Genomic DNA, 144,179 nt, shown 5'->3' on the forward strand with positions numbered 1-144,179 from the left:
AAAACAAACAGCATATGTTTTCGCCTTTAGAGCAGCATTTTATGTATGTGTGGACATGTGTTTTGTTTATCATTTTGGCATTATGGGCACAAGTTTTTTCTTGGTTCGTTAAAAGGAATCAGGGGTCTTCATAAAAATAACGAAAGGGCACTATACTCTTTTTAGAGTTGGGACAGTAAAATGAAATAAGGAGGAAATAGTGAAAAATTACACAGCAAAATGTGTAAAAACAAAGTTTAGTTCCTCTTTATTAATAAGTAGTCCACGCACTCAAAAAAAGTGAACTCTCTATTTCACTAAAGCCAATTTAACTTTCGTTTAGTTCATGGAATTATTATGTTTGGAGAAAGTTTCCGCTACTCTAATAATTTTTTGTGTACGTTAGTTAAATTAACTAAAACCGAGGAAAACAAGTAAGTAAAGTAGAAAGTCGGGCGGGGCCGACTATATCATACCCTAAACTACCATTACAGAATTAGTAATCATAAGCATTTGTGGGGTAACATATAGGCCTGGGAGATAAACCGCAGTTGCATATTTAAGAAAATTAAGGGGTACATGTCTATGGGTGCTTTGTGTCAATCTGATTATAGCTCATAGTCAATGTTGCCACGGAAAATGTTCGGTTTAACCTACAAGGACAAAAAAAGTTCCCTACTTTCCAATACATTCCCAAACAAATTTTCCTACTATATTTTTCGTTAAATTTAAAAAATTTTATAAAACAAAAATGGTTCTAAGTACTTTATTATCTTAAAACATGAATATGCAACGTATTTAACTTAGAATATAAATTTGTATTACCGCCACGGTTGCAACAGTTGGTAGAATTCTACCCAAATTAGTAATCTTTTTTGTTAAATCTTTATAAAAATAAAATTTTGGAAAAAGTTTCTATAAACAAATTTTTGAGAGAAATTTTTCTATAGAAATAAAATTTTGACCATAAATTCTATAGAAATAAAATTTTGAGAAAAAATTCAACAGAAATAAAATTTTGAGAAAATTTTTTATAGAAATAATATTTTGAAAAAAAAATTCTATAGAAATAAAATTTTGACAAAATATTCTATAGAAATAAAATGTTGACAAAATTTTCTGCAGGAATAAAGTTTACCACACATTGTTAAAGATCAAGCCTTGCCGGCTTCTAATTTCCTCCTCTAGAGCCACAAAAATGTAATAATTATTACAAATTGTGTTGAGCGAAAATGTCCTACATTGTGGCCCTACGTCCCTACAAGACACTAAATATTAGAAAAACCCTACATATAGGGAATTTCCCCTACTTCTAGCAACACTGGCTGTGTTGATATTGCACCCACAGAGTTAGTATGCCACTAATATTGAGCCCATTATTAAAAAAGAGAAAATCGTTAACTTAGTGTGGGTAATAAATACAAATTTGTAAAAATCGTGCAATATTCTTATGTAAGAGCTACAAGTACGTATAAGTACGATCGGCTAGTTATAGTTAGTGCTATAGAAGATTATATTTAGCCAACCTTGAGTAAGATCGGTTGATAAATAAAGGTTTTGTGGCCAAATTTGGGAAAATCGGGCGATACATATATGTATATGAGAGCTATATCTAAATCTGAAACGATTTGGATGAAATTTTGCAAACTTGAAGGGCGATGAAAAAGATTACTTTTTGCCCAATTTGGTAACGATCCGTTTGAAAAAACGCGCAACGTGACCCCATTTGTCGAAATCGGGCGATACATATATATGGGAGCTATATCTAAATTTGATCCGATTTCTTCCAAATTCAATAGCGTTCGTTCTTGTGCCCAAAAAACTCCCTGTACCAAATTTCATCAAAATCGGTTAATAATTGCGACCGGAATCCTGTGAACAACAAATACATGGACAGACGGACGGACGGACTATGGGGTCTAAAATCAATATTTCTGGTAGGCACATTTTTTGGCCGATCAAACTTATTATACCCTGACCACTATGTGGTTTAGGGTATAAAAATATACACAAATGAAGGATAAAGATTAACTAAATTCGTGTCTTCCACAAAATAGTTTAATATTTCTTTAAATTTGAAAATTTTACTACAAATGCGTTCATCATGAACTGCGTATGTCACTAAAGACATTCTTGCAATTTTGAACTCCAATTTTTTCCTTCAAACTACAAAATTTTCTTTAACAAGTGAAAAAACTTATTTATGTCTAATAAATTTTCTTGAATTTGTCGAAAAAAATTTACTTATTTTTATGACATCGGCGTGATGCCAGCGTTTGTTATACTGTTTAGTTAAAATTTTCTAAAAATATTCAACATTTTCTAAAATTAACCGAAATTTTTCTTCCTGGTGGGTTGACTGTTTTTTCAGTGCGAGGAGTTGAAGTTGAGTCAAATATAAAAGCGGGCATTAAGTTCGAGTTTTGCAGCTAAAACAATTTAAAAAGTTTATTTTCTTTAAAATGAATTATTAAAGAAAAATAAAAGGCATTTTAGAGCGATGGTGTTAAATGCTAGTAAAAAACTGTCCACGCCTAAATAAATTTATGTTTATATTATAGAATTATTTATGTATGTTTATACTCGACTCCACGTTCTTTTTTTGTTAGAGTTTTTGAACTCCTTCCAAATTTTAAAGTTTTGTATCAAAAACAGTTTGTTGTTACAAAATTGTTATTTCTGCAATAAAAAAATAATATTTTATCCAAAACTCAGTCAATTTCGTTTATATCAAGTACTGTTACTGACTATAAATCTTTAATAACCCACATTTCGAAGTTTCATTATCAAAATTTAATATAGTATAAATATAAATGTGTAAATTAAAAAAAAAAAAAGCGTTCGGTCGGAGCAGAGATTGAACCCACGACCCTTTGCATGCAAGGCAGACATGCTAACCACTGCTCCACGTGGCAAACAAATGTATGTTTCTGTTAAATAATGTTATGTTTGCATGGGCTCGTGGGCGCTGCAAACTATGCTATATAAATGTAACTTATAACGATAATTATCTACTGGTGACTATAACAGCTACGTAGCCCAGTGGATAGTGTATTGGCTTACAAACTGTATGGTCCTCGGTTCGATTCTCCGAGCAGACGAAAGGTAAAATTTAAAAAATTTATAAAATTTATAAAAGTGAATAATTTCTTCAACAGAAAAAGGTGCCAAGAACTAAAATATTTCGTGGAAGTGAAAATTACGAGTATGTCAGGCAATGAGCACAATCATCTTTGGGAAAAATTCTTATAAGCATATAATATTTTTGGGCTCAAAATGCTTCCAAACATATAATATGTTCACATAAACAAACATATTAATGTTTCGGCAGTATCCAATAATATATGTGCTTCTTGCAAAATATGTTTGGAACATATGTTAAAGAAGCGATTTTTTTGTGGGTGTAGCAATAAAATTTCGACAAAATTTTCTGTAGAAGTAAATTGTTGATAAAATTTTATATACAAATAACATTTAGATAAAATTTTATATAACAATAAAATTTCGACAAAATTTTCTATAGAAATAAAATTTCGAAAAAAATTTTCTATAGAAATCAAATTTTGACAAAATTTTCTATAGAAATAAAATTGTGACAAAATTTCCTTTACAAATACAATTGAGACAAAATTTCCTTTAGAAATACATATATAAAAATAAAACTTTGACAGAATTTTCTATAGAAATAAAATTTTGACAAAATTTTATACAAAAATAAAAAAATTTTCTGACAAAATTTTCTGTAGACATAAATTTTCTGTAGAAATAAAGTGTTGATAAAATTTTATATAAAAATAAAACTTTAACAGAATTTTCTATAGAAATAAAATTTTGACAAAATTTTTTATAGAAATGAATTTTGGACAAAATTTTCTATAGAAATAAAATGTTGGCTAAATTTCCTATAGAAATAAAATTATGACAGAATTTCCTATAGAAATAAGATTTCGATAAAATCTACTATAAAAATAAAATTTTAACAAAATCTTCTATACAAATAAAATTTTGACAAAATTTTCTAGAAAAATTAAATTTTGACAAAATTTTCTGGAAAAATTAAATTTTGACAAAATTTTCTATGTTTTATTGTTTGGTAGTTTCTTGGTAACATTTGTTTTTGGCTGGAGTGGCAATTGTGATTATAACGCAGAAAACTCTTGGGCTACCTTTTTTAAATCTATTAAATTATTTAAACTTAACGTTTTTATTTTAATTAAATTTTTCCATATTTCAATAAATGAAATCATTCATTTTTTGCTTTTTTATATAATGTAATAAAATTCAATTTAAGTTTGCAAAAAGAAATCCATTTATTTTATTAAAGTTAATCAACTACATGTTATATTTATTCCACCATATTATCTGTAATCCATTGCATATAGTTGGAGACATTTGTGTAAACATTAGGTGCATCTCCACTACCGCATAAATTCACACCAAAACTAACAACTCCGAATAATATGAAACGTATGTGACCATTGTATTTATCCTTATATCCCAAGGGACCACCGGAATCACCATCACAGGTATCGATTAAATTTCTATTGCCAGCACAAATATGACCAGAAGTTAGAGGACGACGCAGACGATGACGACTGAGAATGGTTTGACATTCCATACGATCTACCAGAGGTATTACGGCAGCCATTAATACATCAGATATGGGTGCTACAAAAATTTAAATTACAAAAGCAGGTTTAGAAACATTTTTCATTTTGAATTTTTGAAGATGAATCTGTGTATTTGGAATTTGACTTTGTTAATATTTTTTTTTATAAATGGAATTAGTACAATGAAAAAAAAAATATTGTCGTAAGCACAAAAATTTCCTGTACATAAGCAACGTAACAATTTTTAGGGGTTTTAACCTTTTCTTACTATCAACTGAAGTAGACTTTCTACCTTCGGTAAAAGTAATTTTTCTGCAAACATAATTTTCTTTTCAATTTAATGCTTACCTGTATCTGTTCGACCCCATCCTGATATGACATACTGCGGATGTGATTTTCCCCGCAATTCCTCATATATAGGTAGACAAATAGGCTTGATATGTACTGTGAAGATGAGTTTTAAACAAGTTTTTGACTATGATTATATTTTTTTTTCTTAAATATATATATTTTTTTTGTCTTGAACACTTACCTTGTGGTTCTATTTTACGTTGCAATCGCAATAAGGCAATGTCGTTAGAGTATTTCACATAAGCATGATGTTTTATAATCTTCTCTATGGCGACATTTTCCACAGGAGGTGCACAATATTTTCCATTTTCTACACAATCCGGTTCAGTGCTAATACGATGTTCACCCAAGCGAACTTGATACAAATTATCTTTGATACAATGGGCTGCTGTTACCACATATTCTATAAAAATATTGTTTTTGTTTTCTTTTATTATTTATTAAATTATAATAGTAGTACTTACGTTCACTTACCAACGAACCTCCACATCGATATGGATTTCGTTCATCATTATAGACCAATAATGCCATCCATGGAATAGAAGATAAAGTTACTTCAACACCATGCGAAACTTTGTCCGTTGTAATAATGCCACATTTTTGTTTCCTTAATATATCCATTCCATCGGGATTGAATTGTATATCGGATTTGGAACAGCATACATGCACCTTTTATGAAATATGAAAAATATAACTTGAAGATGTATTGTCAAATTTACGCTCTAAAATTAAATATGGTAGTTGACACGAAGTGTTAAGAAGTTTCCGTTAGTATATCTGTCAAAATTTATTTGTTTGATATTTATTTTATTTACAGCTCATTAGATTAAGTACAAATCACATTTAAGCATATGAGTTTCAATTTATGTTTAGTTTTCTTAGTTGACCTTTGGAATTTTATAATTATTGGGATTCTTTTTGGCTTGAGGTCATGATAAATGAAAAATGCTGGTGTAGTTGCTTTTTTCAATGTTTTATTATTGAAATATTGCTATTTCGCATATTTCGATACACCTTCGGTGATCATCTTCAGCGAGATATTATCTATAAAATACCATAATTTAAACATTTTACAATATTTACTTTAACAATGGTTTTTAACAAAAATATAACAAACATTTTTCATATTTACGTTTTACAAAGTAATGGACTTTCTCCTTGCAAAGTTCATATCTAACTAAAGCTATCCTACTTATGTTTGTGCCTTTGTATGGGATTTCTATAAATCTGTGCACAGTGGTCTGTGTCGGTTTTGTAATTCATACGTTCGTCAGTGGGAGTGTTTATTATATGTAACATCTCCAATGTATATCTTCTCTTAGTATTTTCTTCCGTCGTCAGTATTTCAACATTCTTGAAATTTGGTATGTGTCCTGTATTCGTGCAATGTGCTGCAAGGGCCGTTTTTTGTTCTAGGGGCTTGATTTTCATCTTTTGGTCGGACTTGTGGGCAGAAAGTCTAGTTTTTAGCTTGGACCTGGTAGTGCCAACATAAGACATTGTACATGGATTGGTTTCGTCCCCATCACATTTTATTTTGTATACCACATTCGATTTGTCTTCCATTTTTATCTTGGTCTTATGCTATGGTCACACTGGGCAAATATTTGACAGAAATCAAAATAGAATCCGTCGCCACAGCCAAACCAGAAATGATATTTAGCTCATATTGGATATATAACATCATGTTAGGATTATTTTCCAAAAACCGTATCAAGATATTTGGAAAATGGTTCTGGAAAAATGTTTGACACTCGTTGTGGTCAAATATTTGCCTAGTGTGACCATAGCCTTAGTTTTGCTAAATAAGTCATTTATCGTCCTGTTACACTTTTGCGCTAATTTATAATTCTCCTTTTTGTAAATATTTGATTTTTCAAATCTTTGGGAAAACCTCGGTATATATGTCGTCTTTTTGAAAACCATGGATGTGGCTTCTGGTTTGTTGTGATTCTTATTTACTTTATTTTTCACGTATTTTATGAGATTACTGATTGTGTTATTGGGGAAGTCATTTTGTTTTAGAATCCATCGTATTTCCTTCTCGTTAGTCTTGTGAAATTTTACGTCGCTTATGTTTAAAACCCTATTAATAAAATTGGTAGCAGTATTAATGTTAATACGCCTAGGATGATTGGAGTGAAAATTTATTAATCTTCCTGATGCAGTTTTCTTTTGATACCAATCCAACATTAATCGTCTTTATCTATGATGCAAAATATGTCATCAACATATTTAGTCATAAATCTTGGTTTTTTGCGAGTTTGTTCATTGAGTCGTCCAATAATTTCTCCATTATAATATCTGCGATTATGGGAGATATAGGGGATCCCATCGGCATTCCTTTGGTTTGTTCAAATATCTTTTCGCCATATGTGAAATATCTGGAGTCCTTTATGCATAGCGTCACTATTTCTAAAAATAAATCCATTGGAATTTTGGTAAATTCTTGTATTATAGTCCATTTTTCTTTAATCGTCTTTATTGTTAGATTTATAGGTACACTCGGAAAGAGGGATATCACATCAAATGAGTTTAGCAACTCGTTGTCCTTTATTGTTTGTTTGTTAATTCTTTCATTAAATTCTATTCCATCCTTTATATTGTACTTTGAGTCATTCGTAAGATTTTTCAATATATTTGATATATATTTTGATACGTGATATGTAGGAGAATTGATGGATGAACAAATGGGTCTTAGAGGTGTACCTTCTTTATGAATTTTTGGGAGACCATATATCCTTGGAGCTGTGGCAGTTTTGCTTGTCAATTTATATTTTTCGTTCGCATTCAGTATATTCATGTTAAATAATTTGTCCACTAATTTATTGTTCTTCATCTGTAATCCTGACGTGGGATCTCGCTTAAGTCGGCGGTATGTGCACATATCACCTAATATAGTTCTCATTTTTTGTTTATAGTCATCTTTACTCATGGCTACCGTTTTCCCCCCTTAATCTGCACTCAGGATTAATATGTCATCATTCGATTTTAGAAATTGTCTTGCTTCCCCCACTGTGTCTAATACTAATTTGTCTCTTTTGGTTAGTTTCTCTTTTCGTAGATGGTCATCTATCAATGTAACTAGTTTTATTCTAGCATTCTCTTGCTGCTCTTTATTCTCTAATGTTTGAATACACTCTTCTCCTTCTGCTATTACATTAAACAATGGGAAAGTTGTTCTTGTTGTAGGAAGAGCGAATTTTGGTCCCAGTGAGAGCAACCATTGAACGTTTGGTGGTATGTGTTTGTCCTTGTTGTTGACGAACCAATCGTCATTCAAGACATCTTGTATTGCACCATAAACCGTGATACTGGTACCGTGTAGTCAGCGGTGCCAACTCTGACGATTTTTCGTCATTTTGACGATTTTTAATGGTAAATTTGGCCTCTGACGATTTGACGACGATTTTAAACAACTTAGTTATGAGATGACGATTTCTTAAAATGCTCGACTCAAGTGTTTCCTTGTAAGAGTTTTTATGCCAATTTGACGATTTTTCAAAGTGATATAGTTATAAGTTGACGATTTTCATAAGTTGTAATGTAAACATGTTATTTTGGATCTCAATAATATGACAATTTATATGTAGCTTGCTCCCAGCCGTCTCCAATGTAGAAAGAAGTTTCAAAGCAATCAATATAAATAAACCTAAAATTCGAAATCCCTTTGAAACTTAAACATTGCAAGGTATTCTTTTGTCTAGAAACTATTTAAAGCGAAATAATTTTGATTGCTATGAAGCCAGTTTAGTTAAATTCACTTTATTTATTTATTCATTACCGATAATAGTAATAATAACAAAAATTATACATGAGCAAGTAATAAGGATTTAAATTCGCTTGGAGAATAGGAAATTTTTCTGTCAAGAAAATGTTGTTAAACAATGTAGTACATGTGGTCACAATCCGATATATTAATTTAAATTAATTAAAAATTTACTTCAATTAATCGTCGTTTAAAAAACTGGAAACTATATGACTTACTTAGAGATTTAAATGGCATATTCATCTAACTAAAATGAATAAAACCCCTTTTTTAATAACAGCTTTATTGTGTATACAATATATGGATGCCTCAGATGTTTCAATAAAACTATTATTTTGTTCCTAAATCTTTTTTTTCAACTGTTTTATGAGTGACGATTTTTTGACGAATTCCTTGGGATGAATTGACGATTTTGACGAAAAATATGTTTAAAATTACGATTTTCAGCCCAAAACAGTTGGCACCACTGCGTGTAGTGGTAAAGATTTATAAATGCCAAAGGAAACAGTAACGAAGGAAAAAAATAGAAGAACCCAGCAAAAAAAGCGAAGGAAAAAAGTAGTTAAAATGTTCTGCATTTAACATGGGCTTGTCATAGGATGGATCCACCACCACCATTTCAACAGCAGTTGCACTGAATTTGCATCACTTCTTAAGGTGTGATTCGAATTCAGTGTTCTGCATGTGAATTGAAAAAAAATTTATTATTTTGTCAAATAAATAATTTTTTATAATTTTTATTCATTCTAATGCTTGTCTTAAACGTTTGACCTCAGATATTTTCAAATATTCGCAATTTTTCTAGATGGAATTTTTCATTTTTTCGACAACATTTTAATAATTTGTACCATTTTATTAATTTTACATCTGTTTTTAATCCATTTGAAACAAAAACAAGTATATACGGCCGTAAGTTCGGCCAGGTCGAAGCTTATGTACCCTCCACCATGGATTGCGTAGAAACTTCTTCTAAACACTGCCATCCACAATCGAATTACTTGAGTTGCGGTAACGCTTGCCGATGGCAAGGTATCTTAGAACCTCCTAACACCGTCTTCTAAATTGTATGTAAGTCCATACGTGGTATATATTAAATCAAAAAACATCGATTAAATACGTATATAATTGAGTTTGACAACATTTTCTATAAAAATAAAATTTTAACAAAATTTTCTATAGAAATAAAATTTTAATAAAATTTTCTATAGAAATAAAATGTTATTAAAATTTTCTATAGAAATTAAATTTTCACAAAATTCTCTATAGAAATAAAATTTTGACAAAATTTTCTACAGAAATAAAATTTTGACAAAATTTTCTACAGACATGAAATTTTAACAAAATTTTCTATAGAAATAAAATTTTAACAAAATTTTTTATAGAAATAAAATTTTGACAAAATTTTCTTTAGAAATAAAATTTTTGTGGATTATTGTTTGGCTCGAGTGGCAACCATGATTATGAACCGATATGGACCAATTTTTGTGTGATTGGAGATCGGCTATATATAACTATAGACCGATATGGACCAATTTTGGTATAGTTGTTAGCGGCCATATACTAACACCACGTTCCTAATTTGAACCGGATCGGATGAATTTTGCTCCTCCAAGAGGCTCCGGAGGTCAAATCTGGAGAACGTTTTATATGGGGGCTATATATAATTATGGACCGATATGGACCAATTCTGGCACGGGTGTTAGAGACCATATACTAACACCATGTTCCGAATTTCAACCGGATCGGATGAAACATGCTTCTCTTAGAGGCTCCGCAAGCCAAATCTGGGGTTCGGTTTATATGGGGGCTATATATAATTGTGAACCGATGTGGACCAATTTTTGCATGAATGTTAGAGACCATATACCAACATCATGTACCAAATTTCAGGCGGATCGGATGAAATTTGTTTCTTTTTGAGGCTCCGCCAGCCAAATTTGGGGATCGGTTTATATGGGAGCTATATATAATTATGGACCGATGTGGACAAATTTTTGCATGATTGTTAGAAACCCTATACAAACACCATGTTCAAAATTTCAGCCGGATCGCATGAAATTTGCTTCCCTTTGAGGCTCCGCAAGCCAAATCTGGAGATCGGTATATATGGGGGCTATATATAATTATGGACCGATGTGGACCAATTTTTGCATGGTTGTTAGAGACCATATACCAACACCATGTACTAAATTTCATCCGGATCGGAAGAAATTTGCTTCTCTTTGAGGCTTCGCAAGCCAAATCTGGAGATCGGTATATATGGGGGCTATATATAATTATGGACCGATGTGGACCAATTTTTGCATGATTGTTAGAGACCCTATACCAACAACATGTACCAAATTTCAGCCGGATCGGATGAAATATACTTCCGTTAGAGGCGCCGCAAGCCAAATCTGAGGGTCCGTTTATATGGGGGCTATACGTAAAAGTGGACCGATATGGCCCATTTGCAATACCATCCGACCTACATCAATAACAGCTACTTGTGCCAAGCTTCAAGTCGATAGCTTGTTTCGTTCGGAAGTTAGCGTGATTTCAACAGACGGACGGACATGCTCAGATCGACTCAGAAATTCACCATGACCCAGAATATATATACTTTATGGGTTACAAACGGAATGACAAAGTTAATATACCCCCCATCCTATGGTGGAGGGTATAAAAATTAAAATTACCCCTTAAAAATCTGAAAAAAGCGAGTTATTAAAAATTGAATTAAAAGAACTTCCTGCACGGACGAAAAAGACTGTTTTTCATATAACAGGTTGGCTGATAAGTCCCCGGTCTAACAAAGAAAAACACATTTTTTTTGTCAAAATTCGTTTTTAGTATTCAACATAGTTCTCTTCAAGAGCGATACAACGATTATAACGAACTTCCAATTTTTTGATACCATTTTAGTACTCCTTCGGTTTGCCTCAAAATAGGCCTTAGTTTCGGCGATCACCTCTTCATTGCAGCCACATTTTTTCTTGAACAAGAAAAAGTCGCTGGGGGCCAGATCTAGAGAAAACGGTGGGTGGGGAAGCAATTCGAAGCCCAATTCATGAATTTTTGCCATCGTTCTCAATGACTTGTGGCACGGTGCGTTGTCTTGGTGGAACAACACTTTTTTCTTCTTCATATGGGGTCGTTTTGCCGCGATTTCGACCTTCAAACGCTCCAATAACGCCATTTAATAGTCACTGTTGATGGTTTTTCCCTTCTCAAGATAATCGATAAAAATTATACCATGCGCATCCCAAAAAAACAGAGGCCATTACTTTGCCAGCGGACTTTTGAGTCTTTCCACGCTTCGGAGACGGTTCAGCGGTCGCTGCCCACTCAGCCGACTGTCGATTGGACTCAGGAGTGTAGTGATGCAGCCATGTTTCGTCGGTAACCACCTCTTTCGGGCGTCCACTGCGTTCATCAGAATCATCCGTGCTCATTTCACCACGCTTGAATTTTGCATAACAATCAATTATTGTTGATTTCCCTGGGGCAGAGTCCGGAAAATCATTCAGAAAACAGTATTTTATCAAAACACGAAATTCCTTTTTTTCCATTTTTTTACAATAACAAAAGTTGCTTCACAAAAGACGCTCTATCACACAAACTAACATAATTCACTTACAGACGTCAAATTTTGACACTAATCATTTGAAGGTTGGTACTATATAAAAATAATATGCATTTAATACTAGCGACGCCATCTATGTGTCAGACCGGGGACTTATCAGCCAACCTGTTATTTGGGTGTAAAAATTATATGTTTGGAACTCAAATTTTTTAACACAATATTTTTAAGTGCAAGCATATAATGGTCATAAACTAACATAACATGTTTGGGACATATATGTTAATATGTTAGAACATATTATGTTTGGGACATAAAATGTTTGTAAATATAATATGCTTAGATGCAAGCATGTATTAATTTAGAAATAGCCTATAAACATATATGTGTTTGGAGAGTATGCTCTAAATACAATAATGGAAGTAACCAATTGGCGCCTCAAAAATATATCCACATAAAAAAAATTGCATTAAATTTTCTTACTACCAGTGTATGCCGTAAGGTGAAACATAATATGTTTGAACAATACAAACAATATTTTGTTTGGACCAATCCTGAAAATATATATGCTTGAAGCAAAATGTGTTTGGGGTATATATTACAGAAGCGATTTTTTTGGAGGGTGTTTGTAGTTAAAAAAAGAAAATCTGTGGGAGGACAGTTTTGGGAGTGGTTTAAAAGTTGTCCCTCGGCAACAACTTCCAATTTTGCTGAGGAGAAAAAGACTAAACTTAGTAATACCAAATTTCATGAAGGTTGAAACCAAATTCATGTCGAAGTTTTGAAGACAATAATGTAGAACTACAAGCCGTAATCTTTGTGGACATTCCATTCTAGAGCGATTTAGCTGCCGATGCATACGTGACTTATTCTGAAAATACCCATTTTTATGTCGAATCACTTAACTACAAGGACAAAACGACTTCATTGACAAATTTATATACTTTTGAACAAGGAATAATACATTTGTATGTAACGCCAAGAAGTCTTAGAATTAAATTCCGTCTTAGAATTAAATTCCCGATCGTCTTAGAATTAAATTCTGAGTCGATTTAGCGATGTCCGTCTGTCTGTCTGTATATGTAATTTTGTGTGCAAAGTACAGCTCGCAGTTTAAGCCTGATCGTCCTCAAATTTTGCATAGCGTCGTTTTTTGGAATAAAGACAATCGCTATTGATTTTGGAAAAAATCGGTTCAGATTTAGATATAGCTGTCATATATATTTATCCCCGATCTGGTCATAATTGGCGTGTTTATCAACCGATTTTCTTAAAATTCCATACATCCGCATTTTTATGAGTCTCGAAAAACTTGCAAAATATCAGCCAAATCGGTTCAGATTTAGATATAGCTCCCATATATATCTTTCGTTCGATTTAGACTCATATGGCAACAGAGGCCAAAGTTTACTACCGATTTTCGTGAAATTTTGCAGAGAGAGTAGAATTGACATTCTACCAATGCTTGGTAAATTTGATTGAAATCGGTTCAAATTTAGATATAGCTCCCATATATATCTTTCGTCCGATTTGAACTTATATGGCCACAAAAGCCAGAGTTTTGCCGTGATTTGCTTCAAATTTTGCACAAGCGGTACTTTTAACGATACTATTGTATGTGTCAAATATGGTCAAAATCGATTCAGATTTAGATATAGCTCCCATATATATATATTTCGTCCGATTTGAACTTATATGGCCTCAAAATCCAGGGTTTTGCCGTGATTTGCTTCAAATTTCGCACAAGGAGTACGTTTAGTAGTATAGGTAATTGTGGCAAATTTGGTTGAAATCGGTTCAGATTTAGATATGGCTCCCATATATATCTCACGTCCGATTTGCACTCATATGACCAGGGGGCCAAAGTTATACTCCCATTTACGTGAAATTTCGCATAGATAGCAGAATTATTATTCTAACTATGCATGTCAAATTTAGTCAAAATTGGTTCAGATTGTATATAGCTCCCATATATACGTACACCAGAGTTGGGGAAATATGGTAGACTGTTTCATATTTTAGACCCATTTTCAATGGTATTTTCCTACAATTGACTGGATAGTTTCCTCAGAAAATACAAATATGGCCAAAATTCTCACACTTTACACAAAATTCTGTGATGATTTTCCCATATCATAGCCATATCCTACACACTGCAATGCCAAAATTTCCACAGAACGGATGAGTTTTAAATAATGCTCCAAGTCACCCAACTAGACCAAATAATATATCACAACCCACACTTGATCACATATCTTGGCGAGATCTAACCAATCCTTGTAAAATCGCCACTGCTGAGTAGCAAAAATTGTAAATATTACTCTAATTGTCCTATATCTCGAATACATATGTATCGCCTGAAAAACCATAAATCTCTTTTGTACAATTGCATTAAAATTTCTCTCGGTTCATATTTCCCATATTTTTTACTAACATTGTGTTTCATCCCAGGGCGTTAGCCGATTTAAATTTTAATTCTAGAGATTTTGTAGAAGTACATAAAATTGTCTCCATTAAAAATATTTGTATCTGGAAATGCAAACTTTTATATAGCTCCCAGAGTGGCTTTTGAGACCATATAAGTCCAAATCGGGCGAAAGATATATATGTGAGCTATATCTAAATCTGAACCGATTTTAACAAAATTTTACACACTTAACGATACTATTAAACGTACCCCTTGTGCAAAATTTGAAGCAAATTACGGCAAAACTCTGGCTTTTGTGGCCATATAAGTTCAAATCGGACGAAAGATATATATGGGAGCTATATCTAAATTTGAACCGATTTCAATCAAATTTACCAAGCATTGGTAGACTGTCAAAGCTACCCTCTGTGCAAAATTTCACGAAGATCGGTAGTAAACTTTGGCCTCTGTGGTCATATGAGTCTAAATCGGACGAAAGATATATATGGGAGCTATATCTAAATCTGAACCGATTTGGCTGATATTTTGCAAGATTTTCGAGATTCATAAAATATTTGGATGTACGATATTTCAAGAAAATCGGTTGATAAACACGCTAACTATGACCACATCGGTGATAAATATATATGGCAGCTATATCTAAATCTGAACCGATTTTTTCCAAAACCAATAGCGATTGTCTCTGTCCCAAGAAACGGCCCTATGCCAAATTTGCGGACGATCGGACTTAAATTGCGAGCTGTACTTTGTGCACAAAATTACATATACAGACAGACGGACGGACAGACAGACAGACAGACAGACAGACGGACATCGCTAAATCGACTCAGAATTTAATTCTAAGCCGATCGGTATACTAAAAGATTGGTCTATGAAAACTATTTCTTGGTGTTACATACAAATGCACAAACTTATTATACCCTGTACCACAGTAGTGGTGAAGGGTATAATTAATTGAAATTTGCTAATGAAATCAATTAATTTTTCAATCAAGTATTTTTTTAATTTCCAATTAAAACTGTGATTGATACTATAATTTTCGTGATTCGTGAAAAAAAATGTTTTTGTGTGTTTTGAGTAACATTTAAAACTTAAAAAAAATTTACAATTTGTTACATTAAAAAAAAGGTGAACCCTATATGACACTAAAGCCAATTTCATTCTATTTTAGTTCATGGAATTATTATGTTTTGAGAAAGTTTCCTTGACTTTAAAAATTATTTTTTAGTTAAGTTAACTAATAAAATGCTAATTTTGCACAAATTCGTGTCTCCCACACGAATTGTTCAGAATTTCATAAAATTTCTAAAATTTACCAACAATGCGCCAATCTTGAACATAGTATGCCTTTAAAGACAGTTTTGGTAATTTTAAATTCATTTTTTACCTTCAATTTTTTAATTTTTAATGTGTAATACAATTTACAATACAAAAACGAGTATATAAATTTTCTAAAATATGCCCAAATTTTCATTTCTGTTGCACACAACATTTTTTTCAGATTAAATCATTGCTTTTACTGCTTTTTGAGGAAACACCAACCAACTGTTGCATTTTTCTATGGGTGAAGCAAAAGCTAAACCTTAACATTTACACCACATACTTTTTCGTATTAATAACTTAACTTGACCAAATCGATAGTATTTAATTGCCAGCATGTAAATACCTTCCTACCAATATATGCCAATTACGTAATCTCTAAAGATCAATGGCATATTATCAATTTAAAATCTAAAAATAAATTTTATAAACAATGTCATACTGAAGCACCATCCATAAACACAATTCAACACTTTGTCAACTTGACCAACATATTTTCTCTTACCACATTTTCAAATGTTCCGCAATGAAGCTGTTGCAATTGTTGCAATTCCTCCCGAGTCGCTTTCCGATTTTCCGAAACGGCTCTATTCAGGGTATCTATAATGGGTTTACACGATTTAACCGGCATACATAGACCATTTTGACCATTTGGCAATTTGCATTCACTTTCATACTCTAATGAATGAAATCCATAAAAATTATATTTTTATTAATTTTTTATTTGACTTATGTGTTTCGTTACTTTGCTTTCACTTACGCCCCTTTATTGTTTGACCAAACAACAGGGAGAAGCCTATGATGATAAGGCCTTTCGTGAACATATTTTGTTCATTCCTTTAAATACAAAGCGAATCTATTGAACGTTTGCCGATAACGCTCAAACAACGACTAAACAACTTAACAATTGAAGACTGCATTTTGGGATCATCTTGGAGAATCTGGAATACACATATTATAAACTTTCTCAGATTATTCTCCTACACTGACAGTAAATGCTTCGTAATATTATTGAAAGATGTCAAAAAAAATCATAAATTCAATAATACACTGAAAAACTATTGATTATGCAAGGACATGATTATTTAAGGACATGAAATTTCAATTCTACAGAAAATTTTGTCAAAACTTTATTTCTATAGAACATTTTATTTCTATATAAAATTTTGTCGAAACTTAATTCTACAAAAAATCTTGTTAAAATTTTACTTCTATAGAAAAATTTGTCAAAATTTTATTTCCATTGAAAATTTTGTCAAAATTTTATTTCTATAGAAAATTTTGTCAAAATTCTATTTCTGTAGAAAATTTTGCCAAAATTTTATTTCTTTAGAACATTTTGTCAAAATTCTATTTCTATAGAAAATTTTGTCAACATTTTATTTCTATCGAGAATTTTGTGAAAATTTTATTTCTATCGAAAATTTGGTCAAAATTTTAGTTCTATAGAAACTTTTGTCAACATTTTATTTCTATAGAAAATTTTGTCAAATTTATTTTTTTCTATAGAGAATTCAGTCAAAATTTCATTTCTATAGAAAATTTTCTCAAAATTTTAGTTCTATAAAAATTTTTGCGAACATTTTATTTCTATATAAAATTTGGTCGAAACTTAATTCAGAAAAAATCTTGTTAAAATTTTACTTCTATATTTCCATAGAAAATTTTGTCAAAATTTTATTTTTATAGAAAATTTTATTTCTGTAGAAAATTTTGTCAAAATATTATTTCTTTAGAAAAATTTGTCAAAATTCTATTTGTTTTGTCAGTTTTGTCAAAAGTTTATTTTGTATAGAAAATTTTGTCAAAAATTTATTTTCATTCTATAGAAAATTTTGTCAAAATTTTATTTCTATAGAAAATTTTGTCAAAATTTTATTTCTATAGAAAATTTTGTCAAAATTTTATTTCTATAGAAAATTTTGTCAAATTTTTTTTTCTATAGAAAATTTTGTCAAAATTTTATTTCTATAGACAATTTTATGAAAAATTTATTTCTAAAGAAAATTTTGTGAAAATTTTATTTCTATAGAAAATATTGTCAAAACTTTATTTCTAAAGAAAATTTTGTGAAAATTTTATTTCTATAGGAAATTTTGTTAAAATTTTATTTCTATAGAAAATTTTGTCAAAATTTTAGTTCTATAGAAACTTTTGTCAAAATTTTAGTTCTATAGAAACTTTTGTCAAGATTTTAGTTCTATGGAAACTATTGTCAAAATTTTATTACTATAGAAAATTTTGTCAAAATTTTATTTCTATAGAAAATTTTATGAACATTTTGTGAAAATTTTATTTCTATAGAAACTTTTGTCAACATTTTATTTCTATAGAAACTTTTGTCAAAATTTTCTTTCTACAGAAAATTTTCTCAAAATTTTATTTCTAAAAAAATTTTTGTCAAAATTTTCTTTCTATAGAAAATTTGTCAAAATTTTATTTCTATAGAAAATTTTGTCAAAATTTCATGTCTATACAAAATTTAGTCAAAATTTTATTTCTAAAGAAAATTTTGTCAAAATTTTCTTTCTATAGAAAATTTTGTCAAAATTTTCTTTCTATAGAAAATTTTGTCAAAATGTTATTTCTAAAGAAAATTTTGTCAAAATTTTTTCTATAGAAAATTTTTTCAAAATTTTATTTCTATAGAAAATTTTATGAAAAATTTATTTCTAAAGAAAATTTTGTGAAAATTGTATTTCTAAAGAAAATTTTGTCAAGATTTAATTTCTATAAAAAAATTTTGTCAAAATTTTAATTCTATAGAAAATTTTGTCAACATTTTGTTTCCATAGAACACTTTTTGATAAAATTTTTCTATAGAAAATTTTGTCAAAATTTTATTTGTTGTTGTTGTTTTTATTGCAGCTTAAAACCATACATTGGCTAAACTACAAGTGTAGCTTAACCAACAGAGGAAAATAATGTTTGTCTAATTTTTTTGGGCAAAGCCCTATAGACTGCAAGATGGTTGGATGGACACACGTTTCGGAATTACCACATTCCTCATCAGCATCCTCTACTTGCAGCAAAACTATCAACCAATTATCAGAATAAATTCAGGCAGTTCATTAAACCCATCAATGAACCACACTTGAACCTCCCGAAAAAAGGTTTTGTATGATAGCCGGTTTATGCCAAAATAAATTCAAAACAAACATATCTCGTTTCCTATGCCACTGTCAAATCATCGATTTGAATTCAATTGGCTGGGTTTATTTTGAGCGCGCTTCCTCTTCTTTTTCCATTTATTTTTGTTTTGTTATTGTTGGTTTTGTTCTTTAAGCATTGTTGTTGTTTTTATTGCAGCTTAAAACCATACATTGACTAAACTACAAGTGTAGCTTCTAAAGACAATTTTGTCAAAAATTTCTTTCTATAGAAAATTTTGTCAAAATGTTATTTCTAAAGAAAATTTTGTCAAAATTTTTTTCTATAGAAAATTTTGTCAAAATTTCATGTCTATAAAAAATTTAGTCAAAATTTTATTTCTAAAGAAAATTTTGTCAAAATTTTATTTCTATAGAAAATTTTGTCAAAATGTTATTTCTAAAGAAAATTTTGTCAAAATTTTTTTCTATAGAAAATTTTTTCAAAATTTTATTTCTATAGAAAATTTTATGAAAATTTTATTTCTAAAGAAAATTTTGTAAAAATTGTATTTCTAAAGAAAATTTTGTCAAAATTTTATTTCTATAGAAAATTTTGTCAAAATTTTATTTCTATAGAAAATTTTGTCAAAATTTTATTTCTATAGAAAATTTTGTCAAAATTTTATTTCTATAGAAAATTTTGTCAAAATTTTATTTCTATAGAAAATTTTGTCAAATTTAGTTTTTTTCTTCTATTGAGAATTTTGTCACAATTTTATTTCTATAGAAAATTTTGTCAAATTTTAATTTCTATAGAAAATTTTGTCAAATTTATTTTTTTTATAGAAAATTTTGTCAAAATTTTATTTCTATAGAAAATTTTGTCAAAATTTCATATCTATAAAAAATTTAGTCAAAATTTTATTTCTAAAGAAAATTTTGTCAAAATTTTCTTTTTATAGAAAATTTTCTCAAAATGTTATTTCTATAGAAAATTTTTTCTAAATTTTATTTCTATAGAAAATTTTGTGAAAATTTTATTTCTAAAGAAAATTTTGTCAAAATTGTATTTCTATAGAAAATTTTGTGAAAATTTTGTTTCTATAGAAAATTTTATCAAAATTTTATTTCTATAAAAAATTTTGTCAAAATTTTAATTCTATAGAAAATTTTGTCAAAATTTTATTTCCATAGAACATTTTGTCAAAATGTTTCTATAGAAAATTTTGTCAAAATTTTATTTCTATAAAAAATTTTGTCAAAATTTTATTTCTACAAAAAAAATTTGTAAAGCTTTTATTTCTGTAGAAAATTTTAACAAAATTTTAGTTCTATATAAACTTTTGTCAAAATTTCATTTCTATATAAAATTTTGTAAAAATTGTAGTTCTATAGAATATTTTACCAAAATTTTATTTCTATAGAAACTTTTGTAAAAATTTTAGTTCTATAGAATATTCGTATAGTTCATATTTTCTCAAATAGTACTTTTGAATAAAATTGTGTTCATAAATTTCTAAAAAATTCAAATTTAGGTTAATTGTGCCTTTCTTTTAATATCTATAGCACTAAAGACATTTTAACATTTTTTTCCTTTAAAATATGGCATTTTCTTAAACAGCACATGTAAAAATATTCGTTTTAATAAATTTTCTTCAATTTGTCAAAAATTGTTAATTTATTTGTAGCATATTTCTATAAATAAAATATTCAATTTTTTTTTAAATAAATCTTCAATCTCTTCCATGGTGCGTTCACTTTTTTTGAGTGTACAACATTTCTTATCGCTGTACTCATAGTTTAATTTTTAATATCATTAAAAGCAACTTAAGAGAAGGTTGAATCACTATCTCAAAACGAGTTTGAGTTGATTCTTAAACAACAAAATGGTTGAGTGGAATTTAGCTACAATGTATTAAAACCGTATGTAAATAAAATGTTTGTTTACAATCAGCTGTTTTTCTCTAATAGATAAGAAAAAACGTCATCCTTATTTGGATTACTTTTCAGCGTACAAAATAATTTTTGGGAGAAAAATATTGTATTATACTGTGGAAAGAACAAATATCACTGATTAGCACTAACTTTAAAATACTTATCGGTGATCGAAATTTTAAAAAAAAGTCAACCTTTTTTATGCCGAAAATCAAATTTTCCTACATTGGAAATGGTCGAAAAGAGATTTTTACATACCACTTCTTTGAACGCCCATCGAAAGTGACGTCTTTGTATGTAGTAATTAAATTCATGTCTTTGATAAGTATTTCACCTCTTTGGGGAGCCACACCATACAATTTATCGTTCAATTTGAATGTGAAAGATAAAAATGTATTATCCAAAAAATCTTAAATTTACAATTAAATATTTTACGTGAACTTAAAGATTACGCAACGTAAAGTATAGGATGCACAATTTACAAAATATTAAGGACCAACTTCTTTAAAATAATGATCTTTAATTAAATTAACTTTGCTTCAATATTTGTTTTATTAAATTTATAACACAAATTTTGAAAATATGCGTTCCTCCATTAAAGTCGTATGTCTTTGAACTAAGGAAGATTTTCCTTAAAGTAAAGAAACACAGTTTTGATTTAAAGAAATCACCTTTAAATGAAGTGAAATATTGAATTTTTAGATTTAAGACAAAAACGCTTTAAATATAGGTTAAGAATTATTTTGAGGATTTAGCAGCTTTAGTTTAAAGTTTTTTTTTTTTTTGTATTAAGAAAACATTTTTTACTTTGAAGTATTCGTTACAATTTGGATTTTTAAACTGGCATTTGTTTGTGAATAGCTTTATTCATATCACGCAAAAAAAGAATGCAGATTCTATAAATGAGATATGTATCATAAATTTAATTTTATTGATCGTACACTGAAAAAATATTGACCTAATATGGAAGATTATGCATCTTAAATTTTAGGATTCGCAATTTACGCAACATTTTTTTCATTAAATTTAGCACACAAATCTTGAAATTGAAGTAAGGCAAATGTTCCTTAAAAATGTTCCTTTTAATTTAAAGAAATCGTCTTTAACTCAACTGACATAATGAATATTTAAATTTAATATAAAAATGTTTCAAATATAGGCTAAGACTTATTTTAAGGATTTGCATCCTTGGTTTAATTTTTTTACCATTAAGAAAACAGTTTTTACTTTGAAGTACTTGGCGTAATTTGGATTTTGAAACTGGAATTTGTTTGCACATGAATACTTTATTAATATATCGCAAACAGAGAATAATAAATCGATGGAAGAGATCTGTATCCAAATTTAATTTTATCGATCCTAGATTTGAAGCCAGGGAGGTCCCTCTAAAAATGTCTTTATTTTAAAGAAGCCGCATCTTCGGCTCGGAATCAAAATCCTTAAAGGAAGGCCAAAATCATTGGATCCAAGTAAACTTTGTTTTGAGTGTAGATGTAAAGCCTGCGATAATAACAAATGTACAATTTTTTCTGTCTATACACAGAAAAAAATCTCACCAAAAAGTTTTCCAATTAAAGTATTGAATTTTAAAAAATATTCAATTAAAAATTTAATTGATTCAACAAATTTTTTAATTGAAACAAAAATCATTCACAAAAACTTATAGTGTCAATTAATTTTTTAATCGACTTTCAATTAATTTTTTAATTGATACTATCATTTCTGTGATTGAGGACATTTCAATTAATTTCGTGATTAACGACGAAAAATATTTTTCGTGTGTGTACTCCGATAGGGTGAGAGTTGAAACTTTTGTACTTTTTTTTTTTGGTACAATTTGAGCAAAATAAGTACGGCGGCACCCCATCTAAGAGGTACTTCACAAAATTTCCATAGGAATAGAATGTTGACAAAATTTTATTTCTACAGATAAAGAAATGTTCTATAGAAATAAAAAAAAGTTCTATAGATATAAAAAATTTTCTTTGGTAATAAAATTTTGAGAAAATTTTCTATATAAATAAAATTTTGACAAAATTTTCTATAGAAATAAAATTTGTTGTTGTTTTTTTGATTTCAGCTTAAAACCATACATTGACTAAACTACAAGTGTAGCTTAATAAACAGAGGAAAAGAATGTTTGTCAAATTTATTTGGGCAAAGCCCTATAGAATTTCCAAATTTTCTTTAGAAATAAAACTTTGGCCAACTTTTCTTTAGAAATAAAACTTTCACAAAATTTTCTATATAAATACAATTTTGAAAAAAAAAAATTTAAAAATAAAATTTTGACAAAATTTTCCATAGAAATAACATTTTGACAAAATTTTCCATAGAAATAACATCTTGACAAAATTTTCTATAGAATGAAATTTTGACAAAATTTAACAAAAAAAAAATAAAATTTTTATAAACATTTCTATAGAAATAAAATTTTCTATAGATTTTTTTATTTCTAAAGAAATAACATTTTTTATCGATATTTATTCAAATTTATTTGGGCAAAGCCCTATAGAATGCAGGGGAGCCACCGTGGTGCAATGGTTAGCATGCCCGCCTTGCATACACAAGGTCGTGGGTTCGATTCCTGCTTCGACCGAACACCAAAAAAAAGTTTTTCAGCAGTGGATTATCCCACGTCAGTAATGCTGGTGACATTTCTGAGGGTTTCAAATCTTCTCTAAGTGGTTTCACTGCAATGTGGAACGTCGTTCGGACTCGGCTATAAAAAGGAGGTCCCTTGTCATTGAGCTTAACATGGAATCGGGCAGAACTCAGTGATAAGAGAGAAGTTCACCAATGTGGTATCACAATGTACTGCATAGTCTAAGTGAGCCTGATACATCGGGCTGCCACTTAACCTAACCTATAGACTGCAAGATGGTTGGATGGGCGGCCGTTTCGGAATTACAACAGTCCTCATACCTACTTAGTAATTCCGAAACGGCCATCTATAGGGCTTTGCCCAAGTAAATTTTACAAATACACTTTTACTCTGTTGGTTAAACTACTCTTGTAGTTTAGTCAACGCATGGTTTTAAACTGAAATCAAACAGAACAGAAATGAAATAAAATAAAATAAAATTTTGACCAAGCTTTCTATAGAATTAAAATTTTGATAAAAATTTCTTTAGAGATAAAATGTTGACAAATTTTTCTATAGAAATAAAATTTTGACAAAATTTTCTATAGAAATAAAATTTTTGGCAAAATTTTCTATAGAAATAAACTTTTGAAAAAATTTTCTATAGAAATAAAATTGTCAACATTTTCTATAGAAATAACATTTTGACTAAATTGCAATAGAAAAAAATGTATGAAAATTTTCTATATAAATAAAATTTTGACAAAATTTTCTATAGAAACAAAGTTTTGACAAAATTTTCTATAGAAAAAAATTTTGACAAGATTTTCTATAGAAATAAAATTTTGAAAAAAAAATTTATAGAAATAATTTTAACAAAATTGTACAAGTATATATGGCCGTAAGTTCGGCCAGGCCGAAGCTTATGTACCCTCCACCATGGATTGCGTAGAAACTTATACGAAAGACTGTCATCCACAATCGAATTACTTGGGTTGTGGTATCTTAAAACTTCTTAACACCGTTTTGTAAATTGTGAGTTAGTCCATACGTGGTAGAGAGCCGGAATTGGAATATGGGGGTCGCGTATATGGGGGCTATATACAATTATGGACCAATTTTTGTGTGATTGGGGATCGATTTATCTGAGGGCTATATATAACTATAGACCGATATGGACCTAGTTAGGCATGGTTGGTAACGGCCATATACTAGCACAATGTACCAAATTTCAACTGACTCGGATGAAATTTGCTCCTCCAAGAGGCTCCAAAACCAAATCTCAGGATCGGTTTATATGGGGGCTATATATGATTATGGATTGATATGGACCACTTTTGGCATGGTTGTTAAATATCATATACTACCACCACGTACCAAATTTCAACCAGATCGGATGAATTTTGCTCTTCCAAGGGGCTCCGGATGTCAAATCTGGGGTTCGGTTTATATGGGGGCTATATATAATTATGGACCGATTTCGACCAATTTTTGCATGGGTGTTTGAGGCCATATATTAACACCGCGTACCAAATTTCAACCAAATCGGTTGAATTTTGCTCTTCCACGAGGCTCCGGAGGTCAAATCTGGGCGTCGGTTTATATGGGGGCTATATATAATTATGGACCTATTTAGACCAATTTTTGCATGGTTGTTAGAGATCATATGCTGACACCATGTACCAACCGGATCGGATGAAATTTGCTTCTCTTAGAGGCTCGGCAAACCAAATCTGGGGATCGGTTTATATGGGGGCTATATATAATTATGGACCGATGTGAACGAATTTTTGCATGGTTGTTAGAGACCATATACCAACACCATGAACCAAATTTCAGGCGGATCGGATGAAATTTGCTTCTCTTAGAGGCTCGGCAAGCCAAATTGCAATACCATCCGACCTACATCAATAACAACTACTTGTGCCAAGTTTCAAGTCGATAGCTTGTTTCGTTCGGAAGTTAGCGTGATTTCAACAGACGGACGGACATGCTCAGATCGACTCAGAATTTCACCACGACCCAGAATATATATACTTTATGGGGTCTTAGAGCAATATTTCGATGTGTTACAAACGGAATGACAAAGTTAATATACCCCCATCCTATGGTGGAGGGTATAAAAATGTATCAAAATATTCAATAGAAATACAATTTTGACAGAATACGATTTTTTTGTTTCATAGTTTTTTTGGTAAAAAATTCTCCAAATTTGTTTTTTTTTTTGTCTCCAGTGGCAACCGTGCTTGTTGTTCCACATTATCGTCTTCAAGATTTTGACAAGAATTTGTTTCTAACCTTCATGAAATTTAGTATTATAAAGTTTCTATTTCTTTATTGTATAAATTTTAAAAGATTGTTTCCTTTTTTTTTCTTGTCAGCCAATTTCTCTAATTGAAGTCAATTGTTTTTCCTTTTTTCACTTCAATTTTTTTTTAATATTCTATGTTGGGAGCCACCGTGGTGCAATGGTTAGCATGCCCGCCTTGCATACACAAGGTGTTGGGATCGATTCCTGCTTCGACCGAATTCCAAAAAGTTTTTCAACGGTGGATTATCCCACCTCAGTAATGCTGGTGACATTTCTGAGGGTTTCAAAGCTTCTCTAAGTGGTTCCATTGCAATGTGGAACGCCGTTCGGACTCGGCTATAAAAAGGAGGTCACTTGTCATTGAGCTTAACATGGAATAGGGCAGCACTCAGTGATAAGAGAGAAGTTCACCAATGTGGTATCACAATGGACTGAATAGTCTAAGTGAGCCTGATACATCGGACTGCCACCTACACAGAAAAAAATATCACCAAAATATTTCCAATTAAAAAGTTAATTGAAGTTGAAATTTTTTTCAATTAATGAATTAATTGGTACAATTAACTTTTTAATCAAGATAGAAACATTAAGTTAATTAAGTCAATGATTGAACATTTTTAATTAAAAAGTTAATTGATACAATTAACTTTTAATCAAATTCGGAAGACTAAGTGAGTTTATGATGATGATGAAATTTTTTTTTAAATTTTTAATTAAAATTTTTTTTCAAACAATCAATTGTTAATCCAAATAAAAATTCTAAGCCAATTCAGAATGTAATTGAAAATAGTTACCTTTTTTTAATTAATAAATTAATTGAGTTGTGCAATCAACATCAATTAAATGTTTAATTGAATCAATTAAAAAATTAATTGAAATTTGGCAATGAAATCAATTAATTTTTTAATCAAGAATTTTTTCTATGCCCAATTAAAACTGTGATTGATACTATAATTTTCGTGATTGAAGACATTTCAATTAAAAAATTAATTGGATCAATTAATTTCGTGATTGAATCAGAAAAAAAATTTTTTGTGTGTAACCTAACCTAATATTCTATGTTTCCTTGTTTCAAAAAAATTCCACAAAGTGTAAATTACTAACAGATAATTTCCACAATGGAAAGAATCAAACAGTAATTCGTTCCCATTTTCGGTCCTTAACCGTTATTTGAGGGAAATACGCCAATGAAAAATGACAGTCTGTATTACAAGCTGACATACTTACCATTTTATCATGGCGTACCTCTTATATAAGCAAAAAGAAAAGGTCTTGATTGAAACTTTGATTGAAACCTTCTGGCGTAAAAATTTGCTTTTTGGAAGCTGTTTCAGTACAATTTTAAGAATGCTATTTATCATCCCTGTCCTCAGATCAAAGAGGAACACCTCATAATACAATTCTCCATGGAAATAAAAGCCAATGGACATCTCCCACTCAGAATATATCCCTTGCTTACCATTTTGCATATTAATTACTCTTAAATAAATTGGATTTTAATTCACATTATTTTATTTTTACAAAAAATATTTATTTTTGAAAAAAAAAATAGTACACATAATTCGTTTCATTTATAATTTTTTCTTTTTCTGGCTGAATATAATTTTAAATAAGTATTTCACTAAAATTAATATAAGAAATTAAATATGTTAAGGCAAAATACAATTGTATGAAACTATATTTTATAAGAAAACGTTTTGGGGGCAGGGTTGTAGAAATACCAACATGATATGACAGACAGCAGTATAGTGTAAAATAGAAGGGGATCATAACAACTTTGTAGGGAGGGAGGGGAGAAAAGAAGCTATAAATTGCACATACTACAATATACATATATGTTTCATATATATACTTTTTGTTCCAATTATACGAAAGAATATTTATTTGCATAATCTAAAACAATTTTGAATTTTCATTTTAAATTTTATTTCTTCTTTACATACATAGTGATGGGATTGTTTGGTTATCTTTACAAAAACAAAAAACTACTAATAAATATTACAAAGTATTTCTTTTTTGTTGTTTAGTTTACAAAAATGCCAAAGGTTTTTGTTTTAATTTTTCATATAACACATTATTTCAAATATTTTATATATGTATATTACTATTATTATTTTTTTCCGCACACAATTATTTATGTAAAAAAAGTTTTGTAAACTTTCTGTTGAACAGCTTCTATTTTGCAAATATAAACTTTATCCATATATAAATATTATTATATTGTTTATATTATTTTATTGTAATTTTTCCCTAAAAATGCACACAAACTTAGTGATTTTTGTTTGTTAAAGAAAAAACGGAGTGGAACACAGAAAAAATATTTTTTTAAAAATATATATGTATGTATATATTAAAAAATAATAATTTTTGCTTATAACTTGGACTTTGTATACTTAGGGATTTATGTACACTTTTACATAATCACATACATATTGTGTTTTGAAATATTGGCCAAGCTTTAAAAGGACAAAAATATGTCCATCTAGCAAATGTAGCCACGATTTTATTTCGAGGTAGGATTTTTTTCAAAAATCAAAAAATTCTAAAATATATTCGTTTTTGAAGGCAGAGATTTGAACTATCCGTTTTTCTCTTATCAAAAACCAAATTCTAAAGTAGCCAAATTTTTTAATATTCCAAACGAATTATTGATATCTCCATTGTTTTTAAAATTGTCCATTCGAAGCAATGAACAAATCTTGAAACATTAGGCTTTAAAAAAATTTTAAAAAGTCAACCCCGGAAATAACAAAAATTAAATACGACTTTCCAAAAATTCCAAAGAAAATTTCTTTCGAAATAAAAATATAGAAATATTTGGTTTTTGAAAGTCGAAATTTGAAAAAGTGAAAACTCGTATTTGAAACATTTTTAAAATTTGGATTTTTTTTACCTTTACTCTCTCTACATTTTGGATATAAAATCCCAAATCCCCCTCTTTTCCGTTTGGCTACTTTTCCGAATCCATAAGTTTTTAAGATTTATTCTCTTTTTTTTTAAGTTTCCTTCCTTCAAACAAAACAAATGCATGCAATTTCCATGTTCAAAGGCTAGAAGAAGAAGGATTTTGTGCAAAAAAACAAACACACAAAACATTTGAAATTAAGATAGAAAATCAACAAAGTAACATGAAGAAAATTCCGCTGTATGTGTATATATGCGTGTGTATGTGTGTGTGGGTGGTGATTTAGAAGAATATAATGAATGAAATTGATATTACAACAATACACCACCATTATTATCCTTTCTATGATTTGCGGCCTTTGTAATTTCGAACATTAGCAGCGTTTTGATGGTGGCACTAAATGATCAGGCAATACATTTGGTAATTCATTGCCCTCCAATTTGACATTGATTAAATGTAAGGCCAAAGCAAATTCATCGGAATCAAGGAAACCATCACCATCGACATCAGATAATTTCCAGATTTTACTAAGCACTGAATTTGGCAATTTCGATTTGATGAGTTCTTGTTTGGCAGCTGTAAAAAAAACAAGCGATACGAAATTCGTTAGAGTTTTGTAATCCATGTTATGGAATTTCAAATTTCATGACACATACCTTGACCGGAAATTTTACCATCGACCGGTCCAAGTGTATTGAAAATATTATCTGTCCGTGCCTTATCTCTCTGGCAAATCCAATCGTGTTCACCGTAACCGGCATCAATGCCTTCACCTTTCATATAACCGAAGGGTGACACATTATCATCGATAACACCCTCAAAGGCACCACCTGTAAAAAAATTCAAGATAAAATAAATTGTTGATAAGTTTTTAGTTTCGAATACAAAGGGGAAATATTTTTTATAAATATATATAAATAAAATAAGTGATTAAGTAATTTCAAAAAACGATATATTTATAACATATTTTAATGTTTAGATCAATGAAATATATAAGAAGAAATTTTAGAGCAGATGAAATCTGAAGAAAGTTTCGTTAAAAGTACGAAATTTTTTCACAGAAAAGTTAATGTAGAATATTTCGTAGACATTTCATATATTCGTAAAAAATTTTTAGTAAAATTTAAAATGTCGTTGTTTTAAAGAAGAGTTTACGAAGAATAGAAATGGAAAAGGTTGTAATGAAAATCCAAAAGTCGACTTTACAGATGAGACAAAGGTGGAAAATTCGAGTTTAGGATTTTATGATCAGTTGTTGTCCTTTGATTTTGTAACTTTTTGTAATTTGTCCTTAAATGTCTATAAGTCCATTTTGGACATTATAGATTTTTATATCCTCAAAAGACCCCTTCATGTTGTCGCAAAGCAAAAAACAAGGCAAAAGACATACAGTAGTGCAAGTATTGGCATGTGCGCCCAATACCCATTTCGGTCGAAACCCAAAAAGTTGGCAATAGTTGGCAATGAAACATGCATAGATGCATGTTTCAAAGCTTTATGTGTGAGATACGAAATTTTTGAAAGGCTATGGCCAAAATTGTACTAAGCGAATGGACATTTTGGGGCGCAGTCGTGGTCAAGATTTGCGTGCAATAATCTTCAAAAATTATCGATTCAAATAAAAATTTGATGCATTTTATTTCTTTTTTTGTGTAAATGTCTCTATAATTCTTAAAAAATCACCCTTTACTGTATGGTATGATTAGATCTAAAAATGTGCCTATAGAAATGAAATATAAAAATTTTCTTTAGAAATAAAATTTTGACAAAATTTTCATAGATATAAAATTTGGGCAAAATTTTCTTGAGAAATAACGTTTTGACAAATTTTTCTATAGAAATAAAATTTTGACAAAATTTTCTATAGAAATAAAGAAAATTTGACAGCATCTTTTATAGGAGATTTTGTCAAAATTTTATTTCTATAGGAAATAGGGTCAACATTTTTTATAGAAATAAAATTTTAACAAAATTTTTTATAGAAATAAAAATTTAACAAAATTTTTTATAGAAATAAAATTTTAACAAAATTTTCTATAGACATAAAATTTTGTCAAAATTTTCTATAGAAATAAAATTTTGACAAAATTTTCTATATAAATAAAATTTTGACAACATTTTCTATAGAAATAAAATTTTGACAACATTTTCTATAAAAAAAATTTGACAAAATTTTTTATAGAAATAAAATGTTAACAAAATTTTCTATAGACATAAAATTTTAACAAAAATTGTGACAAAATTTTCTATAGAAATAAAATGTTGACAAAATTTTCTATAGAAATAAAATTTTTAGAAAATTTTCTATAGAAATAAAATTTTGAAAAAAATTTTCATAGAAATAAAATTTTGACAAAATTTTCATTAAAAAAATTTTTTGTCAAAATTTTCATAGAAATAAAATTATAAAATATAAAATTATAAAAAAAATTTTCTATAGAAATAATATTTTGACAACATTTTCTATAAAAATAAAATTTTGCCAACATTTTCTATAGAAATAAAATAAATTTGACAACATTTTTTATAGGAAATTTTGTCAAAATTTTATTTCTATAGAAAATTTGTCAAAATTTTATTTCTATAGGAAATTTTGTCGAAATTTTATTTCTAAAGAAAATTTTGTCAAAAATTTATTTCTATAGGAAATGTGGTCAAAGTTTTATTTCTATAGAAAATTTTGTCAAAATTGTATTTCTAAAAAAATTATATAGAAATAAAATTTTGACAAAATTTTTTATAGAAATAAAATTTTAACAAAATTTTCTGTAGACATAAATCTTTGACAACATTTTCTATAGAAATAAAATTTTGATAAAATTTTCTATAGAAATAAAATGTTGCCAAATTTCCTATAGAAATAAATTTTTTACAAAATTTTCTATAGAAATAAAATTTTGACAAAATTTTTTTCATAAAAATAAAATTTTGACAAAATTTGCTATAGAAATAAAGGCTGTGGAAAGTTTCTAAAGGCTGTGGAAAGGTTCATTCGCCCGAACCGAAACATGTACAGTCCAGGCGTGTATAGATTTGTATCTGGCGTTTTCTTTTCAATGGCTCTATTAACCATGATCCTTAATCTATATCTGTCCATAAAGCTCGAAAAATAATTGTATAATTAGATATAATGCATTTGGACGTCAATTGCCTGTTTCGGTATCAGGCTAACATGAAATATAATATGCAACGATGAGCCCGTCGTAAAACTAGGAAAAACACAACTAATGTACGCGTTAGAATTGTTGTTGTATCCTGAAAACCAGTTTCTGTAAGTTGTTGTATTTGACTGTAGAAACAATAAGTATTGTTCGACTGTTCACCACTTAGGTGAATTCTAACAAATTAGCTTTCTAAAAATAAATTTCGTGTTGTTGCATTACTATGTAACAAAACGAAATAAAAATAAGATTAAGGAACTTGTAAGTTATATGAAAAAATGATGTACAGTGGGAGAAAAGATGATTCAATTTGTAAGAGGAAATTTCCCAAATGTTTTCTCCATAAGGAGTTAGCATAAAGGGCCCAAAATTGAGTTATCTCTCCCAGCCAGATCTATACTAAAGGCTGTGGAAAGGTTCATTCGCCCGAACCGAAACATGTACAGTCCAGGCGTGTATAGATTTGTATCTGGCGTTTTCTTTTGAATGGCTCTATTAACCATGTTCCTTAATCTATATCTGTCCATAAAGCTCGAAAAATAATTGTATAATTAAATATAATGCATTTGGACGTCAATTGCCTGTTTCGGTATCAGGCTAATATGAAATATAATAGAAATAAAATTTTGAAAAAATTTCCTATAGAAATACAATTTTGACAATATTTTCTATAGAAATAAAATTTTGACCACATTTCCTATAGAAATAAAATTTTGACAAAATTGTTTATAGAAATAAAATTTTGGCGAATTTTTCTATAAAAATAAAATTTTGACAAAATCTATATATATAAAATTCAATCTATGTTTGTTTATTTGTTTGTTTGTTTGTTTGTATGGCTGAACCGATTTACTTGAAACTTTCAGAGATCGTAGGGGGCGTTCATGTGGTGAAAATAGGGTACCTCATTTTTTGACACCTGGTCGCGGAGGGGGACCTCCCCTTTGTCGGACTTTTTGAAAATTGGACCAAAGTTGACCGATTTGGTTGAAATTTTCGTTGAAGATTGGGGTTGGCATCTAGACAAAGATCCGCTACTTTTTATTTCGATATTTGGTGGTGGAGGGGGGCCTCTCCTTTGTTCGACTTTTTTAAAGTACAGTGAAAAAACTAAAATTCTCTAAATTATCTGAGATTTACAGAGAACATGTGGTGAGGTTATGGAATTAATATGGGGTACCCGATGATTTCATATGTGGATGGGGAGGGGGACCTCCCCCTTGCCCTACTTTTTTAAACTTGGAAGAAAATTATGCGATTTGCTCGAAATTTTCATTGAATGTTGGGGTTGGATGTAGACAAAAATCCGCTACATTATTTTTCGATATTTGGTCGGGGAGGAGGACCACCCCTTTGCCCAATTTTTTTTTTTTGAAAGTTCAAACAAAACTAAACTCCGCCGACTGAAATTTTACAGAAAAAATGGGTTACGAAATTTATATCAGGTTCCTGATTTTTTAATAAAAATAAAAGGACATAGGGAGACATGCGCTTCTCTTAAGTACATACAGAGAAACAATTAAACTTTACCGAGTTAGTTGAAATTTACAGAGGACTGGGGAGAGATCGTAACCTCCGTCAACCGCCCCTTTAGGCTTATAATTTGCTTGACATTTTCTGGGACGTTTACAAAAGATACGCTTTTCAACATTTGGTCGGGGAGGAGGTCCTCCTCTAAAACTACAAAAAAAATTTAAGTTTTCTTGAAATTTACAAAGGCAGTGGGGGAAGGTTATGAACGAAGAGGCAACCTTCCTTGCCCCACACTTGAAGGAAAGTTTCAAGAATTTTCAGGGAAGGTTAGGGGTGTCGATATTGTATCGGGGAAAGTGACGTCCCTTTAAAACAATAGAGCAAAATTTAAACATCGCCGATCTACTTGAAATTTACAGGGACGTGGCAGGAGGTGATTAAATTTATACATAATTTTTAAATTACTATATGATTTTTCGATATCTGGTTGGGGAAGGGGAAAATTGAAATAAACTTTATCGATTTACTTCGATAGAATTTATAGGGACCATTGAGTAGTTGCGAAATTAATATAGGGTACGTGATAGTCCGATATCAGGTCGGAGTGGAGCGAAGGTGGTGAGAGGGTTCCCTTTTGTCCGTTTTTTTTTTTTTAAATTGAAAGTAGAGGGTTGTCCGTAAATGGGAACTCGGTACATAATTTTATGATTTTTGTACAGGCTTCTGCCAGACTTCTTTTTAGTAAAGAACTTGAACATGAAATTGGCAGCCAACGTAGAGGGTGCATCATTTTCCAACATTTTAGCAAATGTCAATGTGGTAAAATTTTTTACTACTTTTGCTTTTCCCGATTTATTGGATGGGAAACAGTAATTCTTTGTATGTTATTATAATATAGTGCTTAATTTTCAGATATGTTGAGGAGAAGGATACCTTTCCTTGACAAACCCCACTTACAATTCACAAGAAATATAGAAGATTGTCCAACTACTTGAATACAGAACATTATTAAAAAAATTGGTGGAACGGGTACACCCTCTCCCGCCGTATTTGTCCCTATAAACGAAAAATCAAGCAGTCCGATTTGTTTAAAAGAATTGAAATCTTTTCGAATTTGTTTTCAGCACGAAGGATATAGTTGACTAATTTAATGCAAAATGTTCCTCCAAATACGCTTCGGAAGGCGCAGCGAAGCGGGCCGGGTTACGCTAGTTTTCTATAAAAATAAAATTTTGACAACATTTTCTATAGAAATAATATTTTGACAACATTTTCTATAAAAATAAAATTTTGACGCCATTTTCTATAGAAATAAAATAAATTTGACATTTTTATAGGAAATTTTGTCAAAATTTTATTTCTATAGAAAATATTGTCAAAAGTGTATTTCTATAGGAAATTTTTTCCAAAATTTTATTTCTATAGCAAATTTTGTCAAAATTTTATTTCTGTAGGAAATGTGGTCAAAATTTTTTATAGAAATAAAATTTTAACAAAAATTTTATAGAAATAAAAAAAGTTTAACAAAATTTTCTATAGAAAATTTTAACAAAATTTTGTATAGACATAAAATTTTGACAAAATTTTCTATATAAATAAAATTTTGACAACATTTTCTATAAAAATAAAATTTTGACAAAATTTTTTATATAAATAAAATTTTGACAAAATTTTCTATAGAAATAAAATTTTGACAACATTCTCTATAAAAATAAAATTTTGACAAAATTTTCTATATAAATAAAATTTGGACAAAATGTTCTATAGAAATAAAATTGTGACAACATTTCCTATAGAAATAAAATTTTTACAAAATTTTCTATAGACATAAAATTTTGACAAAATTTTCTATAGAAATAAAATTTTGACTACATTCTCTATAAAAATAAAATTTTGACAAAATTTTCTATATAAATAAAATTTGGACAAAATGTTCTATAGAAATAAAATTGTGACAACATTTCCTATAGAAATAAAATTTTTACAAAATTTTCTATAGAAATAAAATTTTGACAAAATTTTCTATAAAAATAAAATGTTGACAAAATTATAAAAATAAAATTTTGACAACATTTTCTTAGAAATAAAATTTTGACAAAATTTTCTATAAAAATAAAATTTTGACAAAATTTTCTACAGAAATAAAATTTTGACAAAATTTTCTATAGAAATAAAATTTTATAAAAATTTTCTATAGAAATAAAATTATGACAAAATTGTAATAGAAAAAAAATCCAAATTTCCAAAGAAATAAAATTTTCTCAAAATTTTCTATGGAAGATTTTTTTGTTTGGTAGTTTTTTGGTAGAATTTTCTCCAAATTTTGGTAAATTATTTTTGGCTCGAGTGGCAACCGTGGTAACATTTCGTTTCAGCTATGATCTGAATATTCACCGTGATTTTAGATACCAAAAAATACGTGGCTTACGTTAACTTCCTTAAACAAATGCTTCCACGATTCCGCTGCATTCTTAACTTTATTTATGAAAATGACCCCAAAAGATTTTTCTTCGAAACAGTTATTGCTCACAAGAATTCAATTCATTTTATAATGGCTGGTTATTGATATCAAGAACTTAAAACTAGGTCAACACATAGGCTATTTGTTTTACATATAACAGAGATAAAACAAAACGCTTCCAGGGTTCAATGTTTAGTCCACCAGTGTGATTACAAAGCCAATCGCTTGTAATCCAAAGTCAAACTCCCAATTACTAAGTGGGCTGCCCAGCAACCAGTCATCATGCATTGACTAATAAAAGTGATCTTTCAAAATACAATTCAATAGATCGCATGAAATGCACCCAAGCATTTTTATGTATAAGCGCAGCTATATCACACACTTAAGAAAACAATTTCGAGTGCATTGTTCATGGAAAGCAATAGTCCAACAAATGACCACCAGCAGCAAACCAAAGTTACAGATTCCGAATGAAATTGCGCCTATTGCTCAAGTTGATTTAAGTGTAGCACCACAGAAACAAACCGCTACGCAAACAAACCGACAAACCTAGCCAAGGAGAGAGCAAAGTAAGTAAGTCAAGCCAACTACTATAGCCACCGGCTGCTTAATGCATCATCACGAGTAAATAGCGACGAATGATCTTTGGCGCTCTACCGAGTTGTGCAGCCAACGAAATCGAGATGCTACAAATAAACATTTAATTGTTACTAATTGAAAGGTTGTGCGAAATAGAATGGACACAAAGTAAAGTTTGTGGTGGGAGATGGTGAGGGTGCCACACGCAATATGCAAATATCTCAAGTCGTCCCAACTACTCAATGATTTCAAAAATTGTTTTTCGGGAGAAGTATTTCTTTCTTCATAGTTCCCACGAATCTACCATTGGAAAACTTTCTCTCAAAAATCTCTTTTTTTTATATGTAGTGATTCACGCGAGAGTAGTATTTTGCGATCGCGTGAGTAAACAATTAAACTTTTAAGAGTTTACGTGAAAATTTTTTTTAATCCTATTCATGCAAAAGCTTTAAAAATAAATTTTGTGCAATAAAGTGTTTATAACATTTTTTATTATAAATTGGGCATAAGAATTTAACTTATAGGTCCGCTACATTGATATCATCTTAGTTAAATCGAGTAATGGCCAAATGTATGGTCTTAGACAAAATTTAAAAAAAAAAACGCATATTTGTAGATTTGATTGAGAATTTCCATAAATTTTGGGGATTTTTTCGAAATCGGTCCAGTATTATAAATCAGAATATCTTTTTATTTTAGCATTATTAACATTAAAAATGATTACTTTGCTCCAATACTTTTCACGACATAGAAACAAGGACAAATGGCGCATTTGGGCTAGAAGCAGACACGGGATTTAATATTGGGCGCCCACGGGATTTAATGTTGGGCGCCTAATTTATAATTTTATTCAGCTTGACTAAGACATTTTTCTCATCATTGTTTATCACTGATTTGGGCAATATATTCCATAAATATAGAACTGATCAACCAAAATTATCTCAAATTTAAATATTTTTCATATTTCATGTTAGCCTGATACCGAAACAGGCAATTGACGTCCAAATGCATTATATCTAATTATACAATTATTTTTCGAGCTTTTATGGACAGATATAGATTAAGGAACATGGTTAATAGAGCCATTGAAAAGAAAACGCCAGATACAAATCTATACACGCCTGGACTGTACATGTTTCGGATCGGGTGAATGAACCTTTCCACAGCCTTTAGTATAGATCTGGCTGGGAGAGATAACTCAATTTTGGGCCCTTTATGCTAACTCCTTATGGAGAAAACATTTGGGAAATTTCCTCTTACAAATTGAATCATCTTTAGATTAAAGCCTCTACTTTAAAATAACACCGAGAAATAAATCGAAACTAAGTGGAAAAATAGAATTTGGTGTCTTTTTCGAATGTCCTTCTAAGAGGTCATCGGTACCCAGCAAAAAAAGCGTCGCCAAAAAAGTAATGAAAATGTTCTTTTTGGATCCGGAAGTGGTGCAAAATTGACGCAGAAGCGATGAATTTAACATGGGCTTGTCATAGGACGGAAGTCTTCCATTTCAACAGCCGTTGCACTGAATATGCATCACTTCTTTAGGTGTGATCCGAATTAAATGTTTTGGATGTAAATTCAAAAATTTTGTGATATTTTGTCAAAGAAATAATTTTTATAATTTTTAATGGATACTAACGCTTGTCGGAAATGTTTGACCTCAAATGTTTTCAAAAAATCACAATTTTTTCAGATTGGATTTAGTATTTTTGTCGGCAAAATTTAAATAATTTGTACCATTTTATGTATTCTTACTCTGTTTTTAACCTATTTGAAAGAAGTTATAAAAAATTGAATTAAAAGAAATTTTGTCAAAATGTTATTGCTATAGAAAATTTTGTCAAAATTTTATTTCTATGGAATTATTTGTCAAAATTTTATTTCTATAGAAAATTTTGTCAAAATTTTTTTTCTACCGACTATTTTGTCAAAATTTTATTTCTATAAAAAATTTTGTCAAACATTTATTTCTATAGAAAATTTTGTCAAAATTTTATTTAAAAAAAAATTGTTAAAATGATCTTTATATAGAAAATTTTGTTAAAATTTTATCTTTATAAAAAGTTTTGTCAAAATTGTATTTCTATAAAAAGTTTTGTCAACATTTTATTTATATAGAAAATTTTGTTAAACTTTTATTTCTATGGGAAATTATGTCAAAATTTTATTTCTATAGAAAATTTTGTCAAAATTTTATTTCTATAGAAAATTTTGTCAAAATTTTATTTCTATAGAAAATTTTGTCAAAATTTTATTTCTATAGAAATTTTTTTACAAATTTTATTTCTATAGAAAATTTTTTTAAAAATTTTATTTATATAGAATATTTTGTTAAAATGATATTTCTATAGAAAATTTTGTAAAAATTTTATGTCTATAGAAAATTTGTCAAAATTTTATTTCTATAGAAAATAGTGTCAAAATTTTATTTCTATAGAAAATTTTGTCAAAATTTTATTTCTATAGAAAATTTTGTCAACATTTTATTTCTATAGAAAATTTTGTCAAAATTTTATATCCTATAGAAAATGTTGTCAAAATTTTATATACTATAGAAAATTTTTTCAAAATTGTACTTCTATAAAAAATTTTGTCAAAATGTTATTTCTATCGAAACTTTTGTGAAAATTGTATATCCTATAGAAAATTTTGTCAAAATTTTATTTCCTATAAAAAATTTTGTCAAAATTTTATTTCTATAGAAAATGTTATCAAAATTTTATTTCTATAGAAAATTTTATCAAAATGTTATGACTATAGAAAATTTTGTCAAAGTTTTTTTATTTCTATTGAGAATGTTGTCCAAATTTAGAAAATTTTGTCAAAATACTATTTCTATAGGAAATATTGTCAAAGTTTTATTTCTATGGAATTATTTGTCAAACTTTTATTTCTATAGAAAATTTTGTTAGAATTTTATTTCTCAAAAATATTATATTTCAAAATTTTATTTCTATAGAAAAATTTGTCAAAATTTTATTTCTATAGAGAATGTTGTCAAAATTTAGAAAATTTTGTCAAAATGTTATTTCTATAGAAAATTTTGTCAAAGTTTTATTTCTATGGAATTATTTGTCAAACTTTTATTTCTATAGAAAATTTTGTCAGAATTTTATTTCTCAAAAATATTATATTTCAAAATTTTATTTCTATAGAAAATTTTGTCAATATTTTATTGCTATAGAAAATTTTGTCAAAATTTTATTTCTATAGACAATTTTTTGAAAATTTTATTTCTATAGAAAATTTTTTCAAAATTTTATTTCTATAGAAAATTTTGTTAAAATTTTATTTCTATAGAAAATTTTGTCAAAATTTTATTTCTATAGAAAATGTTGTCAAAGTTTTATTTCTATAGAAAATTTTGTCAAAATTTTATTTCTACAGAATATTCTCTTGTCAAAATTTAGAAAATTTTGTCAAAGTTTTATTTCTATGGAATTATTTGTCAAACTTTTATTTCTATAGAAAATTTTGTTAGAATTTTATTTCTCAAAAATATTATATTTCAAAATTTTATTTCTATAGAAAATTTTTTCAAAATTTTATTTCTATAGAAAATTTTGTCAAAATTTTTTTTTCTATAGAAAATTTTGTCAAAATTTTATTTCTATAGAAAATTGTGTCAATATTTTATCTCTATAGAATATTTTGTCAAAATTTTATTTGTATAGAAAATTTTGTCAAAATTTTATTTCTATACAAAATGTTTTCAAATTGTATTTCTACACAGAAAAAAATGTCACCAAAATATTTCCAATTAAAAAGTTAATTGAAGTTGAAAATTTTTTCAATTAATAAATTAATTGGTACAATTAACTTTTTAATCATGATAGAAACATTAAGTTAATTAAGTCAATGATAGAAAATTTTAAAATTTTTAATTAAAAATGGTTTTCAAACAATCAATTGTTCATCTAAATAAGAACTCTAAATCAATTCAGAAAGTAATTGAAAATAGTTACCTTTTTTAATTAATAAATTAATTGAGTTTTGCAATCAACATCAATTAAATTTTTGATTGAATCAATTAAAAATTTAGTTGAAATTTGCTAATGAAATCAATTAATTTTTTAATAAAGAATTTTTTCTATGCCCAATTAAAACTGTGATTGATACTGTCATTTTCGTGATTGAAGACATTTCAATTAAAAAATTAATTGGATCAATTAATTTCGTGATTGAATCAGAAAAAAAATTTTTTGTGTGTATAGAAAATTTTTTTCAAAATTTTATTTCTGTAGAAAATTTGTGTCAAAATATTATTTCTATAGAATATTTTGTCAAAATTTTATTTCTATAGAAAATTTTGTCAAAATTTTATTTCTATAGAAAATTTTGTCAAAATTTTATTTCTATAGAAAATTTTGTCAAACCGAAAAAGAAAACCAAAAAGAAAACAAACAAAAAATAGGGAAATTGCAAAATTTACAAAAACACCAAATAAATAAATCGAACGACAGCAACAGAAATCATCGTATTTCTCTATCTTTTCTAGAGGCATTCTGAATAGAGCATTTTTTCTTATTTCTATAGAAAATTTTGTCAAAATTTTATTTCTATTGAAAATTTTGTCAAAATTTTATTTCTATAGACAATTTTGTCAAAATTTTATTTATATAGAACATTTTTTCAACATTTTATTTCTATAGAAAATTTTGTCAAAATTTTATATCCTATAGAAAATTTTGTCAAAATTTTATATCGTATAGAAAATTTTGTCAAAATTGTATTTCTATAGAAAATTTTGTCAAAATGTTATTTCTATAGAAACTTTTGTGAAAATTTTATTTCTAAGAAAATTTTGTCAAAATTTTATTTCTATAGAAAATTTTGTCAAAATTTTATTTCTATAGAAAATTTTGTCAAAATTTTATTTCTATAGAAACTTTTGTGAAAATTTTATTTCTATAGAAACTTTTGTGAAAATTTTATTTCTATAGAATATTTTGTGAAATTTTTTTTTGATCCAATACATTTTTTAATTGAAATGTCTTCAATCACAGAAATGATAGTATCAATTAACAAATTAATTGAAAGTCAATTAAAAACTTAATTCCAATTAAAAAAATTTCTTGATACTATTAATTTTTGTGATTAATTTTTGTTTCAATTAAAAAATTTGTTGAATCAATTAATTTTTTAATTGAATATTTTTTAAAACTCAATTAAGACTTTAATTGGAAAATTTTTTCGTGAAATTTTGTCTGTGTAGAAAACTTTGTCAAAATTTTATATGTATAGAAAATTTTGTCAAAATTTTATTTCTATAGAAGTGTATCGAGTTTTCTAACCACACTCGTAGCCACCCAAAAGACATCTTATTGAATCCGAATGGAGCGTGGTATAGTAACCATTTAAATTTCACAATTTAAAAAATAATATAGAATCAACAAATTAACAAAGCCAAAAAATAAATAAAACAAACAAGAAAATTGCTACAATTAACAAAATTTAAAGCAAAAGTTTATTATACAACTTCAGAGTTTTGATGTGCTCCCTTTTAAGGCATACGAAAAAGGTTTCGTAACGAAATTATAGACAAACTACCATTTATGTGTAAGGTATTTAATTTAAGATAAATTAACCGAATTGGAGACAGTCGTAGCAAAGTTTACCAAACGAGTTCTACAAACGCTTAAAGAAAATACTTTAAGAAAACTTGGTTCGACTAACATTTCGTTTCGAAGAAATTATTGTAATTTTTTTTTTTTGCGTGTATGTAATTCTACTCTACTTGAACAAAAAGAAATATGAAATGAGGAAGGAAGGCGTTGTCTTACTTTTTGCACTTCTGAAATTTCGCAAGAGCAGAAGTCTTCAATCTTTCTAACAATTCATGAATTCGTTGTCTTGCGTTAAATAGCACGGGTTGTGGCTCAACACACTCAAGAGATTGTTGCTGACGATCGTTGGAAGAAGTGATGGAAGGAGATGATGAGGAAAGAATTTCTAGAAAAATATGTTAATGTAAAGAAAAAGAAGAAAAGGAAAACAATTTGTTATAGTTAAAGAGTCCAAATTAAACTTTAACGTCAAAATTGTGTCACAACATAAAGAGATTGGAAAAAAAAACAACAAAGGTAGCTGAAGAGAAAAGCAGACAGACAAGAGAAAAAAAAAAAACAATTGGGCTAAATAATAACCATAAAGCTTAGTGAAAATTGGGAACATGACCGAAAAGAAAACCAAGAAGAAAACAAACAAAAAAAAATAGGGAAATTGCAAAATTTACAAAAACACCAAATAAAAAAAAAACGAACGATGACGATGGTGTAGACAGCAACAGAAATCATCGTATTTCTCTATCTTTTCTAAAGGCATTCTTCACTAGAGTAGTAGCAATTTCAGCTGCCGCCGCCAAGAAAAAGCACTAACAATCGTTCGTATACCTTCAAAGCCATTTAGCAATTTAATGCTAAACATGTGATATAAATTATTAACTAAACTGGGAAATATTTCATTTGCAATTTGAACTCCTCCATTACTATTCGCTGTATTTTAGGTAAAGTGAATGAACAGAGCAAACAGAGAATAAAAGCGCCGCAAGTCTCATGATGATAAGACATGGTAACAGATATTTTTTCATTTATTAAGAGACTGTAGTCTGATAACTAACAAGTTGTCTACTATATAAGTATATATATACGTACTGATACAATTTAGTAGACATAATTTTATGATAAAGTAGGAGAAAAATAAATTATATAATAATACAATACTTAAGTAGCCTATAGTTGGTATGTTTCTGAGGTGAGAAATCACAAAATATGTCGTTAATTTTGAATTCTACAAGGTGAAATAAAAGTTTCATCTAGGTTATAACAAATAACTTCATAATGCGATAAGCATTGTTTTATGATGTCATAGAATAAATGATTTCACAACCAATAAAAATACCAAGGGTGACACTAACGTAATCTAAGGACAGTAAGCAGGTCAATAAAAAATACACAGAAAAATTAACTTCACATTTAAAGAAAGGTTCAACAAATAAATTTCCCTTTTGACTGAAATTAATCAAAGAAATTAAATTCTTTGTTGTAAAAGTGATGCATTAGGAAATTTAGATGGAATAGATGCAATATGGCGTCAAGAACATCTATGCATGACAGGTTAGGCCAGCTTAGAGGCAGCCCGATATTTCAAACTCAAACAAGTACATACGGCCGTAAGTTCGGCCAGGCCGAAGCTTATGTACCCTCCACCATGGATTGCGTAGAAACTTCTACTGAAGACTGTCATCCACAATCGAATTACTTGGGTTGCGGTAACACTTGCCGATGGCAAGGTATCTTAAAACTTCCTACACACAAAATTTTTTTTCTGATTCAATCACGAAATTAATTGATCCAATTAATTTTTAATTGAAATGTCTTCAATCACAGAAATGATAGTATCAATTAAAAAATTAATTGAAGGTCAATTAAAAAGTTAATTGATCCAATTAAAAAAATAATTGATACTATTATTTTTGTGATTGATTTTTGTTTCAATTAAAAAATTTTTTGAATCAATTAAATTTTTAATTGAATATTTTTTAAAACTCAATTAAAATTTTAATTGGAAAAAATTTCGTGAAATTTTTTTGTGTGTAACACCGTAATATATACCATATAGTCCATACGTGGTTTATATCAACCTAAACAAGGCCGATTAAATACGTATATAATTAAGTTTAGAGTTTCTATAGAAATAAAATTTTTGATTTTTTATAGAAAATAAAAGTAAAATTTGGAAAAAATTTTCTATAGAAATAAAACTTTGACAAAATTTTTTATAGAAATAAAATTTTGCCAAAATTTTCTATAGAAATAAAATTTTGACAAAATTTTCTATAGAAATAAAATTTTGACAATGTTTTCCATAAAACTAAAATTTTGGTAGATTATTTTTGGCTCGAGTGGCAACCATGAATATGAACCGATAAGGACCAATTTTTGTGTGATTGGGGATCGCCTATATATAACTATAGACCGATATGGACCAATTTTGGCATGGTTATTAGCGGCCTTATACTAACACCACGTTGCAAATTTTAACCGGATCGGATGAATTTTGCTAATCCAAGAGGCTCCGGAGGACAAATCTGGGGATCGATTTATATGGGGGCTACATATAATTATGGGCCGATGTGGACCAATTTTTGGATGGTCATTAGAGAACATATACCAACACCATGTACCAAATTTCAGCCGGATCGGATAAAATTTGGTTCTCTTAGAGGCTTCGCAAGCCAAATCGGGGGATCGGTTTACATGGGGGCTATATGTAATTAAGGACCGATATGGACCACTTTTTGCATGGTTGTTAGAGACCATATACTAACACCATGTACCAAATTTCAGCCGCATGGGATGAAATTTGTTTCTCTTAGAGCAATCGCAAGCCAAATTTGGGGGTCCGTTTATATGGGGGCTATACGTAAAAGTGGACCGATATGGACCAATTTTTGCATGGTTGTTAAAGACCATATACTAACATCATGTACCAAATTTCAGTCGGATCGGATGAAATTTGCTTCTCTTAGAGCAATCGCAAGCCAAATCTGGGGATCGGTTTATATGGGGGCTATATATAATTATGGGCCGATGTGGACCAATTTTTGCATGGTTGTTAGAGACCATATACTAACACCATGTACCAAATTTCAGCCGGATCGGATGAAATTTGGTTCTCTTAGAGGCTCCGCAAGCCAAATCGGGGGATCGGTTTATATGAGGGCTATATGTAATTATGGACCGATATGGACCACTTTTTGCATGGTTGTTAGAGACCATATACTAACACCATGTACGAAATTTCAGCCGGATCTTAGAACAATCGCAAGCCAAATTTGGGGGTCCGTTTATATGGGGGCTATATGGCCCATTTTCAATACCATCCGACCTACATCAATAACAACTACTTGTGCCAAGTTTCAAGTCGATAGCTTGTTTCGTTCGGAAGTTAGCGTAATTTCAACAGACGGACGGACGGACATTCTCAGATCGACTCAGAATCAGAGATGGTCTGTATCAAACTTTTTTAAGTTTGCAACTGTCGCAAAGTTGTAAACGTCGTAAACGTCACATACGCGTCGTAAATGTAGAAAAAGCAACAAAAGTCGCAAACTGAAAATACTTTAGTCGCGTCAGCTAGGCAGCGAATTCGATGATATCCAAGACGATGGTATGTGCGAAGAAGTGCCTTTGCACGAGTAAAGGGTAACCGTGGATTTTCTCGTCCTTTCTTAGCTTTAAGTTCAGTCTCCTGTCCAATATAATCCCAAGGTATCTTGCACACTCACCAACGGGAATTTCGATACCACCTAAGAAAATAGGCTTGACCATGGGAAAACTTTCACAAATTTCTGCAGAAAGTCACAGCGAATGCTGTCAAACTAAATTAAAAAATGTTCAGGATTTCTTCTATTCAAAATTTGATTTTCTACAGTAGGTTTACGACTTTTGCAACATACGTATTATACCGTCGCAAATGTATGTCGCAAAAGTCACTGTTTGTGACAGGCCAACCCTGCTCAGAATTTCACCACGACCCAGAATATATATACTTTATGGGGTCTTAGAGCAATATTTCGATGTGTTACAAACGGAACGACAAAGTTAATATACCCCCATCCTATGGTGGAGGGTATAAAAACAGTGACTGGTGGGTTCAAAAGGAACAATTAATCTTAGAAAATTTAGATAATTTTAGAAAATTTAAACCAAAATGAATTAAATAGAATTAAATTGGCTTTCGAAAGGTTGAGTGACATTGCGTAGAACAATATTAAATTTTAATTACAGAACCTCAATATTTACGGCAGTCCGTCAGAAATGATCAGTGCTTGATGGGCGATTATTGAATAAAACGTTTTTGGTTTGGGGCAAGAAAAAAAAAATTGTAACAAAAAAATATTTTTCGAAAAACTGTAACAAACGAACAAGGTTTACAATACCATTTTCCAAACTTTTTTATGTGTATAGTTGTACCCTACACATATTGAAATAAGATTTTGTCAAAAATTTTCTATAGAAATAAAATTTTGACAGAATTTTCTAAAGAAATAAAGTTTTGACAAAAATTTTCTATAGAAATAAAATTTTGGCAAAATCTTCTATAGAAATAAAATTTTGACAAAATTTCCTATGGAAATAAAATTTTAAAATTTTTTATAGAAATTAAATTTTGACAACATTTTTTATCGAAATTAAATTTTAACAAAATTTTCTATAGAAATAAAATTTTGACAAAATATTCTATAGAAATAAAATATTGGCAAAATTTTCTATAGAAATAAAATTTTGTCAAAAATTTTCTATAGAAATAAAATTGGTATTTAATATTCTTCGTTTAGTTTTGAGATCAACCTCATATCGCAGGTTTATTTTCATTAATTAATTACATTTATTTCCTAAACAAATATGAAATCTATAAAAGAGGTTTGCTTTAGGCATAATAAAAAAGTAGGTGAGCTAGAAATCATAGCTCAAAGCTCAAGCAATACTGTTTCAAAAAAAAAGAAAATGAAATGGCCAGTCCATGGAATAGCCACATAAAAATATGGTCTTTGCTGTCATGTATGTTGTGGCGGCAAGTCGACGACAATCATGTAAGTTCCCATTGAAATTATGTCAAACTCAGCAAACTAAGTTCATTGCCGAAAAAGGTCAATGAACGTATTAAAAAAGAAAAGCAATGTACGAAGAAAGGCAGCGTACGGCATGTATGCAACAAAATACGCTACATTGGCTAAATGAGAACCCAAACAGGGCAATGATAACAACAACAACAAAAATGCCAACAATAGAACTACATTGTAGTTGTTGGTGTTGTTTTTGTTGTCTTCTTGATGTATTGCTTTCAACTTTTGTCAGCTGGCCAATACAAATAAAGAAAAAACAATTATTTGATTTAAAAAAATGCTAAACAAAAAACCGACAAATCAAGAACTGCAACACGAATTATTCGAATAAATATTAAATTCGAAAAAGGTCAAATTTCAAGATTATTAACCCTAAATGTAATTGAAAAAAAGGTGTGCACTTCACTTGGTCTATTCAATACTAATTTATTTTTAATGATTTTCTAATACTCGCAACCATATTTAGTATAATGAATGTATCAAGCACAGTGGTTTATATCGTAGAACAAGTTGAATTAAATTAAAATTTAATTTATTATTGCTAATTTTATCTAACCAAATTTTCAGATAATTTTTTTTATAGAAATAAAATTTTGACAAAATTTTCTATAGAAATAAAACTTTAACAAAACTTTCTATAGAAATAAAATTTTGACAAAATCTTCTATATCGATTTTTTGACAAAATCTTCTATAGCTATAAAATTTTGGCACAATCTTCTATAGAAATAAAATTTTGACAAATTTTCTATGGAAATAAAATTTTGACCAAATTTTCCATAGCAATAAAATTTTGACAACATTTTCTATACAAATAAAATTTTAATAAAAATTTTCTATACAAATAAAATTTTAATGAAACTTTTCTATACAAATAAAATTTTAATGAAAATTTTCTATAGAAATAAAATTTGTCAAAAATTTTCGATAGGAAATAAAATTTTGACAAATTTTTCTGTAGAAATAAAATTTTTACCACAGAGGGGATTTGAACCTGTGTCAGTTGACTTTGTCACTTCCATATAAGTGAAAAAGTTTTGCAAATTATGAGAATTTTCAATACTTTAATGCCGTGGTGCCATATTACGTTTGAATTGACTTTTCGACGCTTGGTGTTCAATGGCACTTGTGGCTGAGTGTGCTAATGCGTTTTGTTATGGTGCCAACAAACTCAGGTCGTAGTATTTCAAATTGTAAAAATTTGTTAATAAGAAAATAAAAGTTTAATAAAAAATATTGATAAAAGTAAAAAATGGAATTGGTGAAGTTTTTTTTTAATTTCTTTTAAATTTTTTTAACTTCCAAATTCATAACTTCTAAAGCAATGTAAAGGACCCGAAAATGATGTCTTATGACAAGTCCATGTAAAATTTAAATTTCCGTGTGGAAATTTCGGATCACAAGTTGGGGATCCAAACTACTGTTTTGGAAGCTCCTTTTTTGCTGGAATATAACACAAAAATTGTTTTATAAATTCTACAGAAATAAAATTTTGCCAAAATTTTCTATAGAAATAAAATTTTGACAAAATTTTCTATAGAAATAAAATGTTGACAAAATTTTCTATAGAAATAAAATTTTGACAAAATTTTCTATAGAAATAAAATTTTGACAAAATTTTCTATAGAAATAAAATTTTGACAAAATTTTCTATAGAAATAAAATTTTGGCAAAATCTTCTATATGTTAGAAATAAAATTTTGACAAAATTTTCTATGGAAATAAAATGTTGACAACATTTTCTATAGAAATTAAATTTTGACAACATTTTTTATCGAAATTAAATTTTGAAAAACTTTTCTATAGAAATAAAATATTGGCAAAATTTTCTACAGAAAGAAAATTTTGTGAAAAATTTTCTATAGGACTTTGCCCAAATAAATTTGACAAACATTATTTTCCTCTGTTGGTTAAGCTACACTTGTAGTTTAGTCAATGGATGGTTTTAAGTTAAACTCAAAAACAACAAAACGATTGAAGAATAAACCAACAATAACAAAACAAAACGAATGAAATAAAATTTTGACAAAATTTTCTATAGGAAAAAAAAATTGACAAAATTTTCTATAGAAATAAAAAATTTTCAAAAATTTTCCATAGAAATAAAATTTAAAAAAAATCTATAGAAATAAGATTTTGTCAAAAACTTTCTATAGAAATATAATTTTGACAACATTTTCTAAAGAAATAAAATTTTGACAAAAATTTTCTATAGAAATTAAATTTTGGCAAAATTTTCTATAGAAATAAAATTTTGGCAAAATCTTCTATAGAAAGAATATTTTGACAAATTTTCTATGGAAATAAAATTTTGACAAAATTTTCCATAGAAATTAAATTTTGACAACATTTTTATCGAAATTAAATTTTGACAAAATTTTCTATAGAAATACAATTTTGACCAAATATTCTATAGAAATAAAATATTGGCAACATTTTCTATAGAAATAAAATTTTGTCAAAAATTTTCTATAGAAATAAAATTTTGTCGAAAATTTTTTATAGAAATTAAATTTTGGCAAAATTTTTTATCGAAATTAAATTTTGACAAAATTTTCCATAGAAAGAACACTTTAAAAAAATTTTCGATAGTAATAAAATTGTGACAAAATTTTCTGTAGAAAAAAAATTGTCAAAAATTTTCTACAGGAAATAACATTTTGACAAAATTTTCTATGGAAAATTAATTTTGACTAAATTTTCTTAGAAATAAAAAATTTGTCAATAATTACTTTCTATAGATTTTTTTGTGGTAAAATCCAACCTTCTTGCAGTATATAGGGCTTTGCCCAAATAAATTTGACAAACATTATTTTCCTCTGTTGGTTAAGCTACACTTGTAGTTTAGTCAATGCATGATTTTAAGTTGAACTCAAAACCAACAAAATGATTGAAGAATAAACCAACAATAACAAAACAAAACGAATGAAATAAAATTTTGACAAAATTTTTTATAGGAAAAAAAATTTAAAAAAAAATTCTAAGATTTTGTCAAAAATTTTCTATAGAAATAACATTTTGACAAAATTTTCTAAAGAAATAAAATTTTGACAAAAATTTTTATAGAAATAAAATTTTGACAAAATTTTCTATAGAAATAAAATGTTGGCAAAATTTTCTATAGGAAATAACATTTTGACAAAATTTTTGTATAGAAATAAAATTTTGACAAAATTTTCAATAAAAATGAAATTTTGACAAAATTTTCTATAGAAATAAATGTATGACAAAATTTTCTATAGAAACGAAATTTTGTCAAAAATTTCCTACAGAAATAAAATTTTGTCAAAAATTTTCGTTAGAAATAAAATTTTGACAAAATTTTCTATAGAAATAAAATTTTGACAAAATTTTCTATAGAAATAAAATTTTGACAAAAACTTCTACAGAAATAAAATTTTGACAAAATTTTTTATAGAAATAAAATTTTGACAAAATTTTCTATGGAAATAAAATTTTAGCAAAATTTTCAATAAAAATGAAATTTTGACAAAATTTTCTATAGAAATAAAATTTTGACAAAATTTTCTATAGAAACGAAATTTTGTCAAAAATTTTTTATAGAAATAAAATTTTGTCAAAAATTTTCGTTAGAAATAAAATTTTGACAAAGTTTTCTATAGAAATAAAATTTTAACAAAATTTTCTATAGAAATAAAATTTTGTCAAAAATTTTCTTTAGGAATAACATTTTGACCAAATTTTCTATAGAAATAAAATTTTGTTAAAAATGTTCAATAGAAATACAATTTTGTCAAAAATTTTCTTTAGAAATACAAATTTGACAAAATTTTCTATAGAAATGAAATTTTGACAAACTTTTCTTTAGAAATAAAATTTTGACAAAATTTTCTATAGAAACGAAATTTTGTCAAAAATTTTTTATAGAAATAAAATTTTGTCAAAAATTTTCTTTAGAAATAAAATTTTGTCAAAAATTTTCTTTAGAAATAAAATTTTAACAAAATTTTCTATAGAAATAAAATTTTGACAAAATTTTCTATAGAAATAAAATTTTGTCAACAATTTTATTTAGAAATAACATTTTGACCAAATTTTCTATAGAAACGAAATTTTGTCAAAAATTTTCTATAGAAATAAAATTTTGTCGAATATTTTCTATAGAATTAAAATTTTGACAAAATTTTTCTTTAGAAATAAAATTTTGACCAAATTTTCTATAGAAATAAAATTTTGGCAAAATTTTCTATAGAAATAAAAATTTTTCAAAAATTTTCTATAGAAATAAAATTTTATCAAAAATGTTCTTTAGAAATAATTTTATCAAAAATTTTCTTCAAGCTCAAGCCAAACGAATAATCCCAAAATTGTAAAATAAAATTTTGACAACATTTTCTATAGAAATAAAATTTTGACAAATTTTCCCATAGAAATAAAATTTTGACAAATTTTCCTATAGAAATAAAATTTTTGCAAATTTTCCTATAGAAATAAAATTTTGACAAAATTTTCAATAGAAATAAAATTTTGACAAAATCTTCAATAGAAATAAAATTTTGACAAAATTTTCATAAAATCTTTTCTAATAAGACTTTAGTGATTATGAAAGCTGAGCTCAATCCCTTTGCAATGAAAAAAATTTTCTATAGAAATAAAATTTTGACAACATTTTTTATAGAAATAAAATTTTGAAAAATTTCCTATAGAAACGAAATTTTGTCAAAAATTGTCTGTAGAAATAAAATTTTGTCAAATATTTTCTATAGAATTAAAATTTTGACAAAATTTTTCTTTAGAAATAAAATTTTGACCAAATTTTCTATAGAAATAAAATTTTTCAAAAATTTTCTATAGAAATAAAAATTTTTCAAAAATTTTCTATAAAAATAAAATTTTATCAAAAATGTTCTTTAGAAATAATTTTATCAAAAATTTTCTTCAAGCTCAAGCCAAACGAATAATCCCAAAATTGTAAAATAAAATTTTGACAACATTTACTATTTTGACAAATTTTCCTATAGAAATAAAATTTTGACAAATTTTTCTATAGAAATACAATTTTGACAAAATTTTCCTATAGAAATACAATTTTTGAAAATTTTCCTATAGAAATAAAATTTTGACTAAATCTTCAATAGAAATAAAATTTTGACAAAATTTTCACAAAATCATTTCTAATGAAGACTTTAATGATTATGAAAGCTGAGCTCAATCCCTTTCCAATGAACCTAATACCGCACGCGGAACTTGAAATTCTATGGATTGTATTTCTGAAATTGTTTCGTTGGCTCAATTCTAATTTCGTTAATGTTACGTAGCTTTTTCTTTCGATGTAGTAAAATAAATATGTCCCATTGTATAAATAAACACATTTTCTAATGGCCATCGAAAGAAAAATGAAATACATACAAAATACAACAACCCCAAAGAATTACCAAAAATAAATAAATAAATAAATAAATAAGAGGAAAATGCGAGGGAAATGAAGAATAACGTTCTCGTGCAAATGATTTTCAATGTCAATGTAAATCGAAATGAACATAGTCAGCCATTAGTATTGAAGACAATGACTCGAAAAGCAAGTAAAATTTCGTCATTGAACTTTCGATTTACAAAATTAGGCACAAACATTTAATGATAACATATTAAGGGGGGATCAACAACAAATCACTGCATATGTAAATTTACGAGGAAGTTCATTCACTCCAAAATGCGGGTAACGAAAAACACCAAGCCTCGTTTTTATCACATTTTTCACCCAATAAAAACGTACATATAGTAGTAAATGGGAGTGTTAATCTCACGCACTTAGATTGTCTCATTTGTCGTTACTTGTCCAAATATTCGAAGGGCGTATTGTTTCGAAATGTAACGACAATTATTTGATTTTATTTGATGTGGAGAATAAATGGTTTTGATACTCGTGTATGTTACATAGAAACACTTAAAAAACCCCTAGTTACATATTTCTCATCGTATTTGGAAGTACTCAGCAAATGAAAGCATAGCCTAAAAAGCTATTAAAATGTTATTTTTGGATCTGGAATGAATTTTAAATGGACTTGTTATAGGGCATTAGACATACACTCGTAGAAAAAAAAAATACTTTTCTCCGAAATTAAATTTCAGACAAACAGAATTTCCGTTATTTAGAAATTATTTTCATTGCAAGCATTGCAACGATTTTCTCCACACTGAAAAAAAAAACTATTTTCGTGAGGTCAAAAATAGCATGGCTTAAAATGCCAATACGAATTTTGCTTAGAATACAGGACGCATTTCTCTGTTATCATAGGTTAGGTTAGGTTAGATGGCAGCCCGATGTATCAGGCTCACTTAGACTATTCAGTCCATTGTGATACCACATTGGTGAACTTCTCTCATATCACTGAGTGCTGCCCGATTCCATGTTAAGATCAATGACAAGGGACCTCCTTTTTATAGCCGAGTTAGATGGCAGCCCGATGTATCAGGCTCACTTAGACTATTCAGTCCATTGTGATACCACATTGGTGAACTTCTCTCATATCACTGAGTGCTGCCCGATTCCATGTTAAGATCAATGACAAGGGACCTCCTTTTTATAGCCGAGTCCGAACGGCGTTCCACATTGCAGTGAAACCACTTAGTGCCTTTATAGCTAATCGAATAAAAATTTACAGGAAAGAAAATTTTGTTTGACTAATATCAACTTGGCTATAATAATTCTGAAAAAAAACTTCCAAATTAATGAAATAGTCTTTAAATTTTGGTATCTTCATTACAATGCAAGAAAGCTTTCAAAAATAGCAGATGTTTTTGAACACTTAAACCTAGCATAATTTCTACTTGAAGTCCAGTCTGACTTCGGAAATTTAAGCTAAAACGTTTTTAAATGACTTGATAGCGCATGAAGAAAAAAATTAAAAAAAAAAACGAATAAATTAAAATTTCCTCCTACACTCGAAAATAATGGACCCACTATGAAGGAGCATTTTGGTTGATTTTAGAAAATTTTAACTAAACTATATTACACGCTCAGTTGTCACGCCGATTTCATAAAAAAGTATTGTTTATGCGACAAATCCAGGAAAAGTTGTTAAGCATATTTATTGTTTTTCACTTTATCACAATGGACTGAATAGTCTAAGTGAGCCTGAAACTTAATCGGGCTGCCACTTTAATCTAACCTATTGTTCTTCACTTGTCAAAGAAAATTTCGTAGTTTGAAGGACAAAAATTTTAATTACAAATTTGTATTCAATTGGGTTCACTTTTTTTGAGTGTCGGATCAAGTACGCAAAACTCATATTTAAACTAGAGGTGTGCACGTGAGTAATAGTTTACTCACGCTCACGCACACTCACGACAGAAAAATCATACTCACGCACACTCACGCATGGTATTTTTTGGTAGGACTCACGCTCACGCACACTCACGAAAAGAAAATTTGTATTCACGCATACGCACGCAGGAATGTTGTCGTGAGTGTAATTCATTACTCACGCACACTCACGAAGATATTATTTTCGTGACTCACGCTCACGCACGACATTTTGGTTTGTTAATCACGCTCACGCACACTCACGCTGTTGTCATGAGCGTGACTCACGACTCACGCACGAATCACGAAAATTTTCGTGAGTCACGACAATTTCGTGTCACGTGCACACCTCTAATTTAAACCTTGCTTTAATTCTCAGCTTTCTTGCCTCGGAATCAATACCAAAATCATTAGTGTAAAGACAAAATCTTTGGAACCGGGCCTGCTTCCAACTTGGAAAATAAAAAAATTCTACTTGGAAAATAAAAATATTTCTGTCATACATACCACAAACTATAGAATCGAAAAATAAATTAACAAAACCAGAAACAAAACTGGTCAAAAAATAATTATAGATAATAAAGGTATTTTTGTTTTCTCTACACACATAGAAAGAAATTTCAAGAAATTTTTTCCAATTAAAATCTTAATTGAGATATTCAATTAAACATTTAATTGATTCAACAAATTCTCTAATTGAAACAAAAATTAATATTATAAATAATTTTTTAATTGTGTCAATGAATTTTTTAATTTACAATTGACTTTCAATTAGTTTTTTAATTGACTTTCAATTAATTTTTAATTGATACTATCATTTTTGTGATTGAAGACATTTCAATTACAAATTAATTGGATCAATTAATTTCGTGATTGAAGTTAAAAAAATATTGTTTTGTGTGCAGAAAAAAATATCAGCAAAATATTTCCAATTAAAAAGTTGATTGAAGTTGAAATTAAACAGTTGATTGAAGTTGAAAATATATTCCATTAGAATATTAATTAATACAATTAACTTTTTAATCAAATTCGCAAGACAATGTCAGTTAAAAAAAGTGAATGACAGTTTTTTTTTTAAATTTTTAATTAAAAATTTATTTCAAACAATCAATTTTTCATCAAACGGAAACAATTCAGAAAGTAGTTGAAAAAAGTTACCTTTTTTTTGATAAAAAAAATATAAATGAGATTTGCACTCAACACCAATTAAAATTTTCACTTAATCAATTAAAAAATTATGAGGCATTATTAATTAATTTATGTATTTTTAATAAGTTACAATAAGTTTATTATAGTTGGGATTTTTTCACTAAAATTGTTCTTCTCTACATCAATAATAATTGAAAATGTATTCCATTAATGTATTAATTACAATTAACTTGTTAATCAAATTCGCAAGACTAAGTCAATTAAAAAACAAGTAAGGAAAGTCTAAAGTCGGGCGGGGCCGACTATATTAAACCCTGCACCACTTTGTTGATTCAAATTTTCAATACCATATCAAAACCGTCCAATGTGTTGGGTGCTATATATAAATTTTTATGCCTCTATATACATATATTTAAATCTGACCAGATCTGGACAGAGTTCTACAATATTTATAGACTTTAAATGCACTGGGGTGAAACACAATGTTAGTAAAACATATGGGAAACATTTAAATCTGAAGCAATTTTAATGAGACTTCGCAAAAGTTTATTTATGATTTATCGCTCGATATATATGAATTAGAAATAAAGGAAAATTAGAGTCATTTTTACAACTTTTCGACTAAGCAGTGGCGATTTTACAAGGAAAATGTTGGTATTTTGAACATTCTTCTCGAAATCAGAAAAACATATATATGGGAGCTATATCTAAATCTGAACCGATTTCAACCAAATCTGGCACGCATAGCAATAATGCTAATTCTACTCCCTGTGCAAAATGTCAACTAAATCGGAGTTAAAAATTGGCCTCTGTGGTCATATGAGTGTAAATCGGGTGAAATCTATATATGGGAGATATATCTAAAACTGAACCGATTTCAACTAATTTTGGCACGCATAGCTACAATGCTAATTATACTCCCTGTGCAAAATTTCAACCAAATCGGAGCGAAAAATTGGCCTCTGTGGTCATATGAGTGTAAATCGGCCGAAAGCTATATATATATATATATATATATATGTGAGCTATATCTAAATCTGAACCGATTTCAACCAAATTTGGCACGCATACTTGTGCAAAATTTCAACTAAATCGGAGCAAAAAATTGGCCTCTGTGGTCATATCAGTGTAAATCGGCCGAAATCTATAGATTGGAGCTATATGTAAATCTGAACCGATTTCAACCAAATTTGGCACGCATAGCTACAATGCTAAGTCTACTCCCTGTGCAAAATTTCAACCAAATTGGGGTAAAACTCTGGCTTCTGGGACCGTATTAGTCCATATATATGGGAGCTATATCTACATCTGAACCGATTTAAATAAAATTTGGCACGCTTGACTATAGTACTAATTGTTCTTCTTGTGCAAAATTTGAAGCAAATTAGGGCAAAACTCTGGCTTCTGGGGCCATATAAGTCCCTATCGGACGATATATATATATATATATATATATATATATATATATATATATATATATATATATATATATATATATATATATATATATATATATATATATATATATATATATATATATATATATATATATATATTTATATATATATATATATATATATATATATATATATATATATATATATATATATATATATATATATATATATATATATATATATATATATATATATATATCTGAACCGATATCTTCCAAAATCAATAGGGTTCTATTCTGAGCCAAAACACATACATGTGTCAAATTTGAAGTCGATTGGACTAAAACTGCAACCTAGACTTTGATTACAAAAATGTGTTCACGGACAGACGGGCATGGCTATATCGACTCAGGAGCCGATATAGCCATGTCCGTCTCGTCTCCTTCTGGGTGTTGCAAACATATGCACTAACTTCCCAGCAAAAATAGAGCTTCCAAAAAAGTAGTTTGGATCCCCAATCTGTGATCCGGAAGTAGTGCAAACTTGGATCATCTCCAATGAATTTTACATGGGCTTGTCATAGGACGGAAGTACTCCCTTTTTGGAGCATTGCTTTAGAAGTTGTGCCCTGGAAGTGAATTTGAATGAAGAAATTTAAAAAGCGATTTTTTTTTTCAACTAATTTCTTTTTTTTCAACCATATGTTTTATTACACTATTATTTTCTTATTTTCTAATTTTTTACAACTTGAAAAACTTTTTCGCTCCGACCAGGGTTTGAACCTGGGTTTGATGGCACCAGAACAGAACGCCTTAGCACACTCAGCCACAAACGCCATTGAACATAAAGCGTCGAAAGGTTAATTCAAATGTTTGTAATATGATCGTAATACAACACCAAGGAATAACATTCTAATTGCTTCTCGAGATGTCCTTTATTAGTATGAACGGAAAAATAAGAAACGCAGGTTCAAATCTCACCAGCGGCAATTTTTTTATCAAATATTTTTCTAAAAAAATAGTTTTTTTATGTTATGCATCGTTTTCATTTTTTATTTTCGGCATATTTTCGTATAAATATATATATTTTTTTTATTAAAAATCAACAAAAAAAAAATTAAAAATTCTCGTAATTTGCAAAACCTTCTCAAAAGAACTTCCATGGATGCGAAAAAGTCAAACGGCATAGGTTCAAATCCCAGCGGGGATAAAATTTATTTTTTGTTTATGATTATTTTACGTTTTTATTAATTTTCTATTTTTTTATTAATTTTCTATTTTTTTTTTTGCAAAATTTAATTGTTAAAAATGTACACTTAAAATAGGCTTTCTAATACTTGTCCACAAGGACTGCAGCGGAAGTAGAAAAAAAGCATTGGGGGATCCCAAGATGCGATTTAGAAGAAATGTTTGTGGACTTGTCCAAAAGGACTGCATCGGGAGTGGAAAAAAATCATTGGGGGATCCCACGATGCGCTTTAGAAGAAATGTTTGTGGACTTGTCCAAAAGGACTGCATCGGAAGTTGAAAAAAATCTATGGGGGATTCTGGGATGGGCTTTAAAAGAAATGTTTGTAGAACAACTTCCAATTTTTTTGCTGGGATTATAATACCCTGGTATGTTGAGTTTTGCAATCAACATCAATTAATTTTTTTAATGAACCAATTAAAAATAATAATTGAAATTTGCTAATGAAATCAATTGAAAAAATGTTTAATCAAGTATTTGTTTATGCCCAATTAAAACTGTGATTGATACTAACATTTATGTGATTTTAATTAAAAAATTAATTGGATCAATTAATTTCGCGAATGATTCAGAATTTTTTTTGTGTATTGACCCTACAGGAAATTGGGGCAAATTGCCACTGACGGACCTATCACAGAACTGGTACCTGTGCACCAGTTAGTTGCAATTTTTAAATAGTCGTAATTTATTTATTTCCGTACTCAGTTGATACTAAAAACTTAGATCCATTAAGATTTTAATATTAAGCATTTTCACATTTTGTGAAATAAAATTATCAGAATAACCTATTGTTCGACATATTTCAAAAGTTCTCTTTATACCCACCACCATAGGATGGGGGGTATATTAACTTTGTCATTCCGTTTGTAACACATCGAAATATTGCTCTAAGACCCCATAAAGTATATATATTCTGGGTCGTGGTGAAATTCTGAGTCGATCTCCGTCCGTCCGTCTGTTGAAATCACGCTAACTTCCGAACGAAACAAGCTATCGACTTGAAACTTGGCACAAGTAGTTGTTATTGATGTAGGTCGGATGGTATTGCAAATGGGCCATATCGGTCCACTTTTACGTATAGCCCCCATATAAACGGACCCCAAAATTTGGCTTGCGAGGCCTCTAAGAGAAGCAAATTTCATCCGATCCGGCTGAAATTTGGTACATGGTGTTAGTATATGGTCTCTAACAACCATGCAAAAATTGGTCCACATCGGTCCATAATTATATATAGCCCCCATATAAACCGATCCCCCGATTTGGCTTGCGAGGCCCCTAAGAGAAGCAAATGTCATCCGATCCGGCTGAAATTTGGTACATGGTGTTAGTATATGGTCTCTAACAACCATGCAAAAATTGGTCCACATCGGTCCATAATTATATATAGCCCCCATATAAACCGATCCCCCGATTTGGCTTGCGAGGCCCCTAAGAGAAGCAAATTTCATCCGATCCGGCTGAAATTTGGTACATGGTGTCAGTATATGGTCTCTAACAACCATGCAAAAATTGGTCCACATCGGTCCATAATTATATATAGCCCCCATATAAACCGATCCCCCAATTAGGCTTGCGAGGCCTCTAAGAGAAGCAAATTTCATCCGATCCGGCTGAAATTTGGTACATCGTGTTAGTATATGGTCTCGAACAACCATGCAAAAATTGGTCCACATCGGTCCATAATTATATATAGCCCCCATATAAACCGATCTCCCGATTTGGCTTGCGAGGCCTCTAAGAGAAGCAAATTTCATCCGATATGGCTGAAATTTGGTACGTGATGTTAGTATATGGTCTCTAACAACCATGCAAAAATTGGTCCACATCGGCTCATAATTATATATAGCCCCCATATAAACCGATCACCAGATTTGACCTCCGGAACCTCTTGGAAGACCAAAATTCATCTGATTCAGTTGAAATTTGGTACGTGGTGTTTATATATGGCCTCAACTTCCCATGCAAAAATTGGTCGATATCGGTCCATAATTATATATAGGCCCCATAAAAATCGATCCCCAGATTTGACCTCCAGAGCCCCTTGGAAGAGCAAAATACTTCCCATTCGGTTGAAATTTGGTACGTGATGTTAGTATATGGTATCCAACAACCATGCAGGAATAAGAAGTTTTAAGATACCACAACCCAAGTAATTCGATTGTGGATGATAGTCTTTCGTAGAAGTTTCTACGCAATCCATGGTGGTGGATTGCCGAACTTGCGGCCGTATATACTTGTTTTCATTTCGGGTTCGATTGGGATGCCCAAATTGAAACAGATTTCTAAGAGTTTGTGCGAGACTGGTTCCTGAGGACCTGTCTATGGTGTGCTCCTGCTAAATTGTCGCAGGACGTGTCCTTTGGGATGAGTCCAAGACGCGTCCTAAAATGTAAATTTACCCCGTCAATGACAAAGCCATGTTAAAGTGACAGGTCTCTTCCATACGTTTTGACCAGAACTGGGACTAGTCCATACACACCAGGGTCTAGTCCTGTACCGGTTCTGTGGTTGACCCATTTCCCGTAGGGGATATTAAAATTTATTAACAAATGTCCCAAAAATAAAATCAACGTATTTATTTTCCAAGTATTTTCTTATATTTTGCTTTCTACCAAATAATAAATAAACTTTTAAATTAAATTGTTTACACAAATAGAAAAAGAAATATTTAATCAAATGTATTTACATAATTTTATAAAAATAATTTTAAGCAAATATTTATATTCGGTCAACTTCCTAAATATCCCATTTGTAGTTGTGTAAACATAATTTTGAATATTATTAATGAACAGTTTTTGGTGTCATATGTGTTATCTCTAAGATTCTACAAGTTTATTAGCCTGATAAGCTCAATATTTATGATTCAATGGGGTTCTTTGAAATTTTCAATATTATTTGAACAATTATATCATCAATCTATTTTGACAGACATTCGCTTGGCATAAATGATACAAATAAAAATTCTGCAAACCTTCACTATTATTATATATATGAATGAGTAATGTAAGTAAGATGTCTTTCTTGCTATCATAATTTTTCAAACTGTTTAATAATTTAAAATTTTTATTTACACATTTTTAATTCCAAATATTTACAACATATATACAACATATATACAACATATATTACAACAATATTTAATAAAAGGGCCTAAAAAAAATTTTCAATGTCAAATTGATTTCTAGCACATGCCTTAACTGCCTACAAATTTCCTTGAGTATTTATTTGATCGCCACCACAAGGGACAAAAGTATTTCATTTATAATTCTGCCTAATGAAAATAAGTTTTAGAAATATTTCATTCATACAACATACATCAATTGCTATGGGACATTATTAATTAATTTATGTATTTTTAATAAGTTGCCATAAGTTTATTATAGTTGGGAATTTTTTGTTTTTCATAAAAATGGTTTTCTCTACATCGGTAATAATTCATAATAATTCCTATTAAAACCATGTATCAACCTTTAAGGTGATACAGTGTAGAATTGCTAGAGTTAATAAATAAAATGATTTATAAGGGTGTATTGTTGATTTTGTATTACTAATATGAATTCAAAAAATTAGGAATGCTAAAGAAAAGATGACCCTTCATACTGGGTTGATTTAGATTTTAGAAATTTTTACTGCAGTATTAAATTAAAGAAAAATGGTATAAATGTTTTTAAGAAAATTTCGTATTTCGAAAAAAGTACGATATACAAATTTAAAGACGGATACAATTTAGGTAAAATCAAAATTACCATGAACTAAAATAGAGATAAATTGGCTTTAGGGCCCTGAAGGATTCGCTTGTTTTTTTTTGTGTAGACAGGCAGACTGACATTTTTAATGGATTTGAATAGTTGGCCAACATCTCATTCCGTTCCACTTCCCAAATTTCTCAGTTGTTTAAAAATATTGTGTTAGAAATAATTCGATCGACCCTATTCTACATTCATATAATTTCCAATGAAAGTTAAATTTACCTTAACCAGGGTTACAATGTATACATAAAGGTTATAAAGAATCTAATTTAAAACAACTGCGGCAGCTCAACATCTAATTCTAGTAAATTACAGATATGAACAAAGTCCAGTAATTATTACAAGTAAAAATCAGTTTTGTAAAATATATCGGAGTGTGTCTTTACCCAAAGTATTCTATATAAATAATACTCACATAACAAATTTTAAAGTATAATTCACAATAGTTGAAATAGATTTTAGGGCTATGTAATATTATACAGAAAAAAATTTGACGAAAATTTATCCAAGTCTTAATTGAATTAAAAAAAAATCAATTAAAAATGTAATTGATTCAACAATTTAATTGAAACAACAATCAATCACAAAAATTAATAATATCAATTAATTTTTTAATTGGGTCAATTAATTTTTTAATTGACACCATCATTTTTGTTATGGAAGACATTTCATAAAAAAAAATTAATTGAATCAATTAATTTCGTGATTGAAGACAAAAACTATTTTTTTGTGTATGCAACCTAAATTTTAGAACACGCAATGCACATAATAATAAGGAAAAACTTCTTTAAATGAATGACATTTTAATTAAAAGAAAGTTTATAATATTTACTTAAAAAATAATTTCATTGAATTTAGGACACAGATCTTGGAAAATTTCATCCCTTCTTTAAAATCGTATGTCTTTGAAGTGAAGCAAAATATCCTTAAAGTACAAAAAAAAACTTTTTGATTTAAAGAAATCGTCTTTTGAAATTTGGCACAGATTCGTCAGACAGGTCAAGTTCGAAGATGGGCTATATCGATCCAAGTTTTGATATAGTCCCCATATAAAGCGACCTCCCGTTTTGGGGTCTTTGGCTTATAAAAAGTGTAGTTTTTATACAATTTGCCTGAAATTCGAAATCTGGAGGTATTTTAGGACCATCCAAAAGTGTACAGAAAATGGTGCCTATCGGTCCATGCTTTGGTATAGTCCCCGAATAAACCGATCTCCCGATTTTGCTTCTTGGGCGTCTATAAAGTGTATTTTCTATCCGATTTGCTTGAAATTGGAAATCTAGAGATATTCTAGGACCATAAAGAGGTGTGCCGAAAATGGTGAGTACCGGTCCATGTTTTGATATAGCCCCCGAATAGACCGATTTCCCGATTTTACTTCTTGGGCTTCTATAATCCGTAGTTTTTACCCAATTTACCTGAAATTGGAAATCTAGAGGTATTCTAGGACCATAAAGAGGTGTGCCGAAAGTGGGCTGTATCGGTTCATGTTTTGATATAGCCCCCATATAGACCGATCTCCCGATTTTACTTCTTGGGCTTCTAGAATCCGTAGTTTTAATCCAATTTACCTGTAATTTTAAAACTAGAGTTACTCTAGGACCCTAAAGACGTGTGCCGAAAATGGTGAGTACCGGTCCATGTTTTGATATAGCCCCCATATAGACCGATCTCCCGATTTTACTTCTTGGGCTTCTAGAATCCGTAGTTTTAATCCAATTTACCTATAATTTTAAATCTAGAGGTACTCTAGGACCATAAAGACGTGTGTCGAAAATGGTGAGTACCGGTCCATGTTTTTATATAGCCCCCAAATAGACCGATCTCCCAATTTTACTTCTTGGGCTTCTAGAATCCGTAGTTTTTATCCAATTTGCCTGAAATTTGAAATCTAGAGGTATTCTAGGGCCATAATATACCGATCTCCCAATTTTACTTCTTGGGCTTCTAGAATCCGTAGTTTTTACCCAATTTGCTTGAAATTGGAAATTTAGAGGTATCCTATAAAGACGTGTGTCGAAAATGGTGAATACCTGTCCATGATTTGATATAGACCGATCTCCCAATTTTACTTCTTGGGCTTCTAGAATCCATAGTTTTTACTCGATGCCCGATTCCATGTTAAGCTCAATGACAAGGGACCTCCTTTTTATTGCCGAGTCCGAACGGCGTTCCACATTGCAGTGAAACCACTTAGAGAAGTTGAGAGACCTCAGAAATGTCACCAGCATTACTGAGGTGGGATAATCCACCGCTGAAAATTTTTTGGTGTTCGGTCGAAGCAGGAATCGAACCCACGACCTTGGGTATGCAAGTCGGGCATGCTAACCATTGCACCACGGTTTTTTTTTTTGATATAGCCCCCTTATAAACCGACCCTCAGATTTGGGGTCTAGGTTCTAGAACTAAAATTAAATTTGCTGAATACTGTGTGTATCTTTCCAGGTTTTGGTATAGCCCCCATTACACCGAACTCCCGATTTGACTCCTAAATATACTGGCATTTTAGACCCATAACAAAGTGTATATGATTTAGTTTTATCGGTCCATTTGGTAAGGCCTCCATATAGACCGATTTCACTTATTGAGGGTATAGAAGGTACACTGATCATGAAAATTGCTTGAAACTGAATGCAAAATTTCCAGATTTTACTTCTCGTAGTCATTTAAATAATTGGGATGAAAATCCACAGATTATAGATTTCAAATCAAGGCGTTATTTCATCATTTTCTTGCACACTTACAAGAGATGTTTATGATTCCGCTAAAACTCAAACAAAAAATGGTTCTTATAAATTCAGAATCGGATCTAGTCTTCATAGGTTAAATCTTTACATATAACTGTGGGAAGCGTACTGGTTGAACTGATCTGTTTGGGAAAATATCTGTCATCAAACCCCCCTGAAATGTTCAAAGGAAACTATTATATTTGATTCATGGTGGTGGGTATTTAAGATTCGTATATTAGGGCTATAACTTTTTAACAATTTTTGCGAATTTAAAAATTGGCATACTATAGTCCAATAGGCCATTAAAAACTATGAGAAATACGATTTTACTTTTTCACTAGCGTCAAGTTCACCCACCAACAGCGACGAAGTTTAGAATATGAATATGAAAACAAAAAACAATTCTGTCAAACTTTATTTTAGTTTTAATGGAAATTTTGGCTTCTTCGACGAGTTTTCGAGTATAGCCACCTTTATTGTTAATAATTTGACTTCGTGATTCATTGCATTTCAATATGTCTTATAAGAAAAATGATATGAAATAAAATTACTTAATTTTTATTTTTTTTATTATTTTTATACCCTCCATCATAGGATGGGGGTATATTAACTTTGTCATTCCGTTTGTAACACATCGAAATATTGCTCTAAGACCCCATAAAGTATATATATTCTGGATCGTGGTGAAATTCTGAGTCGATCTAAGCATGTACCTCCGTCCGTCCGTCCGTCCGTCTGTTGATATCACGCTAACTTCCGAACGAAACAAGCTATCGACTTGAAACTTGGCACAAGAAATGGGCCATATCGGTCCACTTTTACGTATAGCCCCCATATAAAGGGACCCGCAGATTTGGCTTGCGGAGCCTCAAAGAGAAGAAAATTTCATCCGATCCGACTGAAATTTGGTACATGATGTTGGTATATGGTCTCTAACAACGGTGCAAAAATTGGTCTACATCGGTCCATAATAATATATAGCGCCCATATAAACCGATCCCCAGATTTGGCTTGCGAAGTCTCCAAGAGAAGCAAATTTCATACAATCCGGTTGTAATTTGGAACATGGTGTTAGTATATGTTCTTTAACAACCGTGCCAGAATTGGTCCATATCGGTCCATAATTATATATAGCCCCCATATAAAACGTTCTCCAGGCTCCGGAGGCCTCTTGGAGGAGCAAAATTCATCCGATCCGGTTCAAATTAGGAACGTGGTGTTAGTATATGGTCGCTAACAACCATACCAAAATTGGTCCAATCACACAAAAATTGGTCCATATCGGTTCATAATCATGGTTGCCACTAGAGCCAAAAATAATCTACCAAAATTTTATTTCTATAGAAAATTTTGTCAAAAGTTTATTTCTATAGAAAATTTTGTCAAAAGTTTATTTCTATAGAAAATTTTGTCAAAATGTTATGTCTACTTTGTCAAACTGAATTATATACGTATTGGATCGATCTTTTTTGATTTAATATATACCACGTATGGACTTACATACAATTTAGAAGATGGTGTTAGGAGGTTTTAAGATACCTTGCCATCGGCAAGCGTTACCGCAAGTTAAGTAATTCGATTGTGGATGGCAGTGTTTAGAAGAAGTTTCTACGCAATCCATGATGGAGGGTACATAAGCTTCGGCCTGGCCGAACTTACGGCCGTATATACTTGTTTTTTATTATTTTTAGCAGGATAACTCTCGATTTAACCGATTCTTACCTCATCAAACTTTAATAATAACTCTTAATAATAAATCATGCCATTTATATATAAAAATTAATAATATATTTAAAAAGTATTCAACTTGTGTACAACATTTGTATGAACATGCATTAACATTCAAATAAGCTACCCCCCATATACAAATTAGGAGGAAGTTCTTCCATTCAATGAATGCATAATAATGATAAATGTAAACATATCCAACTACGAATACATATACTCTAAAAGGCAATATATCTAGAAGAAATTCCAAAGGAATTACGTAAATTTGTATATGCGTTTTGCTAGCTAAATACACAAAATTTTGGCGAGAGTTGAGACATTCCTAACTCAAAAAAAAAAAAATATACCCTCTTGAAAACATCATCTTAATCGAAAATTTCCTGTACTTGAAAGTGATGTGAAGGAATCTATTCTATGTAGCTAAAGATAATATGCCAGAATAAACAAGAAAAAACTATTCTCCAAAATTAAGTGAAATTGCAAAATTTAAATAATAATAAAAACTAATAACAAATATATATATCATCACACTTCATACAAAAAACAAATGTGGAACGTGTTAGACATACCGTGATGTCTCTATGGCGACATGTGGCGACATTTCCGTTTGAATGTAGAAATGTTCCATTGAATGTCATTTCATAAGCGTTTTCTTCCTGTGTGAGACGTTAATTGTGGAGGTTTTTCTTTCACTGGTTTGTCACTGGACCAAACTTGAATGAATTTCTGTGAACTAAGATGCTATTCAAATATCTGCAGTTGACGATAAAGGCTAAATGTAGTAGTCAGGTCATTTAAGGTGTGTATTCAAGCGATAGTGATACAAGAAGAATTAGATCGTCTGTCCATCTATTTGATGTTCGCAAGATAGAGGTTGCAATTCTTATGTGAATTTTATGGCGAACAAACGATAAACCTTTATTGTGTTTTAAGAGAGATGAACTAGTACATAATAATAATAATAATATTTTCGGTTCAGTTTTAGTTATAGGTCGAAAATATAAAAGCAGGAATATATTAACCTCCACATTCATAAAAGTTTGCGTAAACTTTAAACCAACTATTACCACACAAATTCTTTCTATAAACTGCCAGTAAATTGTAATGAATATAGATTTAAGTCGTTAGAATATTAAAATTTTTATACAAAGGCAAAAATAAGTCCTAAACTGAAGAAATGTAATATGCTGCAAAAAGAAGTAGAATTCGGTCAGTGTCAATTAAGAGTGTATGCAGAAGTTAAGCTGTAGACTATTAATCAAGAGATTTTTCTGTTGTTACAGACATTTGAGATTAACGAGTTCATTGTGATACCACAGATGGCAGACTTTTGTCTTATCAATGAATACTGTCTGATAGCCTTGTAAATCTTGATTATTTTTGATTACTCGTTTCTTTTGAATTGAATATTCGTTACCTTAATATAAAAGACATTTTGGTTAATTTGTTATAACATTTTCTTCTTTTTAAAGTTTATTACTTATTACACTGCACATAGCTGGTCCCACCAAATCATGGTTGCCATTTTGGTCCGATCAGACCAAATTTGGACCAAAGAATTATTAATTTTTAAATTTGTTCCGATGATCGGACCAAATGGTATTTGGTTGATTTTGGTCCATTTTCGTCAAATCGGTATTATTTTAGAGATAAAATTTTGACAAAATTTCCTAAAGAAATGCAATTTTAATAAAATTTTCTATAGAAATAAAATTTTGACAAAATTTGCTATAGAAATAAAATTTTGACATTTTCTATAGAAGTAAAGTTTTGACAAATTTTTCTATAGAAATGAAATTTTAACAAAATTTTCGATAGAAATAAAATGTTAACAAAATTTTCTATAGAAATAAAATTTTGACAAAATTTTCTACAGAAATAAAATTTTTACAAAATTTTCTATAGAAATAAAATTTTGACAAAATTTTCTATAGAAATAAAATTTTGACAAAATTTTCTATAGAAATAAAATTTTGACAAAATTTTCTATAGAAATAAAATTTTGACAAAATTTGCTATAGAAATGGAATTTTGACAAAATTTGCTATAGAAATAGAATTTTGACAAAATTCTCTATAGAAATAAAATTTTGACAAAATGGTATATAGGAATAATATTTTGACAACATTTTATATAGAAATAAAATTTTGACAACATTTTCTGTAGAAATAAAAATTTGACAAAATTTTTTATCGAAGTAAAATTTTGGAAAAATTTTAACTTTTAAATGGTTTTAATTTAATTTGGAAAAATGGTCCGCTGGTATGAATTTTGGTCCAATTGTGGACAAAATAAAAATTCATTGTGGCACCAAATACACAGTAGGAGCTTCTTTCCATTTCATATTCGGCTTTGAGAAAGATAGATCTTTTAGCAAAAAAAACCGATATTGTAAAATTTGTTTGGGAGACTCAATATATGGTCTGGGAAAAAGTGGATTCACTGCTCTTCGAGAAAAATGTGATCCCTATGGTCAAATGGAAAAAAATGAGGATCGAGTTTTATATGTGAAGGATCTTGTAGTCCTCTATCCGATGGTAAAAAGGATTCGCAAACACGGTTGCCACAATTGGTAGAATTGTACCTAATGGTAGATTTTTTACTGTTTAGTAGATTTTTTTGGTAATAGTTTCCTCCGACGAAGATATACTTCAATTGCTCTTTTATTACCATTATTTTTGACGAATTCCAGAATAGAGAAATCAGGATGATATAGACTATTCCATTTGTATTTGTACAGCAATTTCGGCAATATTTATGGATATATTTAAAAGGGGGGGGGGGGGTTTTGGGGCTACAAAGGAAGTCTTTTATTTCCGAATTGATAGATTATTTGTTACTCTTATATCAACCGTGCTCTCAGACACATTTTGCTACACCCGTTTTTACCATCGGATAGATGACTAAAAGATCTATCTTTCACATATAAATTTTAGACAAACAAAGATCGTTTCTCAGTTGCTTTTCGCTGTAAGGAAGTTTTATTTGAAAGGAAAGTATATAATGTGCAAACAATTTCATAAAGACTAACTAAAAAAAAAAAACAAGAAATCTTTCTCACTTCCACGAGGCTTTTTAGTTCTAAGCACCTTTTTCTATAATACAAACAATGTAGAAGAAATTATTCGATTTTATACATTTTTTAAAATTGTATCCCTCGCGTGGACGGAAAATCGAACCGCGGACCATGCAATTTGTAACAACATACATTTAGTTGGGCAGCGTGGAGCAATGGTTAGTACGTCCGCCTTGCATACCAAGGGTCGTGGGTTCGATCCCTGCCTCGACCGAACACCAAAAAGTTTTTTTTACATATATTCCAGATATGTTCGGAAGATTCCGACAAAGTGTTCAGCTTTACATACTACTATATTAAATTTTTGCAATGAAACTATAAAATTAGTATTAAAAGACTTAAAATCAGAAAAGAACAGTTTTATTAAAAAAAAAAAAACAAGTATATACAGCACTAAGTTCGGCCGGGCCGAATCTTAAACACCCACCACCATGAACCAAATATTAGGGTTTCCTTTAAAATTTCAGGAGGGCTTGAGGACTTGAGAACACTTTCCGAAGATAAATTTAAAGATTTCACCTATGAGGACTATATCAGATTCTGGATTCATAAGAACCATTTTTGTTTGAGGTTTAGAGGAATCATTAACATCTCTTGTAAGGGTGAAAGAAAATTATAAAATGATGTCTTGATTTGAAATCTTTAATCTGTAGAAGTAAAATCTGGAAATTTTACATTGAATTTCAAGCAATTTTCATGATCAGTGCGCCTTCTACACCCTCAAGAAGTGGAGTCGGTCTATATGTAGGCATTACCAAAGGGACCGATAAAAACTTAATCCGATACACGTTTTTGTGAGCCTACAACACCAGAATACTTACAATTTCAGGCAAATCAGATAAAAACTACGGTTTCTAGAAACCGTAGGAGTTAAATCGGGAGACCGTTCTTATGGGGGCTATACTAAAATATGGACCGATACTCACCGTTTTCGGCACACATCTTTATGACCCGAAAATACCTCTAGATTTCCAATTTCAGGCAAATAGTATAAAAACTTCGGATTCTAGAAGCCCAAGAAGTAAAATCGGGAAATCGGTCTATATGGGGGCTATACCAAAATATGGACCGATACTCACCATTTTCAGCACACCTCTTTATGGTCCTAAAATACCTCTAGATTTCCAATTTCAGACAAATTGGATAAAATCTACGGTTTCTATAAGCCCAAGACCCCAAATCGGGAGGACGTTTTATATGGAGAGCATACCAAAACATGGACCGATACTCACAATTTTTGGCACAAGTATTTGTGGTCCTACAATACCTCTAGATTTCCAATTTCAGGTAAATTGAATAAAAACTACGGTTTCTATAAGCCCAAGAAGTAAAATCGGGAGATCGGTCTATATGGGGGCTATACCAAAATATGGACCGATACTCACAATTTTTTGCACACGTATTTATGCTCCTACAATACCTCTAGATTTCCAATTTCAGGTAAATTGAATAAAAACTGCGGTTTCTATAAGCCCAAGAAGTAAAATCGGGAGATCGGTCTATATGGGGGCTATACCAAAACATGGACCCATACTCACCATTTTTGGCACACCTCTTTATGGTCCTAAAATACCTCTAGATTTCCAATTTCAGACAAATTGGATAAAAACTACGGTTTCTATAAGCCCAAGACCCCAAATCGGGAGGACGTTTTATATGGAGAGCATACCAAAACATGGACCGATACTCACAATTTTTGGCACAAGTATTTGTGGTCCTACAATACCTCTAGATTTCCAATTTCAGGTAAATTGAATAAAAACTACGGTTTCTATAAGCCCAAGAAGTAAAATCGGGAGATCGGTCTATATGGGGGCTATACCAAAATATGGACCGATACTCACAGGTAAATTGAATAAAAACTGCGGTTTCTATAAGCCCAAGAAGTAAAATCGGGAGATCGGTCTATATGAGGGCTATACCAAAACATGGACCCATACTCACCATTTTTGGCACACCTCTTTATGGTCATAAAATACCTCTAGATTTCAAATTTCAGGCAAATTGGATAAAAACTACGATTTCTATAAGCCCAAGACCCCAAATCGGGAGGTCGGTTTATATGGGGACTATATCAAAACCTGGACCGATATAGCCCATCTTCGAACTAGACCTGCCTGCAGACAAAAGAGGAGTTTGTGCAAAATTTCAGCTCGATTGCTTCATTATTGAAGACTGTAGCGTGATTACAACAGACAGACAGACAGACGGACATCGTTATATCGTCTTAGAATTTCTCCCTGATCAAGAATATATATACTTTATATAGTCGGAAATCGATATTTCGATGTGTTACAAACGGAATGACAAACTTATTAACCCCCGTCACCATTCTATGGTGGTGGGTATAATAAAAATTTTGTAACAAACGATTTTTTTTTTTTTGGTGATAAAAGTTTAAAATTTTCGAAGAAATTCAAAAAACTCTAACAAAAGAAAAACGTTTTCGGTACACGTTTTTTGTTTTCCTTTTAACAACAAAATAGAGATACTTTCGGACTCTAATTCAATTTTTGTTTGAACTTCTCATTAAAAGGAACTATATTACCAAGATTTAAGTTAATAAGACTTAGGGTTATGTTAAGATATATGGCCAAATGAAAATTTTGCGATTCCGAATTTCAGAACATGAAGGATAAAGTTTTTTTCCTTGTCTAAACTTTTTCAATAGAGTCGTTTTGTCCTTATAGTTTGATTTTTGATATAATGATTGGACTTCAAATTGGATATCTCAACATGAAAAAACAAAGGTGAACATGGTTTTAATAATTCTGAACATTTTTTCAAAATTAATGAAAACGCCTTTAAATTTGTTGATTTTTTGTCAAAGCAAAAAAGCGTTAAAATTAGAAGATTTATTTCAACACTTTATTTTAAAGACTTTTTTTACTTGAAACAGATAATAATTTCATAATTTCTACTTATAGTCTAGTTCAGAATTAGGAATATTAAGTTGTCGTTAACATGATTTCAAAGCACTCTGATAACATAAGAAGAAAAAAGCTAGAAATTAATAAATTATATTTTGTTTCTTATAATTGAGCAGTCAAAACTTATATTTAAAAAAGAGATTTGTTTCTTAAATTTCTCCACTTCTTTGACTCGGTAACAATACCAAACTCATTAGTGTAAAGACAAAATCAGGGCATTTTTTTCAGTGTGTATAACTAATTTTTTCACATATATGTGGCGTTTATTTTTTCCTTACATATATCATTTCCATGTGGAACATATAAATAAGCAATTTATCTATTAATTGTTTCTTGCATTAAATTCGAATAAATTCAAATATCTATTGCTAAATCCGACTATACATCACTAGTTTAGATACGAATAAATAACGACCTTAGAATAAACTAAAAAGGAAAGCTACACTACTTATGAAGACAATCATTCAAGTAGGTAGGCATTCAAACGTTCAGAATTATACTACTTTGAGTGTAAAATAAGAAAACTCATGATGATAACTTATGTATTTATTCACACTTGCACTTGAAGGCACAAGTTTCGCGCCAATTTCCATTAAATAACACACCGCTGATAAAAGCAGCAAGTGTTACGTTTGTCCATTTTGTCATGGCGTCTATACAGACTCTCGCTCTCACTTTCTCTCCTTGTCTCTAAAGGTCTGGCAAAAGGTGAAGAAACCATTCTACATTCTAATCGAGACCTAAGAAAGTTTAAGAGACAGGCTTGAGGCGAGAAGAGAGAGGCCATATATGTTTGAGAACATTTTCTCCTGTATGTTTAGCCGAGATTAGTTAGTTGTGCGATGACAGCTTTAATTTTTGTGAATAATTTTCAATCAAGACCCCAGCCAGACACTTTCATTGCCGTTGTATAGAAGACATGAATATACACTTGTGCATTTGTTTAATAGATCTGCTAGTAGCTTTATTGAAAATAAACCATAGCTCTAGTATTGGTAAAATTAACACAATTGCTTTATGTACCGTGTGCGCTCTATGCAATATAGCTATAGATAGACAGAATACATACATGTTTACTTATAGGCAAAATATAATCAAAGATTTGGAGAGATACAGTGGGGCAAGAAAATATTTTGACATGTCAAAATATTTATTTTTAATTTTTTGCTAGGTGTAATGACACAACTGATCCTTGTTAAGCAATTTTTTGCCTCAATAACGTACACAGATTTAGAGTGTAAAATTTTCATTATTCTCACTAATATCCATATTAATATATTTGAAAGTAAATAAGACTATTCATCGGAAACGTTTCTTGACCTACTGTACTAAAAAAAACAAGAAAACCCGCAACAAATACAATTTTAAAATGGAATTATTTTTGTTAGATAATTTTTGTTAGCTATGAAAGAGGCGAGAGTGCGACAACAAGTGTTATCTATTATTTAATTGGAATAAATGCTTTTGGGTTAACTCATATCTATGTGCATTTACAACGGACGTTTTATTGACTTTTTGCCAACGGAAATTGGTCGTTTTTTTGCGAAGATAATCACGAACTTTTGTGTTTAGAGGTAAATCAAGGAAAAACTTTATGTATTTAACTCGGGCAAAGATGGAAAAAACCGGAAATTATTTAATTTTAATTTTCAAAAAAGTATTTTAATTATTTCATGTTATATAAGGTCGAAACGATATATGCAAAATGCTTTATTGTGTTTACACTGAAACACAAGCCTGCCCGTTTCGTTTAGTTTCACGCTAAAGATTTTTGTATAGATTACGGAGCCAAAGAAGTGGAGAATTGAACTAAGCATGCATTTAAGACGCAACTTACTTTTAAATTTAAGTTTAGCATACTTTATACCACAAAGCCAGAAACCTTATCTTATTAATTTTTCCGTCTGCCTTGCTCATGTTACTCCTTTGTAGAGGTGTGCACGTGACACGAAATTGACGTGACTCACGAAAATTTTCGTGACTCACGCGTGAGTCGTGAGTCACGCTGACGGCAACGGCGTGAGTGTGCGTGAGCGTGATTAACCAACCAAATGTCTTGCGTGAGCGTGAGTAACGAAAATAATATCTTCGTGAGTGTGCGTGAGTAACGAATTTCGGAAAAACGCGATCACGAAAATAATCCCGCTGACGAACATAAATTGCTTACGAGTTGAATTCATTTATAATTTTAGTCACATCCTAGGTGGTAAGAGTTTTATAACGCACTCGATTTTAACCATACTCATGTCTTCAGTCAGGTTCTGAAGGTAAGTCGCTCATAAAATTATTCGTGAGTCACGACATTTGTCGTAAGTCACGATATTTTTCGTGAGTCACGACATTTAAAAGATTTTCGTGAGTGAGTGTGCGTGAGTACAAATTTTCATTTCGTGAGCGTGCGTGAGCCCTACCAAAAAATATCGTGCGTGAGTGTGCGTGAATAAGATTTCTCCGTCGTGAGTGTGCGTGAGCAAAATATTACTCACGTGCACACCTCTACTCCTTTGTAAACGTATTGCCATCTATATTCGGGATTGGGAACCATAGTGTTGCAATCTGCCGTATCGTAAAGATTGACATTTTGAGGTTACACGTACCAGAACGTTTTGATATACGAGTGCTGTTGTATTGTTTACAACAACTTAAAAGATTCACATCGCCAAAAAAAATATATTAAATCGTGCGGTTATTTTTTTGCAATTTTCGACGTGGATTAACTAACCTAACCAAACCTTATGGCCAGTGTTTATCGATGGTATGGTGAATTCAACCGAGGTCGTACTTCACTCCAAGACGAATTGCCTGCAGATCGCTGTTGTGCGGGATTACATTGATGACATAGCAAGTGAAATTGCAAAATCGTCATGTGAGCTATTGTGAGAATGAGACAACCTTCGACATTAGTGGAACCAGCATACATTCAATATTGCATGAAAATTTGACCGTCCAAAAATTTAATCGCGTTGGATCCCACATAAATTGTCAATCGCTCAAAAAAAGAGTCGTGTCCATTGGTCGAAAGAAATGCTCAAAAAATACGATCGCGGTGCTTCGAAACACGTCTATGACATCGTGATAGGTGATGAATCGTGGATTTAAGCGTATGAGCCCCAAATTAAACAGCAATCGATATTGCCAGTTGTCTTTCAAGAAATCAGGAAAACCAACCGTCGAACGCGGATCTATCTTCACATCGACAATGTGAGCTCATACACGGTCTCAAACAGTTGTCCGTACACCAAACTGTTGAAAATATATTTCATCGTATCTCAGAAACTAAATAATTTGATTTTAATCCATAGTTTTCGGGAAAATAATTATTAAAGCTTGATCTTTATAATACAATGTAACAGGTTTGCTGATAAGTCCCCGGTCTGACACATAGATCGCGTCGCTAGTATTAAATGCATATTATTTTTATATAGTACCAACCTTCAAATGATTCGAGTCAAAATTTGACGTCTATTAGTTTGTGAGATAGAGCGTCTTTTGTGAAGCAACTTTTGTTATTGTCAAAAAAATGGAAAAAAGGATTTTCGTGTTTTGATAAAATACTGTTTTCTGAAAGGGAAAAATACGGTGGAAGCAAAAACTTGGCTTGATAATGAGTTTCCAGACTATGCCCCAGGGAAATCAACAATAATTGATTGGTATGCAAAAGTCAAGCGTGGTGAAATGGGCACATAGGACGGTGAACGCAGTGGACACCCGAAAGAGTAACCACCTCGACGAAAACATCAAAAAAATCCACAAAATAATTTTGAATGACCGTAAAATGAAGTTGAAAGATATCAAAGGAACGTGTAGGTCATATCATTCATCAATATTTGTTTATGCGAAAGCTCTGTGCAAATTGGGTGCCGCGCGAGCTCACATTTGACCAAAAACAACAACGTGTTGATGATTCTGAGCGGTGTTTGCAGCTGTTAACTCGTAATACACCCGAGTTTTTCCGTCGATATGTGACAATGGATGAAACATGGCTGCATCACTACACTCCTGAGTCTAATCGACAGTCGGCTGAGTGGACAGCGACCGGTGAACCGTCTCCGAAGCGTGGAAAGACTCAAAAGTCCGCTGGCAAAGTAATGGCCTCTGTTTTTTGGGATGCGCATGGAATAATTTTTATCGATTATCTTGAGAAGGGAAAAACCATCAACAGTGACTATTATATGACGTTATTGGAGCCATATGAAGAAGAAAAAAGTGTTGTTCCACCAAGACAACGCACCGTGCCACAAGTCATTGAGAACGATGGCAAATATTCATAAATTGGGCTTCGAATTGCTTCCTCACCCACCGTATTCTCCAGATCTGGCCCCCAGCGACTTTTTCTTGTTCTCAGACCTCAAAAGAATGATCGCAGGGAAAAAATTTGGCTGCAATGAAGAGGTGATCCCCGAAACTGAGGCCTATTTTGAGGCAAAACCGAAGGAGTGGTATCAAAAAATTGGAAGGTCGTTATAATCGTTGTATCGCTCTTGAAGGGAAATATGTTGCATAATAAAAACGAATTTTGACAAAAAAAAATGAATTTTTCTTTGTTAGACCGGGGACTTATCAGCCAACCTGTTAGCTATAGTTTTTCTTTTATGAATGTCCATTTAGTAGAAACATATAGTAGAAAAATTGTCTCAAAATTTCGTATTTGTCGTTTATTGTTAAAGATGTTTATAAAAATGTATTTTGGTGCTCCCTTATATGGAAAATATATATATAGCCTATTTAGATTAAAGCCTCTACTTTAAAATAACATTGAGAAATAAATCGAAACTAAGTGGGAAAACAGAATTTGGTGTCTTTTTCGAATGTCCTTCTAAGTGGACATCGGTAGTGAAAGGGTTAAGGGAATCTTAGGATCCAAGTAAACTTTTTTGAGTGTATGCTAAGCAAAATTGACATTTGTATTTTAAGGACAAGAAATCTTAGTCCTCACGACAACATTTTTTCAGTGTACCTATCATCTCCGAAGAGGCAAGACGAAACTTCTTTCAAATCAATAAGTTCATTCTATTTCATTTTTTTTTGGTAAATTGGGGACCCCATTGTTTTAACAGATTACGGAAATGGGACAACACAATTCTTCTACTTGAAGTAAAATTGTCAATAACATACATTTATCTGCAGAGGTAATATATTCTCCGATAAGCACGTAGGTAAAATATACTACATTTTATTTTAACACAATAATGTGTAAAAATATATCCCATTTTAGTGGAGTCACCACCAAGCAGCATATAGCAACAATTTCCTTTGAATTTATTATATAATTTTAAAAATAAATATATTTAAGTTTAATTTTACTTGCGGTATGGAGGAGAGTTCGTTTCTATGTATGAATAAGAATTGGAGCTGATAAGTTTTTCATGATAAGCAAAGTTCTATGTGGTTTACTTGCTAAGCACCAGACTATGTACATACATCACCAAGTACACGTAATTGCTGTTCAAATGATGCTCTGTTAAAATAGATTGTTGAAAAAAAAATGAAATTAGCAAAAAAAAAAAACAAAACAGCTAACAACAATTCTAACATTGTATAGATGACACACTTACTCAAGTATTAAATTTTATGATACTCCAAAGACTAATTTTGCTGTTTAAATATATGTACTTGTACAACTGTTGTAGAGTCATATAAATGTTACCAACTTGATGGCATATAAACTGGATGTGTAATGGCAAATATATACACAGAAAAAATATTAGTAGACTTTAATCACGAAATTAATTGATTTAATTAATTTTTAATTGAAACTGCTTCAATCATGGAAATTATAATATCAATCACTAACGTCAATTAAGAAATTATTTGATTCAACAAATAAATAATTGGTGCAATTTATATCTGTTTTACATTGATTGGAATCAATTACTACCATGTGCGTTAAAATAAACAAAATAAACTATCCAAGACACAAACCAAGTCATTATTGCCTGCGTACCTAATGGATTCATTGCAATTTTGGGAAGATAACATTTTAATACAAATTTGGTTTGTGCCTCTGCTAGTTAAACTTAGATTGTATATTTTCATACACACATCAATATCTTATTTGAATATATTTTCAATAAAAAATTTAATTGAAAATATTTTAATGACATTTTTTTGAACTAATTCGACCAAATATGAAGTTTAATGCCTTTAAACACACAAATTTATTTTTTCTAATATTGTTCACTCCGAATCCAAAAGAAACTGCGAGATAATTTCCAAGCTTGTTCCACGCTGTTTAAATGAAAGCTATGTAATTTTCATGAATATTATATACACTGAATACAACAAACCGAAATCAAAAATAAGATTAAGGAATTGTAGCTATGTGAGAATTGTAGCTATGTGGTGCACGGTGGTGGTGAAAAATGGTTCAATTTGGGAGGTATAATTCTCGTATCCCATATAATTTTGGACCCAAATTAAATCATCCCACCGCGCCAGATCTACACTAAAGACTATGGAAACTTGCATTAGCAAGCAAAGAAACATATGTCTACACTCAAAAAAAAGTTTACTTGGATCCAAAGATTTTGACCTTCCCTTAAGGAATGATTCCGAGCCAAAGATGCGGCTTCTTTAAAATAAAGAATTTTTTTAGCGATCTATCTGGCTTTAAATCTAGGACCAATAAAATTAAAATTAGGATACAGATCTCATTTATCAAATGTTCATTCTCTTTTCGCGGTTTATTAATAAAGGTACTCATGTACAAACACCCAGAAAAAAGTGACCCCTTCTTTAAGTTAAAATGAACTCATTGTGAAGAAAGTTGAACTTCGTATAGCGTCAAAGACATTTTTATTTGTTTGAACGATGTGATTTTCGTAGAAATTAGGTATAATGCATTCCATATATTAGTTAACATTTTCCTATATTTATGTACCACAATACTACAGAATGAAAAAATTTAACTGATTTGAATTCATATATGGAATGATTTTATTGAATTTTTTTCATTCATTTGGACAAATCTTACATATTTGTGGTAAAACTTTTACTTCATAATTAGAACTGCTTACCTTCGTTTTTAAATACAATTTTATTTATTTATATAAGCAATTTTATCTTCAATAAAAGACATGTTTTATTAATATATTGAATATATTTATTAAGAATCAACAGCATCGACTGTCCTTGAAATATTAGTTTATTATTCAACTATTTCCAATTTCCATGTGATATTATCAACTGTAAAACACACTTTTTCTTCTTCTTGTACTTTTCACTTTTAATAAGTTGCTGCCTAACGATTTCAATACCTACAAATATAAAAAATCATAAACCATTTTTGTTACAAAAGGTTAGCGTCACTGAATATTACCTGATAATTGAAGATTCCAAAATGAAGACAAATGAAAGGGTTGTTATTCTGCTGGTGTTTTCTTTCTTTATACACCATGACGAACAATGATAGATTTATTTTCAAAAAACGAAAATTTTTTCTCACTAATTTAAAATAACAAATATTTTATATATTTTATTTGTTATTTATTATATTATTTTACCATATTATTTTTTAACAATCTCTCCGTATACCACAACAACGCGATTCCAACTAAAAAAACAACCCACGCGCAAACACATCGATTACGATGACAGGTATCGATTACAGGTAACAATAGAAATATAGGAAAATTTCCTATATTCTAACAAGTGTGTTTCCTTAAGTTTTGAAAGGATTGCATACTTCTTAGTACGAATAAACTAAAATATTTTTCTATGCCAAGTGTTGTTCGTATGTATGTAAAACTTTCTATTATAAAGGAAGTCACAATTATCATTTTATAAGAAATTTTACTAATTTTGAGGAAACTTGGTTTTAGTTCGGATTTTGTTTATTTTTACGAATGCTTTGTTATCGGTGAATAAACTTTTCTTGTTCAGTAGTAAATTCTTATACCCAGCGAAGAAAACAGTATGAGTAAAATTCCATGCCTTATTCTAGTTAATGAACTATTCCTAACTGCTTACAGTTTAGGATTTTTTTACTGAAACGAGTAAATTTTATTATTTCTCACAAAAATTTACATTAATGGTAATAAAATGGATAAACCATATTGGTGAAAAATTTGTCCTTTAGTTTCGAAGGCACTTTTTTCTGGGTGAACAAACGCCAGTTTAAAATCCAAATTATAACGGATACTTCAAAGTAAAAAATGTTTTCTTAATTCCAAAAAACTTTAAACCAAAGATGATAAATCCTCAAAATAAGTCTTAACCTATATTTGAAGCGTTTTTATCTTAAATCTAAAGATACAGTATTTCAGTTAATTTAAGGACGATTTCTTTAAATCAAAAATGTGTTTCTTTACTTTAATGAAAATTAGCATTAGTTCAAAGACATGAGACTTTAACGGAGGGACGCAAATTTACAAAAATGGTGTCCTAAATTTAATGAAATTAATTTTTGAATTTTATTTTAAAGAAATTTGTCTTTAATAGTTTGTAAATTTCGTATCCTAAAATTTAGGTTGCGTAATCTTTAATATCACGTAAATATTTTTTTCAGTGTAGTTAGGCTTGTGAGATTAGTATCTGGCGGTTTCTTTTCAATAGTTTCATAATTCAATCCATTCTTTAATCTTCATGTCCAATAAGCTCGTATTAGAGGTAAAAACGGGTAATAATAGGTAAAAACATTTTTAATATAAAGAAATCGTCTTTAAATTAACTGATAATTTTCAATCTTTAGATATAAGATAACAACGCTTCAAATATAGACTAAGTTTTTTGGTACACACCAAAAAAATATGTTTTGTCTTCAATCACGAAATTAATCAATTTATTTTGAATTGAAATGTCTTCAATCATAGAAATGATAGTATCAATTAAAAAATTAGTTGAAAGTCCATTAAAAAATTAATTGATCCAATTAAAAAACTAATTGATACTATTAATTTTTGTGACTGAATTTTGTTTCAATTAAAAAATTTTTTGAATCAATTAAATGTTTAATTGAATATTTTTATGTATGGTTAGGTTAGGTTAGGTTAGGTTAGGTTAGGTGGCAGCCCGATGTATCAGGCTCACTTAGACTATTCAGTCCATTGTGATACCACATTGGTGTACTTCTCTCTTATCACTGAACGCAACCCGATTCCATGTTAAGCTCATTGACAAGAGACCTCCTTTTTATAGTCGAGTCCGAACGGCGTGAAACCACATTGCAGTGAAACCACTTAGACAAGCTTTGAAACCCTCAGAAATGTCACCAGCATTACTGAGGTGGGATAATCCACCGCTGAACAACTTTTTGGTGTTCGGTCGAAGCAGGAATCGAACCCACGACCTTGTGTATGCAAGGCGGGCATGCTAACCATTGCATTACGTTGGCTCCCTATTATTGATGTAGGTCGGATGGTATTGCAAATGTGCCATATCGGTCCACTTTTACGTATAGTCCCCATATAAACGGACCCCCAGTTATGGCTTGCGGAGCCTTTTAGAGAATGTATGGTCTCTAACAATCATGCAAAAATTGGTCCATATCGTTCCATAATTATATATAGGCCCCATATACACCGATCTCCAGATTTGACCTCTGGAGCTTCTTGGAGGAGCAAAATTTATCCGATCCGGCTGAAATTTGGTACGGCTGTTAGTATATGGTCTATAACAACCATGCAAAATTGGTCCATAATGGGCTATAGTTATATATAGCCGATCCGCAATCACACAAAAATTGGTCCATATCGGTTCATAATCATGGTTGCCATTCGAGCCAAAAATAATGTACCAACATTTTATTTTATATATATTTAATATCAAAATTTTATTTTATATATATTTTATATCAAAATTTTATTTTATAGAAATTTTTGTCAAAATTGTATTCCTATAGAAAATTTTGTGAAAATTTTATTTCCATAGAAATTTTTTTCAAAATTTTGTTTCTATAGAAAATTTTGCCAAAAATTTATTTCTATAGAAAATTTTGTCAAAATTTTATTTCTATAGAAAATTCTGTCAAAAATTTATTTCTATAGAAAATTTTGTCAAAATTTATTTTTATAGAAAATTTTGTTAAAATTTTATTTCTATAGAAAATTTTGTCAAAATTTTATTTCTATAAAAAATTTTTTCAAATTTTATTTATATAGAAAATTTGTCACAATTTTATTTTTATAGAAAATTTTGTCAAAATTTTATTTCTATAGAAAATTTTTTCAAATTTTATTTATATGGAAAATTTTGTCAAAATTTTATTTCTATAGAAAATTCTGTCAAAAATTTATTTCTATAGAAATTTTGTCAAAATTTTATTTCTATAGAAAATTCTGTCAAAAATTTATTTCTATAGAAAATTTTGTCAAAATTTATTTTTATAGAAAATTTTGTTAAAATTTTATTTCTATAGAAAATTTTTTCAAATTTTATTTATATAGAAAATTTTGTCACAATTTTATTTTTATAGAAAATTTTGTCAAAATTTTATTTCTATAGAAAATTTTTTCAAATTTTATTTATATAGAAAATTTTGTCAAAATTTTATTTCTATAGAAAATTTTGTCAAAATTTATTTTTATAGAAAATTCTGTCAAAATTTATTTTTAAAGAAAATTTTGTCAAAAGTTTATTTCTATAGAAAATTTTGTCAAAATTTTATTTCTATAGAAAATTTTGTCAAAATTTTATTTCTTTACAATATTTTGTCAAAATTTTATTTCTTTTTAAAATTTTGTCAAACTGACTGATATACATAATCGGCCTTTTTTTTAGTTTAATATACGCAACGTATGGACTAACTTACAATTTAGAAGACGGTGTTAGGAAGTTTTAAGATACCTTGCCATCGGCAAGTGTTACCGCAACCCAAGTAATTCGATTATGGATGACAGTTTTTAGTAGAAGTTACTACGCAAGCCGTGGTGGTGGGTACATAAGATTCGGCCTGGCCGAACTTACGGCCGTATATACTTGTTTAAAACTCAATTAAGACTTTAATTGGAAAAATTTTCGTGAAATTGTTTTCTGTGTATTAAAAAAATCATTTTATACTTTAAAGTATCTAATATAATTTGGATTTTTAAACTCGTAGCTTTATTAATATATCCCAAAATGAGAATGAAAGTTCAATAAATGAGATCTGCATGCTAACTATAATTTTTTTGATCTGAAATTTAAAGCTACATAGGCCCCTAAAAAATGTCTATTTTGAAGAAGGAGCAGCTTTGGCTCGGAGTCCATATCAAAATCCTTAAGGGAAAATCAAACTCTTTGGATCCAAGTAAAATTATTTTTGAGTGTACTAAAATGTATTTTTCAGGGGAATTATTAATTAATTCGTAGCTCTGAGACAAGTAAGCTATAGTAAGAAATAAATTCTCGCTTTTGCAAAAGGTATATTCACAGCCTGTTTCTGTATGTCGAACGTGCTCCATCGATCGACTGAAAATCATAGAAACAGCTGATTTTTGGCTATAAAATCATCTGTTTGTCACCATTTGAGTCGATCGATAGGGCTCGTTCGACATGCAGAAACAAGCTGTCAATATTTGTAATTTTTGGAAAATTTTTCACACTGTTATTATGGCACTTTGCCATTATTTTTTTTTTCCACTCATTAATAAAGTAAAATATTCCGCAAAATGTATGTATATAAATGAAAAAAAAAACAAACAAAATCTATCATTGATTTCAATGTAGACCTACATTGTCAATCAATATGTGATGAGGTAGTCGAACTTTTGTTTGCTATAATTAATGTTAATTACAAAATTCATAGAACATACGATTACAAAAAACACCTCATACAATTTTATTCCTACCAACTAATACTACTACTAGTTTTGGCTATTGATTGTCCTAACAACTAAGTTTAAGGTCATTTCGATTAAATATTCAAAAGGTCCCATACAATTATATTATATTTCACATTAAAGGAGCGAAAATAACAGCTGTTACCAAAAAAAAAAAAAAACACATGCGATTTGTCCCACTTTAGTTGGTAAAGAAAGAAAACTCCAACGCTCACTTTCATTTGCGGTTTTCTTGCATTATTCTTATATGGGAAAATCGAAGTATGGCTATGAATGGTAAACAAAAATGGAATATAGTACACAGGAATACATTGTTATAGACGTATATACAATACAAATGGTGGTATGATATCTCGTTCTCCTCCACTAACCAAGACCACCGAATGTTTTCATATTTTTCTTTCTCGTTGAGGTTTGAGAAAAGCTAGAAAACTGGTGGTCGTTTTTTCTAGCATTTCGATGAGACTAATGTGAGTTGATGTTGGAAGATGCAATAGAGCAAAAAACAAAAAACCAACTAAACTTTCATTTAGTTAATCTATAGAAATGGATACCAAGGTTCGAGAAATATGTTATTTACTCCATAATAGAAAAAAAAAGAAAATTCTTTATAACTACACTGAAAGAATAGTTTTCTTTTTTGAGGAACGAGAATTTAAATAAGCAAAGTTTTCTTTTGACGCTAAAAAATTAATTCTTTAAAAGAAAAATTAATTCTTTAATAGACGGCTTAAAAACATTGATTCGCTTGTCATAAATTCGATTTTTTTAAAGAAAATACTTCATAAAACAAGTATATACAGAAGTAAGTTCGGCCGGGCCGAACCTTAAATACCCACCACCATGAATCAAATATAATAGATTCCTTTGAAAATTTCAGGGGGGTTTGATGACAGATATTTTCCCAAGCAGATCAGTTCAACCAGTAAGCTTTCCACAGAAAAATGTAAAGATTTTACCTATGAAGACTAGATCAGATTCAGAATTTATAAGAACCATTTTTTTGTTTGAGTTTTAGAGGAATCATAAACATCTCTTGTAAGTGCAAGAAAATTATGAAATACGTAACGCCTTGATTTGAAATCTAAAATCTGTGAATTTTCATCCCAATTATTTAAATGACTACAAGAAGTAAAATCTGGACATTTTGCATTCAGTTTCAAGCAATTTTCATGATCAGTGCGCCTTCTATACCCTCAATAAGTGAAATCGGTCTATATGGAGGCCTTACCAAATGGACCGATAAAACTAAATTATATACACTTTGTTATGGGTCTAAAGTGCCAGTATATTGTCAATTTGTGGCAAATGGGATAAAACCCACAATTTCTAGAAACCCTAGTAGTTAAATCGGGAATTCGGTGTAATGGGGGCTATACCAAAACATGGAAGGATACACACAGTATTCAGCACATTTAATTGTAGTTCTAGAATCTAGACCCCAAATCGGAGGACCGGTTTATAATGGGGGCTATATCAAAAACTGTACCGATACTCAATATATTCGACACACCCCTTTATGGTCTTAGAATACCTCTAGATTTCCAATTTCAGGCAAGAAGTAAAATCGGGAGATCGGTCTATGTGGGGGCTATATCAAAACATGGTCCGATAATCACCAATTTCGGCACATCTCTTTATTTTCCTAGAACACCTCAACATTTCCAATTTCAAGCAAATTGGGTAAAAACTACGGATTCTAGAAGCCCAAGAAGTAAAATCGGGAGATCGGTCTATGTGGGTGCTATATCAAAACATAGGCCGATAATCACCATTTTCGGCACATCTCTTTATTTTCCTAGAATACCTCTAGATTTCCAATTTCAAGCAAATTGGGAAAAAGCTACGGATTCTAGAAGCCCAAGAAGTAAAATCGGAAGATCGGTCTATGTGGGGGCTATATCAAAACATGGACCGATAATCACCATTTTCGGCACATCTCTTTATTTTCCTAGAATACCTCTAGATTTCCAATTTCAGGCAAATTGGGTAAAAACTACGGATTCTAGAAGCCCAAGAAGTAAAATCGGGAGATCGGTCCATATGGGGGCTATACCAAAACATGGACCGATAATCACCATTTTCGGCACATCTCTTTATTTTCCTAGAATACCTCTAGATTTCCAATTTCAGGCAAATTGGGTAAAAACTACGGATTCTAGAAGCCCAAGAAGTAAAATCGGGAGATCGGTCTATATGGGACCTATATCAAAACATGGACCAGTACTCACCATTTTCGACACACGTCTTGAGGGCCCTAGAATACCTTTAGATTTCAAATTTCAGACAAATTGGATAAAAACTACGGATTCTAGAAGCCCAAGAAGTAAAATCGGGAGATCGGTCCATATGGGGGCTATACCAAAACATTTACCGATAGGCACCATTTTCGGTATACTTTTGAATTGTCCTAAAATACCTCTAGATTTCCAATTTCAGGCAAATTGGATAAAAACTACAGTTTTTATAAGCCCAAGACCCTAAATCGGGAGGTCGGTTTATATGGCGACTATATCATAACTTGGACCGATACTCACTATTTTCGGCACATCTCTTAAAGGTCTTATAATACCTCTAGATTTCCGATTTAAGGGAAAATGGGGTAAAAATTACGGATTCTAGGAGGCCAAGAAGTAAAATCGGGAGATCGGTACATGTGGTGGCTATATCAAAACATGGACCGGTACTCACCATTTTCGGTACACGTCTTTAAGGTCCTACAATACCTCTAGATTTCAAATTTGAGGTAAATTGGATTTAAACTACGGATTATAGAACCCAAGAAGTAAAATCGGGAGATCGGTCTATATCAAAACATGGACCGATACACCCCATTTTCGGTACACCTCCTTATGGTCCTAGATTTCCAATTGCAGGTAAATCGAATCTGTGCCAAATTTCAGGACGATAGCGCCATTATTGAAGGATGAAGCGTGATTACAACAGGCAGAGGGACAGACGGACATGCTTATATCGTCTTAGAATTTCTCCCTGATCAAGAATATATATACTTTATATAGTCGGAAATCTATATTTCTATGTGTTACAAACGGAATGACAAACTTATTGTACCCCTGTCACCATTCTATGGTGGAGGGTATAAAAATCTGAACTTTTTAAATTTTTAAAAATTAGAAAAGGACGACTTTTCGATTTTGTTCGATGTTTGGAAAAGTCGATAATTTGAATATTCAAAACTTTTCAATTTTTTTAAAAGTTTATATTTTGAATGTTAGTTTTTTTTAATGAAAATATTTTCGACTTTTTCGTTTCACCGAGTTTTTGATTTTTATTAAATTTTGAAAGTCAAAGTTAACTTTTTAAATTTTCGAATTTTTCAAAGTTTGGAAAAGTTATCTTTTTAATCTTTTTTCTTAAGAATTAAGAAAGACGGCTTTTTGAATTTCGAGTCGACATTTTGAATTTGCACTACACTAAAAGAAAAGTTTACTTGGATCCAAATATGGTGACCTTCCATTAAGGATTTTGGTATTAATGTCGAGCAAAAGATGTGGCATCTTTAAAAAGAATACATTTTAGCGAACTATCTGGTTTTAAATCTAAGATCAATAAAATTAAAATTAGGATACAGATAACATTTATCGAATTTTCATTCTCTTTTCCCGGTATATTAATAACACTATTCACTTACAAATAAATACCAGTTTAAAAATCTTTGTTTGTCTGTTTTCTTAATTTCAAAAAACCTTAAAGATGTAAATATTTTTTTTTTCCGAGTCCGAACAGCGTTTAACATTACGGCGTAACCACTTAGAGAAACTTTGAAATGTCACCAGCATTACTGATAGGGGATAATCTACCACTGAAGAACATTTTGGTGTTTGGTCGAAAATGGAAATTAATCTATAAATCTAAGCAACATGTTAGCTACCGAACTTTCGATTTATCAAAAAATCTGCTATAGTAGACTTTTTGAAAAATACGACTTTTCGACTTTTTCAAAATTTGGTATAGAGACCAGATTCATTCCAGCTTAGATTGCAAGCCTATACTGAAAAAACTATTGTCGCGAGGCCAAAGATTTCATGTTCAAAAGTTGATGAACTTTACAATGAAGTCGTTGTGTCCTTATAGTTAAGTGATTCGATCTAAAAATGTGTATCTTTAAATGAAAGAAAATTTTGTTTGACAAAAGTCAACTAGGCTTTAAAAATTCTGAAACAAAACAAAAACAAGTCAACAACTGAATTCTGAAAGATTCTTCAAAATTAATGAAATCTTCTTTAATTTTTCATCATGACTTCAAATCAAAAAATCATTAAAAAAAAATAGGAAATGTTTTTCACCACTATTTTAAAGACTTTTTTACTTGAAACATAGCATAATTTCTTGACTTAAAATCGAGTCTGAAATTGAAAATTTAACTTGTCGTTAAAATGTTTTTAAGAGCTTTGACAACACACGAAGAAAAAAAAACTGAAGAATTGAATATATTAAAATTTGTTTCTTAGCCTCAAGTACACAAAACTTAAATTTAAAAGAGAATTGTGTCCTAAAGGTATCCTTACTTCAATGCTCCGCTTATTCGGCTCGGAGTCAATACCAAAATTATTAGTGTAATAATAAAGACAAAATCTTTGAACTTGGAAAAGTTTTGTTTTTCAGTGTACTAAAGTCTTTATTAGAAAAAAAAACCTGTGAAACGCTTTGGCCAATAGGAAAAGAATTGTGTTTCATCGTCAGAACCTCTGACGTTCTTATGCAACCACATTATAGTCCGAATAATTATAATATGTCCATGCCCATGGAGAAATGTCCATGTCCATTGTGAAAAATTCGCTTTAAGCGAAGCTTGTGAAAATGGAATATCTCAATATTTGGGCAATTGAAACGAAAACGTCTACGGGAATAAAATTATATGAACTTAATTAAAATAGCCACAGGTTATCGTCCATTAAAGGGCATATTTCAATTGAATCATTCTAGCTAACTTCAATTACAAGAAAAAATTGTTTTTTTTTTTGTTTTTCTTATTTCATTTCATTTATATTTAAAAGTACATACCTTGTAAAAATTATTTAATTTTACTTTATAAAGTCATCACTTATTTGTTGTTTTTGTTTTTTTTTTTTTTGTTTTTTTTTTATAATAAAACACAATTGTTTTGCCTTACTTTGCCTTTCTATTTCCATTTTACCACCAAAATGCAATGAAATGCTTTCATGTGGAAATGCTATAGTTTTGTTTTTTGATTGGAGGGTGTTTGAAGTATTTTGTGGTGGCCGTGATGATGACGATGATGATGGTTTTGTTTGTTAGTGGGATTGTTTGGTCTTTGATTATGGCAAATGAGTCATAGAAATTCACTTTAGTGTTAAAAAAATTTCAAGTATGTATTTTTATAAATTCAAACTGTATGACCAATGATTTCAAGTTTGAACATAACCACTTCATTTCAAAGAAACCATTACGAAGCTTCAATACCGAATTAATCTGCCTAGTACTATATTTAAAAATATTCTTGTGAAAAATGGGCTTAAGTAAAAATAAATCATAAATGGAGACTAATAGGAGGCTAGCAGAGGGTCAAACAATAAAGTCTAATAAACAAATTTTTAAATTAAATTCAAGAAAATCATCATATTTTTAATTTATACACAAATAAAATTAAAAGGAAATTAATAAAAAAAAATACACACACAAAATAAAAAAAATCCAACAATAAAGGGTGATACGGTCAAAATTTGGTCAATATAAACTTAACGTATTTCTTTCAATTTTGCATTTAAAAAACCTGAACATCCCTCATTTTGAAGGTGTGTGTGTAGAATGTTGCTCCTATTTTGATTTTGGAATTCACTCTTCAGTTGTCAAAATGCCGTCCAAGCAAGAAGAGCAGCGTATCTAAATTTTGCTCGCGCATCGCGAAAATCCGAGCTACTCGAACGCAAAGCTGACAAAATTGCCAAATCAACCGTTACAAATGTAATTAAAGTGTTTGGGGAACGTTTGTCGACAGCCAGGAAGTCTGGATCGGGGGGAAATCGAAAACCGGAAGCCACTGAGACGACAAAGAGAGTTGCCGGTAGTGTCAAGCGAAACCCTAACATCTCTCTCCGAGATGCCGCAAATAAGCTGGGTGTATCGTCTACAACCGTACATCGAGCCATAAAACGAGCCGGACTATCGACTTACAAGAAGGTAGTGACTCCAAATCGCGATGATAAACAAAATACGACGGCCAAAGCGCGATCCCGGAGGCTGTACACGACGATGCTGACGAAGTTTGACTGCGTGGTAATGGACGCCGAAACCTACGTCAAAGCCGACTACAAGCAGCTTCTGGGACAGGAGTTTTATACGGCAAAAGAAAGGGGAAAGGTAGCAGATATTTTCAAGCACATAAAACTGTCAAAGTTCGCAAAGAAATATCTGGTTTGACAAGCCATCTGTACCTGTGGCTTGAAAAGCAGCATTTTCATAGCTTCCGGGACTGTCAACCAAGAAATTTACGTCAAAGAGTGTTTGAATAAACGTCTGCTGCCTTTCCTGAAGAAACACGGTTGTTCCGTACTGTTTTGGCCGGATTTGGCATCTTGCCATTACGGTAAAAAGGCCATGGAGTGGTACGCCGCCAACAACGTGCAGGTGGTTCCCAAGGACAAGAACCCTCCCAACACGCCAGAGCTCCGCCCAATTGAGAAATACTGGGCTATTGACAAGCGGAACCTAAAGAAGACCAAAAAAACTGCTAAGGACGAGCAGCAGTTCAAGGCAAACTGGCTTTCTGCGGCGAAGAAGGTGGACAAGGTGGCTGTACAAAATCTGATGGCAGGTGTCAAGCGGGCCTCACGCAATTCGGATTTGGAAAAGCGAAAGCCTAACTGAATATATTCCCTGAATTTTATACTAATTGAACTTGAAAAAGAAATTTAATTTGATTTTTTTTTAAATAAACGATTTCACCGATTTACACGCGTTTTCCATTGACCAAATTTTGACCGTATCACCCTTTATTTGAAATATATTGAATATTTCAATAGGTTTCATATTCACCAAAAAAAAAAAACAACTTTTATTCACTCCATTTTCCACAACCGTAACAATTTTGTTTTTTTATGAGTACCTTCAGTCAATATTCTCCATATCTTATCGCCCAGTCGGCAATCGACAATCAAATACCGAACTATAGCCGTCACTGAATATGACGATTTCAAGTTCGTCATCACAATTTATTTTACCGTTCAGTAATTTCAATTTTATTAAATTGCTATTTGAACGAACCAAACAAACGAACGCATTGGTGATCCATCCGTCTGTCTCCATGTATTAATTGCTAAAAATAAATAAGTATTGATTCTCTCCAATAAATGTATGGTATATACGTGTACATTATTTATATATGTACGTGTGTATATAAAATGTAAACCACTAGAATACACGAGGTAATTTTCACTTCATCACACACGTCGAAATGGCTCATAGCAGAGGAGTTGGTATTTGTGGGTCATGCAAAAAAAAAATCTAATATTAAATAATTTTTCAATAGATTTTTTGTCGAACGATATGCAATGCTGTAGAACATTTCTATTGCAGAATGGATATATTTCTAAGGATCGAAAATCCAATATAAGCTACATGGAATTTTATCCAAACATATATTACAACTTTTTTTGAACATTATCAGCTTGTTGACAATGAAATAATCAACTCTGGGACACATAAAGGGTGATTCTTTTGAGGTTAGGATTTTCATGCATTAGTATTTGACAGATCACGTGGGATTTCAGACATGGTGTCAAAGAGAAAGATGCTCAGTATGCTTTGACATTTCATCATGAATAGACTTACTAACGAGCCACAACGTCGAATTTTCAGTGAATGGGCCCTAGAAAAGTTGGCAGAAAATCCGCTTTTTTATCGACAAATTTTGTTCAGCGATGAGGCTCATTTCTGGTTGAATGGCTACGTAAATAAGCAAAATTGCCGCATTTGGAGTGAAGAGCAACCAGAAGCCGTTCAAGAACTGCCCATGCATCCCGAAAAATGCACTGTTTGGTGTGGTTTGTACGCTGGTGGAATCATTGGACCGTATTTTTTCAAAGATGCTGTTGGACGCAACGTTACGGTGAATGGCGATCGCTATCGTTCGATGCTAACAAACTTTTTGTTGCCAAAAATGGAAGAACTGAACTTGGTTGACATGTGGTTTCAACAAGATGGCGCTACATGCCACACAGCTCGCGATTCTATGGCCATTTTGAGGGAAAACTTCGGAGAACAATTCATCTCAAGAAATGGACCGGTAAGTTGGCCACCAAGATCATGCGATTTGACGCCTTTAGACTATTTTTTGTGGGGCTACGTCAAGTCTAAAGTCTACAGAAATAAGCCAGCAACTATTCCAGCTTTGGAAGACAACATTTCCGAAGAAATTCGGGCTATTCCGGCCGAAATGCTCGAAAAAGTTGCCCAAAATTGGACTTTCCGAATGGACCACCTAAGACGCAGCCGCGGTCAACATTTAAATGAAATTATCTTCAAAAAGTAAATGTCATGGACCAATCTAACGTTTCAAATAAAGAACCGATGAGATTTTGCAAATTTTATGCGTTTTTTTTTTTTAAAAAGTTATCAAGCTCTTAACAAATCACCCTTTATAACTTGTATAATTTGATGCCTAATAATAGGGGACATTTCATACAAAAGTTTTCGTTCGTATTTCTAAGAATCTGAATTTTGGCTCTTCTATTTCGAAAGACAAATCAATTCATATTTTACTGTCGAAGGTATACAATCAAGGTATATTTGGGTTTTTATACCCTAAACCACATAGTGGTTTGGGTATAATAAGTTTGATCGGCCAAAAAATGTGCCTACCAGAAATATTGATTTTAGACCCCATAATTTACATAAATTGGCCGCTATGTGGCTTCAAATTACATAATGAAAATAAAATAAATAAATAAAATAAAATATATACCGATCGACTCAGAATCACCTCCGTGTATTTGTTGTTCACAGGATTCCGGTCGCAATTATTAACCGATTTGGATGAAATTTGGCACAAGGTGTTTTTTGGGCACAAGGACAAACGCTATTGAATTTGGATCAGATCAGAAATCGGATCAAATTTAGATATAGCTCCCATATATATGTATCGTCCGATTTCGACAATTGGAGTCACGTTGCGCTTTTTTACAAACCCATCGTCATCAAATTTTGCACATAGTAAATTTTTTTATCACCCTTTAAGTCTTCAAAATTTCATCGAAATCGGTTCAGATTTAGATATAGCTCCCATATATATGTATCGCCAGATTTTCCCAAATTTGGCCATAAATACCTTATTTATTAAGCGATCTTACTCAAACTCTGCTTACTATAATATTTTATGGTACTGACAATATGTGTTAAAAATAGTCGAAATCGGTTCAGATTTAGATATAGCTCCCATATATATCCCAGCAAAAAATTGCACATTCTTTTTGGAGTACCTTCATTAAGAACCACTTGCTTTTTCGATTGCTAAAATTATTTTCTCGCTTCCAAAACCTGTTCTATAGAATTAGTATTATACATGATTACACAGAACATGTTTTCGAATTGCTCCGATCGTCAGAAATTGAAACATTATCTGTTTATAAATTGCAACCTTAATTCTATGGAACTACTAGAACAAGATCTATGGAACTACAAGAAAACAATCAAAAATAAATCAAATGTGTATGCGCCTTAAGCAACGCAATCAATTGCAATATTGATTCCGTTTTCCTCAAAATAGAAGCGAGTACGAAAGTGAACTTTGGGGATGTTTTTCTCAATCATTGAGAGTAACGTACAAATAGAAGAGAGTGAGAGTGTAAAATTCCATAGTATAGAATTGCCATGTCTTTTCTATTTAACGTATGAGGATGATTTTTTTGTTGTGAGATTTGGAAATTTTGTATTTATTGATAAAAATATTGAATAGGTATGTTGAAATCATTGAAATATTATAATAAAAAAACTTTTTGTGTCTCTGGATTATAGTCATTACGGTTCGTTATGACTTTGCGATATCCAATGTTGGTAATTGTAGCAGAAACCCAACTGCAGTTTTAATATTTTACAAATGGTAACTCTAGTTGGAATATGCAAGGGAAGAGTGGCTTCATCCAACAACAAAAGTACTCATAGCTAACGGTACTTGAGAAGTAAGTATGTTTGAACTTTAAACATCAGTAAGAATTTGTCGCGTTAGTGTACAGACATAAAAAATAATTTGGAAAAGTGAAGTAAAAAGGAAAAAATATTTAAAAATGACAAGTAAGTCAACATATTATAGGAATCTAAAAAAAGAAAAAGAAAAATTGAATGATCTATTGTGTATTTCCCAGTGCGCAAAAACTATTCCGCTACAAAATGAATTTGTCGAACATAATTCGACTATGAGAATTAATGAAATTTGTTCACCTATTCCCCTTCGCCAAAAGCTCAGATCTTGGGTTTTGGTTTAAGAATGTCTTTCAAGGCGCATTTTGAAGCTCCAAGATTCGCAGAATTTTTCCCAATTAAGTCGGATAATGAATTAAAAAGCATCGACGAAATGATAAACGATGATAATAAGAGCGAATTTGTAAGTACCAGCATATATATATTATTCAAAACAGCTACTATATATATCAATATTATGTATCTTTTCAGGTATCAACCCTAAGAAGAGTAATAGGAGCCAAAGGGTTACAAAGAGGAATCACAAATGTTTTTTCCAATGATATTATTCTTAATTACAACGCCCGTGGAATTCAAGGAAAAAAGAGGCTTTTAGATTTCAAAAAACTTATTGATGTTCTCTTTTGTAAGTAAGCTTTAAACGACGGCGAATTAAAGACTAATAGTCTATGTTTGTTCTATTTTTGTTCCAGTGGCAAGCACTGCAGATGGATGCACTGAGTATGAATTTATTGTTGCTCTGCGCAATGCCTTAAAAGCCGCCAAAAATAAACATTTCAAAACCAACTGCCTCAAGAACAAAGTACAAAAGGAAAACCTGCCCGATGAATAAAACAAGAAGGCCGCTTTATAAATATATGTAAAATATGAATTTATTTATATTTTTTTTTTTATAAGTGAACTTAATTAATTTTTAGTTTTCGTAACAATAATTTTATAAATCGTTCTAACAATATAAATTTAAATAAACACTCTACTTCATTCTTGTGGTAAAAATTGGAATTACTTTTTTTAGAAAAGGATGGAACTAATTGAATATATAAAAAAAGGAATAAATTCTTTTTCCAACCTCAATAACTAATTCCAGGAACTGACATTAGAATGCATTCTTTACTTCAATATTGGAACAACTTGAAATATGGGTATGGTAAAACTAGTTCCGGCAGTGTCATACCCTTATAAAAAGAATAGGTTCTGCAAGTTAGTTGGGAATTAGTTCGAAGCAAACTGCTTAATTCCGCACTCGATTGCCATTTTGACAATTTTTTTACTGGGATGTATCGCCCGATTTTGCTAAATTTGGCCGTAAACCCCTTATTTATCAACCGATAGTACCCAAAGTTGGCTAAATGTAATCTTCTGTACCTCTAACTGTATGTACGCAATTTCATCGAAATCGGTTCAGAGTTAGATATATCTCCCATATATATGTATCGCCCGATTTGGTCAAATTTGGCCGTAAAACTCTTAGTTATCAACCTATCTTAGTCAAAGTTGGCTAAATGTAATCATCTATAGCTCTAACTGTATGTGTGAAATTTCATCGAAATCGGTTCATATTTAGATATAGTTCCCAAATATATGTATCGCCCGATTTTGCCAAATTTGACCGTAAAACCCTTATTTATCAACCGATCGTAACCAAGGTTGGCTAAATGTAATCTTCTATAGCACTAACTGTATGTGCAAAATTTCATCGAAATCGGTTCAAAATTGGATATAGCTTTCATATATATGTATGGCCCGATTTTGAAAAGTTTGCTCTTAAAAATCTTATTTTTGACAATAGGGGCCTCATTTATTAACTGATCGTACTCAAATTTTACACAAGGTAACCTTCTGTGGTATCAATTAGAGGTCTGCACAATTCCATTTGTACATGCAGAGTACACGTGTACTTGCTACATGAGTACATCTATTTGAGAGAGTCGCAAAACTATTGGTACACATTTTGATGAACACAAAAAGCCACGAGTAACTTCTTGTTGCTACTCTGATGCCTTCACTACCAACAAACACATATTCCTCTTTCTCTCTTATTGAAGTGTACTCAGAGTGATCACGTCGAGTATGTTGCGAGAACAAAACTTCATAGAGTACTCCATGTACTACGTGCAGTTTCAGAAATACAAAAAAACAGTTACTCTCCATAATATATGTTTTGGTTTGTTATAAAGAACAGCAAAGTGTGTGACATACATAAATATATGAAATATGTGAAATACATACATATCTATGATTAATAATAATGGAAAGTTTGCTTCGCACATAACTGAGAAATACTTGTGGTACCACGTGAAGTGAAGAGAATACATCTTGTACTTTTTCTCAAGTACTTCATTTTTATTGTTCCTTTTTTTCGGAACACATATCGTTTCGGATAAGTATATGGTGGTATTTGACAAGCAAGTGTTCTCTTCACTTCACTACTTACGCTTTGAGAGAAGGACAGTGTATGTACTATATTCGACAGCGAATTGCATACATGTAGTGAAAAGTTATTCGATGCAGACCTCTAGTATCAATCATACCTGCAAAATATTATACAAATTGGTTCAGATTTAGATATAGGCCCCATATATATGCATCGCTCGATTTTGTCATATTTGGCCATAATACTCTTATTTATTAACTTATGTTATTCATATTTCAAAAGTTGATGTACTAGCTGATCGTATTTAGACTTACATGTAGCTCTTACATAATAATATTGCCCGATTTTTATAAATTTGGATTTATTACCCACAACTAATTGACCGATTTCATCTTTTTTAATAATGGACTCAATATTAGTGGCATACTAACTCTTTTGGTGCAAAATAAAATATAGCTCATAATATTAGACATTTCTGCTCAGATTGTGACAAGATTCCCGTAAACGTGTAAGGGGGGTACACGTTTACGTTCTCCAAAACTTATACCAATGATACTCCGACACCTATACCAATGATACCCTACAAATGCTTATGTTTACTAATTCAGTAGGGGTGGTTTAGGGTATGATATAGTCGGCCCCGCCCGACTTTCTACTTTACTCGCTTGTTCAGAAATAATAACGTCAGTCGCCATATAGCAGTTTTGATTGTCAGTCAAATTGAAATATTGTTCAACAAGTGGGATATTTCAAAGCAGAGGAAATCTGGAAATTTGTCCAGATTTGTTGCAAGTAAAAAATATAAATGAATTTTTTTAAATTTGAATGAATTCACAGGCCAAAAATCTTAAGATATTCATTTTTGATAACAATGTAGTTTCATGAAAACGAAATGAAACTTTCAACAAGTATATACAGCAGTAAGTTCGGCCGGGTCGAATCTTAAATACCCACCACCATGAATCAAATATAATAGTTTACTTTGAAAACTCTTCGTCGTAGCGGGTTTCTTGATAATATATAGCATTTTAGAGGGTTTGATGACAAATTTTCTCCCAAGCAAATCAGATCAACCACATTCTACCTATGAAGACTAGATCAGATTCTGGATTTATGAGAAACAATTTCGTTTGAGTTTTAGAGAAATCATAAACATATCGTGTATATGATGAAATAACGCCTTGATTTGAAATCTTAAATCTGTAGATTTTTTCCGCCATTATTTAAATGAATACGATGAGTAAAATCTGGACATTTTACTTTCAGTTTCAAGCAATTTTCATTATCAGTGCGTCTGTTATACCCTGAAAGAAGTGTTTTCTTTTCTGAGGAACGAAATTTTAGACAAGCAAAGTTTTCTTTTGACACAAATTTTAGAGACAATCGTTGAATCGCTTATCAAAAATTCGTATTAGGTTGCTCTAAACGAAAATACTTTATACAAAAGGGGAATTTCGTTTGTTTAAAATTTAATTCCGGAGGAAAATATTTTTTCTTTGGGTGTACCCTCAAGAAGCCATCGTGGTGCATGGTTAGCATGCCCGCCTTGCATACACAAGGTCGTGTGTTTGATTCCTGCTTCGACCGAACACCAAAAAGTTTTTCAGCGGTGGATTATCCCACCTCAGTAATGCTGGTGACATTTCTGAGGGTATCAAAGCTTCTCTAAGTGGTTTCACCGCAATGTGGAACGCCGTTCGGACTCTGCTATAAAAAGGAGGTCCCTTGTCATTGAGCTTAATATGGAATCGGGCAGCAATCAGTGATAAGAGAGAAGTTCACCAATGTGGTATTACAAGGGACTGAATAGTCTAAGGGCGTTTTCGATTCGCAAAAAATATGTTGCCTTGGCGTTACACTACTTTTTCCCTGATTGTATTTTCGCCCAAATGATAGTGTCATTCCAAAGTTATTCCAGCGTATTTACATTTTTGTACAAATCGGATAAAAACTACGGCTTCTAGAAGCCCAAGGAGTTAAGATCGGTCTATGTGAAGGCTATACAAAAACATGGATCGATACACACCATATTCGTGCTAGAAATAAATTCGGGAGTTAGGTCTATATGGGGGCTATACCAAAAAAAGGACCACTACTTATGTTCCTCAAATCTAGAATTCCACTTTCAGACGAATTGGGTGAAAACTACGAATTCTAGAAGCCCAAGAAGTAAAATCGGGAGATCAGTCTATATAGGGGCTATACCAAAACATGGACCGATACGGACCATTTCGTCACACCTCTTTATGGTCTTAAAATACCTCTAGATTTCTAATTTCCGGCAAATTGAATAAAAACCACGGATTCTAGAAGTCCCAGGAATAAAGTCGGGAGATAGGTCTATATGGAGGCTATACCAAAACATGAACCGATAGGCACCATTTGCGACACACCTATTTGTGATCCTAAAATACCTCTAGATTTTCAATTTCAAGCAAATCGGCGAGAAAATATAGTCTCTAGATGCCCAAGAAGTAAAATCGGGAGATCGGTCTATATGGGGGTTATACCACAAAACGGACCGGTACACCTCAATTTCGACACACCTCTTTATGGTCCCAAAATACCTCTAGTTTTCCAATTTCAGGCAAATCGGATAGTAAATACAGTTTATAGAAGCCCCAGAAGTAAAATCGGGAGATCGGTCTATATGGGGGCTATACCAAAACATGGGCCGATACGGACCATTTTCGACACACCTCTTTATGGTCCCAAAATACCTCTAGATTTCCAATTTCAGGTAAATCGGATAGTAAATACAGTTTCTAGAAGCCCAAGAAGTAAAATCGGGAGATCGGTATATATGGAGGCTATACCAAAACATGGACCGATACACCTCAATTTCGGCACACCTCTTTAAGGTCCAAAAATACTTCCAGATTTTCAATTTCAAGCAAATCGGATAGTAAATACAGTTTCTAGAAGCCAAAGAAGTAAAATCGGGAGATCGGTCTATATGGGGCCTATACCAAAACATGGACCGATACGGACCATTTTCGACACACCACTTTATGGTCCCAAAATGCCTTTGGATTTCCAATTTCAGGCTAATCGGATAACAAATACAGTTTCTAGAAGCCCAAGAAGTAAAATCGGGAGATCGGTCTATATGGAGGCTATACCAAAACATGGACCGATACACCTCAACTTCGGCACACATCTTTAAGGTACAAAAATACTTCCAGATTTTCAGTTTCAGGCAAATCGGATAGAAAATACAGTTTCTAGACGACCAAGAAGCAAAATCGGGAGATCGGTCTATATGGGGGCTATACCAAAACATGGACCGATACGGACCATTTTCGACACACCCCTTTATGTTCCCAAAATACCTCTAGATTTCCAATTTCAGACAAATCGGATAGTAAATACAGTTTCTAGAAACCCAAGAAGTAAAATCGGGAGATCGGTCTATATGGTGGCTATACTAAAACATGGACCGAAAACGACCATTTTCGACACACCTCTTTATGGTCCCAAAATACCTCTAGATTTCCAATTTCAGACAAATCGGATAGTAAATACAGTTTCTAGAAGCCTAAGAAGCAAAATCGGGAGATCGATCTATATGGGGGCTATACCAAAACATGGACCGACGGGCACCATTTTCGGCACACTAGAAGCCCAAGGAGTTCGGCACACCTTTGGTCCTCAAGTACCTCTAGATTTTCAATTTCAGGCAAATTGGATAAAAACTACGGTTTTTATAATCCCAAGACCCCAAATCGGGAAGTCGGCTTATATGGGGACTATATCAAAACTTGGACCGATATAGCCCATCTTCGAATTTGACCAGCCTGCATTCAAAACACGAATCTGTGCCAAATTTCAGGACGATAGCGCCATTATTGAAGGCTGTAGCGTGATTACAACAGACAGACGGACGGACAGACGGACATGCTTATATCGTCTTAGAATTTCTACCTGATCAAGAATATATATACTTTATATAGTCGGAAATCGATATTCCGATGTGTTACACACGGAATAACAAACTTATTATACGCCCATCACCATTCTATGGTAGTGGGTATAAAAATTAGAAAACCCCAAATTCATTTGAATTGAAATGACTGCTTTTCTTTAATAATATTCTTCAATATTCCATTGACTCCAATATTCATTGTTCCATATATGAGGAAAGATAGATGGTACAAAATAACCAAGGCAAAAAAGCAGTATATTAAACTCATCTCGTACAGGTTTTTTTTTTAACTAGTTCAACTTTTTGGTAATAAATTATTTTAGATATTAAAATGATATGCATTAGATACAATCAAAGTATACGTATGATGTCTCAATGCTCATATTATAAAAAATAATTAGGATATCAAAATGAAAAATCTACCATAAATAATAGAATATTTGGCTACTTGCCATATTTTAACAACAGGTTAAAAATTAAAAATATAAAAAGTGATAACTTTTAGGGATAAAAATTAAATTATTTTATTTCTTATCTCAAATATTTACTTTGAAGCCTATTTATTAAATCACTTTATTTTCCAGTACAATTATGTAGTCTAACAATTTCATAGTATAAATACACATGGTAACTCTGGTAATAAATTATAATTACAAGTATTTTGTGATCACATCAAAAATTGGGTCAAATACCCAAGCTATGGTAAAAAGCAAACAAAACAAAAACAAAAATAATTACTTCAAATGTTTACAGGTACAAATTTGGATATGCGTAATTAATTATACCCACCACCATAGAATGGTGACGGGGGTATAATAAGTTTGTCATTCCGTTTGTAACACATCGAAATATCGATTTCCCACTATATAAAGTATATATATTCTTGATCAGGGAGAAATTCTAAGACGATATAACGATGTCCGTCTGTCCGTCTGTCTGTCTGTCTGTTGTAATCACGCTACAGTCTTCAATAATGAAGCAATCGTGCTGAAATTTTGCACAAACTCTTCTTTTGTCTGCAGGCAGGTCAAGTTCGAAGATGGGCTATATCGGTCCAGGTTTTGATATAGTCCCCATATAAACCGACCTCCCGATTTGGGGTATTGGGCTTATAGAAACCGTAGTTTTTATCCAATTTGCCTGAAATTTTAAATCTAGAGGTATTTTATGACCATAAAGAGGTGTGCCAAAAATGGTCATTATCGGTCCATGTTTTGGTATAGCCCCCATATAGACCGATCTCCCGATTTTACTTCTTGGGCTTATAGAAACCGCAGATTTTATTCAATTTACCTGAAATTGGAACTCTAGAGGTATTGTAGGACCACAAATACGTGTGTCAAAAATTGTGAGTATCGGTCCATGTTTTGGTATGGTCCCCATATAAAACGACCTCCCGATTTTGGGGCCTTGGGCTTATAGAAACCGTAGTTTTTATCCAATTTGTCTGAAATTGGAAATCTAGAGGTATTTTAGGACCATAAAGAGATGTGCCGAAAATGGTGAGTATCGGTCCATATTTTGGTATAGCCCCCATATAGACCGATTTCCCGATTTTACTTCTTGGGCTTCTAGAATCCGAAGTTTTTATCCTATTTGCCTGAAATTGAAAATCTAGAGATATTTTCGGGTCATAAAGAGGTGTGCCGAAAACGGTGAGTATCGGTCCATATTTTAGTATAGCCCCCATAAGAACGATCTACCGATTTAACTCCTTGGGTTTCTAGAAACCGTAGTTTTTTTTCTGATTTGCCTGAAATTGTAAATATTCTGGTATTTTAGGCTCACAAAAACGTGTATCGGATTAAGTTTTTATCGGTCCATTTGGTAATGCCTCCATATAGACCGACTTCACTTCTTGAGGGTGTAGAAGGCGCACTGTCTTGAAAATTGCTTGAAACTCAATGTAAAATTTCCAGATTTTACTTCTACAGATTTAAGATTTCAAATCAAGACGTTATTTTATAATTTTCTTGCACACTTACAAGAGATGTTAATGATTCCTCTAAAACTCAAACAAAAATGGTTCTTATAAATCCAGAATCTGATATAGTCGTCATAGGTGAAATCTTTAAATTTATCGTCGGGAAGTGTCCTCAAGTTCTCAAGCCCTCCTGAAATTTCAAAGGAAACCCTAATATTTGGTTCATGGTGGTGGGTATTTAAGATTCGGCCCGGCCGAACTTAGTGCTGTATATACTTGTTTTTTTGTCGCTTTATCCCACCACCACCCATTCTTCCATATCTTGTTGTAAACAAATTTCCACAACATGATGTTTACAAAAAACTTTCTGTATCACATGCGATTATTTTCATTCATAACAAACATAATTTCAACTTCTCAAAAATGTGTTTATATGAAACTCATTCACTTATAAAATGGGAAAACAATGTCTACGAAAGAGAGAGAGGGTGGAAATTTCTATTTCCGTAAATAAAAAATTCTACAGACAATCAAAGAAGATAAAGAAAATATATTTTGTAACTACCAATATTTCTGGTAGACCTTAAAATGACAATCACGACTAATAAATTATGCCCATAGAGGGGTAGTGTCGGGTATACAAATCTATATATATATATTTAATATTTTCCAAAGTCTACAATAAACGTTTGTTTTTCCGCCGCTAATTAATGCATTTCATATTATCTTTTCATATTTCATATTTTTTTATATCCATAGATTTATTTCAAGGTATATGGCAAACGTTTCACGTGTATATGATGACTCATTGGAATATGTCACAGATCAAAAACAAAAGTGCCAAGTGTGTAAATTATATACTAAAGGTGTAAATTATATATATACGCAAATGGAATATTTTAAAGCTAGTCTAAATTAATTTAAAAAAAAATTGTCTATAACTAAATGGAAATATTACAAATTGCTGATAGTATTCATTTCAATAGTTAGATTTTTTATGGAAATAAAATTTTGAAAAAATTTTTTATGGAAATAAAATTTTGACAAAATTTTCTATAGAATTAAAATTTTGACAAAATTTTCTATAGAAATAAAATGTTGACAAAATTTTCTATAGAAATAAAATGTTGACAAAATTTTCTATAGAAATAAAATTTTGACAAGCTTTTCTAAAAAAATAAAATTTTAGAAAATTTTCTATAGAAATAAAATTTTGACAAAATTTTCTATAGAAATAAAATTTTGTCAAAATTTATTATAGAACTAAAATTTTGAGAAAATTTTCTATAGAAAAAATGTTAACATTTTCTAAAAAATTTTTGACAAAATTTTCTATAGAAATAAATTTTTGAGAAAATTTTCTATAGAAATAAAATTTTGACAAAATTTTCTATAGAAATAAAATTTTTAGAAATTTACGGTAGAAATAAAATGTTGACAACATTTTGTATAGAAGTAAAAAAATGTTTTCTATGGAAATAAAATTTTGAGAAAATTTTCTATAGAAATAAAATTTTGAGAAAATCTTCTATAGAAATAAAATTTTGAGAAAATTTTCTATAGAAATAATATTTTGACAAAATTTTCTATAGAAATAGAATTTTGACAAAATTTTCTATAGAAATAGAATTTTGACAACATTTTTTATAGAAATAGAATTTTGACAAAATTTTCTATAGAAGTAAAATTTTGACAAAATTTTCTATAGAATTAAAATTTTGACAAAATTTTCTATAGAAATAAAATGTTGACAAAATTTTCTATAGAAATAAAATGTTGACAAAATTTTCTATAGAAATAAAATTTTGACAAGCTTTTCTATAGAAATAAAATTTTAGAAAATTTTCTATAGAAATAACTAAACTACTAAAATTTTGAGAAAATTTTCTATAGAAAAAATGTTAACATTTTCTAAAAAATTTTTACAAAATTTTCTATAGAAATAAATTTTTGAGAAAATTTTCTATAGAAATAAAATTTTGACAAAATTTTCTATAGAAATAAAATTTTTAGAAATTTACTGTAGAAATAAAATGTTGACAACATTTTGTATAGAAGTAAAATTTTGGAAAAATTTTCTATAGATATAAAATTTTGACAAAATTTTCTATAGAAATAAAATTTTGAGAAAATTTTCTATAGAACTAAAATTTTGACTAAATTTTCTATGGAAATAAAATTTTTAGAAAATATCTATAGAAATAAAATTTTGAGAAAATTTTCTATAGAAATAAAATTTTGACAAAATTTTCTATAGAAATACATTTTTGACAAAATTTTCTATAGAAATAAAATTTTGATATAATTTTTTATAGAACTGGTATCACAATAGACTGAATAGTCTAAGTGCGCCTGATAGATCGGGCTGCCTCCTAACCTAACCTAACCATTATAGAACTAAAATTTTGAGAAAATTTTCTATAGAAATAAAATTTTGAGAAAATTTTCTATAGAACTAAAATTTTGAGAAAATTTTCTATAGAAAAAATGTTAACATTTTCTAAATAAAATTACAAATTTTCTGTAGAAATAAAATTTGGACAAAATTTTCTATAGAGATAAAATTTTGACAAAATTTTTTATTGAAATAAAATTCTGACAAAATTTTCTATAGAAATAAAATTTTGACAAAATTTTCTATAGAAATAAAATTTTGAGAAAATTTTCTATAGAAATAATATTTTGACAAAATTTTCTATAGAAATAAAATTTTGAGAAATTTTTTTATAGAAATAAAATTATGACAAATTTTTCTATAGAAATAAAATTTTGAGAAAATTTTCTATAGAAAAAAATGTTAACATTTTCTAAATAAAATTACAAATTTTCTGTAGAAATAAAATTTTGACGAAATTTTCTATAGGGATAAAATTTTGAGAAAATTTTTTATTGAAATAAAATTCTGACAAAATTTTCTATAGAAATAAAATTTTGACAAAATTTTCTATAGAAATAAAATTTTGAGAAAATTTTTTTATAGAAATAAAATTCCGACAAAATTTTCTATAGAAATAAAATTTTGCTAAAATTTTCTATAGAAATAAAATTTTGACAAAATTTTCTATAGAATTAAAATTTTGAGAAAAAATTATAGTTGGTAGATTCTTGTAAAATTTTCTTCTAGTTTTGGTAGATAAATTGGTTGGCATGATTGTCGAAATTTTGTATACGTTGTTACCGACTGTTTAAAGTATTTTGGTATTCAAAACATAAAAACTGTATTTTTGCAAGGGAAGCAAGTTTAGTTTCAAATTCAAAATTTCTGCTACCCATTTGCTAACATAGTACTTATTGGGATCCTTGCTTCTCCCAAAAGAAGTGCATGACAAAATATCTTTTATCGCAGTAAACAAGAACTGCATACTATGAAGGGAGTACAAATTCTTTACCGACATTTTTTCATAATAATGTAACCGTAGGAAACAATTCAATTCGTTTTTTTTTTTAATTTTATTTGCCCTGGAAAGTCTGTCTAGAAATTCTCCAAAGAAAATGTATGAAGTCCCCTGTTCTTCCTTGATCTAATTGTGATTTAAATTTTTCAAACTACTAAGAAAGAATACTGCCAACAGATTTGTATAATCCATATGTTCTTATGGATAGTACTTCCTTAAACTTACCTTTAACCATGGGCTCTGACACAAGTGTCATCTCTTCTTGTGGTATCATTTCAATTAATTTTGCAATATCCTTGGCCAACATATTATCGACAATATCCAATAGGTGGGGTTTCAATGAATGGAACTTGGTGAAATCTTGATGTTGTAGAACGTCTTGCATTTTCTTAATATCTGGGAAATCTCCGGGCGAAATTGAATGTTCACGCTGAATGCGATCATAGACTTGGCCCAAATTCTTAATTAAGTCTTTCTTCTTGCTATCCTTGCCAAACACAGATGGCATATCTTTACGCAATTCCGAAATGATAAAGGCATGGACCTTGGCAAGGCGGGCACGTTTAATCAAATCATTAAGTTTGCGAAGAGCGGCATTGCGAGGCAGTGATTGCAAATCACGGAAGAGATCCTGCTCTTCATCTTCAAAGAGACGGCGGTTGGCATCGAAACGCAAAGGTTGATCCCAGAAGGAACCAATGTAGACACGAGCCACCTCCGGCGTTTGTAGAACTTTGCCCAAAGACCACATAAGAGCACCATAGACACGCATCAGCTGTTGGTGATCAACCATATCGGCTTTGTTTAGGATAATACGAATCTTGTCATCGTGACCCTTGAGAGCCTCAATGGAACGGCGGAATTCATCGGAAATATCCAATTTATGGGCATCAAATAAGAGGATAATACGATCAACACGTTCAGCAAACCATTCGAGGACACCAGTAAAGTCGTAACCACGATCAATTCGTTGTTTCTCACCGGACAAAATACCGGGAGTATCGACAATAGAAATTGCCTGCAATACGGGTGAGTTCACCGATGAGCATTGGAAACGATTGAGGAACGCATTGCCATATTTGCTCAAGGGACGGAACTGTTTCTTGGGATCAACCACCAGGGCATTTCCAGGAATCACTCCCTCCTTATCATCGTGCATAACGGCAATAAAACGATCTGTGGTTGGTTCGGGTCCAATGCGAATGCCGGGGAAATCACGCTCCAACAAATAGCGAATGAAAGTGGTTTTACCTGTTGAATACTGGCCGACTAACAGAATCATAGGCTTTGCATCAAAATCAGGGTCTTCCAACTTGGGTGAGTGAAAGTCATGGAATTGATAGTGCTCCTCCAAAGGCAATAATTTGCTTTTGTATATTTTCTTCAACTCTCCAATGACATTCTCAACAACCTCCTGGTGGTTTTTCTCTCGTTTCAGAAAACTGAACATTTTGAAGACACTTTAAACTTTATTTATTGCTTGACCCACAACAGTGAAGAACACCCCTCGAAATGCTCTCTTGCTCAGTGATGTATGCCGCCCCAAAAAACAAAAACGGAATATTTGTATGTTTAGTTTGATTTTATGATTCACAGGCACAAGCACTATAAACCACTGAACTTATTTTTGGAAAATTCCGTCACTTCTTTTTTTATGATTTATACACACAAACACTTCCTTTTCCTAAAAATGCTTATGTAAATTTGTGCTTTTTCCTTTAATTAACTAAAATTTCGTTTATTTTTTATTAAATATGAATGCCTAAAGGAATCTAAATTATTTTTTATTTCTTTTTTTTCCAATAAGAAAAAATATACAAAACTTTTGACCGTACTTCCACTTATTTGGTCTCGAATGTCAGTTCTACACTGTCAGTAGTGTCAGTTGGAAAAAAATGTCTAGTGACACTAGACAGGTTACAACTGACATTTGGCATACGTCATTTTTTTATTTGGCAGAACAGGGTTGCCACGCTCACATTATGTGTAAACATGAATGCCTACGATATAGTAACGAGAAGGATAGTACGTAAGTATACGTTTGAAAAACGTTTGAAATAGACATGGTTTCAAATATTACGTGGGGAAGGGGCTTGGATTACATTTTTTCATAATTTTGTGTACACTCCCTGCCAACATTTTTTGAATTTGACGGTGCTTCTGAGAATCCCCACCACGTCGAAAACAATCGTATACGACATCCAAAACTCGTCGGAAAAGCGCCGTCACTATTGAGAAGTTGCACCACGCCAAGTTACTACAAAAAAGTATCGCATGAGTGCAATTACTAGGTGCCTTTTTTAATAAATTTAGAACGACGCCAATAAGAGCCCCTTCAAATAATCAGTGCATTTTAAGATAGTTGTAAAAGAATCATTGTGGTCAAGTAAAACATGATTGTAAGTATATTACAGTGCAAAACATACCAAAAACTACTTTTGGTTCTTAAATATGCTTTGGGGAAAAGTTTATAACTTAAAAAATTTATAAATTGTTGATCATTTTGCCTTAAAATACGAAAATATAACAGCAGACATCGACTGCTGTTTTTAGCAGACTTTTTTCTATGAGTGTATAGAAAATGTGGATTTACAAAGTGGTGCAGGGTATAGTATAGTCGGCCCCGCCCGACTTTAGACATTTTTTAATTGTTTTTTTTTTTTTTTTGTTTTGTTTTTAGATTTCGATGTTAATCCTGAACTTAAAATAATAAAAATGGCCTATTGAACTTTAAATAAAAATTTGAATTGAAAGATGAATACTGTTTTGTTCATTTTATGTTGAAATTGCTACAAAATGTTTTTTAAAGACGATTTATCCCAAAGTCGAAAAGTAAGCGTTTTCATTCTCGATATTTTGCTTTCCATGAAAATTTCGCGTGCAAGTGCCCTGCCAACATTTTTTGAATTTGACGGTGCTTCTGAGAATCCCCACCACGTCGAAAACAATCGTATACGACATTCAAAACTCGTCGGAAAAGCGCCGTCACTATTGAGAAGTTGTACCACGCCAAGTTACTACAAAAAAGTATCGCATGAGTGCAATTATTAGATGCCTTTTTTAATAAATTTAGAACGTCTACACCACTATCACAACACATTTAAATAATTTTTTTTATTAATAATAGCATGATGTTGATTTACAAGTGGCAAGTTACATGTTGCAGCGTCTATCAGCCAGTGGTTTATTCTCGATGCAGGCAGCGTGTCTGTAAAATATCTGAAAAACAATCACTTTATTCCATTTGGAAAGTCAAAAATTTGTTCATCAATATACCTTTTACAATTTTAAGCGAAATAACTATGTTTTCAGCACTTTATTATCGATTTTATTTAAATAAATTAAAAGAAGCTAGTTACGCTTGGTGTTTCACAAAATATAAAATGGCTCTTCTGACAATAGTGATGGCAAAATACTTTCATGTACATTTAAAGCTGCCTTATTGGCTCGGAACAGGAATTTTCGTTAAAGCTCCATACCGGACTTAAAAAAACTGGCAATGCAATACTTTTTGGTTGCGCAAATTTTGGCAGGAGGTGTATAGCGAGCTTGGAGCTGCATACCGTATTTTTCGACTATTTAAAAATATTAAAACGTGTACGATTATCGAAAACTCGACTTTTGACTTCAAGGCTTTTGAATTTTTTTGGTGAATCTTTAATACTGGTATGTATATCTAGCGGAAATATTGCCATCCATTAGCTATTGATCGGAATTACAATGTTATCGATTGTTTACATTTTCTCCAATAAATGCAGGTATGCACTAGCCGAAAATTTCCACTACCCATAAGAAATGCTAACGATATATTTGCCATATATTTTCTAACGAAAATTCCGTGAGGCGTTTTTATCGACTTTTCTCTCATAAGAAATACATTGCAAAACTGTTTTATTGGCACAAAAACGAAATTCCCGCTAGAGGTGCATACCGGGGTTAAGCCCAGTAAAATTCTATGAGCCGTTATAATCGATTGCTTGCTCCCATAAGAAATAGATTGCAAAACTTTGTTATTGGCACACAAACGAAATTTTCATAAAAGATTCATGCAGGATTATACAAAATACATAGCAAAGTTATTAACACAGGAATTTTTGTTAGAGCTGCATATCGACCTAAGCAAAACTGACAATGTAATACTTTTTGGTTGTGGAAATTTCGCAGGAGATGCATAGCGAGCTTAGAGGTACATACTTGCACGCGAAATTTCCATGGAAAGCAAAATATCGAGAATGAAAAGGCTTACTTTTCGACTTTGGGATAAATCGTCTTTAAAAAACATTTTCTAGCAATTTCAACATAAAATGAACAAAACAGTATTCATCTTTCAATTCAAATTTTTATTTAAAGTTCAATAAACCCATTTTTATTTTAAGTTCAGGATTAACATCGAAATCTAAAAACAAAACAAAAAAAAAAACAAGTAAAAAATGTCTAAAGTCGGGCGGGGCCGACTATACTATACCCTGGCTTCTGGGACCGTATTAGTCCATATTGGGCGAAAGATATATATGGGAGCTATATCTAAATCTGAACCAATTTCAATAAAATTTGGCCCACTTGACTATAGTACTAATTGTTCTCCTTGTGCAAAATTTAAACAAGTAAAACTCTGGCTTCTGGGGCCATATAAGTCCATATCGGGCGAAATATATATATGGGAGCTATATCTAAATCTGAACCGATTTCTTCCAAAATCAATAGGGTTCTATTCTGAGCCAAAACACATACAAATTTGAAGTCGATTGGACTAAAACTGCGACCTAGACTTTGATTACAAAAATGTGTTCACGGACAGACGGACATGGCTATATCGACTCAGGAGCAGAGAATGAAGCCGCCGAGTCGCGCCGCCGATTTTAGCCGTCGCCGACCCGTTTTTAGCAGTCGACGCCGCCGCCGAATATGTCGACTCATCTCGACTCAAATTTAGCCGCCAATTAATCTAAAATATTGATTTATATCAAAAAAAATTTAATAATATTTGTTATAGTTTTTGCCAAAATTTTGAACTTTCCACTTTCAATAAATTAGTATCAAGTTGCTATAATAGTTTTACAAAAATTTAGCTCTAAAAATTTGAATGAAATGTAAATTTGATTGTAAGATTGGTTGTACAACTAATCTCATTACAATTCGGAAAACTTCAAATTGATTTTATAATAGATAATTTTGCGCCGCCGAACAGACAATTTTTTATCGGCTTAGCCGTCAAGCCGCCGCCGCCGGAGGCAAAAATTTAGTGTTAGCCGCCGCCGACAAAAATGGGTCGGCTTCATTCTCTGCTCAGGAGCCCACCCTGCAGTTTTTGTCTGCTCAAAATAGGAACTGCGAACTTGCAAACAAATTTGTTATGCGCTTTACAGACTATCAGTTATTCCGGACGACAGTGCTCGTGTCGAACCCATATATTGTGCACATTATAAGTTAAGTCCGAAGGCATAATCGATACTGCTGTATGTTTATGGGATCGATAACACATTTACCGATTATTTAGTCATCGCCGACAAGTCGTATCGATCGGACACACTGTAAGATTCTTTACAAACACCGACATTCCGTCCGGAATAATTGATAGTGTGTAAAACGCATTAGTAGCAAACGCAGAAAAGTCTGTTGTCTGATATTTTTTAAACTTAATTACACTAAAACATGTTTAAGTTTTGCTGAAACAATTAAAAATTTCAACTTAGACGCTATCGTAACACAATTAAACAAACAATATTTTATGAATATCTATAGTATTTGCCAAGAAATCTGAATATTTATCAAATTGAGGCATAAAAGCAAGCAAATTGTATGCTGATCGCATTTAGGAGGTTTCAGTTCTTAAATATGCTTTTTTACCTAAAATTTTTGTAATTTGTTGTTCATTAGACCCTGAAGTGAAATATAACAGCAGACATCGACTGCTGTTTTTAGCAGATTTTTTTCTATGAATATATGTTTTCGACTAAAAGGTATTTACTTTAATCACTAAACTTAACATTCTTCGGCAATGACAAAATGTTCTGCTGAATTAAATAATTGTCATCAGGTAAAAAGCATAGCCATAAAAATAATGAAAATGTTCTTTTTGGATCCTGAAGTAGGGCAAAGTTGGCTCCGAAGCAATGATGGGCAATCATGGACTTGTCATAGGGGAAGTCATCTTCTTAAACATCCGATGCATAGATTTCACATTAGTTCTGCGGATGTCATTCTATTTCAGTATTTCGAATTTCATTCTAAAAAATAAGAGAAAAATACAATTTTTAATTCTTACTCTGTTTTTAACATATTTGAAACAAAATAATTAAATTACCCGTTAAAACTAAGAAGAAAGTAATACTCGTTGATTCCAAAAAGTTGCAGTCCAATAAAATTTCACTTGTTTTTTTTTTTTTAATTTCCACCACACAAAAAAAAATTCTTCTTTATTCTAAGATTTAGAAGGTTACTCGTCTTGATTTTGTAAAAACAAAAATTACATTTAAGACTACTATTTCTCCATTCCTCATGTTCCGAAATTCGGAATCGCAAAATTTTCATATGACCTTAATTTCTTAACCCTGAATCTTATTAACTTAAATCTTGGTAATATAGTTCTCTTTAATGAGGAGTTCAAATTAAAATTATATTGTGGTCCTAAAGAATCTCTATTTTTTTGTTAAAGGTGAATATTAAGTTCGAGTTTTGCCGCTAAAGTGAAAAATTAATGATATATTAAAGAAAAGTAATCGCGAAAAAATCGCAATTTTAGCGGTTAAACTCGAACTTAATACCCACCTTAAAAGAAAAATAAATTCTTGCGATTCCAAATTCAGTGAACATAGAAAAAATCTGCCACATATAACTAAAAGTAAAATATTTAAGTGAGACCTTCCATAAAGAAATTAATTTTTTAACGACTAATGACACATCCACAAATTCTTAACCCTCATTTTTTTATACCTTATTGTTCAAAGAATATATAAAAAATATGCAAACGTATAAATTTTTTATATCCACCACCATAGAATGGTGACGGGGGTATAATAAGTTTGTCATTCCGTTTGTAACACATCGAAATATCGATTTCCGACTATATAAAGTATATATATTCTTGATCAGGGAGAAATTCTAAGACGATATAACGATGTCCGTCTGTCTGTCTGTCTGTTGTAATCACGCTACAGTCTTCAATAATGAAGCAATCGTGCTGAAAATTTGCACAAACTAGTCTTTTGTCTGCAGGCAGGTTAAGTTTGAAGATGGGCTATATCGGTCCAGGTTTTGATATAGTCCCCATATAAACCGACCTCCCGATTTGGGGTCTTGGGCTTATAGAAATCGTAGTTTTTATCCAATTTGCCTGAAGTTTGAAATCTAGAGGTATTTTATGACCATAAAAAGGTGTGCCAAAAATGGTGAGTATCGGTCCATGTTTTGGTATAGCCCCCATATAAACCGATCTCCCGATTTTACATCTTGGGTTTATAGAATCCGTAGTTTATATACAATTTGCCTGAAATTGGAAATTTATAGGTATTTTGGGACCATAAAGGGGTGTGCCACAAGTGGTGAATATCGGTCCATGTTTTGGTGTAGCCCTCATATAGACCGCTATCCCGATTTTACTTCTTGGGCTTCTAGAATCCGAAGTTTTTATCCAATTTGCCTGAAATTGGAAATCTAGAGTTATTTTCGGGCCATAAAGAGCTTTGCCGAAAACGGTGAGTATCGGTCCATATTTTAGTATAGCCCCCATAAGAACGATCTTCCGATTTAACTCCTGGGGTTTCTAAATACCGTAGTTTTTATCTGATTTGCCTGAAATTGTAAATATTCTTGTATTTTAGGCTCACAAAAACGTGTATCGGATTAAGTTTTTATCGGTCCATTTGGTAATGCCTCCATATAGACCGACTTCACTTCTTGAGGGTGTAGAAGGCGCACTGATCATGAAAATTGCTTGAAACTCAATGTAAAATTTCCAGATTTTACTTCTACAGATTTAAGATTTCAAATCAAGACGTTATTTTATAATTTTCTTGCACACTTACAAGAGATGTTAATGATTCCTCTAAAACTCAAACAAAAATGGTTCTTATAAATCCAGAATCTGATATAGTCGTCATAGGTGAAATCTTTAAATTTATCGTCGGGAAGTGTCCTCAAGTTCTCAAGCCCTCCTGAAATTTCAAAGAAAACCCTAATATTTGGTTCATGGTGGTGGGTATTTAAGATTCGGCCCGGCCGAACTTACTGCTGTATATACTTGTTTTTTTTTTTCAAAAAATATAATGCATTGAAAAAAATTGCGGAAATGTTCTGAATTTTTTGATTTCTAGAGGCTACAGTAAGCAAACGGCTCAATAAATTTCACTTTTTGAATTTTTTATTATTTGCTTGAGCATTTAGCTCAAAGATTGCGCTTTAGGATATTTCTTATATTTACTAATAAATTATTTAAAATTTTGTTTGTACGTATACCTTTAAAACTTTCGAAAATTGCCAAAATCCTGACTTCAACCGCGTTGAGCAACTTTTTGGCAAAAGTTTTTCAAAATCTTTTTTCACAGTTCTTATTACAATCATTGAGAGATTCTAAAACTGTAAGTGCTCATTAAAAAATTTGAGTTTTGAAAAATCTCATACATTTCCTGGACAGGTCTAGTGTATATCTTCTAAATGTGAATGTGATGTAATGTGAATTACATATAAAAAAGCCATAAAATTTCATTTTTTCTAGTTTTGTTGTGAAACTGACCATTAGTGCCTTATGTTACCATTTCATAAACCATTTTGGGCAAAATAACAACCTTTGTAATAATATAATCTTTCGTTTTTATTTTTAGTATTATTTAATAAATATAACTGTGGTAGTTTTGTTACTTTTTTTTTTTTGAAAATTACAATTATTATTGTTTTGAGTTCATTTATTTTTAAATCCCAAAAAAAAAAAACTTCATTTCATTATAAATCATACATTCTTGTTGTGATTACTTTTGTGTTCTGGTTTGTTGTTTTTCTTTTTTTTTTTGTTAATTTAATTTTTGCAATTAATTTTACATATGGAGTATATTCATTTTGTTGCTGTATAGGCTTAATAGATTAAGGATTTTCCTTAGCGAAACACTGTTTAATATCCCTTATTTCCATATATATTTCCAAACATTGCATTTTATTTTTTGTTTTGTTTCGTTATAGTATATTTTATAAATATTATTGTTTTATGTTTTAGGTATTTTATATATATATGTAAGAGTAGTGGGTGTATAATATATATATATATATAATTAATATTCCAACATGAGACAGTTTTAGGGTTTTTATTTTCAGTATTATTATTGTTTTGTTGCTAAATGTTAATTCAGGGAGGAGAGGATAGTAGGAGAAGGAGGTTAGGTTTGTTTTTTTATTTTCTCTAATTGCTTTAAGAGAGAGAGACAGAGATAGTTATTTTTGTCTTTTTCGCCTTGTATATCTTTTCTATTATTGTAAGTTCTGATAATAAATAAGATATAGTTTTAGGTGTTCATTAAATATTTGTATATAATCTTCATCATCTAGGAGCCTGCTGTTTTTTTTTATTACTGACTATATTTGTCAATCCTATGTGGGTTTTAGTTTCCTAAAAAAAACTCTTTTTTAGCACCAAAGAGTTTATTTTGTATTTAATATTCGTTTAGTTTACTTTTGTCATTTCATTTCAAAATCAAAATAATAAATATAAGATTTGTTTGTTTTTATTTTTTGTTTTTGTTTTGTTTTTTATTAATAAATATACATGTATATAATTTAGATTATTATTAATAATTTTATGTTCATGTTATTTTGTTTAAACTTATGTTTTCTCTTCTTTTTTATTAGCCTTAATAATTCCATATATTGTATAATTTAATATAATTGTAATAATAATAATAATAATAATAATAATACATAATAATAATAATAAATAACAAAATTAAACAACACACATTTATTATAATATAAAGAGACAGAGAGTTTTAGAGAAGAAGAATAGGATTATAGAATTTCGATTTTGTTTTTTTATTTTATTTTATTTGTATTACAATTAAAAAAACATTTATAGTTTGCTTTGTAAACAAGCAGTTACTGAGAGCAATAGAGGAATTCTAGAGGTACAGTTAGGTATATTTTCCAAAGAAATACATTCTTTTTTATTTTAGTGCTGGCTACCAACTAAAAAAATAAAAACTATAAAGAAGAAATTAGTATATCTCTTCCCATGTATGGCAATGTCTGGCCTAGTGATGTCTGAAAAATAAGAAAATAAAAACAAAAAAAAAATGAAATAAATTATAAAAAATAAATTAAAAAAATATCTACTATCTAGCGATATAAGAAAGAAGAATACAATTAATTAAAAGATAAAATTATTAAATTTTTTCAAATGAACTAAATAGGACATCTATGTTGGCAAGCTTTATCGCTTATTAAGCATATTTTTTGCACAATAATTACCCTGATTTGCTTAAAAGGGGTTTAAGAAATATTTAGCCCATTTATTGGGCTAAACAATTTTAAATCTACTGAGGTAAAAAAATATATTGCCTTATGCCCATATTCATAATAATTTACGGACAGTTTATCGAACGTATTTGTAAGGTACAGTAGTTTTAAAATTTACGTTAAGTTTTATGAATATGAGGCTTATCTAAATACCTTCGTCACCGATAAGTCATTCATTTTTAGGGTATGTCATGTCGGCCAGGCCGAATCTTATGTACACTCTAGAGCTCGACCGAAGCATCGGCTTCGGCATTCGGCCAAAAATCGGTCTTCGGCGTCAAGAGGCCGATTAACCGAAGCCGTCATCGGCCAGGCCGAATCTTATGTACACTCTAGAGCTCGACCGAAGCATCGGCTTCGGCATTCGGCATCAAGAGGCCGATTAGCCGAAGCCGAAACTTTTCGAATAATTTATTTGATATTGAATTGTCCAATTGTTGAATTTGTCTCAGTCAAAACACCCAGTACAATTAATACGTAAAAAATTATAAAAAATCTTGTTTTGTCACTATAATATCAAATGAATTACCTTTTATTGTTGTATTTATGTATTTGTTTAAAAACATATTCTAATATTGAACTAAAAAAACACCAAATTTCTTTAATTACAAATTTGAGAAAATAATCGGCTTCGGCCGATTATTGCTTTTTTTGCCGAACATCTGCTTCGGCTTCGGCCAAAACAACCCGCTTCGGTCGAGCTCTAGTACACTCCACCATGGGTTGCGTAGAAAGTTCGACTAAAAACTGTGATCCACAAAAAAATTTTCGCACAAATTAGAGAGCCAAATTTCAACCGGATCGAATGAAATTTGTTTCTCCTCCATGAGGCTCCGGAAGTCAGATTTTGGGGGTCGTTTTATATCGGGACCTATATATAATTATGGAGCGATATGGACCAAGTTTTGTATAGTTGTTGGAGAGCACTAACATCGCGTACCAAACTTCAATCGGATCGGATTTCTCCAATGGGCTCCGCAAGCCAAATCTGGGGGCTATGTATGTGGTCCGATAAGGCTCATTTGCAATACCATTCGGCCTACATTAAAAACAAGTACTTGTACCACTTGTGTAAAGTGGATTGTTTTTACGTTCGGAAGTTAGCGTGATTTCAACAGATGGACGGACATCGATTGATCGACTAAGAATTTTACCGCGACCCAGAATATTTCTATGTAGTTATATAACCAGCATACAAAAAAAGTGGCACAAAAAGCTTCATTTTCATTTCATAGGCTTTGAATAACGCACCTTTTTTAATAAAAAAATAAGACTGTATCAAATTAGAATGAAACCAAGCGAACGAGCATGTTGTCTCTAGTTCATTCAAAATCACTCCTATAGATTATCTTTTCAGGAGAGAGTATCTGGTGCCTATTTTAGGCTGCACACGCATCCGCTTTAAAACAATATTGTATGGATATGACTGAGTTCTCCGGTTATTTGTTATGGCTCCCATCACTTCCGTAATCATAACTGGAATTGAGTTAAACAAATTGTACAGCAAATAAGTGAATTAAAAGGGTAAGAAGCATAACATCTCAAAGAGGTGGCACAAAAAAAGTGGCAAATTTGCCAATAAAGAGGCACATCGATAACGCTGATACCGTCACTATGAACTTTTTGTTATAGCCCGATATGCAATATTTGTGCAAATTCCAGTTGCATACTAGAGATCAACCGAAGAAGCGGCATTCGGCCAAAAATTCTTGCTTCGGTCGAACTCTATTGCATACCAATAATGCAGTTTTACCAGGTATTTCTTATGGAAGAAAAAAATCTAAACAGTCGATAACATCGTGCCTGTACGATTGTTTTCTTTATTCCATATTAAAAAAATTATATACCGCTTGAGTTAGATGCCGTGTAATTAACTACCAATCGCATCTTTTAAATATTTCGCCTGTATGCCGATAAAACAGTTTACGCTTAGTTGATCATGTAAAGAATACAACGATAATCGATAAAATTAATTAAATGAATTTTTCCTAGCACAAATATTCGAATATAATTTAAGTTTTATATTCTATTTTGAAATTAATTCAATTTTACTTTCAACTGCATGAAGTAGAGGCATAGAAAATATTTACTGCCTACGGTGTTAAGAACGAATTTAGCCGCTATAATCAAAAATAAATAAATCTGCAAAAGTGAAAGGAAATTATATTTACTTTAAATTTTGCAAATTTATTTATCGACTGGTTAATGCGGTATTACTGAAAAAAAATTATGATATGTATGTCGATAATACCGGGGTCTGTGTTTGTTTTCATGATAAAATTGTGTTATCGGCATGTAACCAACATTTTTTGCTCGAGATGAATACCGAGCTGGACTGTGAAAATTTTGCTACCAATAATGCGCTTTACAGACTATCAGTTATTCCGGCCGACAGTGCTCGTGTCGAACATATCCCATATATTGTGCACATTGTAAGTTAAGTCCGAAGGCATAATCGATACTGCTGCATATTTATGGGATCGATAACACATTTAAGGATTATTTAGTCATCGCTGACAAGTCGTATCGATCCAACACACTGTAAGATTCTTTACAAACACCGACATTCCGTCCGGAATAACTGATAGTCTGTAAAGCGCATTACAGACTATAAGTTATTCCGGACGACAGTGCTCGTGTCGAACATATGCCATATATTGTGCACATTATAAGTTAAGTCCGAAGGCATAATCGTTACTGCTACATGTTTATGGGATCGATAACACATTTAACGATTATTTAGTCATCGCCGACAAATCGTATCGATCCGACACACTGTAAGATTCTTTACAAACACCGACATTCCGTCCGGAATAACTGATAGCCTGTAAAGCGCATAAGGTGTTTATTAAGAATGAATTTAGCCGCTATAATGAAAATTAAATAAATCTGCAAAAGTAAAATACAATTATATTTACTTTAAATTTTGCCAATTTATTTATCGACTGGTTTCCCGAATATGAAATACGTTGTAATGCGGTATTACTGATACAAATTATGATACGTATGTCGATAATACTGGGGTTTGTGTTTGTTTTCATGTTGTCCGATAGGAAATAAATGATAAAATTGTGTTATCGACATGTAACCAACATTTTTGCTCGAGATGAATACCGGGCTGGACTGTGAAAATTTTGCTACCCATAAGAAATTTATTGTTTCTCAAATGTTATCGACAGATCAATATTTCTGCAAATACGAAATACATGGTTATTCGGTATTACAGACAATAATCAGGAAACATACATTCGCTGTGTACCGATAATACCGTATTTCCGTTTCGTATTTGTTTTCAAGATGTCCGATAGGAAATAAATGTGTAAATGTGTATTATCGGCACGTAACCATCATTTTTTCAATACCGAGTGAAAATTTTGCTACTCTTTAAGAAATTATTTATTTTCTATTAGTAAAAATTATTGTCCGATTGCTGTTTCTCGCAATAGGAAATACATGCCAAGCAGGTATTGCGGATAATAATTATGATACATAATTTCGCTTTACGCCTATAATACCGGGTTTCGTATCTGTTTTCAAGCTGTCGGATAGGAAATAAATGGACTATTTGTACCAGAATTAAATACCGAGTTGGACTATGAAAATATTGCTTCTCATAAGAAATTTATTGGTTTTCAACTGTTATCGACCGATGATTCTGCCAATACGAAATACGTGGTATTAACGATATTAACACCTATCTTTTCGTATTTGTTTTCAAGATGTTCGATAGGAAATAAATGTCAAAATTTTACTATTGATATGTAACCAACATTTTTATCCGAGATAAATACAGAGCTAGACTGGGAAAAGCTTTCTACTAATAAGAAATTGTTTTTCTATTAACAAAAATTGGGAAAACAATTGTTATCGACCGATCGACTGATCCTCTTAATACAAAATACATGGTAATGAGGTATTACTGATATAATTATACTTTCGCTTTGTGCCGATAACATCGTGTTTTGTGTGTTTATTATTAGCTCAATTCAAACAGCTAGAATAGAGTAGGGTTAGGTTAGGTTATGTGGCAACCCAATGTATCAGGCTCACTTGGACTGTTCAGTCCATAGTGATACCACATTGGTGAACTTCATTCTTATCACTGAGTGCTACCCGATTCCATGTTAAGCTCAATGACAAGCGACCTCCTTTTTATAGCCGAGTCCGAACGGCGTTCCACATTGCAGTGAAACCACTTAGAGAGGCTTTGAAACCCTCAGAAATCTCACCAGCATTACTGAGGTGGGATAATCCACCGCTGAAAAATGTTTTGGTGTTCGGTCGAAGCAGGAATCTAACCCACGACCTTGTGTATGCAAGGCGGGCATGCTAACCATTGCACCACGGTGGCTCCTAGAGATATGGTAAACTCATCGCATTAAAACAAGTTTTTTTATAAGTTTTGTTTTAACGTAAACACTGTGGATGTTCCGAACAATAACTTTAAATAGTTCGATGTTGACTACTTCGATACCGATATAAACAAACATTTCTCTTGCAATTCATTAACAACAATTTTAAAAGTCAATCCACATGTATTTTTTTTTTTTCTTTAAACGAATGAAATTCTTTCAAGAGATTAACATTTTGCTGCAAAAAACAAAGTAAAACCATTCGTTATAGTGAATTGTGTTGAAAGCACGTTTTTCTCATATAGCGGCTATGACAACTAATAAATTAAAAGTTCTAAGTAAAAAGGAAAAGAATTAACAAAACCAGGGGAAGATAGCCAATGGTACATAATTAATATAAGCAACTTGTCGCAGGACAACACACATTTATGTATATGCATATAAATTTTATATATAAATTTTATAATGCTACTAATATGCATTGATTGATGCATCATTGGACACATAGTATACCTTTTGTATGGTTAGTGTTTATTTCATAGAATTATGACTTTGTGGGTAGTACACATGTGAACCACTCGTAAGCGATAACAATTGAAGATTTTTCCTTCTGCATTTGAAGATAAAATAATGTATAATAATTCATATATGGTATAAATAACAATAGTATGCTACATACTTAAAAACTAGTGATAACAAATTATTTAATGAATACATTTAAATTTGAATTTCTTGTAGCTGATGTCCAATGTGGGTGTTTTTTTATTAATTTGTTGAATATTTTTGGATTTAGGTATTTGAAGAATTGTTTGAATGTTATATAGAATATTTTTCTTTTGGCTTACAATACTACAATACAGATTGTAATTAACATTTTATGAGAATATGAATTTATAGTGTCTTCTTCTATGCACACTTGGAAACATAATTTTTGTTTTATTTTGTATTGATTGAATTTTTCCGAGGCCATTTAAAATATTACTATAGCCATCTATAAAAACTGTCACATATTCGTATTAACATTTATTGTGTGTGAATTTAGTTAACAAATTTTCCTTATAAATTATTTCAATTTAAGTATAAAAACTGGGCTGGATCTCTGATATAAAGAGGCTTTACAAATTTCTACAAGTTCCTATTCCGGTAACTGGAACTGTGGTTTGAGTGTTAATTAGGGTTTTTCCCGGGAAAGCGGGAATTTTTTTCGAATTCGTGGGTTCAGACTCCGTTTCGACCAAACACCAAAAAGTTTTTTCAACATTGGAATATCGCCTCTCAGTAATGCTGGTGACATTTCTGAGAGTTTCAAAGCTTCCCTAAGTTGTTTCACTGCAATGTTGAACGTCGTTCGTATGCGTATATTAAAACGAGGTACCTTGTCATTGAGCTTTGAATCGGGCAGCTCTCAGTGTTAAGATAGAAGTTCCTCACTGTGGCATTACAATGAATTGAATAGTCTAAGTGAGCCTGAAATATCGGGCTGCCACTCCACCTAAAACTAACCTACGCGGCACTGTATGCCAGCCAAAAGCTGGTTGAGGGAGCGTTGGGGAAAGAAGCCCTCCCTGTTTCAGGTGCTTTTTACAGGCAAGTAGTTTCCTATTTATAAGACCAGTAGTTTCCGATATATGCCAAGCCTGTGGACCATTCGGAAGCATATACAGAAAAAACAGGACGGAGGAAGAAAACCTACCGGATATAAACACCCACAACTTCAAGGAATCGGCTAAGTACTTGCGAGTTGTCAGAGACCAGACTAAAGTGGCTAGAAAATAGAGTTCTTCCTCTAATGAAGAGCTACGCGGCACAGGGAGCTACCGTGATGCAATGGTTAGTATGCCATCCTTGCATATCTAGGGTCGTGGGTTCAAACCCACTTTCGACCAAACACCAAAAAGTTTTTTCAACATTGGAATATCCCCTCTCAGTAATGCTGGTGACATTTCTGAGTGTTTCAAAGCTTCTCTAATTGGTACCTAGTCATTGAGCTTAGAATCGGGCAGCTCTCAGTGTTAAGATAGAAGTTCCTCACTGTGGTATTACAATGAACTGAATAGCCTAAGTGAGCCTTAAATATCGGGCTGCCACTCCACCTAAAACTAACCTACGCGGCACTGTATACAGAAATAACAGGACGGAGGAAGAAAAACCAACGGATATAAACACCCACAACTTCAAAGAATTGGCTAAGTACCTACGAGTTTTCGGAGACCAGACTAAAGTGGCTAGACAATAAAGCTTTTCCTCTAATGAAGAGCTACGCGCTACATGGAGCCACCGTGATGCAATGGTTAGTATACCATCCTTGTATATTTGGGGTCGTGGGTTCAGACCCAGTTTTGACCATACACCAAAAAGTTTTTTCAACGCTGGACTATCTTCTCTCATTAATGTTGACACTTCTGAATGTTTCAAAACCTGCCTAAGTGGTTTCACACCAATGTGGAACGTCGATCGTGTTCGGCTATAAAAAGGAGGTACCTAGTCATTGAGCTTACAATCGGGCAGTACTCAGTGTTAAGAGAGAAGTTCCCGACTGTGGTATTACAATTGACTGAATGTCAAGTGAACCGGAAAATGTCGGGCTTCCCCTAAACCTAACCTAAAATACGCGGCACTGTATACCTGCCAAAAACTGGTTGAGGGAACGTTGGGGAAGGAAGCCCTCCCTGTTTCACTTGCTTTTTCAATAGTTATATGATCAGTAGCTTCCTATGGATGCCAAGTCTGGTGGACCATTCGGAATCATATACAGAAATTCAACAGAATAAACAGTACGACTCTTATTTATATGACTGGTGCAATGAGAACAACGGCTACCGCAGCTCAAAAGGTATTGATGGCAGTCTGCCCACTTGCTCTGCATATTGAAAAATAGCTGATGTGATACTCATGAAACTGAAAAGCCTGGACTCGTTTGGAAACGCGGTTTGCGGACACACAGAACTCGTTGCTTCAGTTGGTTAACATATAAGGACAGACTATGTGGCAACTCGGCATATGTGTGATGTCAAGTTGAGATCGATTATCCCAAGTATAGAAGATTGGGTAGAAGGGCGCATACATTTTGGAGATCTGGGGAACATATATACGGATGGAGTGAAAATGTCTGAATGCTATGGCAGTGGCGATATCAGTTTCTTCACCGGGCATCAATAAAGGCTTTTGGTAATGCAAACATCACAGCCGGTGTCGTAAAGAGCTTAGAGTTCTCACAGTATAATATTACTCTGGGCTGGATACCTGGACATTATGGAATAATTCGTAATGAAGAGGTAGATATGACGGCGCATGTCAGCATCTTTAAGGAAGTTTCCCCCCACTATAGAGGATTGGGCCCATACGTCTTGGGGGGTCTGAACATGTCTGAACATACGGATGGATTGAAGATGTTTGAAAGCCCTGGCAGTGGTATTTTCTGCGAAGAGTTGGGAATATAACATGGACAGCGGATGCATCATTTTTCCGGCGGAGGTATTTGTCATTGTAAAAGCTGCAGAGCTCCTGTTAATGAGGCTGATATTCAGAAGCGATATCAGATTCTTCATCGACAGACAGGCAGTAATAAAGGCATTGGGTAATGCAAATATAACGTCGGAGGCAGTCAATCGCTGTCTTAGAGAGCTTAGAACTATCACTGAACAGCATAAAATTACTCTGTTCTTGGCACCTGCTATCTTCATATAATAATAGTATTGACCGAAATAATAGTATTGACTCAATACTATTATTTCGGAAAATGACTTGGGGTTCCTCTGCGAGCAAACGGCAAGGCTTGTAAGAGTTCTGGATTTCTAATGGCGATGCATAGAGAGGTATTAAGACCGTTAATAGGCATCGCAACAGGACGTAGCATACTTGGAAAGCACATGGTAAGGATTGACTTAATGATTTTTATACCATTTTCTGTGCCAGAATCCGCCATTATCATCAAATACTGGGTTCCTTTTTCGTTCAGTATATTACTGATATACGGGGCTGTTATCTGAAGAATGAAAGCTTCTGGATTGATCACCTAGAAAACTCGTTTGAAAAAGCAAATATGATGGGATTAATCCTGGTGTAGAAAAGAAGAAACAACGATTAGGAATCACAATGGACCATTAAGGTCTAAGTGGTAACGAATTCCTTTCTACAGATTGGAGAATTGCAATTCTTTTCTACGGTGGAGAAAAGAAGAAACAACTATGAGGAATCACAATGGACCAATAGGGTCTAAGTGGTTACCAATTCCTTTCTATAAATTGATGTCATCGTCCATAAACTAACCTAACCATAACAACTGCTATAGAAAAAAGTGGCTGCTTTCCTTTTATAGCAGACTATCAGTTATTTTAGCAGATTTATCTGCCATGTCTACTAACAAATTTGTTTTGGCGTTTCATCCATTTATTATTGGAAACAAGCAATAGAAAATAATACGCACAAACATGATTTATAGAGTCCATAAGACTAGAAACAGACGGGAAATACAAAACAGCTTTGAAAAAAAAATGCACATTGAAATGCATACAGCCCTCTTCCTCGACATAACTAAGTTGCTAGATCTCAAGTAAAATTTATGCCAATTGCGTTTGGCGATTAGCGCTATATAAAGGGTGGTTAAATTGTAAGGGCCACACCTAAACGCCAAGTTTTTTCCGAATTTTATTTGACATTTCTCTATTTCAGACTTACTCAATTTGAACCATGGAGAGATACACAATCCAACAACGTGTTAAATTGTTCCAAGAAATTGCAACAGTGGATGATCAATTTTCGAAGAAAATCATCTTCAGTGATGAGGCACATTTTCACCTCAGTGGATTCGTCAATAAACAGAATTGCAGCATCTGGGCGAATGAGAATCCAAGAGTGATGGTCGAAAAACCAATGCATTCACAATGAGTGACTGTTTGGTGCGGTTTATGGGCTGGCGGCATCATCGGGCCGTATTTTTTCCAAAATGAGGCCGGTCAGGCAGTTACTGTGAATGGTGTTCGCTATCGTGAGATGATAACGAACTTTTTATGGTCCGAATTGGAAGATATGGATGTGGACGATATGTCGACTCAGCAGGACGGTGCCACTTGCCACACAGCTAACGAAACAATGGCTCTTTTGCGTAACAAATTCAATGGCCGTGTTATCTCACGTAATGGCGATGTCAATTGGCCGCCAAGATCATGTGATTTGACACAGTTGGACTTTTTTCTTTGGGGTTATTTGAAAGAAAAGATGTTGGTCGATAAGCCAGCAACAATTCAAGAGCTAAAGGATGAGATAATTCGGCACATTAACGGCACAGAACCACCATTATGCCTCAGCGTCATCGAAAATTTGGACCATCGGATGAAGGTGTGCCACCGTGGTTGCGTCGCCTATTTGGCCGATATTTTGTTCCATACATAATTGAGTAATAACAATATATCATAATAAAATAAAATTACAATAATTTCCTAAATAGGTTGTGTTTTATTCAAAATCAACATCGGCCCTTGAAATTTTAACCACCCTTAAGAAAATTACAGCAACAATTTATGCTATAGGCCGTTATGCCTTTTGCGAAATTTTCGGTAGCAAAAATCCAAAGATTCCGAAGGAACTTCTTTGGAGATAATAAAAGGAAACCAAGGGCACTCATGACCTTTCCTGACACCGATGATATTCAGTAAGCGTTAGATAAAAAAACTACTTCATTTAAGCTAAAGGCTATCAGAGGCGATATAATAATTTGAGAAACACGAGATGCCTCTTAGAACCTAATGAATATCTATGTTTGAAACTCGGCAAAAATTCATATACAGTGCACTCGCGGTAACGTGCACACCGCCTAACGTGAACTCCGCATAACGTGAACACTCTTTTTCTTATACTAACTACTACGTAACGCTGAAAACCATGACATTTTACGTTAAAGGCAGATTCACAATGCCAAATACAATTTCAAATACACCAACGGAATTTTTTAGTGATCTAATTTGGTTTTTTTCTAGCTTTTTAATTATTAATTTAAATTGCTTTATAATTCCACTGATATTTTTCGGATCTCTTTTTTTAATGTTTTCATGAAGTTAAATTAAACTTTTAATATTACTACACACAAAAATTTTTTTTCTGATTCAATCACGAAATTAATTGATCCAATTAATTTTTTAATTGAAATGTCTTCAATCACAGAAATGATAATATCAATTAAAAAAGTAATTGACAGTCAATTAAAAAATTAATTGAACCAATTCAAAAATTCGCTAACGTGAACTCTCTTGGTTTTAATTAGTTCACGTTACCGCGAGTGCACTGTACATCAAAAAAAAAATTAGGCCTCGATACACAATTATTAGACGTATGGAGATACATATTACCAATTTAAATATTTACTTCACAATAATTATTATAAACCACTAGATGCTTAAGAGTATTGTCATTTAGTACAGATTAATCATAAATTAATATCTATATTTATATATAGGATAATATTTGTTCACATATTTATAATAGATATTTGAAAAATAATAATATATATGTATGTACATATATTGATTTATTTGTAATGAATCAGCATGACGCTACCAACATATAGAATGGTCCATTGGAACACTTGGCAAAACATCAAATTAAGAACGTAATAAAATCAAATAATATTTTTGATGTTTATTTGTGAGAATATACATACAATTAAATAAAATACTCATAAATTTTTAATGTTTTTGTTTTTTGTTTTTTCATTCCTAATAAGTAATACACAAAGATGTGGGAGACACCATTTGTAGTATTAATTGGGACCTTATCTTGGTTATTTTTTTGTGAATTCTCTTATGTTTTTCTTTTTTATAATTTGTAAAGCAACTGCTTGTTTACAAAGCAATTATAACAATGAGGTCAAAAATACACATAATAATTAAACATTAGAATAGAAAGAAATTTCCTTTTTTTTGGAGATTTTTGTCTTGATTTTGTCTTGTGGTTGATGTTCATTTCATAATTATATTGTATATGTAAAATTCATAGGACATTTAAATTTTACAAAAAAATTTTTTTATAGTTTATCTCAATAATATGTATATTGGAATTTTATTTTTTTGATTTGGAGATAATTCATAATTTCTAAACTGGACAATTATAGAGGAAGTAACAGAGAGGAACACATAAAGATTTTAACAATGTTTGTTATTTAATAAAATTGGTATGGTAAAATTGTATGTGTTGGTTTTGTTTGATTCATATATGTGTTAATTGAAAAAAATAATTGAGGTTACTCAATAAAATGCTAAACAAATAATAATGGCGGCTATCTAAAATGAAATGGTAATATAATTTATTAGTTTTGCAGGCACTCTCTATTTATTTATCAATATTTTTTTTTTGTTTACCAATACATCGGAAATAAAGAATTGCCCACAGAATGGCAAAAATGAATAAAGCAAAACTTAATGCAAATAAATAAAAAATAATTCTATTAAAAATAACTATTCGTTCTCCATTCCAAAGAATTAATACAAACAAAGTGTACAAGCCCAGATTTTTTTGGGAAAACTTAAAAGTTTCAAAGTACTAAATTGTAATCAATTTTTTACTTTCTAATTGAAAAAGCTCTTATCGTTTGGATGGCTTTACTAGTCTATTGTATTGATTTAAATACAAACTTTACTTTTCACTGCTCAACGTCAGGCATTGACATTAATATCTTTCTTATAAGAAAGATTTAATTTAGAACCATTTAGAAAAAGCCTAGTCAAGAACACCGAATGATGCATTTTTGGGAAAACCAAAAGGCATTGACATTAATATCTTTCTTATAAGAAAGATTTAATTTAGAACCAGTTAGAAAAGGCCTAGTCAAGCGCAAACGGACGTGTGATAGTCTAACCGTATTTTTAAGAACACCGAATGATGCATTTCTTGAAAACCAAAAGCAAAACTCTGGTAATAGCACATTTAGAAATATTGTCAAAAATATATTCTATAAAATTTTGCCATGATTTATTTTTAAATAAAGGGTCATTTGCATCGAACAAAAATAATCTGATATAGTTCATGCTTTAAACTTTGATAATTTCACGTTTATAATTTGGCCATATTGTAAGGATTAGACTATACACATATACATATGAACGCAAAATCTCAAATTGGGTCAGATTTTTCGAACTTTAGTTGAGTACGTCGTCTATACTAAATTTGATGAAAATCGGACCAGAATAACGACGCTTATCTTGCGTGTATGGTCCTCATATTGGTTCGAATTTTCTATTGCTTACAAAAATGTTCGGACCGCCTTAATTATTTAATTACCTATATTCGTGTACGTGTCCTTATAAGAATGCATTAGCAGAAAACTGTTGTATCGACACACATATTTGTCAATTGTAATCAAAGGTGAGAGGGGTTTAGGACAGTTGAGTACGTCGTCTATACTAAATTTGATTAAAATCGGACCAGAATAACGACGCTTATCTTGCGTGTATGGTCCTCATATTGATTTGAATTTTCTATTACTTACAAAAATGTTCAGACCGCCTTAATTATTTAATTAATTATATTCGTGTACGTGTCCTTATGAATGCATTAGCAGAAAACTGTTTTATCGACACACATATTTGTCAATTTTAATCAAAGGTGAGAGGGGTTTAGGACAGGTAATGCATCGTCCAGACTACACAGAAAAAAATGTCACATAAAATTTTCCAATTAAAATTTTAATTGAGTTTTAAAAAATATTCAATTAAAAATTTAATCGATTCAACAATTTTTTTTATTTGAAACAAAAATCAATCACAAAAACTAATATAGTATTAATTAATTTTTTAATTGGATCGATTAATTTTTAATTGGCTTTCAATTAATTTTTTAATTGATACTATCATTTCTGTGATTGAAGACATTTCAATTAAACAATTAATTGAATCAATTAATTTCGTGATTGAATCAGAAAAACATTTTTTTGCGTGTATAAGTTTTCCGGACGGAATGCCTGTGTTTGTAAAGAATTTTACAGTGTGGCTAATCGATACGAATTGTCGGCGATGACTATATAATCGGTAAACGTGTTATCGATCCCATAAATATGCCTTTGGACTTAACTTATAATGTGGCCAATATTTGGGATATGTTCGACACGAGCACGATCGTCCGGATAAACTTATAGTCTGGACGGCGCATTAAGCCAACTATCGAAAGTTCAATAGCAAAACTTTCATGCGAAATTTCTTTTCGAAACGCGTATTGGGCTTAAAGACCGTTATGCATTTTGTGCAAATATTTCGCTATCCAAAGAAATGTACGATTATTTCTGCATGAAAACTTCGTGAAATGTTGTTATCGACACTTCACTGTATTCCTCTCTTGCGTCATTTTTACCCCCGCCATTTCGGTATGAACCACTAGAGGGTATTTCGTTTGCGTGCCAATAACACATTTTTGCAATGTATTTATTGGAGTAAAATGCGAACAGTCGATAATAGCGCGTCACGGATTTCCCGTTAGCAATTATATAACAATACATTCCTTATGGGTAGCGCAAATTTCGGATGGAACTGTACTGACATTAAAAACAATTTACATGTGTGTCGATAATGCAGTTCTCTTTGTTTGGGGGCCGAGTAACATTTAAAGAATCGCAAAGGTTATGATGCAACCTTTGCGATTCTTTAAATTTTCAGTAACAATAGACTAGAGGTGAGCGCGTGAGTGAAATTTCAATCACACTCACGTACATTCATGAAGAAATATTTCTACTCGCCCACATTCACGCATGGCATGTGGTTAGGAATTCACGTTTACGCACATTCACGAAAAGGAAAAAGTCAAACTCACGCACATTCACGTACGATCAACGTGTAAAGGCTCAACTTCATGCACTATTCAAGACAATTTGCGCACTTCACCAAAATTCTTGGGATCACAACAATTCTCGTGATCCACGATAATTCACACGATTCGCGAAAATTCTCGTGATTGACGATAAATCTCATGACTCGCTGCAATTACTCGTTAGTAAGGAACATTTTCACAACTCACGACGGAACCATTACCAAAGTAGTAGAATTTAAATATGGTTCACCAGCGAACCATTAGGCAATGGATGCTGAGTATGAATTTAATCGTGAACGTGGATTTGTTCGCGGGTGTGATTTTTTTGTGTGCCCATATTTTTTTCGTCAGTGTGAATTTTATCGTGAACGTGAAGTTTATCGCGAACATGAATTTTATCATTAGCTTGAATTGGGTCGTGAAATTTTTTCGAGAGCGTGATATCGAAGAAAATTTACTCACGCACATTTACGAACGAAATATGATTTTCGCTCTCACGCACGACACATTTTTCAAACACATTCCCGAGATTTAGTTTAAATTTCTTTCACGACTCACAAAAATTTTGTGTCACCTGCACACCACTACAACAGACATACCTTTCCTGTGTGTGTACCATATGGCCGATGATTGCTGGTGTGAAAATATTAAGGAACTGATCGAAGACGAAATGTACGAAAAATACTCTTGACGTATTGTATAAAATACAATTTCAGGTGAATATTATTTGCATACATAAAAAGAGTGCATTCATACATTTGTTTGTTATGGAATGCAAATTCTAACGAATGTTTTTTTTTTCGACTAGAAATGAAAAATGTAATTAAAGATAGATTTTCTTCACCAAACAACCGAAGGAATGGAGGTTATTTGAAAATAAATACTAGAGTTTGTTAAAATATGTATGAATGAAGAAATATTAGCACAAAAAAAAATTAATACTAAACCATTTTGTAAGATTTAATTATGGTCTGCTAAAAAAATTGAATAAACCAAAGAAATTGAATAAAAATAAAATCATAAAAATAGCAAGAGATCAAAAAATAGTATGTATTAAAAAATATTTTTATGAGCACATCAAACCAAAATGAAAAAACACATTCTTTTGTTTGTTTTTTGTTTATCGTCTGGGGGTTTTTTTTCGAAAAAATTGAAGCATTTCATTTTGAAAATGTTTTGAATAAATTTTGTTGTTGGTTTTGTGTTTTTTGCCTTTCATTCTGATTTTTTTATCTTCTAATTTTGGATTTGTTTGCGATTTTTTTATGCATTTTTGTTATTTGGTTTTTTTTTTGTTTTGTTGATAAATTTATAATTAACATTTAAATTGTAAAATTTAATTGTAATGCTGTTTTTTATAATATATATAATTTAATTGTAATTAATTTGTTTTTTAATAAATTAGTTATTGTTTGCCAATTCTTTTTATGTTTTGTTTTCTTTCATAGACACCAAAAAAATTCATTCATTCATTCATACATAATACAAGACAGTATGTAGAGTTTGAGTAGGCTCTTATATAAAACTTACTTCTTCGAGATGTTATTTTTTTTTTTTTTCATTTCATAATCATTGCTAAATATTTCCTAATAAACGCTTGATGCCTTTACCTCATTATCATCTCCATCGTAGTCGTCACCGTCCAACATACACACATGACATGTGCATGTGCACAAAACAGCATCAGCCTCCTTTTTGTTGGATGTTATCATGGTCATCATTATTATCATCATCATCATCCTAACATCATTGGTGTGGTGTTGTTGTACATATATATGTGTGTATGTGTGTGGGTGGGGGGGGCTAGTATGAGGGAGCGGACTGTGTGGGGTGGGGTAGGGGGGAGGAGGTCCTTTAATTGCCATTTGGCAGTGGTACAACCACCTGCACATACGATTGGGGAAAGTAGCCTGTGCGACCGTTGAGTGAACCCTCAAACCAATTATCGTCGACGCGACTCAGAAGCGTGATTATTTCATTTTCTTTAAAGCCCAATTCACCGGGATTTTGAGGATCGAAATCGTACAAAGCCTGGCAATAGGGCTGCATCTGTTGTCGCGACGGTGTGGTTGCCATCGATTTTGCAGGCGAACGCATGGGCGATGGCAGCGGAGAGGCACCAGCCCCCCTATGGTGGGCTGGTGTGCCCGAACTCTCCGTGTCATTGCCCGTGCCGTCCAAATTTAAATCGAGCAAAGTTTTGGGAACAAACTCCGGTTTGGGACGCGCCTCGGCTTCTTCACGCTTTTCTTGCAAGGTCTCCTGCAGACCGCGCAAAATATCAGCGCATTGCGAGTGAAATTCGTAGAGAGCCTCGGCAAAAGTCACCAGTTGCGAGACTTGCTCCGTATCGTTCTCGAGCAAATTGAACATACCCATCTGGGCAAGATGCAATGATTCGGCGAACTTTTCCTCGGAACTACGAATTTCATCATCTTTGGCCTGCCGGCGACGTTTGCAATCGAAGTCCAGTCGCCGTCCCTGCAGCTTCTTTCGATGATGCATAACCTCTTTCAGATCTTTCATTTGCATATGATGCAGTGGCTCCAAAAAGTTCTGCTTAATATTGTCATCCAGTGAATATTTTACATCGGCCATTTGTCGCAGCGCTTCACCAAATTCAACTAGCGCCTGCGCAAAAACACTACTCTCTTCACCCAACTTTTTGCCATAAGTCAACATGCAATCAGCCAAGAGACCTTCAGGCTGAGGATACGTATTCGATTTGGCTTGTCCAGATAGTTTGGAGATGCCCTTGACGGCTGCCATCTTAGCTCTGGCCGTGGGATTTGGTTGCAAGAATTCCTTGGTTTTAATTTGCAATTCCTCCACCAATTCGACGGTTACGTCTGTTTTTCTTTCCATCTCCATGAAGTCCAAATCCAGTTTGGTGCCCTCGGCACCACCCATCTTTTCCGTCACATACTGATTTGCTTTATTAATCTGTTTTTTGAATCCGGCAAAAGCCATTTTTCCGTTTTATTAATTTAACCTCGTCGTCGTTATACTACTAATGGAATTTTCAAACTGGACTTTTTTGTATGTGGTCTAGGGGGCTGGTTGCTTTGCTTGCTTGATCTGTTACTGAATGAGTTTTTCACTTTACGACGATGATTTTTGGGCTACTTGCTTTTCTCTGCTTTCTCCCCAACAATTACTGCTGCCTCTGTATATACACACTCACGGTATGGACAACGACGACGACAAGAAAAAAATCAATCACCTTCAGCTTTTCTGGATTTTCTTGTGGGTTTGGTGTTCACGAGGACGAAAATGAAAATTGACTTTGATTCTAGTTTCACTTGATTTCAGATTTCTTAAATTTTAATTATTGTGCTAATTTTTCATTAATTTTCTTGTCCGTGTAATGTTTCTATTGCTAATTGTTAAACTTTTCTTGCTTCGTTCAGTGATTTTTTTCTTCTAGGGGGCTGCTTTTTTGCAAGCTCTCTCAAACGACGTTTACACAATTTAATTTTTCTTCTCGCAACTCGGTCGATAAATAGACGAGTAGTCGATAATCGACAAAGTCGGATGCAAATACATCAACGGCGTTAGCACAAACAAAAGGGGGCGGATTTATTGCAAATTCAAAGTTGCTACAAGACAATTTGGAATATTAAAATCAAAATTTATTTGCTAAATTAAGGCCGGTACCGGTCCGGTAGTTTGTGTTTCACAAGTAAAAATCAAATATTTTAATGGTTGCTTTTCCTTACTATGTTTTTATTAGGAAATATAATTTATTGAATTATTTGGATCATTCCCTCAAAGTCAAAGCAAAAAATATCCTTATCTTTATTGCTATTTTGCACTTGAAATTTTACTTTCCACTTACTGGTGCTAACCAGCCTTAAAGTTGAAAGAAAAGAATTCATTAACATTTTGCCACCACTTATTTCTGATGTAATTTACAAAGTATAATTTGTAAATAAGACAAAATTAACGGCGTCGAAATATGTATTACCAAATGCTCTGCCATCGGCTACTTGTATTCGATTATATTTACCGACTACTTCTTAAAATGTCAAGTTGAAGGCTACTGTGTGGGGGTGGTTTTCCTTTGGTGAGAGATTGGGGACAATGGCAATATAACAAATAATGAGTAATAAAAACAAAATCACAGCCAAGAGAAAATATGTAATTAAGATATTGGACCAGACATGTTGGCGATAGAGAACAATTCATGGTGATGGGGTTGAAGTTAAGAAAACTGATGATGTATGAATTTAAGAATGGAGGTCACATTTACGCATGCATGCCGTCATATAGCAACTATTACGTGGCCATGGTCATGATATTGGAAGTGTGCAAAGGAATTTCTTCAATAAGGGATGCTGTGTTAGTTTAGATGTTCATGTTAATCTATTTATTCTGCTTCTTGATCACTTATATAAACGGTGATTTCTTTTGCTCTCTACCAACATAAATAATGGACATAAACATTTAATAAAATCAATACTTTTGATAAGATATATCGATATATGAGTTGACAAAAGAGATTAAACAAAAGGACCGTTAAGTAATAGTGTTGCCAAATTTATAAAAATTGCATTCAAAAAAAAAATTTAGCTCAGAACACAATAGGACTGTTTTCTTTTAGCATTAGGTTAGGTTAGGTTAGGTTATGTGGCAGCCCGATGTATCAGACTCACTTAGACTATTCAGTCCATTGTGATACCACATTGGTGAACTTTTAGCATTGCATGCAACATTTATATGGGCTATCCAGAACATCGTTGCACTGGTGTTCTATCCAGAACATCTCATCAGTGCAAGTCGCGCCGGTGTTGCCAGATTGTATTTTTATAAAGTGACGCTTCTTCGATTTACAATAGCAATTTATTTTGGCCTAATTTATCGAAAAACATGAAATTCAAAGTGGTAAAGTGTCGTAAATAATCGCAGCAGTAAATATTTATTACTATTTGAGCATTTTATACATTAAAAATGCAAGATTTCACTTCTTTTCTGTGATTGTTTTAAAACAGCTGATGACAGTGTTACATATTTTTGGAGATGTCCTGGATAAACGATTACTCTGCTTTCTTTTCTTTCTCTTCACGGCTTAGGATATCCAGTGCTAAAAGAAAACAGCCCTAATGAAGTGGGAAAAGCAAAGGTGGTTTTATCTACATAAGGTAAGTACTATGTTCGCTTTTCGAGTTGAAATTTTCGCGGTTACTTTATTAAAACAGTTCAATATGAAGTAGAAAAATTAACTAAATTGATGCGCAGTTTCTTGTTCTCCTAGATTTCGACAAAACTTTAAAGGAATATTTTGGTTTTAATTTATAATTTTGATTATTTCAGGAAAAGTAATCGCAAAAATAAAGTTATTTTCAACTCGAAAACCGAACATAGTACCCACCTATACTCACAACAATCATCGCAAAATGTGTATGGCCGCTGAAATCACCATTTTTCACGATTACTTTTCTTTAATATCCATTTTAAAGAACATACATTTTATGAATAGTTGCCTTGGGCTATTCCCCATCAAATTAGAATAACTTGATGCAAATAATTTTATACTTTTTTGTTACTGCTTTAAGGTGAGTATTAAGTTCGAGTTTAGCGGCTAAAATCGCTAAAGTGAAAACTAAATCAGTAAGAAAAATGCATGAAATTATACATATTTGTTGTAAATTTTATTATAACTTGATGGGGAAAAGCCCAAAGCAAATTTTCACAAAGTTTGTGTTCCTTAAAATGGATTATTAAAGAAAAGTAATCGTGAAAAAATTACGATTTTAGCGGCTAAATTCGAACTTAATACCCACCTTTAACGTCAAAAATCAATAATAAATAATCAAAAACAGAATAAAATTACATCCTTTTGTTGCAAATTTTATTACAATATGATGGGGAATGATACAATGTAACAATTGATAACGTTTATTTACCGTAAAGGCCTGGTTATGCATTCAGAACAACGTAAACGTGTCATACGATTCAGAAAAAAACAAAAATTTATGTGTCAGCTGATTAAAAAAGCAAGCATAGACCAAGGAAGGTATAGACATCTCAAGTGAATTCACAGCGCTGTAGTTTGTCTGCACACCGTAGATGGCTCTTTTCGTCTGCAAATGAGTGATTTTTTAATTTGGCTTTATTTGTGTTTTCTTTCCTTTGTTCTGTTGAGGAAACACCAAATATTGAAAAAGCATATAAAATTCTATCCATCCACACCGTTTTTGTAATGCAAATTGGGTGATTTGTACGATAATTCTCGTGTTCCAAAAAGAAATTGAGTCACTTGACTGCGCAATTGAGTGGAATGACTGCGCTCTGCAAATAAACAAAACCATGGTGAATTGTCAAGGTATGTCTCTATTTTAATTGGTCTATGAAGCAAGCGTCATCGAGTGAAAGAGAAAGAAAATTTGAAAAACGTGAAAATTCATTTCAATAAAAAATATTATTGTGTTGTTTTCGGTTAAAATTGACTACGAGAAATTAATATTATTCATTAAATTAATTTTAAGTGCACAGAAAAAAATTTTACGAAAACTTTTCCAATTAAAGTTTTAATTGAGTTTTAAAGAATATTCAAAGTAAAAATTTAATTGATTCAAAAATTTTTTAATTGAAATAAAAATCAATCACAAAAATTAATAGTATCAATTAATTTATTAATTGGATCAATTAATTTTTTAATTGACTTTCAATTAATGTTTTAATTGATACTATCATTTCTGCGATTGAAGACATTTCAAAAACTTAATTGTATCAATTAATTTCGTGATTGAATCAGAAAAATATATTTTTGTGTGTGCGATCCCACAAAAGGCATTTTAAACACGTGTCTATGGCCTTAAATGGGAATAACCATTACGGCAACTCTGTTATGAGTGCATCCAGAGCAGGGATGGAAAATGCAGTACTATAGTACTTTTTTCAATACTTTTTCATCCTGATCAGTACCGTAGTACCACCGCGAATGATTTAGTACCTTTTGTATAGACATTTTTTGTATAGACATTTTTTTGACCCGATATCGGATTTATGGTACAATAGTTTTGACAAAATATTTTAATATTTTGTGAAAGTCTTTTGCATATTTGCTAATAGTCTTTTACAAATTTGGCAAAACAGACAAGTTCATGCGGGAATAAAATCTTGATTTTGTAAAAGCCATAGTCAAAAACTCGTTTTTATTGAATTTCAAGAATGTTTTATTCGAAAAAGCATGTATTTCTATACTAAGCTTCCACACGAACTCTTTCTAGATGAAAAGTTATCGATCGCATACTAAAATAATGTGAACCATTCGTCAGTCACGGTCGAAAGTTGAGACAAAAATAATCTACCAACATTTCTTACCAAAATCTACCAAAAAATAGTATTTTGCAAAAATTTATTTCTTCAGAAAATTTTGTCAAAATTTTAATTCTACAGAAAATTTTGTCAAAATTGTTTTCTTTAGTCAAAATTTTATTTTCATAGAAAGTTTTCTTTAGAAAATTTTATCAAAATTTTATTTCCATAAAAAATTTTGTTAAAATTTTATTTCTATAAAAAACTTTGTTAAAGTTGTATTTCATTAGAAAATTTTGTAAAAAATTTATTTTTATTTATCTACAGAAAAATTATGATGTACCATGAAGTACAACTGTGGGAAACGTTATTACAATACTATGGTAGCCTTTGTAAGCGGATATAAAACTAAAACAATATTTAAAATTGAGGAGTTGAGAAACAAAATTTTATTGTCTTTAAATGACAATAATCTTCCAATGGAATTTTTGTTGAAATTTAGTGAAAAGTACTTTTTTGCTCAAAAAATACCTATTTTGTACTTTCTTCAAAATTGTATTTTCCATCTCTGATGCCGAGAGAATGAAAATATAAGATGACGAAAAGTTCTCTTCTACAAAGAAAACAAATGTCAACCGTGTAGATGTCGCACAATGCCTGCAGCTTTGGTATTACAGGATGTTGTGGTCGAAACCAAAGATTATAGATTTGAGCAAGATGGGAGATTGGCTTGCGTCATAGCAAATGTTGCATTTACCAGATTAGTTTAATACATTTTTGTAATCTTTTAGTTGTTTTTCGTTTTTATTTTTTAAATGAAAATTTTAATTTTCTTAATGAAACAATGTTAAATTTTAGGCAACAAAAAAAAAAAATTGCAATATCCCCTTTATGGAAATTTATTTCGTGCTCTTAATTTCTTTTTATTTGCATTTTAATGCTATGTCAATACTTGTCGTATACACGTTTGGTTCGAGTATAAAACTAATGTGGTAAATGGTTTGATGTGCTCAGTAGCCAATCTCCCATCTTCTGTAAAGGCCGGTACTCTGTTCGGTTTTCGCGTTGAAACTCCATACAAAATTGAAAAATGCGAAAAACTAGCGAAATTTTTGGCGCCATTTGCAATGTGAATTAAGAAATAATTTATTTATTAAAACTATTTGTGTGGGTTTATTACACAAACACGGATTATATTTTTGTTCCGAAACTATACAAAGGATCAAAGGAATAGCAGATCAATTGCCCAAGGAAAATAAAATGTTTATTTCGTAATAACAAGCAGCAACCACCAACATAATTCAATATCGCTCACTGTAAAATAGCGCTCCAAGTTACCTAAATAAACACCGCTTTCTATGTGCGAAATAATGGTTTCTATAAAAGTTTTTCGCAAGAATGAACATAGTACCGGCCTTAATCTATAATCTTTGGTCGAAACGCTGTTTGATACAAAGACAATAAACTTGAGGGAGATAGGAAATTGGCTTGCGTCATACCAAATGTTTCATTTACCATGTTAAGGCCGGTACTCTGTTCGGTTTTCGCGTTGAAACTCCATACAAAACCAAAAAATGCGAAAAATTTGCGAAATTTTTTCCATTTGTGATACTTTGTTTTTTTCGTGTTGAAAAACTGACGTTTATAGCACGGCGCCATTTGCAATGTGAATTAAGAAATAATTTATTTATTAAAAACTATTTGTGCGGGTTTATAAATCAAACACGGACCATATGTTTGTTCCGAAACTATACAAAGGATCAAAGGAATAGCAGATCAATTGCCCAAGGAAGAATAAAATGTTATTTTGTAAAAACATGCAACACCACCAACTTAATCCAATATCGCTCCCTGTAAAAAAGCGCTCCAAGCTACCTAAAAAAACGCCGCTTTCTATGTGCGAAATAATGGTTTCCATAAAAATTTTTCGCAAGAATGAACATAGTACCGGCCTTTAGTTCAATACATGTTTGTAATTTTTTAGTTGTTTTTAGTTTTTATTTTTTAAATGAAAAATGTAATTTTCTTAAAGGCCGGTATGCACCTCTAGCGAAATTTTCGGTAGCAAAAATTTATTTAATGGCGTTTTCTTTTCTTATGAAAAATGCGCACTTTTTTTGCATTTTAGCCGGAAAATGTACTTTTTAGGTTCTTTTCTAAAAAAAACAGGCAAAAGTGCGAAAAGGCTTCGAATTCTGTTGTGAAAATAGTGCCACGCATAGAGGCAAATTGCGGGCATTTTCAGCACTGCCAACAAACGAGAGTGTTGCGATTGCCCTGTTTCCTTCTTTGAATTCTTTTCTGCCCGCTGAAATGATAGTATTTTTTTTTACGTTTCTGATAACATTTTAAAAATGCGCATTCTGTACAGACAAAATGAAGGCAAAGCACTTTTTTCAGAAAAGAAAACACCATAAAGGCCGGTACTCTGTTTGTTGGTGCGAAAAAAGTTCCACTCAATCATTGTTTCGCGTTGAAAAATGATAGTGTTGACAATATATTTTGAAGGAAAAAAACATCCATTTTGGAACTTTTTCGCGTTTATTTCATCGAAATTTATTGACAACATCGCAAAATGTCACGAAATTATTACATATACACAGGCAACTAGTGGCTCGATTTACACACACACGCATACAAAATAAATAATTTGAAAAAGAAGAAGCAGGCGAAGTTATTTTACAAATATCTTTGGAATTATAAAAATAAATTTTACAGTGCTCCATTTTATTTTTTGGAACATAGCAATTAATTCTTGTGATTCCATTCATTGCTACCTCGGTACTATACATGTTGGTTGAAGTGCTAATGCTTGTTTTGGAACATCAATTGCTTTGCCTCCTTTTGTTTAAATTATGTTTTGTGTTTATTATCCCGATGCCCAGTACAAATGAAACGATTGTAAAATATAATTCACCAAATAAAGCTTTTAAATTTTGTTAACATTTGTGTTTAAATTTCATGTTATATATGTACATTATTTATATTCTACCATATAGTAGGGAGCGGCTAGATATTGTTGCTAGTTTATTATGGAAATACAACTCCATGTTATACTTTGTTTTATCAATCATCAGATTACATTTTTAAACAATAATCAGATCCACTTTTGTGTTATAAATTCACAAAAATCAGTTTAATAAATAAATTATTTCTTAATTCACATTGCAAATGGCGCCATGTTATGAAAATACTGACTACGCGAGTTACGTCAGTTTTTCAACTCGAAAAAAAAAAACAAAGTACCACAAATGGAAAAAATTTCGCTAGTTTTTCGCATGTTTTGGTTTTGTATGGAGTTTCAACGCGAAAACCGAACAGAGTACCGGCCTTAAGTCTACAACAAAAAAACAGGGCTGTGTACATAAATTTTAAACCAGCTAATCGCTTTTAAAAATTGTTAATTTATGTTCCAAATATTCCTCAAATAAATTGTTTATTATTTACAGACCTTTTAAAACTTTTACGCACACAATGATTGTAATAAATTAAATGTTTGCTGCCAAAATATGCTTTTGACAACCCTGTTATTTTCATTAGAGGTGCGTACCAGCTTACGAAATTGAACGCTACCGAAAATTTCGTTAGCATAAATAGCAATGCATTTCTTATGGGAATGAAATTTTTCGCTAGAGGTGCATACCGGCCTTAATGAAACAATGTTAAATTTTAGGCAACAACAAAAAAATTACATTTTTCCCTTTATGGCAATTTATCTCGTGCACTTAATTTATTTTTATTTGCATTTTAATGCTATGTCAATACTTGTCGTATATGCGTTTGGTTCGAGTATTAAACTAGCCCGGTAGATGGTTCGATCTTCTCAGTAGCTAATTTCCTATCTTCCTGAATCTATAATATTTAGTTTGATCAAAGATAATTGAGAAGAAGATGCAGTCTTGTCATAGCAAAACTGAAGCGCCAGAGGACTCTGTCAACAAAATATCATAAAGTTTGCGTCGACGTGTCTCTCAAATGTACTGCCGTTTGCGTCGGAAAATATCAAAACATGTGTTTTTCATAAATTTCTGAATAAAAATCCACAAAAGCAATACCAAAACGAGTTTAGAAAATTAAAATAAAACGAATGCAAATATTCATTATGGTTTTATGTGAATATTGCCGTTTAAATTTATTCCTGGGCAGAGCTGCTTTGGAAAAAATTGACAAATAAAACAATTTTTTTCTCATAGCCCTCTACATCTTGACATTTGTTTTCTCTTTATAAGAGCGCCATGCTAAATCTTGTTATACTCAATTATCTTTGGTTTGATAGACCAAGAGAGTCACCTGTTGTTGATATTATGCATCATTAGGAAATTTACATCTTTTGTGGTTACTTAGCGCGGCTTTGAACCAATTTATTAGTTCTGACATTAGCCTATAGGTGGTTCATTACCATTTATTTATCTCATGAGATATATTTTTAAAATCGCAACAACAAACAGGTTTGATTGTCATTTCAGGCGAATCAGATAAAATTTGTGGCTTCTACACTGAAAAAATATTGTCGTGAGGCCAAAGATTTCACATTCTTAAAATATGAAGGCGAATTTTTCATACTCATTTCTCTGATATAAATTGTTTTTCTTGTCCAAAAGTCGATAAACTTTTCAATGAAGTCGCTTTATCCTTAAAGTTAAATGATTCGACTTAAAACTGGGAATAAGAATTTCTTTTCTATGGACTAAGAACTAAAATGGGAAAATCGGTTTGTGTGGACCGAATGTGTGAAATTCATTACTTGACTGTATTATCCACATTCGAGAAGCTATACCGGCTCGTAATAAATCTAGAGCGGAGTACATTTCCCGTTCGATCTGTCTAAAATTTGGTATATGCCATGGCTTTAGTAGGCATTATGACTAAACGGATTAAAAATATTATTTATTTTTATTTTTCTACATCAAGTGTGAACATTTATTTTGAGATTTTTTTACACAATTTTTTGTCTGCACAGAAAAAAAAGTGTCTCGTAAATTTAAGAAGATTTTTACAATAATTTATTACAAGAATTTTCCAGAATTTTAGTTCATTTTTCGTATCTTCAACGAAAATTAACTACTGGAAAGGAAATTTTACAAATTCTAAGTAGCAATCGTTTAGTTCATGGCCTACAAAATACGATGGAAATTTCCTTAAAAAATTTCTTAACTGGTAGTTAAAAATTCATTTGTCATGCTATAAAACTACTTGTGAAATGTAAAGTGTTTTCTAAATAGTAAGTGCAATTTACCATAAGATTTTTTTGTATGAGAAAATATTTTTTTACGGAAAATGAACTTGAAAGTGGATAGCAATTTCTTACTGACAATTCCTATGGTTAATAATTGTTGGTAAAAAATTTCCCAATGAAATATTTTTAGTTCACATGTAATTAAATTTATAGACATTTTCGTCAAAAATGCACACAGAAAACAAATTTGTTGTGACAACCAATTTTTTTGCCAACCAATTTATTTGGTTCCATCTACTACCGGAATCTAACCGATAGAATTTGTTGCCTCAACCAATTGACAGTAAAATTGGCAGTCACAACAAATATAATTGTATTTGTTTTTTTTATGACAGCCAACTATTGTTTGAAGTAACTGCCTTTTGAATTATCAGGGCAACTAATAAAATTGCTATCGGTACCCCATTTGAACCACGAACAGCATGCAAAATTATGCAAAAAAATCATTATTTACTTTTAGTACTTTATTGTTCAATAATATAAAGGCATAAATTATACATATTTAGATATAAAATTTTTTGTAATACTAATCCGATTTTATTGTTTGCTTCAAATCGCAATGTATCTTTCGAGTTATCTTCCGCATCTATTTTGTGCGCCGGGGTGTATGGGGAAATAATCGTAACGTTCTTTTCCTCCTGTAGCTACCGCCAAGATTTTATTGTTGAGTGAGTTGCTACGTAGACCCAATGGTTTTTGATGGGTAACGTTCAGATGTCCCGAAACGGCTACCATTGCGTATACATTTAGACAAATCCATTATTTAAGATTGAAGGACTGTTTTGATGTGCATGAGATACAAGAAACATTTGAAAATACCTCTCAGGCTGACGAAACATAGATCCACTGGTACGCATCAGAGATCAAGGAGCAGTCGAAACAATGAACTTACTTCTTTTTATTTCGTTTTGGCGATGGATGGATTAGCAGTATTCAGATTTTATTCGTATATACTATACATATTTAAGCTGAAATGTAAATTTTCAAAATATCGATTTATTGACATTTAATATTCTACTTAACTTTTTAACAATTTTACTCACATTGAAGTATTGAAGTTGATATATCCAAATATT

At 31.1% G+C, this 144,179-nt stretch overlaps 4 protein-coding genes and 1 long non-coding RNA gene across 6 annotated transcripts; 1 reads left to right on the forward strand and 4 right to left on the reverse strand.

Annotated features, from left to right (window-relative positions):
* Positions 1–4,264: 4,264 nt before the first annotated feature.
* On the reverse strand, positions 4,265–16,938 carry LOC142221284 (serine protease grass-like). The gene is made up of 6 exons (XM_075290951.1): positions 16,780–16,938; positions 16,525–16,697; positions 5,405–5,609; positions 5,122–5,343; positions 4,938–5,033; positions 4,265–4,647 (listed from the first exon to the last, which is right to left on the reverse strand). Exons 1-6 carry the CDS (start codon positions 16,841–16,843, stop codon positions 4,325–4,327), a joined length of 1,083 nt encoding a protein of 360 aa, XP_075147066.1. The 5' UTR covers positions 16,844–16,938; the 3' UTR covers positions 4,265–4,324.
* Positions 16,939–27,430: 10,492 nt separating this feature from the next.
* On the reverse strand, positions 27,431–107,847 carry Past1 (putative achaete scute target 1). Its single transcript, XM_075290969.1, has 3 exons — positions 106,195–107,847; positions 29,503–29,676; positions 27,431–29,422 (listed from the first exon to the last, which is right to left on the reverse strand). Exons 1-3 carry the CDS (start codon positions 107,417–107,419, stop codon positions 29,220–29,222), a joined length of 1,602 nt encoding a protein of 533 aa, XP_075147084.1. The 5' UTR covers positions 107,420–107,847; the 3' UTR covers positions 27,431–29,219.
* Positions 79,499–79,871, reverse strand: LOC142221311 (uncharacterized). Its single transcript, XR_012717986.1, has 2 exons — positions 79,738–79,871; positions 79,499–79,675 (listed from the first exon to the last, which is right to left on the reverse strand). It is a non-coding gene; the product is annotated as an uncharacterized LOC142221311 (long non-coding RNA).
* On the forward strand, positions 94,374–95,353 carry LOC142221304 (uncharacterized). The gene is made up of 4 exons (XM_075290983.1): positions 94,374–94,444; positions 94,516–94,754; positions 94,823–94,976; positions 95,044–95,353. Exons 2-4 carry the CDS (start codon positions 94,638–94,640, stop codon positions 95,181–95,183), a joined length of 411 nt encoding a protein of 136 aa, XP_075147098.1. The 5' UTR covers positions 94,374–94,444; positions 94,516–94,637; the 3' UTR covers positions 95,184–95,353.
* An 8,126-nt stretch (positions 107,848–115,973) lies between the features above and the next one.
* On the reverse strand, positions 115,974–134,109 carry EndoA (SH3 domain containing GRB2 like, endophilin-A). Of its 2 annotated transcripts, none has more exons than XM_075291001.1 (2): positions 132,218–134,109; positions 115,974–116,211 (listed from the first exon to the last, which is right to left on the reverse strand). In XM_075291001.1, exon 1 carries the CDS (start codon positions 133,575–133,577, stop codon positions 132,462–132,464), a length of 1,116 nt encoding a protein of 371 aa, XP_075147116.1. In that variant the 5' UTR covers positions 133,578–134,109; the 3' UTR covers positions 115,974–116,211; positions 132,218–132,461. The 2 variants fall into 2 exon arrangements, with proteins under 2 accessions (XP_075147116.1, XP_075147128.1); XM_075291013.1 differs by having other exon boundaries at positions 132,138–134,109.
* Positions 134,110–144,179: the final 10,070 nt, after the last annotated feature.

Source organism: Haematobia irritans, chromosome 1 (assembly GCF_050003625.1).
Source record: "Haematobia irritans isolate KBUSLIRL chromosome 1, ASM5000362v1, whole genome shotgun sequence".
Classification (NCBI taxonomy): Eukaryota; Metazoa; Arthropoda; class Insecta; order Diptera; family Muscidae; genus Haematobia; species Haematobia irritans.

Excerpts from the sequence above, each read along its gene's own strand:
- Past1 (XM_075290969.1), bottom strand. The coding sequence starts at position 107,419 with ATGTTCAGTTTTCTGAAACGAGAGAAAAACCACCAGGAGGTTGTTGAG. Across the intron at positions 29,677-106,194 it reads GTCAGAGCCCATGGTTAAAG|GTGGTGCCTTTGAGGGTGTT; the intron begins GTAAGTTTAAGG and ends ATTTTTTTACAG. Across the intron at positions 29,423-29,502 it reads TGGTAAAATTTCCGGTCAAG|CTGCCAAACAAGAACTCATC; the intron begins GTATGTGTCATG and ends TTTTTTTTACAG.
- EndoA (XM_075291001.1), bottom strand. The coding sequence starts at position 133,577 with ATGGCTTTTGCCGGATTCAAAAAACAGATTAATAAAGCAAATCAGTAT.
- LOC142221284 (XM_075290951.1), bottom strand. The coding sequence starts at position 16,843 with ATGTTCACGAAAGGCCTTATCATCATAGGCTTCTCCCTGTTGTTTGGT. Across the intron at positions 16,698-16,779 it reads TGGTCAAACAATAAAGGGGC|AGTATGAAAGTGAATGCAAA; the intron begins GTAAGTGAAAGC and ends TTCATTCATTAG. Across the intron at positions 5,034-5,121 it reads ACGTAAAATAGAACCACAAG|TACATATCAAGCCTATTTGT; the intron begins GTAAGTGTTCAA and ends TCATCTTCACAG.
- LOC142221304 (XM_075290983.1), top strand. The coding sequence starts at position 94,638 with ATGTCTTTCAAGGCGCATTTTGAAGCTCCAAGATTCGCAGAATTTTTC. Across the intron at positions 94,755-94,822 it reads ATGATAATAAGAGCGAATTT|GTATCAACCCTAAGAAGAGT; the intron begins GTAAGTACCAGC and ends GTATCTTTTCAG. Across the intron at positions 94,977-95,043 it reads ACTTATTGATGTTCTCTTTT|TGGCAAGCACTGCAGATGGA; the intron begins GTAAGTAAGCTT and ends TTTTTGTTCCAG.